This window comes from Pleurodeles waltl, chromosome 10 (assembly GCF_031143425.1).
Source record: "Pleurodeles waltl isolate 20211129_DDA chromosome 10, aPleWal1.hap1.20221129, whole genome shotgun sequence".
NCBI lineage: Eukaryota > Metazoa > Chordata > Amphibia > Caudata > Salamandridae > Pleurodeles > Pleurodeles waltl.
The window spans coordinates 54620757-54727093 of NC_090449.1; the positions used below are offsets into that span (position 1 = coordinate 54620757).

General features: G+C 45.9%; 1 protein-coding gene across 1 annotated transcript; it reads right to left on the reverse strand.

Moving 5' to 3' along the window:
• Window positions 1-11151: 11151 nt before the first annotated feature.
• LOC138260703 (metalloproteinase inhibitor 1-like) lies at window positions 11152-85512 on the reverse strand. The gene is made up of 6 exons (XM_069209200.1): window positions 85435-85512; window positions 59314-59465; window positions 57939-58024; window positions 55119-55227; window positions 12583-12710; window positions 11152-11845 (listed from the first exon to the last, which is right to left on the reverse strand). Exons 2-6 carry the CDS (start codon window positions 59429-59431, stop codon window positions 11711-11713), a joined length of 576 nt encoding a protein of 191 aa, XP_069065301.1. The 5' UTR covers window positions 59432-59465; window positions 85435-85512; the 3' UTR covers window positions 11152-11710.
• Between the last annotated feature and the right edge of the window lie 20825 nt (window positions 85513-106337).

Sequence of the window (106337 nt, forward strand, 5' to 3'; positions counted from 1 at the left end):
ACAATGGGTCCAAAATAGGAGTGGAGACTTTGGAATAGCCACTAGGTGGTTATAGTAAGGACCTAGTTTCTGTAGAAAAAGTGTTTTTTGTTTTGCTAATAAATATGGCACCATTTGATGAATCTTCCCCAAATTTCCAGAGAAATACAATGCTCAATCTGGTGTCTGTCTGGAAAGCTTTGGAGTGATCCGTCAAGCAGGGGCCGAGAAAAAGGGGGGTCCCAAAACACTTTATTCCCATTAATTTTTCCACAGTGATTGTGAATAGCGATAATGCCGGACCCACTGGATGGAATTACATCAAATTCGGAGAAAAAGGTAGATCTTGGTCCAGGAAGCAACCTTTATGTTCTTTGGTGTAAATCAGTTCAGTAGTTTTAGAGAAGTTAAAGCAAAAACACATTTCTATAAATAGGGATGTGAATGCTTTGTGAACCCTCCCAATCTCTTGCTGAGATCTGATGGGCTGCCGATACTTCAAAAAGGAAGTGCTGGCAGCCATGTTGGGATTCGGCTACAGTACATAACTTGCTTCCTTAGTGTAACACTGAAATCCTGGTTGGTCATTAGTTAATTTTCTAATGGTTGTATTTAACAAGTACCTAGACACACTTCAGTGAATGCAAGCTTAAGCAGTGTCACATCCTTGTCATCCCCAAGGGATCGAGAAGGACAATTTAGCATTCAACTGATTGTCAAGTACTTTGTCAAGTATTTTGCTGAAGCTGAACAAGCCAAATTCTTGTTGTTGTTCACAGAAGCTTTATTCGGCCAGCGGACCATCAAAGCAATACAATACAATACAAAATAAATAAACATCATAGATAATATCATAACCAAATTTAAAAGGGAGTAAAATCCCCGTTTGCCCAACTTAAATCAGTTAAGATCATTGTAAATAAAAATTACGTATACGCCATGCCGCTACTAAAAACTTGCTTACAGCAAAAATTATCACATTTAAATTATGGCTTTTTAAAATTCTCAAAGCTAAAACATGTTTCCTTAACTTCAATTCCCGACAAATTTTGTGGATCCATTTAAACCTTGGGGTTGAGTAACCAGGACAAAAAAACATAAAGTGTTCTACTGTTTCAGAGGAAATGCCACACGCAGGACAAATATCAGAACTTGAATTGGATCCCCATCTGCTCTTCAAGGCCTTCAAAGGGAATGTTCCAAATCGAAATCTAGCATACAAACTTTTACCTAGTAGGTCAGGTATTATATCTAAATATAGTTCGAACTCTGGGTACCATTTAAAATCAATAAACAAATTAGTTAAACGACCATTAGATTTGTGGGAAATGTAGTTATTGCGTATATGGGACCAGTAAGCTCCCTTCAATGCTTTTACATGGGACTTCACAAGTTGATGGGGAGTTTCCCAAAAGTCTCTCAATCTCAACATACAAAACCAACTGAATACGTGTTTGATCCATGGGATGGAAATGGAGTTAGGACATTTTATAAATTCTAAAAGAGAAGACTTATATACAGCCAATTCGGGGACTATCCATAGCCTCACCCAATACAACAGAGGGAGTAAGATAATTAGGTCAGCCATTCGTTTTAACCCTAGATCTAGAAATAGGGGAGTTAATGGGGTGCTAATGGGGCAAGCGCATAAAAGCCCGTGCAAAGCTATTCTCAATTTCAGTTATTCTGCTGCTATCTGACATGCCCCAGATCTCTGCGCCGTAGGCAGCAGCACCCTGTGCCTTAGCCACATAAATCTTTACTGCTGGAGACACAACTTTAGCAATCATATTCCTATAAAGGCGCAATATGGATGCTGCCCGATGTTGCAAAAGCCCAGCACTCTTGCCGACCTGTTCCTCCCAAAGGAGTGAATCTGTAAGCCTCACATCCAAATAATCAATGGAGCTAACCTGGTCCAAAATAACTCTATCTAACCTAATAGTACATTTCTTCCGGAGGCCAGAGCGAAGCACCATCAATTTCGTTTTCTTCAAGTTCAGCTCTAGAACAGAATTCCAACAGAATGAATTAAATCTGTCCACGAGAATTTGTAAACCCATAGGGGTTTTCGAAATCAATAGGGAATCATCCACAAAAAGGAGAATAGGGATTTTCTGATTGACTAGAGTAGGAGCATCATTCTGACATGCCATTAGTTCTTGGATCACCTGATTAATGAATAGAGAAAACAGAAGTGGAGCAAGCACACAGCCCTGACGGACACCTCTTTTAATGGGAAATTTGTTAGTCAATTCACCTTGATTGCCCCATCTTACTTGCGCATATGTGCCTTCATGCACGCGTTTCAATAGATGAATAATATTGGGTGGTGTCCCTATTTTGTATTACACTCCCCAAAACTTTTCTCTTGGGACCAAATCAAAAGCAGAACGCGAATCAACAAAAGCAACATATAAAGTTTGCTTTGCCAAAACTACATATTTCCAATGTAGCATGGCCAGCCTAAAGGCCTGGTCAACCGTACTAATTCTAGGCCGGAACCCTGCCTGAAGTGGTGAATGAATCTGCTGTTCCGTAACCCAGCTCGATAATCTAACTAGCAGCTGTTTGGCAAAGATTTTTTGCAAATTGTCAATTAAACTGACCGGTCTGTAGTTGGTTGGGAGGTTTGTATTACCCTTTTTATAGATGGGGATAATTTCTGATCACTTCCACGTTTCAGGAATCTGTCCTCCTTTTGTGATTTTATTTGACAGTAGGTTGATATACCAGGTCCATATGGATAGCTCTGATTTATAAAGATTGCCTGGGATTTTATCGGGACCTGGGGCTTTACCTGACTTCAAGGAGTTGAAATTCTTGTATTATGAAAGGTTCAGATCTAATTGAAACACAATATATAAGGAATAAAAAAGTACAATAGATTTACTCCAATGTTGCTTTTATTACTTTTAATCAACACAAAACATGCACAGGCATCATTAAATAGAATGGCTTTCAAAGTCTCAGAAGCCAACCAGTTAACATTATCAAAATTAATTTACTGAATGAAAGCAATTTTCAATGTATTCTGCTTTGTTGAAAACCAACATCAAATATTTGAATATTTGGCTTTAGGTAGTATGATACGAAAAAGTTCACCTCACGTCAACTTTCTGAATTCTGGCAAATATTTTGATATCTGAACTATGACAAATAGACTGTGACAAATTATAGACAATATCTGGAAATGGTGTAAACTAAAGCTGTGATGTACGATTTTTATTGTTAGTAGGTTTAGCAATTAAAACCATGTGATGATCATAATAATGACAAAACTGTTCCTTTATAATTGTAATTATACATGAAGAACAGAAGCCACCAATGGTATAGATGTTTATATTTATGTTGATTTAAAAGCATCATAATAGGTATGAAACAAATATATATTACCAGTAATGCCAAAACTAATTTGAACAATAAAGAAAAGAATGCTTGGAAAAATCTTTGCAATGATAAGAACAGTATGGGGTGGTCGCCACAAAGGGGGCAGCCACCCTGTCTGGAGTTTGGTGGACAGGCTTTCCTGACTGCCAAACTCTTAATTAGGCCCTTAGAATTGCATACAAGAGGACAAACTACTGAGACAAGGGGAACAATTGCAGAGCAGAACATTCTGTAAATCCACATCTGTTAGTATTGTTTTACATTACACATCAGGGCACCTTCTGTTCAGATGAATAATATTCCTTTTGGGAAATCCTTGTACACAAGCAGAACATATACATGAGGAAGCGAAATGTATTGAATAATTCAAAACGAGGGATTACTCTGAACAAAGTTTAAAGAGGGCTCTATTTATGGCTAGGCAAGGCCTGAGAAAGACCTTGTGACAAAATACACCCAAATGGACACTATTTACTGCTACCAACAATATATTATTCATTACCTGATTATGTGCAGAGAATGATATGATGGTAAACATATTAAAAAGAAATTGGAAAGTTATGCATACTGATAAGGATTTAGCTAAGATTGTACATTCTTAACCTAATTTTACCTTTGGAAAATCCAAACCCTTTAGGAATCTGGTGAGTCCCAACAATACAATCACATATGCAGAGAATAGTTAAAAACACTGGTTACCAGAAACGTGTGAAAACTGCTTCAGCTATGATGTATTAGTTGCACATATGTTAATGATAGGACCACAAATTTTCAGAATTCTGAAGATAATAGAAAGTTGGAAATCAGGAGTTTCATCAACTGTAATACATCTTATCATGTCTATCTTATTGCCTGTTTGCGGCACACATTGTTTGGCCTACAAAAGGACAACTCAATGTGAGGTGGAAGGAACATATTAACACAATAAACAAATTGAGATATGACATGCCCTCTAGCTCTACATTTTGCCCAGATACATTAGGATGAAGATTATAGAAAAATCAGAATGTTAGGTAACCAGCATATAACACTAAGTCGTAGGGGAGGTGACAGAAAACTATAGTGAGGGTACAAGAAACATGGCAGATCAATACATTTAGAACTGTTGATAGTGGCCTACATGTACATCATGAGCTTTATACCCCATTGAAATTTAGGAAAGTAAGGGTTAATAATTTAAGAACTATTGGTTGGGGTCTATATTTAGACCATGAGCTCTATACCCTATTGAAACCAAGCAGATGTAGTCCTTATATGGAAGTGGGCCAGAAGGTGACAACAGTAAGATATTTGTTCTAAAATCATTTGTGACAGATCGCAGAACAACTGTTAATCAGCGCACATTTGTATTTTGCATTTTATGTACTTGCAGCATTCATTTAGTTCTGCTTTGGTGAAGTTGTTTTTTGTATTATGCGATCACAAGCTTATCTCAATACACATCAAGGAGCTCATTACGAACCTGGCAGTCTCATGACCGCCAGGTTTCATGGATGGCGGTCGGACCATTGCCAATGTAACGGTTCAACTGCCACATTTCAACACTAGTGATCGGGCTGCGGTGGGACCTCCAACACTAGTAGGTGGCGGTCCTAATCTGTAAGGGTAGCGCTGCAAGCAGCACTGCCCTGGTGATTACAACCTTGTTCTCCAGCAGCCATTTCATGGAGTAGCACTGCCATGAAAAGGCTGGTGGAGAATGGGTCCAGGGGGGCCCCTGCACTATCCATGCACTTGGCATAGGCAGTGCAGGGGTACCCCTGGCCATCATCCTTGCAATGTTCACTGGTGCATCCTTCATCTTACAGAATTGCAGCCGGTTTGATTACAAGCCAGAGACAATGCTGTAGGGTGTTTCCCGCTAGGCCAGCACGTGGAAACTCAGGTTTCCGCCTGCTGACCTGGGGGGGAACTCTTAATGGGCCCAGTGGGGAGTTAGCCACTAGGGCGGCAACCTCCCCATAGGAAGCCTCACTCGTAATGAGGCCCTAAGTCATTCCAGGGCCAACTTTGTTAGTGTAAAGGAAGGTTCATTTAAAGGAAGAAGCACATGCGGAGTGAGCTTTATAGGACTGATGGATGATGTTTGGTGACAAAGAGGTTTAAATACAGACAGGTTGACCCTCAGAATGTGATTAGAATATGATTTGTTAACAAGAGCTTTTTAATGTATGGTTCTTTTATTTCTATTGGTCACCTTTTGGTTTGGCATAGAGTGCAATAATTTAATTATTTTTCCCTTTAAACAACTGCCACTCGGTGAAACAAATATAACATGCACAATTCATATTTCTGGAGTCTTTGTGACTTAGTCAGTAGTACCTTATTGAATATTTGTTTCATTTAGGTGGTGCTGAGCACTAGTGTACAGTGAAAACAGTTTTCTTTTTTTTGATTTTGAAAGGTTTTGAATCTGCTACCTTCATCCACTCATCCATTAGTGCCATTGGATTAATGTTATTATGTTTATGGGTCTATGATTGATGGTGAGGGTGCATTGTTTAAGTGGATGTCAGATCAAATCCGATTTTATGAGGCCTTTGAGTGAAAGTTAGCTATTTTATAGTGTGTAGTTTAATTTATATTATTTGTTTGTAGCATGTATGCTATCTGAGGTGACACACCATGCTAATGGCAGTTACATGTAATGTGATGGTATGCAGGGCTCAAGTCAGCTGTTGGTGGCTTTGAGAACATGTAAGATACAAGGGCATGTAATTTTGTGGCTTTATGTAAGTTATATTTTAAGGGATTAATATGTTATTTTTGAGAAGCACAGCCTTTATATATTTTTTTGTCTTCTTTCTTTTTGCCTGTTTTTGTGGTGTTTGGTTATATTGTCTGTGATGACGGATTTGGTTGCTGCAGCTGATATGCTGCAGACAGCATTATTGTGCCACTATAAAGACTAATGGTTATTTGCAATCTCTTTTCACATGCCTTGATCCGAATAATAACTGGAATATAGCAGCATATAACAGCATATGGCAGCATATAGAAGGTAAGAAATAAGGGAGCAGGGTATTCTGTGTCTTGACATTCTGATGAAAGGCACTTCTCGCACAAGACTGTTTTGTGGATTCTGGACTGGGTGTGGCACTATTGACCTCATTACAGATTGAGGGATTATATATCGCCCCTGTTAAATAACAATACCACAGAGTTTGTTATTTAACGGGTGCATAAAATCACACCTATCATGAGTTTATGTAAAATAACATTCGGATTTTGGTGTTTAATGCACCAAAATCTGCATGATACGGTAAAAGCCTGATTTTCCACTATTAAATTTCAGTGTGTTTGTTCCCCTGTCAAAAGAGACTCGTGTTGGGGTCAAAGTGAATATATTAATGAAAAGTGGCTATATTCTATACATTTCAAATATTTTTATTTCTAACTATAGACCAGCGCTGCATGGTGTTCGTGGTCTTTGAGGCTGAAATAGATTGGATTATTGCCTGTGATATTTAAGCACATACTGGACTGTGCAGAACAACACCATTGTTTTGGAGATTATTGATGGACTGTTAAATACCTATTTTTGGATACATATTAGACACTTTAGTCTGCCACTCATACCAAAGGATATGTTATTTCACCTTGTGCGGTTAGGACCTTTCTGGACCTGGCCCTCTCTACAAGGCCACCCCCAAACTTTTTTGTCTTTACCTGCCTATTTGTGGTCAGTCAGTTTTTGTTGGCATTGTGTCTCGGTGCATTTTACCACTGCTAACATGTGCTAATGGGCTTGTTCTTCCTCTTCAAAACATGGTAGAACTGGCTTATACCCACTGGCATATTTAATTTATTGTAGGTCCTTAGTATGGTGGCACTACATGTGACCAGGGTATTTAAATTAAATGCTCCTAGTTGGCCTGCAGCACTGATTGTGCCATCCATTTAAGTAGTGCTTAAACATGACTCAGGCCTGCCATTGCAGAGCCTGTGTGTGCAGTTTAAACTGCTATTTTGACCTGGCAAAGTAAACCTTTTTCCAGGCATAAACCTTCATATTTAATATATATGCCATCCCTTACAGTAGGCCCTGGATAGCCCCAAGGGCAGGGTGCAGTATATTCAAAAAGTTGGAAATATACTTTTAAGTTTTACATGTCCTGGTATTGAAACACTCTTACATTAGTTTTTCTCCACTGCAAGGCCTATCCCTCCCACCGGATAACTTTGGAGTTGCTTTATTACATTTAATAAGTGTAATTTCCTAATAGGAATGGATAACCTGGTCATGTTTGGTGTCTTTGGAACTGGGGTGAAAAGCCCTGTTTACTGATGAAGTCAGTTTTTTTTATTACAATTGTAAAGATGCCACTTTTGGAAAGTTGGCATTTTTATGCCCTTAGCCCTTTTGTGTCTATAGCCTATCTTGGGTCACATGAATGGGTGTAGCTGACAGACTTTGTGAACTCCTTCCAGATATTGACACAATAGAGGGATTAGGTGTGCCTCAATGGGCCATCTGCTGGAAGGGTGGGGAGCGGAGTTGAAACAGCCCCACTTACACCTGAATAGCTTGTGCTCTGCCTTCACAAAAAGGGCCTAATGACCCTGCATTGTCACTTCAGCCAGTTTGGAGCCTGAATAGGGGAGGCAGGAAATTCATGTACTTCAAAGCCACTGTCTAGAATCTTCACCCACTTTCCATAATAAGGGCACCAGTGTATAAATGAAGGGCCTCAGATACCAACTCTTCAGTACACTTCTGTACCTGTGGATACTCAGCCAGAAAGAAGTTCTGCTGTGCCACTAGAAGGATTGGCACTCTTCTGGACTGTTGCACTAAAGGAGCTGCTGCCCTGCTGTGCTGACCTCCTGACCTCTTGCCTTGGGAAGAAGGACAGGATCTACTCCTTCATCTTGAACCCAGGACACCAGAGTGACTCAAAGGGCAGGTCTGCTGGCCTGATGATTTTAGCCTCAGGGGCATAAAAGGATCTCCAACCAGCTCCTTGTCCAAGCTGAAGTGAGTTGCTAACCCCCAAGTGGTGGCTTTCAGGTCCAGGACCCTTGGTGTGGCTCACAAGCTCTTGAAACCAAGATTTTGTGCTCGTCACAATTGCGAATGGGACTGTTTGCACTGGAACCATGCTGCTCAAATCGTAGTTCAGCATGAGCAGCCACCAACCCATCTCTTTACACAGCAAGCATCAACCGCCAATGGAGGACCCAGCCTGCCTATCTGTGTTGCCTGCCCTGCTCTTGACACCACACCAACCATCACCAGCTACACTCTCCTTACTCCCCGTGACCCTCCCCAACATGAACGGGACTCTTGGCACAAAACATGATAAGGTAAAACTTAATGGGGACTAATTTGGGATGCTAATTTGTGGTCAGCATAAACTCATGACTTTGAACCGGCCATGTAGCCACAGTTGGTGCTTTAAGCTATTAGACACAATTTTATTCTTTAAAAATTCATAACTCAGGTTCTACTCATTGGAGTTTTGTAATTTTGGCTTTGTTCTATTTATAACATTCAGCTCTATTTTCTAACTTGGTGTGGGGTCTTTTGTGTGTGGTGTTTTTGCTGTTGTGCTGCTTGAATGTTGCAAAAATACTTTACACATTGCTTCTAAGTTAAGCCTGACTGCTTTCAGACAAACTACCAAGGGTTTGAACACAGGTTAAATGGGGACTCGCTTGTACCTTGCATTGACTAGGATTGTGGTTGCTGCTTAATCAAGGCTTACACCTAGGTCAACCAGTACCTCAATAAATAATTGCCTTAGTATGGAATATTTTTTATTACATTTCTATAAATATATGTACAAGTGAAGATGCAATGTAACATGTATTTGCTTGTGTACAATGGTGTACATACATCATTTTGGGATGTTTTGTTATGGTGTTTTGTTATGATGTATAATTGATGATTGTTAACCATATTGCAGCCCTGAAGAAGTGGTTTTACACGCTAAACACATGTTGACTGCTAAATTTGAGACTCACTTCAATTATTAAAACAGGCTTGGCTGAAATTAGGGAACCTGAGGACTGCTTTAGTTGCTTGTACATACAGGTGCCATCAAATCGGTTGTGGTACACAAATTTATATTGATGTTGATTTAAAGACATTAAAATGGGTGGGAAACATATATATATAAAACCAATCAAACCACACTGCCAAATAGTAGACTGTTGCCAATATGGAGATTCAAATATCTTCCAACTTTAGGGGTAACAGATGTTGGGTGTCATGTGTGAACTGTGTGAAATGTAAGATAGTAGGCTTTCAATAGTTACCTGGCCAGTGCAGGTAAACCTTGCCATAAACAAGTCACAAAGATAAATTATACTTTTTCACCCAGATTTCTAAAGGTACTCACTCAGGGAGAAACCCCTAGATGACCCAAAACAAAGCACTGCACAGCTAAAGTTTCACCCCGGGGAGTTTCTATTGCTCACTTCATGAGCAGGGGGTATAATGGATTAAGGGCTCTACCATGTATCCATGCGTAGTGCACGAATGCACCAATATGGGAGACTGCATGATTGGGTCTACTCCGTCAGGTCTGAAATTGCCACTGATGATAACAAATCTCCCAGCTGTGGAGCACTAGCTGCACAGAGTGTTTACACACTGGGTAAGATTTTCCTTCATACAACCTCAATTACTAAGGAACAGCATTATTGTTTTGCCTTCCTACAAGGATGTCCTTATATCTCCTTGTCTTGATGAGACCAATATCTAGCAGAAGGGTTTGAACCATAGGAGAATAAACAAGCCGAAAGAGCCTGATTGTGTAACAGGCTAGGATACACGAGGCCTGAGAACTTAAAAAATCATGGTTGTTTTATTGTTGTACCATACATTCTTGTTCTTGTATCTTCCTTTGATTGTATTTAGTGCTGACTAGTGGTTCTACTTACTTGGGACATGTTGCACTGTGTGGGTTGGTTGAATGTTTATGTATGAACTGCTATGGTAACTGTGAAGTTGATTGATGGCCATTCTATTGATTTTCATGTTTTTACATGAATTGAAAACGGTAATGGTTGCTAATAAATTCTAAGTGGATCAATCAATAACACCAGTGAGAACCACTGTTGCATTGAATGATTCTGTACCCATGTGCCCACCTCAGGGGTAAGGGTTGCACTTTTGAAAAGGATATAACACCATGTTAAAGCAGCAGCATTTTTTTCTGTGATTGTTTTTGTAATTATCCTGCATGTTTTTGTTGTTTGTGTGTGTTTTTGTGCATGTGTGCTTGAGTTGATGGAAGAATGAGTCAGTGGGTGGATGAAGGGGCACATGAGTGCAAAGATCAGTGACAAAGTCCATGCATGATGAGGAACTGAGTAAGGGTTGCACTTGTGAATAGCAAATAACACCATGTTAATGCAGCAGCATTTTTTCTATGTTTATTTTTGTAATTATCTGGCATGTTTTTGTTGTGTGTGTTTTTTGTGGATGTGTGTTTGAGTTGATGGAAGAATGCGTCAGTGGGTGGATGAAGGTGCAAATAAGTGCAAAAATCTGTGACACAGTCCATGCATGATGAGGAACTGAGGCCCTCATTAAGAGTGTGGCGGTCAGACCACCACATTACGACCGTGGCTTAGCCACTATAGTCAGACCGCTGACACTGCCAAATTGCCACCAGCCGACAGCCTGGCAGTCCCAGCAGTCGTAATCCACCAGCAGGGCAGTGCTGCTTGCAGCGCTGCCCTGCTGGTGGATTAGGAATTCCCATTCCGCCAGCCTTTCCATGGCGGTCCGACCGCCATGAAAGGTCTGATGGAATGGGGACATTGGGGACGCCCATGGACAGCCCCATCGTGCTTTTCACTGCCTGAATTATGGACAGTGAAAAGCACGACGGGTCTTGTCACACCCGATGCACGGGCACTTTGCCGCCAGCTCAATTATGAGCTGGTGTCAATGTTAAGACGCTGTTTCCCACAGGGCCAGCAGGTGGAAACGCTGTTTGTGCCCGCTGGCCCTGCGGGTCAGCGGGCGGGAGACCGGCATGCCGGTCTTCCATTTGAATGAGTTTGCCACCCGCCAAACTCATAATGAGGGCCTGAGTGTCCAAACGCATCAGTGACTCAAGTGGCTTGCTGTACTTTGTTTCCTTCTTTTGTGCACAGCTCCTAATCAAGAGAAAAAACACACACTTTATGCAGATGTGTCTGGCTGTACTTAATAGTACTGGCCTTGTCTAAATACAGCTGTGATCCTGTTAATGAGCTAATTTTCCATTGGTGTATGTGGATGTTGAGTACTTCCACACTTGTCTTTCAATAGATTGGTCGAAAAATTATTATATTCATCTTAACGCTGAATAAAATCTTGGACTATCAGCAGCATGTACTGATACTACTGTACTGATTCCCAGGTGCAGGTGCCATTTTTTGAAACACATCTTTCTTTAAGCGCCTTGTCGGAATCTCTGTCTAAGTCCATTAGCGGGCAGGTAGTGGGTGCACATTGTTCTCCTGAGCAGAACCAGATCTAAGGCAGAGAAGGGAAGCAACAGGAGCATAGTGAAGATTAACTTGGTTGTTTAAAAACATTACTAACAATAGCATTGGTTTGGTACATTTTTGATTTCAGGGTGGTTTAAAAATTACATTTTCAAAATGATTCCAGACTCTCTAGGAACTCCACTTTGCCGCAGTCAAAATGTAGACTTGCCCTCATTCAAAATTATGTTGTTATATAAAGATGTGCACATGGGCTTTAGTTTCACAAGAACCCCCTTTTCTATGGTGTGATTTTGTGTGATGAGGCCTAGAGAAGGGATTCACTAGAGACCCCTAGCTGAATTGCTAATCCATAAAGGAGAGCAACTGAGCTACAGATTGCACAATAAATCTCACTAAGCACCCCTTCTATGACCAGCACATACAGAATTGGACCTCCCCATCTGATCAGCATTTCTCTCTCTTCCAAATTAGTCTTCAGCATCTAAAACTAAATACACATTGTGGTGAAGGTGATGTTCAGCAAAAAGGTTCAGCTGCTTGAGACATAGAAGCTTTGGTTGATGGATCTGTTCCCTGTGGTGTTTGTGATGAGGGTTGTCTGTCCTCTATCTTCCTCCTTCTTAGGCTAGCTCTAGATGCACGTCCTTCCATCAACTTTTGCAGTAGTTTCTTGCCTCATTTCTCTCACTCCCCACCTCGTTCCCTCTTCCTACTCCCTTTCTTCTTCACAGCATGAATGCATTTCACATCGAATCAACCCACCGTGCAGTTGCATCCAGCCGAGTAGGCTCCATGGATACCCTTGATTTGATTGGCTGAGAGCTGACTCCACAGACTGACATAGCTGCATGCATTCAGATACATGTTATCAGATGTGCTGGACCCTCTACCTGGACAGTGGAAAAAGTAAACATACTCCAGTATTTGTTAGCAAACTGTATCCTTTCTAAGTCACTTTCTTTCCTTTTAATGTTTTTTCAGTGAGTGTTAAAAGATCTGCTTGCAGCAAGAGTTAGATTCAAACATATGTAACAAAACAGCAAAGTGATCGAAGAAATGACTGAACTAATCTCAGCTACTTACAATCACTCAAGTTGACTTTCCAGGCCACTGATTTTTGCCCACAATGCTACTCTAGGCAAACATCAGCCATATTCAAACCATTCTTGTTCTCACTCCAAAAGGAACATTGCGGTCCAAACCACCAGGCCATATCCCCTCCAGATGGGACAACAAGCATCCCTAAACTTTTTTTAACCTATTTAGGCTTCATCAGTGAGGTATAGCCTGATCCCTGTGTTGCCGTGAGCATGAAATCCATGACTGGGCATTCCCGTAACACTTAAGGTGTCTATTGCAATGATGAAAACAAAATTACAAATGGCAAAATAGTATGTGAGAAAAAAGCTGAATGCTCTAAAGTTATCAGCCTTGGACAGCAGACTGATCTCAATTGAAATAAGTGTAACACAGGCAGCAGAGTACTCTAAAACCTAGGGAGTAATATAGGGAATTATTTAAAGTGAGGGAAGGCACACATAGGGAGAGGTTGACTCATCTGAATGAAAGAGTAGCCACTTAATCTACAGGAAGGTATGTAGATCTTGACAAGACAAAAACTAGCATGGTGATGAACACATTTGTAAACCATGCAGAGAAATCAGTAGGGATGATTACAGGGAAAGAGAGGCCAGTGCAGAAAAATAAAATGCAGAGAAAGGTGAGCAGAAATAAATGGGATGGCAGGTGGTAGATGAGTAGGTAATATAGTCAAGAAAATGGAGGTTCTGTAGTAAAGAAAAAAGATCAGGGTCAAGATAACAGTAATAGTAATGGAGAAGGTAAGACAATTACATTTTCCAAAATTACAAAGGTTAAAGTGACATTAGAGGGAGACAGCAGAAATGTGTGCATCAAATATGGATCAGAGTGAATCAGAACATCTAAAATGCAGGTGAGGCTGAAGTATGAGGTGGATTACGGGAATAATTAACAAAGGTGGAAAGGATGAGGAAGAATCTGGGAAACAGAATTGAGACCTTTGACTTTAGAAGGGTGTGAATGGGGTGCATGCAAAGACATGTAGCAATTGGTAGATGGGAGACATGTGGAGGAAGGTAAACTAAGCGAATAGTTGGCAGTATCAGTGTGAAGTTTGAGAAGATTCAAGGAAAGCGAAAATAAAAAAGAGAATGTTTGGGCCTAATTAGGAATCTGGTGGTCACTTGACCGCCATACTCTCGGTGGTGATCCGGACCGCCGCTGCTGTGGTGGTCCGACAGCCACATTACGAACTTGGTGGTCCGACCGCTAGGGTGCCACCATATATGCTGGGATTTGTTGTTCCAATGGGCTGATGTGGGTGCAGGTTGCAATCAGCCAGGGCAGCTCTGCACTAAGCTCTGCCCTGCTGATTATAACCTGGTTCTCCACCAGACTTTTTATGGTGGCTTTAATGCCATGAAAAGGCTGGTGGAGAACAGGTGCAGGGGCCCCCCTGCCCAGCACCCTCATAATACGCACTGTCTGCTGTGCAGACAGCACGCATTACGTGCTAAAGGCTATAAGGTTTGATATATGAGAAGTGAGAAGTGACAGCTGCACCCATATATATGAGCGACATAAACAAAAACAAATTACTTGTTAAATATAATGATGATTTTACAATGTTTGTTTTGCTGCATTTAAGTATTAACTTTATTGGCATCTTGCATTTGGAACAGAAACATGTACGTTGAATAACAATTTGGTACACTTTACTATAAGGGCTTTACCCTGCTCCTCTAATGGGTCTTCCAATTCTGCTCTTGATGCCGACTCTTGTATGTCAACTTGTAGCATTACAAAAAGGAAAATATTGTCTTGGAATGTGGCTGGCATCAAGAGCAAATTATCTGATCCGGACTGGGGGGCTTATGTTGAATCTTTTTCCATATGTGTGTTTCAGGAAACTTGGGCTATGGATTGTGCGTACAGGCAAGGCTATTGCTGTTTCACTAAAAAGGCGACTCCGTCCATTAGGGGAAGGGCGATTGGGGGTCTTTGTACGTGGGTCAAGTTGACTGAAGTGGGCAGGGTAAAGGAAATCACTATTGACTCTTGTGACATCCTTGCAATAGCAATATGGCGTATTACAGGCAACCCAGTGTTATGTATTAATATTTATAATAGGCCTGGTCCACTTAACCGTCAGTCTGGTACTATTCATCTGTTGCACAAATTTTTATCCGATCTTCACCCTAAATATTGTATTAATATTGCAGGTGATCTCAATGCCCAAATTGAATTTGATTCAGCTTTTGTCGAGTCCATCCAGGCCGAAGATGAAGTATGGAATCTTCCCCCGCTTTCAATCCAGCCAGTGTCATGTACTCCTCCCCGTAGGGTCATGCAGATAATAGACCTTGTAGTAACTTATGGCCTGTGTTTTGGAAATGTCCATTTTTTAAATGACAATTCTAGTCCCACCTTCTATAGAGGCCACTATAGTAGCACTCTGGATTACGTTATTTTTGATCTGTGAGTCTGGCATTTTATAATCAATGTTGAGGTTGGTTCTCGGTACACTAGCGACCATGCTCCCTTACAAATTGAATATAATGCAACTCTTTTTTCAGGGCTCACTCCACCTTATGTTCTGGATGCTCCCAATGATTGGCTGGAATTATCCAGCAATAGGCGTGTGGTGAGATGGTCCTCGTTTTTGAATTCCAACCTGCTTAATGATAAGCTTTATGACCTAGTCTCTCGCCACCAGCTTTCTGATGACTCTATTGTCTTATCTCCCTCAGAAGTTATGTCCTCTCATGCAACTCTTTTTATGGATCTCAAGGAGCTTTTTACTAAACCCCCCTCAACCCAAAACAATACCTCCTTGTCCAATTGTAAGTGGTTTGATAAGGAATGTCGGGAGGCTAAGAACCTCTTGTCCAAAGCTCTAAAGCTAAAGAGCCGGGATGCTATCATACATGCAAGAAGGAACTATGCTTCTACTTGTAAGTCATCTAAACTCAAATATGAAGAAAAATTGTGGGAGCGTCTGCTGGAGGCAGCTAGTACCTGTGACCTTAAACTTTTTTGGACCTTGGTCTCACGTATAGACCCTGCCCTTTCATCTACTCCTGAATGTCACATTGATGCAGAATCCTGGCTCTCCCATTTTTGGGAACTTTATGGGCTTTGCCCCAATCTGAACAACTCTCCTATTGATTCTTCACTGTGCTTTTCCCCTATGCCACCCTTTACCCTAAAAGAAACTGAGTTGGCAATCCGTGCTCAAAGAACAGGGAAGGCTCCTGGCTTAGACAGTGTCCCATCGGACCTGTATAAATCAGATTTATCTGTTTGGACTCAGTACATTAATAGGCTATCAAATATTGTTCTGATAACTCGTTCTTACCCAGATACGTGGAAGGTGGCTATTATCGTCCCCATACACAAAAAGGAGATAAGAGCTCCCCTGGGAACTACAGACCGATTAGCCTATTAGCTAACCTGCAAAAAATATTCTCTTTCCAGTTGTTATCCAGATTAAAACTCTGGATAACAAAAAATCAGTTTTTAAGCCATCTCCAGGCTGGTTTCCGGGACAAGGTCAGTACCATCGATCAGGTCTTCTGATTTACTACCATCAAGTGGAAGACCGTAGACGCAGACAAAGGCCATTTATTTGTGGCCTTTGTCGATTTGAAATCTGCGTTTGACCTTGTCCCGCGTGCTAAGCTCTGGGAGGTCTTGAGCAACACTGGAGTTCCGGGTTCTTTGATTAATGTTATCCAAGATCTTTACTCTGACAATTACGCCAGAGTGCGCTGGGGTTCGGCTGGTGACTTGACCCCAGCTTTTCCTACAACGTGAGGTGTGAGGCAGGGGTGCGTCCTTGCGCCCACCCTATTCCTATTGTTTATTAATGCTTGCATCCCATACCTCTCAGATTGTTATGGTGATGCCCTGAATTTGGGTGGCCAGAAGTTCCCCTATCTACTGTTCGCAGATGACACCCTGCTACTCTCACGAACTGCTGTGGGCCTTTCCAGATTGCTATCACGATTTTTTTAGTTTTGCAAAGACCATGGGTTGGAAATCAACTCAGCAAAAACAAAGTATATGGTCTTTGGGGACAGTAGGTGCAAAATGAAGAGACCAGTATACCTAGATGGTACTCCCTTGGAAAGAGTGGGCATGTTTGACTATTTAGGTATCAAACTGGAAGACTCACACCTTTGGCATGCACACCGCCAGAAATCCTTATTGTGCTTGAAGTAAAGGGTGGGTGGCATGGTAAGATTTGCTTCTAGCTCTCCCAAGTTTGCAATGTCTCCCGCTCTTGAAATATATAAATTCCAAGCCCGCGGGGGGGCCTTATATGGTGCTGAACTTTGGGGCCATTGTAACCTGGTGGATTTGGAAAGGGCGGAAAATCAATTTTTGAAATCATTGCTAAAAGTTCCTTCTAGCACTCCTTCTCTGCCCATCCGTATGGATCTAAATCTTTTTTCTATTTCGCAGATTGCTGCTTTAAGGCCCTTGCTATATTGGATCCGGCTCTGGATAACAAATTCCCTTTCTCCGTTTCGTTGTGGCTTCTCAAATTGGTGGGCAGTAACACTATCAGCAAAACGAAATGGTGTACTTACGTCAAAGAATCCTTATTCCATCTAGGTTTTGGGTCCTATTGGTTGGACCCTTCTTCTATTCCTAAAAATGCTGTGCAGCTACTGAAGGATGCTTCCTGGCACAATGCTCAGATTGTGCAATTTACTAAGATTGTTCCGCTGTCAATGTCTGATAATTATTTATCACTCAAATGCCACTATGAATTTGAGCCTTATATGGATATAGCTCTATCTCCATTTGCGCAAGCTCTTTTTGTTAGATTCAGAATAGGGTCCCTCCCTTTGCGTTCCCTAACGTACAATTGGCATTGTTCCATTAATAGTTCTAAGCTCTGCCCGATGGGCTGCTAACGTGAAGAGTCTATTTAACATGTTCTCTTTTATTGTCATGCATATCACAAACAAAGAGTTTGTTGGATTATCCCGCTCTGCAAATCTATAGGCACCAGGTCTCACTTGTATGCTGAGAGAATCTTTAAATCTGATCCATCTGCCGAGGTAGTTTTACCAGTGGCAAAATTCCTCGAATCAATCTGGCGCCTCAGACTAGCAACTTTAAAGAATAAGACTGGGTAGCTAATTTTTAGATCTATGTATGTACTTTAATTGACCTTTTGATGTCTGATTTTAGTATTTAACTTTTAATACTAAGACACTGTTTTATTGCATCATTGAACACCCATGGGCATAGGGAATAGGGTCCTTGTTGTGTGGTATACCCTAAATTTAGGAGATATATATTGTGATCATTCTGTTCGAATCTTAACTTTTTATTATCTCTTTTATATTTTTACTGTGCTTATATTTTTTAGTGTTTTACCAATTTCAAAAACCCAACATTTATAATGCTTGTATTGTACTTTTATGGTATGTTTTTACTTACCGAAATAAAGTTAAATGATGATGATGATGATGAATAACAATTTGGTACACTTTCATTTACTGAGATTCTCTAAAGATTTTCATAATCATTACAAGAAGTGCCACATGTAATAAATGTGATGTGCAGAATATAAGAATATTGACAAGCCTTGTTGATTTTGGCAATTTACTGCCTTACTTAAATGATGTTTACAAAGTAGGTGCAACCAATCGATTTAAATAACATTTTATATATATAACACCCATTTTTTCAAATTTTCAAACAATAAAATGTATAATAACATCGATGTTAGATTTTTAAAAATCTAACTTTATTCCAAACAATGACAATCTAACTTACATTTCTAAAAATGCAAACAAATTAGAAAACAATTTTTGATTATGCAATATTATAAAAGATAGTTTGATTAAAAAATAGAGCATAATTATTTTTAATATCATTTAATTATTAGAGAATACTTTTTCAATAATTATGGATATGTAATACAATTACACATTTATGGTATGCTATATTTAAAAGAGTATTTTAAAGTTTAAATTAAATAATTACATATTAAACATGAAATTTCATTTAACTGCATTTACATATGATTAAAAAAGTGTTAGCATTTTTTATTTTGTATGTCTTATCAAAACTGTGATTTTTAAATATAATTTTTAAAGATTTTAAATAAATAACAAATGTTTTTTAAATACATGTGATAAATATTTCTATGCTTTTAATGATTAACACACACCTTCAAAACATAAAATTAAATTGTCTTAATTTACTAGCCTAAATCCAATAATGAAAACATTCGACAAACTAAGGAAACAGAGGCAAATATTTACTACACACAAGCTTTCCAAGTGCTCCAATTCTACAAAAATTGTGTAAACAGTATAAACTATGGAGTAGGATTTACTATTCTAGCTCTACTCTGAGTTACATTGAGGAAAGCACATATATGGGAAAGGGGGGATGATCTCAGATTTACTATTTCAACTCTAGTCCTACTAATATTAGAAGAACATGCATATACTCTTGAGGTAAGATTTACTATTCCAACTCTATCCCTGCAAACACTGGAGAAAGTGAATGTCATTGTAGGGATAAAATGTACTATTATAACTCAAATCTGACTGGCAATAAACATATATATATATATATATATACTGGATTTTCTGATTGCTACTCTTCATTCTGTCTCACTAGTATTTGCAAACTTTCAAAAATTAAGATGGTATGCTGATTGTAATTGACTGTTATACTTTCAACATATGACTTTTTATTCTGATTGCTACTCTTCATTCTGTCTCACTAGTATTTGCAAACTTTCAAAAATTAAGATGGTATGCGATTGTAATTGACTGTTCTACTTTCAACATAGGACTTTTTAATACCCATTATATTTGTATTAAAATGTATTAAAAAATTAAAACACATTAAATAAATATATTTAATATAAAATCATATATTTTGTTTTTTTCAAGCTTACACTACGAATTTTATTGAAAAGGAAAATCAAGTTATCAATTTATTTTTTACAAAACGTAGGGGGTCATTATGCACCCAGCGGTTGGCGTTGATATGGAGGAAAGTACTGCCAACATGCTGGCGGTACTTTTCTCCATATTATGACATTGGCTGAAGCCAAACCGCCAATTTACCACACCACCCGCCACGGCGGTAATGACCGCCGGGCTGGAGACTTCACTCTCCAGCCCGGCAGCCGTCACTTGCCCACCTGCAGGATCATGACCCCACCTACCGCCACGGTTTTCATGGCATCCTTAACACCACAAAAACAATGGCGATAGGCAATATCAGTAACAGGGAATCTGTCCCCCCCCCCCGGGGAGGGGGGCCGCACCTCCCTCCCCGGGTTTCTCCCACCATCCCTTAATCTCCAGAACCCCTTCATAAACGCCCCTCCCTTCACACAGGCACACACGCATACACACACCCATTCCAACATTCATCCACACATGCATACATCCATTCACACACACTGAAATACATACACACAGACACGCATTCACACAACTCAATATACACACACTCATACCCCCAAACATGCACACACATACAACATGCAACACACACCTGCATGCACGCACAGACATACACAAAACCCCCACCATAGACACACACACAACACTCCCCTCCCCCTCTCCTGTCAGAGCACCCGACTTACCTATAGTCAGGGGGTCCTCTGGCAGGAGACGGGACGGGGCCCTGCTGCCAGCAGCAGCGTCCGCCAGCAGAACACCGCCAGGCCGTGTTATTCTCATTATGCGTCCGGCAGCGCTCTACCGGCGTGGTGCTGCTGCTGGCAGCAGCGCTACTTTACCGCCATCCGCCGGCATGACCACAGCCGGATATCCGCCATCCTCCGCAGTAGGCGGTTTTTACCGCTGGGGTCATAATGACCCCCTTAGTGTAAAAATTTAAAAAAGAAGGAAAAGCACTACCCTGAATATTCAGGAAAAGTACTACATTAATAGTAAAATAAATTGCTACCATTTAGATCCCCAAATATGTTGGTAAGTTAATCATCCAAAAAAAGGAAAATCATTTTCTAGTTTTTTATTACATTTTGCAAATTATTTTAAAATAATAAATACAATTATGAAAGTGTAATCAAAAAATGTAATATTTATTAATGTCATATTGATTAACACCATTAAAATAAAACACAATCGACTAATACCCCACTAAAAACCCACAATCAAAAAAAATATAAAAAATATGGTACCAATCAAAAATTTAACATAATTAAAAATTAAGTGTAAAACAATAACATAATTAGGAACAAATTATATATAAGTATATCCCCAAAAATTAAATTGTAAAAAGAAATCTAAAATTAAGTAATTTATTTATAATATGTTTATGTATAAATATAAGTGAATAAACTACCATACTGCTTAGAACAATATTATATCATATTATATTTTGATATTCCATATTTGAAGCACAGATAGTATTTAGGAACATGGAAAAATGTGATATTCTGACAACTCCATTTTGGCCATCCATACTTTGGAGCCTATACTCAGGTATGATTACCCCCTCTTCCTCCAATGCTGCATTTATTAAGGAAAAAATGAGTTAATGTACAGTTAAAAAAAACTTTCTGTGCTGTTTCACAGAGGTAAAGTTAGACCTTTTGTCTAAGTTTAGAGCAAAAGTTAAACTTTACTAATTTTCGGTATTCAGAAAGGTACATTACAAGTAGTATCTTTACTTATGCACTCAGTGCTGAATCTCCACATTACGCCTGAAGTGTGGATATTCGCCTGAGTGTGGAGACTCCACTCCAGGAATGCAGAGATTCCTCCCAAACTGAGGACATAACGATGTTACTCACAACTATCGTTTGTGAATATCGAAATTTGTAAATTTAGACTTTTGGTCCAAGTTTACCTTTGTGAATCAGGCCTTGGTATCTTTAATAGTGTAGCCATCACAATCCACATCATCATTATGCATTACATATCTTCACATTAAGGACATTGGTAGTCTGTAGCTACCATTCATTTATGTTCAATTCTCATTGTTCATACAGACCACCCTTCAAATATTGCATGTGAGCATTACTTTTACTGAAGGACATTTCAATATGCAATTGGAAATTTTTTAGTTCTCTTTAGTATTGTGATAAACAGATGTTTGTTGGGAAATACATTTTTGTAGGAGTTCCAAAATATCTTTGGCCAAGATTTCTATGGAAAGAACATAATATAGGTTTCAGAGTTCATATTGTACAAAGCCAGGTCCTTCAGGCAGGCAACAGTCTTAGGCACTTCTCATTTGCCCCAAGTCATGGCCTTTCTACACATCTCTAATAGCAATGCACTGCCTACAAATTGTCAATTGCTTTTTGGAACAACTTCCACACATCCTGGGAGTGCCAAAAAATGGCACCACTTGTAATGGTAAGTCTGTTATCCCAGTCAACAACTGAAATCCCTGATTTCAGTATTTGGCAAACAATGGCACTCATGGGTGGAGTGGATAAACCCTACAGCCGGGACTTAGAATCTAGTGAGATCTGCATTTTCCCTCTTACCATATTTAATCAAATACATTTAACCATACGCCCTGAGACCATTTATCCCCATAGAGGTATATTTAGCTCATCATGTCTTTTATGACCATATTATACATATGTTTATTTTAATTTTTTAATTTTTATCAATCAATCATGCACAAGCTTTATTCGGTCATAAAACCATCAAAGCATGCAATCGTAATACTCCATATGATTACACAATTAAATAAGCTAAAAACAATTTAAAAAAAAGGACATCATACAGTACTATCAGTAAAAATTAATTGTTTCTCCAAGTCCTTACCCTAAAACATAGATAATTAGAACCAATAATCAATCAGATTTATATTTATAAAAAGGAAGAGAATATATAAATTACAGATTTTTTAAAAGACGAGTACGTGTGCCATGCAGGCACAAGGAACTTGCTAACTGCATGAACCTAAACAATAAAGGTGTTATTCTTTACAAATTCTAAGGGCGGTAACATGTGGTCTGATGCCCATGTTCTGACAAATTGGGCGAATCCACTTACGTTGTGCAAAAGCGTAAGCCTGGACATCAGTGTGTTACTGGCAGTGCCCTCCAGCTACTGGTAAAAGTCATTAGCGGCAAACACCCATTCCAAAAACAGACATACAGGCTCTTTCCCAAGGAGTCAGGGATGAAATCCAAAAAGGGTTCGTACTGGAGGCACCATTGGAAATCAAGAAATTGGTTGGTCAACCGCCCATGAGATATACCAAGGAGATAGTTGTTCCTGACATGGGACCAACAGGCTAACGTCGAAGCTTGCTTCGGGGCCTTCCCTAGGCCCTGTTGATTCTCCCAATATCTCCAGAGACCTAAAGTGAAACCAATTAGACACATGCCTAAACCATGGAACAGAGGCTGCATTTGGTCTATCCAAAAGATCAAGAAGTGAGTCCCTATAAGTAATAAGCTCCGGAGTAGTACAGATCCTTACCCAAGAAAGCAACGGTTGTAGGGCTAACATATCTGAGATACGATTAAAATCAAGATCCAGGAAGATAGGAACCAGGGGGGGTGCTACATGGACACGCAAGTAGTGCTCTTGCAAAACAGTTTTCACTCACAGACAGTTTTGGGGTTTTGCAAAAGCCCCACAACTCAGCCCCATACGCAGTGGCACATTGTGCTTTTGCCAAATAGATCTTAATAGCCGGAGAAACGGCTTTCGTGTCAGTGCTTTTGTGTAAGCACAGAATGGCTCCTGATCTATGTTGGTGTAGGGAGACGCTTTTACTATTCTGATCCTCCCAATGCAGTTTATTAGAGATCCTAATGCCCAAATAATCTATTGAACTGACTTTACCCAAAGGAACCCCAGCTACAGTGATCGTGCATCTTGTGGCTGGCCACGGGCTAAACACCATCAATTTGGTTTTGCTCACATTCAGTTTCCAACCCACGATCAGCGTAAAACGCTGTAAACTTATTTTACAAGGGTCTGGACACCCATTGGAGCCTTAGAAATGAGAAGAAAATCGTCTGCAAAGAGTAGTATGGGGACTTTTTGAGCATTTTATGAGGAGGCATCAGTCTGACAAAAAGACACAGCTTGGACCACCTCGTTTGTAGATAGGGTGAATAGTGTTGGTGTCAGGAAACAGCCTTGACAGACCCCCCGCTGGATGGGGATATGGGGGTCATTAAGACCCAGGGGTAATGTGGCGTCTGTACCGCCAACAGGCTGGCGGTACGGAGACCCGTATTACGACCGCGGTGGTAGCGCTGCGGTCGCACCGCCAGCCTGTTGGTAAGGGGAGACCCTGGGCCCCTGGGGGCCCCTGCACTGCCCATGCCCCTGACAGGGCCCGTGCAGCTTTTCACTGTCTGCATAGCAGACAGTGAAAAGCGCGATGGGTGCAACTGCACCCGTCGCACAGCCGCAACACCGCCGGCTCCTATGTTGCGGCCACATCCCCGCTGGGCCGGCGGGCGTAAACTAGGTTTGCGCCCGCCGGCCCAGCAGGGATGTTGTAATGGGCACTGCGGGAATGCGGCCGCATGGCAGTTACAGCTTGGCGGGCGGCAGAAGCCGCCGGCCAATGTTGTAATGACCCCGAAGGTCTCTTAGTTCACCCTGATTACCCCATCTCACCTGAGCATATGTGCCCTTGTGTAGCCGCTGTAGGAGATGGATTATGTTCCCTGGAAAACCTATATTGTGTAAGACATCCCACATTATGGTATTTATTTTCTCTGGCTAATTTCCAGTCCTCAGGCTCTTGGAAATTTGAGGGGAACGAGGGGGAGAATTCTTCTCCCTCAGTCTCCGATATAAAAACACATCTAAAGCTGTGGAGTGTTCATTCTTTAGATGTTTGTTGTTTGAAATGAAGCAATTACCAGTGTAGACGTCTCCCAGAGTGACAAGCTTTCCCTTGAGGTTTTTGTACCATCAAAGGTTCACAAGTAATGCCTAGTTTGGGGTTTTGAGGCATTTTTCTATGTGGTGACTATATTGTGTCCTTATATGCATGCCAACCTTGAGCATGGCGTACTGAGCAATTTACTGTATGAATTTCACATTATTTACAACTATGTGGCTGATCGAGGTTTTCTTTATCAATCTGGCCAAAGAATCATGCAGTCTCACCAGGTTGCCTGCTGTAGTCCCTGGTTTGGTACCTGCCTGTAATTTTGAAACCAGTGCATGGCAAACTGCACCTGCGCTATGAAGATTAAATTTCAAAATATGGCACTGTAAGCCTACCTGTTTATATGATGTCTGCAATATTTTCCAGCTAGTGCGCAGCTATTTGTCAGCCCACGCCAATTTGATCAGTAATTTGACCTGTAAGAATTGATGTTGGTCAAAGAACCCAAGTATTTGTGGCACCAGGATATTATGAAAGAAATATAACAATTGTTGAGTAATGACCATTTTGATCAATGCTACATTACCGGCTATTGTTATGGGCAGTTTGGTCTATTCATCAATGATGGATGATATTTTCTCAATCGTTTTACCATAGTTTTCTTTTATAATCAATCCATATTTTAAAGGCTCTGAATTCCCAGATATCTAATTGGCATCTCCTGCCATTTCAAGGTATAGCTCAATGTTATTGCTGTCAAACCACCAGTAAGTAGCGTCATTAGAGATTTTGACCAGTTTATGGTTGGCCCTGACCATTTGCTGAATTGGAAACTCTCCTCAATTATGGATGTTAGGTTGACATCTGGATTTTTGACTATTACCAAAACGTCGTCTACATATAGTGAACCTAAACTTTTATGTGTCCTAAATTGAATTCCTGGGAGGGTTCAAAGCCACACTACATATGAAGATGGCACCCCCAAGTGAAGCGCCCGAGCCCTCTGCTCCATATAGCAGCTTTTCCCTCAACCACGGGGGTCCTTTCACTTCTTGCACTCACCACATATCCGGCGGAACCCACGGCACAAAAGAAGTGACTAGATGAGGTGTTCAGGGGATGGCGTGCACTAACAGTGACCTTTGCATGCTACTGAAGGTGTGCACTGCCCTGTTATCCCACAGGTGGCACCCTTTGTCGAACTGTGGTTAACAGCATTCAGTGACTGGGGTGGTGATAATGCTGCTAGTGGAGCCCATCCAGTAAGCTGCCACTGGCCTGTTAAACAGCTGTCAAGGTCTTCAGGGGGGTGTGGTCTTGCGGGGGCTCTGGAGGTGCCATCCTCCTGTTCCTTTACTCTCTGGTGTCCAGGCCAGCCAGAGGGGGTGAAAAAGCAGCCACCATTTTGGAGTGGGCAGCTCCAAAAGGTGCTAGTGCTGCCAGATAGTTCTTACTGGAAAGCCTCCTCACAGGTGCCCCTCCATGTACCACTCTGCCTCTGCTGTTTGCAAACCCTGCAGGGGGCTAGCATCTAGGCAGGCAATATTAAACTGCCCAACAATGGAATAAGAGAGAGTAGGAGTAATCAAGGTGCAGCACATACACTCCCACACGTATAACATCCAACAAAGCAATGTGCTGGTCGTATAAAGAGTTATGGCTAACACCAATTGTGTTACCTAACAAATCTCAGACTGGAAGGGATATTCAGAATATTGGTGCAAGAGCCATCATCTCCCCCCATGGGGTGGCATGTTTCATCACTGGGCTACCTCCTTGTTGGGCCTGTGTTGCAATGTCCAACGGACCCCAAAAAACGGGCTCTTTGCTGGAGATATTTTCTTGATGATGCTGTTGAGAATTCTCTCAGAATTGCAGTGTTGATTGGATGTGTAGATTGGTCAACTCAAAATAATTAAAAGTAACTAGGGTACCACTTAACTCATTTCGAGAATGGATAGGGTCAGGTTTAGGTGGATCTACAATATACAAGAGGTATCTTTTTAAGCCCTTTTGTTCACTAAAGTGGGGATACTATATGGATTAAGAACAGGACCCCTCTGACTGTAGAGTAGGTGATAGGGTCCTGAAGTATTGCCATTGTTCTGCTAAGACACATAATGCAAGAAACATGTTGACCTTTAGCAGAATATAGGAGGACATCATCTTCCAACATATTCCTGCTTTATTTATTTTGAACCTTTAACAGGGATCTTTTCAATAAATAATTTTTAAGGGATACCCTATTTATTTTTAATACCTAAAGTTGGCCAACCTACATACCTACTCAACAATGGGCTTCTGAGATCATTCTCAGACTCAGCTGGCCTAATCAATAAAAGATATTTAGGAAGGAGCTGCTTTTTAGGGCCCAGCTGGGCATTTCAGCACCAGCCAATTGAAGAGCTAGCCCAGTGAGGAAGCATGCCTCCCCTAGGGGTGGGTGAGGTCTCTTGCTCTGATATTCTCCATAATATTAAACTGTCTACATCTGAAACTGGCTGCACTATTATCAGTGCTTCCTTCTCTCCATACTGCCTTTAGACATGGGTAGCTCCTCCGTTAGGGCGGAGAAGTGTCCTCCCCCCGCAGACAGCTGCAAAAACTTTACAAGAAAACAATAATAAACTGTATTCATTATCTTTTTCTTGCAAAGGGGTGGGGCTACGGGTGTGACGAGCAGTTAGGGGGAGAGCACATGTGTTTTTGGCCATCTGTCTCGGGCCAGGCAAACACACACGCGCAGTAGACTCTCTCCTGCCTGGCAACACAGTTGCCGTGCTGGAGAGAGCATGCACAGGCTCCCAGTCTGCCTGGGAGCAGCCTGGTTGGGCGATCCCAGCCAATCCTCACGCTGCTCTGTGTAGCGTCAGGAATGGCCACATGGCAGGGTGGGAGCCTGTGTCTGCAGTGACAATGCAGAGGAGACAGAGGAGAGGTGAGACACGGGGGCGTGCAGGTAAGTCTTTTTTTTAATTAGTTTAATGTTTACTCCCCCCTCTGTGCACCACTCGCCCCTTTCATGCCCCGCGAGCCGCCACTGCCTTTAAACCTTGTTTCCTGGACTCTAGTGACCCCCCTTTTTGACATCAAGCCTCTACTCAACTCGCCATTGCCTGGGGGAGGGCTGAGCCAGGCCCATTATACGAAGTCTCACAGTTGCTTCTTGGTATCCAAAAGCAGACGCTTCCCACAGCAATGAGGGATGTCCTGTTTATGTTCTGGTTCAGAGGGGGCCAAGACTATCACCCCTCTCCCATGCCTCTACGACCTGCCTCACTTATGACTACAGGAAAGGCACCACATCAGCTTACCTTTGCTGAGGCTACCAATGGTACTTAACTGACGCATGTACCCCACACCATGTTAATGCTGGATTCTATCATAGGTGCCTTAAAGGCAATACAAACCTCCATTGCTGCAGTTGAACTCTCTACCATGGAAACAAATACAGAACTCAAACTATTAAAATGAGACTTAACAGAACTACAAGAATGTCTGGAACATAAAAATGATTAACTTGATCTGCGAGTGATGGAAACCATGACATGGAGTACTGAATTCAGGAATACGCAGAAGAAATTGACAGATCTGGAAGATCGTAGGTGTAGAAAAAATTTCACCTCTTTGGTGATGAAGAGTCTGGCAACACTCAGGATGTCCCTCTGTTTCTCTGTTTTTTTCACCCACAACTACTGGGCTTCACCTTTTCACACCCACTGGAGTTTCAACAAGCACATTGCACCAACTCCTGGTCCTCATCAGCTCGTCAGGGAAAACACCAGATTATTGCCTGCCTCCTCCATTACCAGCAAGTAGGAATGTTCCTTTCAGAGGCTCGCACACTTTGCCCACACTCACACAATAACAGTAAGATCAGCTTTTTGGAGGACTACTAGTAGGAAACACATGTATTATGTCAACAATTTTAGACCCTGGATTTGGAACTTCAGAAATTAGATCTATGACTTGGGCTGCTGGAACTGGCTGCCATGCTGGTAACTGTTAATGGTAAGGTCAAGGAATTCCAAGACCTTGCAGACTTGGAACTTTGGGTGGAAAATGCTGAGGCTCAATACCAAAAAACATGAATACCACTCCATCCAATCATCTCACACATATAGAGACAACCATCAGGAGCAGAGACAAGGAAAGGGACCTGCAGTAGGATCATGAACATGATAGGGACAAAACAAGATCAACTTATAAGCTGTGGTTTTCGCCCACCGCCTGACAGGAGGATTGCCTTCCTGGACCTTCTTTTTCCTTGATTCCTTTTCCCACCCACTAGTTCAGACTGTTTTATTCATCCCTATCTTATATAGTGACAGTCACTCATGGTGACCTATCACCCCCACAAAAAGCTTAGTTGCTATTTTCTTTCACACTTTGACTCCATATGTTGTTCCCACCACCAGTGCTCTTTGCTGCATGTATACTACCACATCAGAACTTCCTTTGACCTACCTCCTACTCCTCACTCGATAGTTCACTATGGCTCAATACTGTGTTGTGAATTTAACTCTCTGGTCCCTCACTGTAAACAGCGTGACCCATTTTATCAAATACAAGAATGTAGTAGCCTTCTTAGGCTCATGAAAAATGGACACAGTGGAGAAATTAGAAACAATAAAACATGATTGGGTGGGTAAAATCATTCTTTCTACAGAATCAGATGCAGATCCACCTAGAACCTGGCCCTTCATGTCTCCCCCCCAGGAAGGACGGGGTGGCCATTCTGTTCCAGAAGTGGTTCCTGTTTCAGGTTCTGGACTGATGAACATAGATGCTATGTCTTTGCACAGATCAGAACCTCAGATCAAATCTTGATGATCAGCTCAGTGCATGCCCCTGTGAGTGTGAGGCACCCTTGGCTGGAAAGCCTTCACAGACTGCTGGTGGAGTTTGGCTCTAATAAATTCAACAATGGTGGTGACAGGAACTTAATTTTGAGCCCTTTTCTAAATGAAGCAGTAAGGCTGGATGTGAGACGTGAAGGAGACTGGACTGCATTCTGTGACCTGATGGACAACCACTCCCTACATGATATGTGGCACCTAATGCATTCTACAGACCAAGAATATACATACCTCTCTCCCACGTACAGCTCAGAGTCTTGCATGGAGTTCTTCCTGAAGAACACTGCAGCTCTGCCACCATGCACATTTGTGTAGGGGCAATATAGGCTCATTCCCCCATTGCCCTTATCTTAGATTTAAACGGACTCTGCCCAAATCCTGCATATGGCGGTTGAACTCCTCACGACTCAAATCACCAAAGGAGATATCCGGACTGAAGACTCTTTTCAGTGAATACCTGGTGTTCAATGAGCTGATGATGGCCTCCAAACAGCTTTTATGAGTGTCAGAGAAGACTTACCTGTGCGGAATGCTGATGAGATAAACTGGTTTTGCGTGGTCCATAGCAGCTGCAAAGAGGAAGGAATTATAAATGGATGTGAGATTCCTCCTGGAAAACAAACAAACCGCCACACCCCAGTCTGTCTGCAAACTCTGATGATGAAGAAACTTTATATGTACAAACAGCGGTGGCAGAAAAGGCACTTTACTGCATCAGGCAGAACTTTTATGAACATTGCAAAAAGGGTGGGCACCTCCTGCCAATGCAATTAATAAAGATGGAAGCACAGTCCATGAAACCTACCCATTTGAGTAGCCTCTGGAGCCATCCTGACTCAACCACTGGACATTGTGCAAGAGTTTTCAACCATTTACAGAGCACTCTATACAAAACAATGCCCATTTGAATAGACTTGAGAATACACGTTCATGTTGGACCTCTGACTTCACACTCTCCCTACGAGTGACCTTGAAGAAATGGAGTCAGATACCTCAGAGGAAGAGGTTGCTGAGGCCATCAAAACTTTGAACACAGGCTAGACACCCAGGAAAGACGGATTCCCTTAGGACTTTTACAGGACTACCTATGTCCAAACTATTCCGCTCCTTAAAGCTGTGTTGCAGGAATCCTCAACCACTAGTTCTCCATGGTCTGAATCCAATAGAGTGCCCTCTTTTGGAACTGGGAAAGGATCACTTCTACTGTGCCAACTATCACCCCATCTCACTTCTGAACCATGATATGAAAATACTTCTAAAGTTCTGGCCACCAGAGTGGGACAAGTGATCAGGTCACTAATTCAGGACAACCAGGTATAATTTGTACCATACAGATCATCTCATAATTACCAACATTGACACATGTCCTCTGGTCTACTAAGTCTGACCCAGACAAAACACTGCTTCTTACTCTTGAAGGCATTCATCTGAGTTGAATGGCCGTACTTGTTCCGCAACATGGCCTCTCTGGTTTAAGATTAAACAATATCTTAACAATGGCACACTGTGCCTCTCAGTCCTTTTTGTGAGCCCACAGGCTTCTCAGGAGCCACTCTTCTGGAGATGAATGTAGTCTGGGAAACAACCCACACCCTCCTGAACAAATCCAGCTCTCTGCATGCAAAAAAGCTGTTTTGGTACAATGGATCCATTGCTTGCTACTGTCCTGGACAGACTGGATCCGTGCCGGGATCTTGGAGGTACTCCACCTACTGAGAATGCCCTTCAGTCTTTCGAGAGCCTTGCTGTGGAGGGTCAGCTCCCATGCTCCCACTTCTCCAGCTTTGGCATTGCTTCCATTCCAAACCATGCGTGGAGGGCTGGCCCCCCATCTATCCTCATTTCACACCTACTTGGTGCAATTAAATGGGGCAGCTACAAAAAAAAAAAATCTGAACTTAACTGACTGCTAGGTCGAAACTGTTTTCTGAACCTCTGGAAGACATTCACCAGACCCAGTGGCAGACTCAACTACAAATAAGTGCCGACCAGCACACTGGTTAAGACTCCTGGCATCTTGTGACAAGGGTCCAAGAGAAGCCTCGGTGAAGTTTTGCTACTTTTACACGACTGGTATTTGTCCCTGGCTAAACGGCTCAGTCTCCAGTTGTTAGCCACATATGACTTGTGTGGCAGAGCCACAGTCCGGACTGCAACATTCTGTACATGTTTTGGTCCTGCCCAGTGCTCAATAACTTTTGGAACTGGATTAACTGCCTTTTCTGAGACAGCCTCGGACATTCCGTCCCGCTTCAGGCTCTGCCAGAGACTCTCCACGACACTCAAAGCATGCTGCATCATACCTCACATAAAACCCACTGGATTGACTCAGTACAGACTACAGCTAAGCTATGGATACTCTACTGGTGGTCCACACCCACTTGCTCAACTCAGGAAGACTAGCTGGAGAGTGTGGCGACCATGGCTGCACATGAACACACTCTATTGATTGAAGGATCAAGAATGAGTAGTTCCATGATGGCTTCTTAGCCCCAGTGCCCCAGCTCCTATGCTACTGTATGAAGGCTTTTAATTTGAAGACAAAATCGCCAAGCAGGGAAACTCTACTATTTGAGTGGTTTTTATTGCACCTGATAAATTCTGATTGAATGGGATTTTGTTTGGTATAGTAATTATCGCATTAATTTCAGGCACATTCCTAATGAGGGCCGAGATCTCTGGGGAAACGACTTTGCTCTCGTGTCAAGATAAGAGTTCAACAGCCATACCAACCGACAAAATCAGACAATAATACCTACTTATCCTGACACATAAAACAGCAAAAACCTTCATAATTACTGTTAGACCTGTCAGCCTTAGGGCTGTCTTCCCCAATACATTTTGCCTTCACCCTCCTATTTTTCTGAATTAGTTTTTTCTTGTTTTCAGGACTCTCTGCACTTTGCCACTGCTAACCAGTGGTAAAGTGCTTGCGCTAACTCCCTAAACATGACAAATTTGGCTTACACCTTATTTGTAATTCTGATTAACTTATAAGTCCCAGGTAAAGTGGTATACCACGTTCCCAGGGTTGATACATTAAATGCTATCCGTGGGCCTGCAGCACTTAAGTAGCCTTTAAAACCTGCCTTTAAACTGCCAATTCGACTTGGCAAAATAACCCCCTTGCCAAGACTTAAACCCCTTTCATTGCAAATAAGTCTCCCCTAAGGTAGGCCATAGGTAGACCATAGTGCAAGGAACATTGTAATTTGAAGGCCGGATATGTGCTTTTAAGCTTTACATGTCCTGGTAGTGAAAAACTCATTAATTGTTTTCCATTGTGAGGCCTACCTCTCCCATAAGATAACATAGAGTTGCCATATTACATTTAATAAGTGAGAACTTTTGTTTGGGAAATCATAGACAGGTTTTATTTGGTGTCTTTGAAAACTGTAATTTAAATTCTTTTTTAATTGTAAAATTGCATTTTAAGTCACCATTTTGAAAATGCCACATTTATAGCAAGTGGGTATTGGAAATGGCCTCTCTGCAGGGTCACCCCCAAACTTTTTGCCTTCCTCCTTCTCTTTTTCTGACCTAATTTTTGCTGGTTTTAGGACTCCGCGCATATTGCCACTCCTCACCAATGCTAAGGTGCATATGCTCTCTCCCTTAAATCATGGCAACATTGGTTCATACCCAAATGGCATATTTGATCTACTTGTAAGTCCCTAGTAAAGTGAACTACAGATGCCCAGGGTCTTTAGATTGAATGCTACCAGTGGGCCTGCAGTACTGGTTGTGCCACCAACACAAGTAGCCCCTTAACCATGTCCCAGGCCTGCCACTGGAGGGCCTGGGTGTGCAGTTTCACTGCACTTCAACTTGGCCTTTAAAAGTACTTGCCAAGCCTTAAGCTCCCTTTTTTCTACATATTACTCACCCCTAAGGTAGGCCCTAGGTGACCCAGAGGGCAGGGTGCTGTTTAGGTAAAAGGCAGGACATATCTCTGTGTGTTTTATAAGCCCTGGTAGTGGAAAACTCCTAAATTTGTTTTCCACTGCTCTGAGGCCTGCCCCTTTCATAGGCTAATATTAGGGATATCCACATATACTGTTTGAGTGATAGATTCTGATTAGGATTAGAAAGGGTTAAATAGGTCAAATTTAGTATGGCCAGAATGGTAATACAAAATCCTGCTTATTGGTGAAGTTGGATTTTATATTACTATTTTAGAAATGCTACTTTTAGAAAGTAAGCATTTCTCTGCACTTAAATCCTTCTGTGCCTTACAGCCTGTCTCTAATCCACGTCTGGGCTGGGCTGGTTAACAGCTCCCTTGTGTACTTCACTCTGACAACCACAAACACAGAATGCTCAGTCACACCTGCACACATCTGCATACTGAATGGGTCTTCTTGGGCTGGAAGGAAGGAGGGCCTGACACTTACATTTCAAAGGACAGTGGCATGCCCTCACACAATAGACTGCCAAACCCCCAACTGGGACCCTGGCAGACAGAGTTGTACTGAAAGGGGACCTTGTGCACTTCAAAACCACTCTTTGAAGTCTCCCTCACTTCAAAAGCACTGTTGGGTATATAACCTTTGTCCCTGTATATACCTATGCCTGTCAGGAATCCCCAAGGTGCCTCCTGCGGTATCTGTCAGCATCCCCAGGGACTATGGTTAAATCATATCTCTGTTCCTGATTAAACCATCATGTTTCTAAGTAAACATAATGTGCTGTGTTACACAATTGTTTTTTTTCAATGCTTGTTTTACCAATGCTTGTTTACTAATGTGAGCAGGTGTAGGCATGTGCTTCTAATTGGGTGTAGTGTAGACATGTGCTTCTAATTGGGTGTGGTGACTCATCCACATGTGGAAACTTAACTGCTTTCCTGATTGGCTATAAATAGCAGAGTGAAGCATGCCTCCGTGCTTGGCTTTGTTTTGCTTCCTGATCTCAGCATCTGATTTGGCAGTCCAGTCCCTGCTGTCATACTCGTATTCAGGACTTTTGAGGCAATTATTTTCTTCATTCCTGTACCAGCTGACACCAGGCCTTCCTCCAGGACTCCGGAAAAGACTGCAGCTAAGTGACTAGTATTCTCCAGGGAGTTTGCTCTTTGAGCACCGCGCTTTCCTAGAACAGATGGTGTATTTCAGACCTCGTATTTTGGCAGAGTGCTTATCTTGAAGAGACAAATGCATTTCTGAACATTCTATATTATTATTGTAGTTACGTGCCTAAATGTGCTTCAGGAAATCTGCATGAGCTCAAATACTACAAAAAGTGACAGTGCAATTTTAAAAGAGCATTTACCTGTCTTTTCTTTCTCTAATAGCATAACTCTTGGATTTAAATTGTGTCATTCATGCCTGTGTTTCAGGTTTGAGGAATTTGCTTTTGAAGGCTTTTTCACAAACACAGTGAAACCAAACCAAACTGTGCCACCCTAACTGTTCAAACCCAGACTGGACATTTGTATTTCTTGGGTTGTTTTTGTTCCTTTTAGTTGAACCCTATGCATGCAGGAAAGTGATTTGTGATATAATCAATGCCCTCGTTTGTCTTTCTTGCGCATGATAAGTGCAACCACAGTTCTAATTGTAGTGTGCAACAGTGAATCTCTATGAAGCCAGCCCCAGTGTTGCAGTACTTATTGTTATGGTACTCAGTTTGGGATTTTGGTAATGCAATGTTAGTAATTGTGCCAACAGTTATTATTATCCAAGAAAAGTGCTGGAGCATTCCGATGTTCTTCTACCGCTCCTGTGCCCATATTAGAAAGAGAGATTCAGTTTCAATGAAGTTGAGTGCACTAACTCTACTATCAGTCTGTCAACAACGACCTGCCCCCCGAAGATACAGTGTGCCTGGCGGGACCAGCAAGACGTGGCAGTGTTTTGTCTCTTTCTCTTCCACTCCACCTTTCCTTTTGGGACACCTGCCGGGGTTTCTGTGTCCACCAGGAAGTGCCGAGAGGTGTTCCAGGAGGTCGGGGGGCATACCATCGACCCTGCAGACATTCTGCTTTTCAGGTGAGTGGCCCAATCTCAACAATGTCCAGCTATAATGGTAACTCCTAACATAGGCGTGTTTGGTATCAAACATGTTGGAATCATACCCCAATTCTATTGCAAGCATTGGTAGTATGATTCCATGCACTCTGGGGGCTCCTTAGAGGTCCCCCAGTATTGCCATTCCAGCTTTCTGAGGTTTTCCAGGCAGTCCCTGCTCTGGCGTGAAACTGGACAGAGGAAAGGGAACTGACCACTCCCCTGGTGATCACCACCCCAGGGGGGGTGCTCAGAGCTCCTCCAGAGGGTCCCTAGGTTCTGTCATCTTGTTTCTAAGCTTGGCAGGGAACGCTAGGAACATCTGAGTGGACAGGCCAGGCAGATGACGCCAGAGCCCTCTCATGATAGTGGCTTACCTGGCTAGGTGACCAATCCCCCTTTCAGTGCTATTTATGGTCTCTCTCTTGGGTGGTTCCTCAGATTCGGATTGCAAGACTTCAGTAGGAATCCTCTGCAAACTCCACTTCAACTTCTGACCAAAGAAACTGCATATGGACGCTCCAGGACCTGACAAAACTGCAACAAAGAAGCAAGACGCCTCCTGCAACATTGTATCCATGGCTCCTTCCAGCAACTGCAACATTCTCCCAATCATGCACCCTCTGAGGACAGTCTGTCTTCAGTGTGCACAAGAAGCAAGAAGGAATCTCCCTTGGAGTGAAGGAGTCACTCCACTGCTTCTGCAGGCAACATGTGCATTGACGACCAGCTGCGTGGATCCCCTCTCCTGCTGAGCTGTGCGGATTCTGCATCATGGGTGGTGGACTGAAGTGGTCCAGACGGTCCTCTCTTCCAACTGCCCATCTTTGGTGGAGGTAAGCCCTTCCCTTCCCATGAAGGACAGTATCCCCGTGCACCGCGTCCTTTGCAGCTGCCAAGGCTTGTTGGCAACTTCTCCATGAGATCTTCAGGCATCCTGAGGCTCCAGCCCCCAGCACTCCATCCTGCGATGCACAGCTCCCTGAGTGGATCTCCGGCAACGTGGGAGCCTTTTTCGTAGTGCTGTGTGGGCCTCTTCTGAGACTTTCTTGTCCCCATCCTGTGGGAATACTGCAGGTGCTGCCTGGGCTCATGTGGGCTCTCTGAGTTTCTGAGAGCCCCATTTGGCTCCTCCTCCGGGGTAGAGTCCACCTGGTCTTTCCTGGTCTCCGGCTGGTCCCTGTTCCATTTTCTGCTAACCATGAGTTCTGCATGAGCCAGGACTTGCTTGCCGAATCCGGTTATGCAAACCTGACTGCAATGCTCCATCCGGCGTTGAATATCACCTGCATCCTCCAGGAACTCGACTTCATCTTCTTGGGTGCAGTGCTGAGTCTTCTTCTCCACCGTTGATTCACCTCTTGCACTGTTAGCCTGGTGGTTAGGGGCTTCTGCCCAGGAATCCACTGTTGGTGTCTTACAGTCTCTTCTGGGATTTGCATTCTTTTTCCTTTCTTCTAAGTGGGTGTACTGGGGAATTTACAATGATTTACTCCTGCTTTCTTGGTAGCTGGGGTGGGCTGTGGTACTTACCTTTGGGCTGTCCTAGAACTCCCAGCTCTCTTCCTCATACTCTACTTACCTAGGTGGGGGACCGACTTTCACATTAAATTCTTTAAGTATATGGTTTGTGCTTTCTCAAGACCATTTCTCTCTATTGGAAATTTCACTATTTGCACTGTTTGCTAAGTGGTGTTATGCCTATTTCTGCATACTAGTATATATATTGTGTATATTAATTGCCTCCCAAGGGAGTATAGCCTCTTTGGTAATTTTTGTATTTGTGTCACCAAAATGAAGTACAGTTATTTTTGTAACACTGGGAGTTTTTTTCATGTGTGTCAGTAGAAAGTGTGACTACAGTGATATTGCATGGGCTTTGCATGTCTCCTAGATAAGCCTTGGCTGGTCATCCGCAGCTGCCTCTAAAGAGCCTGGCTTCTAGACACTTACTACACTACACTTATAAGTGAAACCCGGACCTGGTATAAGGTGTAAGTACCATAGGTACCCACCACACACCAGGCCAAACTCCTACAGAGCCCCATTTTTATACCCTAGTGCCCTGCTCCTAGAAGTTGGGAGATATTTCCAGAAGGGTCCTCAGAAGTTCCAGGGATTTCCTGCTCCCCCTGCTCTTGCTCCTAGCTGGCTGCACGGACAATACAGGGTCATTAAGCCTATTGTGTGGTAGCAGAGTCCAGCCTATTTATGTGTAAGTGGGGCTGTCCTTAGCTCTGCCACCCTCATCAAGTCAGTTAGTAGCCCATTCAGGCTGTGCTAATCCCACTATTGTGGGGCTGTCTGGGGTGAATTCACAAAGTCTCTACTGTAAGTTACTTATACTCATGTGACCTAGGCAGGCTACAGGCACAGAGGGCTAAGAGCAGGAAAAACCTAACTTTCTAAAAGTGGCAGTTTGAAACTTGTAATGATAAATTTGACTTTACCATTAAAGCAGGTTTATCAATACAAGTTCCTAGATACCAAACATGAGATATCCACCACCTCTGGTTTAGGAATTATAATTTATTAGTTTTAATATGGAATCCCCAATGTTACCCTATGGGTAGGTTTTTAAGTAGTGAGTAAGCAAATCTATGAGTTTTTCACCACTAGGGCATGCAAATCTAAATTGTGCATGTCCTACCTTTTAAATACACAGCGCCATGCCCAATGGACTACCCAGGGTCTACCTTAGGGGTGAATTACATATATTAAAAGGGATTTCTTTCGGCTTACAAAGGGTTTTAAATGGCAAGTTGACATGTCAGTGGGACACTGCCTTCAGGGTACAATGGCAGTCCAAGAACAAGTTTGAATGTGTTACTTAAGTGGGTGGCACAATAAGTGCTGTAGCCCCACTAGTAGCATTTTAAGTTTACAGGCCCTGGGTATATGGTATACCACTCGACAAGGGACTTGCATGTAATTAAATATGCTAATCAAATCATGTTTTAGGGAGAGAGCCAAAGTCAACATATGGCAGTTGCAGCCCCAAACAGGCCAATTAGGCAGTTGCAGTCCAAACCTATCCAAAGTTGTTGAGCATCAGTTTCAGTTCTGACCATGCCAATTAGGCTGAACAGGTAATTACGTAGAGTGGTTCCAGCTAGGAACCAGATATGAGAGAGAAGAGGAACGTCCACAGCATGGGTGACTCCTACTCTCAGGAGTCTGGATTTCCCACAGCTCCAAGAACATACTGGACTCCTCCACCTATCAGTCGCGCCCCCTGAATGGCCATTCATACTCTTTCTTCTGCCAACAGGCAGGCTTCTAGGCAGTCAGGCAGACCCTCAGCTTCTCCAAAAGAAAGTGCAGACTTCAGGTGATGGCTTCTCTCCTTTGGGTGACTAGGTGTCATCAAGCCAAAAACCATGGCTAAACAACAGTCCTTTAAGTACTCTGCAGACAGTTTACTTACTTGCTATGGAAGGATTTGGAACTGGAACAAAGTTTTGTGGTTTCATTTCCACTTTAGAAGATATGTTCTAGAAATATCAAACTTGAAAAACGGTTTCTTTTCAAGTGTCCTTCTCAAGTTAATCTAAAGCCACAGTCTTTAGGCAGTGTGATACTTCTCAAGGCAGGCAGCACTGGGGTTGTCTCGAAACTGAAGCACTCATAACACAGGCAGGATGAAGTGGGAGGCTTCTGCTACTGGCTAACATTGGCCCTAATGAAGCAGTAAACTGGTATAGAGAAAAGGAGAGGCCTGACCTAGAAACTTCCTTGCATTACACAACAGAAACTCCGATCCCATTGCCCATTCCTACCAACAAGCAAATGTCACTGCCTAGGAAGAGCTGAACTGCTAACCTTATTAACAAAACTCCTCATGGAATTCCCAAAGCCAGCCTTGCCTCCATCCTTCCTAATTAAATATCTGTATTTACACTCTCCAGCTGCAGGTAAGCTAGCAATACACTAACACTGTCGAAAGAAGTTGTGCTTATCCTTCAGTTGGTGCAATGTGATGCGAGGATATCCAAAATGGCCCAGCTCACTCTCACACAAAGCTCTATCACCGTACAAATACTACACACGCTACACATGTTCATGTGCATAACATACACACTGGATGCCAGTGCAAGGTTTTGCACATACATATAACAGAGGAATTTTACACAAGAGGGGCCAGTAGGCCACACTCTCAGTTAAGAAGGTCTAGTCTCATTATTAATCTTCCAAAACAAGGTATGCTTATACAATTGCTGTATGTGCTACACAGAGGTGTTTGCAATGATGACATACTTGGTGTTCCCTTCTTGGTCACAGGACAGGTCCAGGACTTCTTACCAAATGCTTGGATTAGCATGACACCAGGTCTAAAATTAAAGTCAGGATACCAGATAAGCATGCAGTCAGGCACTCAGTGCAGGAGAACATGCCTGTATTTCTTGCAGGGGGCACTGCTACCCCAAAATATGGCATTTACCATTATCTACAACTGCTAGACTTGGCATCCTTGGCGTGGTCTCCCATAACTTTGTGCCTCTATTCCAAGGTTTTTTCCTGTGTGCAGGACCCTTTTTTCCTGTTTTGCTTGCTCTGGACACTTTACCACTGCTGACCAGTGCTAAAGTGTAAGTGTTCCCTGTGTAAATGCAATGTGTACTTGGCTTTCCATGATTGCATATCTGATTTACTAGTAAGTCCCTAGTAAAGTGCACTAGAGGTGCCTAGGGCCTGTAAATCAAATGCTACTAGTAGGTCTGCAGCACTGTTTGTGCCACTCACATGAATGGTCCTGTAAACATGGCTCAGACCTGCCACTGCAGTATCTCTGAGTGCAGTTTTAAACTGCCAATTTGACCTGGCAAGTATACCCACTCGCCAGGCCCAAACCTTCCCTTTTACTACATGCAAGTCACCCCTTTGATAGGCCCAAGGCAATCCCATTGGCTGGATGCAGTGTATTTAAAAGGTAGGACTTATACTGGTGTGTTTTACATGTCCTGATAGAGGAATACTGATAAATTTGAGTTTCATTATTGCAAGGCCTACATGTTAGGCACCCCTAAGGTAGGCCCTAAGTAGCCCCATGGGCAGGGTGCAGTGTAGGTTAAAGGTGGCACATGTACTGGTGTGTTTTACATGTCCTAACAGTGAAATACAGCTAAACTCAGCTTTCACTGGTGCAAGGCCTGTCTTTCTCATAGGTTAACATGGGGGCTGCCTTTAAATATCATTAAGGTGCAGACTCCCTTTGGGAGCAGATAGAAATGAGAAGTTTTGGGTCTCTGAACTCACAATTTAAAAATACAACTTTTTGAAAATATATTTTTTAGATTGTCTGTTTGAAAATGCCACTTTTAGCAAGTAGCCATTTTCTTGCTTGATTCATTATATGACTTTGTTTGGCTTTGTATTGCCTGTCTGTGTCAGACTGACATTTAGGCTGTTTGTGAATTTCCTCTAGACAGCAACACAAACGGAGCTAGGGTGTAGCCTGCATTTCTGATTGGCCAAATGGGCTGGAGGGGAGGGGAGGAGTGGTCACTTACACCTGAATGGGCTCTGCCTGCCCTCACACAATGCAGTCTCCAACCTCTATTGTGAGTCTGGAGCCTGGCCTTGGCAAGTCAGGATCTTGCAAACAAGAAAGACTTCACATTGAAGTTTGCTAACTTCAAAAGCAGAAAGGGGTATAAGTATTGGACCCAAAACTCCTGAAAATTAGATTACTTCTGTAACCAAGAGAAACCTCTGCCAAGGAGAACAGCTGGAGTGCTGGAGGAAGAGTACTGCTCCTTTGCCTGTGACTGTGCTTTGCTGGGTTGGCCTGCAGTAGCTGCATCTGCCTGAGAGAGGACAAAGACTGACTTTTGTGTGACTTCCCACTGGTGAAGAATCTCCAAGGGCTTGAATTGAGCTTGCTTTCTGTTGTTGCAGTCTCAGGGACATCAAAGAATTCTCTCTGCCAGCACATGCACTCTTTGCTGATTCTGCTGCCCTATCAAGTGGTGCCCTAATCTGTCTCTCGGCCCCTGAAAGATGAAGCTGGTGGAAAAGGACATAGATCTCTGCACAGACCGCCATGGGGGGAATTTTCGGTGCACAATCAGCAACGCAGCTGATAAACAACGCACCACTGGCCTCGCAGCTGAAATCGACGCTCTGCCTGCATCGCAGCTAGAAGATCAACACATCCTGGCTGGAGAAACAACACAAAACACCCACTTGCGGCTGCTGATAATGACGCAAACCCCACGCAGCAAGGTTTCCTGACACTGTTCGACCGGATTTTGAACGCAACATCGCTCAGCGTGAGAAATCGATGCAAAGCCTGCCCAGACCCGAGGTGCCCATCTGAAAACTGATGCATTGCTCTCTTGAGAGGGAGGTAAACGACGCATCGCTGACCCCATTGGAGAAGAAACGACGCATGCCTCACTTGCGAGTAAGGAATTGACGCATCCCTGACATTTCCGACGCACGCTCACCCGTCCGGCTTTATTTTTTATGCTAACCAGGTACTTTGTATAGCAACAGCATTTTCACTGTTTTCTATTGATTAAGACCCTGATTCTTTTGAAAATTCATATCTTGACTTGTGTATGTTGGATTTTTGTCGTTATGGTCTTGTCTGATTTAAATAAATATTACCTATTTTTCTAAACTGGTGTGGTGTCCATTTTGTAGTGTTTTCACTGTATTACTGTGTGTGTTGGCACAAATACTTTACACATTGCATCTGAGTTAAGCCTTTCTGCTTGTGCCAAGCTACCAAGGGGGTGAGCACAGGTTAACCAGGTGTGTTTCTCCTTTACCCTGACTGGAGTGAGGGTCCCTGCTTGGAGTGCAAACTAACTGCCAACCAGAGACCCCATTTCTAACTTTGGTGATCAGCGGTGAGGATTGGACTTGTATTTGTACTTGATATACAGTGATTAAGGGGGTGATTTTAACTCTGGCGGGCGGCGGAGGCCGCCCGCCAAAGTTTCCCCGCCAGAACACCGCTCCGCGGTCAGAAGACCGCCGCGGTGATTCTGTGTTTCCCGCTGGGCTGGCGGGCGACCGAATGGAGCCGGCTGAGTGGGAAGGGTGCGACGGGTGCAGTTGCACCCGTCGCAAATTTCAGTGTTTGCTAAGCAGACACTGAAATTCTTTGTGGGGCCCTCTTACGGGGGCCCCTGCAGTGCCCATGCCATTGGTATGGGCACTGCAGGGGCCCCCAGGGGCCTCACGACACCCCATACCGCCATCCTGTTCCTGGCGGCCGAACCGGGGTGTCGGAATCCCCATGGCGGCGCAACTGGCGGGAGACCGCCAGTTTCCCGTTTTTGAACGCGGCTGAACCACCGCAGTCAGAATTGCCCTGGATGCACCGCCAGCCTGTTGGCGGTGCATCCGCGGTACCCTACCCTGGCGGTCTCGGAACGCCAGGGTAGGAATCAGGGCCTAAGTGTACACTACTGTTTTCAGTACAGACCATTATGTAACCACATACTTCTTGTTTTGCTTATGCATTATCTGCACTGTTTTTCCTGCTTCCATATTTTTGGTGATTTTGTTTATTGATTCTGAACTTTTCATTGGAAACTCTTTTTTTCTGCCTAGGAACTTTACACTTTTTAATTTGTCATTAGGTTCCAATCCGGAGATGCACCACCTCGAGCTGTTTTTGAGTTAAGGAAACTGGAAAGTTACACAGTTGCTCAATTGAAATAGTTCTCTAAGGATCTTGCTTGTCTCATTAAGAGCTCCACCAGGAAGGAGGAGCTGCAAAAGGCACTGAGGGACTGGGTGACAGCCAAGGAGGCTGAGGGGCACACAGAGGAGGAGGATGAGAAGTTGCAGAGTATACACAATGTTGTAATGGGTGGACCTGTTATGCCTGGGGGGAAGGGTCTCCAGGGCAGGTAGCAGTGTGTCATCCAAGGGTGTGACTCCTGAAGTGTTACAGGACAGACAGGCAGACAGGTTTCACAAGTTAGAATTAGAGAAGTTTAGGATGCAAAGGCAGATGGAAGAGAGGAGACTGGCTATTGAAGAGAAAAAGTTACTGCTGGCTGATGAGCTAAGCTTGAGGGAGCTGGATCAGAGGAGCCAGTCCAGTAGGGTTGGTGGTAGCAGTACCTCAGTGCAACATAAGAGAAGAGTACATATTCCTAAAGACTTAATGAAGGACTATAAGAGGGAGGATATACTTGTGGTTCAAGGGGTATGAGTCCGCTTTCCATTTGAACCTGGTCCCTGAGGCAGTTTGGGGGGCCGATCTGTGGAAGCACTTTGAGGTAGAGGGGAGGGACACTGTGACATCCTTAGAGGATCCTCAGTGACTCACCTACACCATAATGAAGTGCGCCCTACTCATAAGATATGGTCTGACCCTTGGGCAGTATAAGGACAAGTTTAGGTCCTACACAAAGAAAGACTCCCAAACCTGGTTGGAGTGTGTAGATTCCTTTTGCAGGTCACGGGATGGTTGGGGGAAGGGCAGTAAGGTAACAACCTTTGAGGGGCAGTACAATTTGATTGCTTGGGAGCATTTGTATAGTCTTTGTTTTCCAGAGCTGTGTCAGCACCTTATTGACAGCAAGCTGATTGATCCCAGGAAGCTTGTGCAGGAAGCTGACTGTTGGGAGAGCACCAGGGTTCAAAAGAGGCAGGGGGCAACCATGCCAAGGGTGGACAGGGTCCCCATCAGAAAAAGTGGGGGAGTAAGGGTAAAAAGAGGGAGTTCTCTAAAGGGCACCAACCTAGTTCCCAGGGTAAGGACTCCCAGCCCTTAGCGGAGAAGAAACCATGGGTCTCTACAGGGAAACCTGCAGAGAAGGGTTCCTGCAAGTGCTTAGCATGTGATCAGGAGGGTCATGTAAGGGGGGACCCCAAATGTCCCAAGTGGACACCGGCACCCACTGGTGCTCAGTCATAGGGTTTGGCCAGTTTAGAGCTTGGGGAGGAGTTGGTTCCAGGTGGGTGGGAACCAGCTGAGATGACTCTTGTCTCACTAGGGGATAGTGAGATGGTCCAGAGACCCTTGTGCCTGAGAACACTAAGAAGTACAGGCAGTGGGTGACCATCAATGGACAGAGAGTGGAGGCTCTGAGAAACACAGGAGTCAGTGTGACTACAGTGAGAAGTCACCTGGTGCCTGAAGAGCAGGTAGATCCTTGTGCACTTCACCAACTAGTTGCAGTGGACAACTCAGAGCACCTTTGCAGAGTGGCGTATATTCCCTTTGAATGGGGGGTCTCAGGTTCCTTGAAAGTAGCTGTGAGTCCAACCATGCCAGTGGATTGTTTGCTTGGCAATGTCCTGGAGGATTCCCCTTGGAAGGAGGTGGATGCAGGTCACACGTGGAGATGTCGGGTCTGCCTGGATGGGTGTGTGTGTCTACCTAGTCCATGGCAGTCCGTCAGGGTGATCAGGAGACCCTGGAGCCTGAAAGGTTGGCACAGGTGTCTGCCAGAAGGAGGAAGGGCAAGGGGCATGGGAAACTGGCTCCAAAAGTTCCCACGGTCCAGGAGGAGGCTCATCCTGAGGGGAAGGCACTGGAGCCTACATGGGAACAGGTGGCAGAACTGGGGCAGGTCCCTGAGCTGTCACAATGGCAGCAGGAAGGGGGGGCCCACCAGGGAGGCATTCTGTGAGGCACAGAAAGTATGCACTACTCTAGAGGGTTTGCAGCAGCAGGCTGCAGACCAGGCATCTGGCAAGAGGCTTGGATAACATTTGATTTACTGGGAGGATAACCTGGGTCAGCCCATGTGCTGATGGTAGCCCAGTGCTTCAGAGCCATGGTCTGGCTACAGGGTCTGGCTCATGATGTGCCTTTAGCTGGTCATTTGGGGAAGGACAAGACCTTTGAGCGGCTTGTCACCAACTTTTACTGGCCCCAAATGTGCATGCACTAAGATGCTCACTGTTCTTCTTGCCAAACTTGTCAGGCAAGTGGCAAGAGTGTGGGGGGATGCAAGGCTCCCCTCAAACCTTTCCCTGTATTTAGTACCCCTTTGAAAGGGTTGATATTGACATCGTGGGGCCTCTGGATCTCAAGACAGCCATGTGCAACAGGTTTATCCTGGTCTTGATGGACCATGCCACCCGGTACCCAGAAGCCATTCCTCTGAGGTTAATCACCTCACCGGTGGTGGGTCGTGCTTTGATGAGGTTTTTACCTGCATGGGGTTCCCCAAGGAAGTGGTATCTGATAGGGGTACCAACTTCATATCAACCTATATGAAGTCTCTGTGGAAGGATTGTGGGGTAACATACAAGTTTACCACTTCTTACCACCCCCGAAGCAATGGTCTGGTTGAAAGGTTCAACCGCACCTTGAAGGGCATGATCATGGGCCTATCAGAGCCATTGAGGCATAAGTGGGACATCCTCTTACCATGCCTTCTGTTCGCTTACAGAGAGGTGCCTCAAAAAGGGCTTGGATTCAGTCCTTTTGAGCTATTGTATGGCCATCCTGTCAGGGGACCTTGAGTCTGGTAAGGGAGGCTTTAGAGAAAGCCCACACTAAACCATCCCAGGATGTATTCAGTTACATTCTGGCTCTTAGAAACCAGACTGCCCGCTTCAGGGGTCTAGCACAAGAGAACCTAGTGGAATGCCAGGAGGACATGAAATGCTGGTATGACTAGCTTACACACTGTTCGAGTTTCAGCCTGGCCAGAAAGTGTGGGTGATGGCGCCAGTGGAGCCTAGGGCGCTCCAAGACATGTGGACTGGGCCATTTGAGGCGGTGGAGCGCAAGAGGGAGGTTTCCTACCTGGTGGGCTTGCGACTCCCAGGAACCCCTTGAGGGCATGTGAACCGTCTCAAGCCACACTTTGAGTGAACTGAGTTAACAATGCTTCTCGCAAAAAAATGATGCAGTAGGGGAAGAGAGTGAGCCTCTTCCTGACCTCCTGTTTGCTATGGAGAAGAATAGGTCTATGAAGGATGTGAACCTCTTGTCCTCCCCGACCACGGAACAACAGAGGGACTGTTGCCAGGTGTTGAGTCAGTTTGCCTCCCTGTTCTCCTTGATCCCAGGGGTCACACACTTGTGTACACACGATGTGGACATTGGGGTCAGTCCTCCTGTTAAATATAAAGTTTACAGAGTGACTGACAAGGTTAGGGATAACATCAAAGATGACGTTTCTAAGATGTTAGCATTAGGGGTTATTGAGTTTTCAATAGGCCCTTGGGCGAGCCCTTTGGTCTTGGTCCCAAAGGCTGCTTCTCCTGGTGCCACTCCAGAACTCCCATTCTGTGTGGACTACTGGGGACTGAATGCGGTATGACTGACCAAGACTGAAGCGCAAACCATCCCTCAAGGTGATGACCTCATTGACCGGTTAGGGGCTGCCAAATATATAAGTACATTTGATCTTATCTTTGGGTATTGGCAGATTGCCTTAAATGAGGGGGCCAAGGAGAGGTCAGCATTTCCACCCCAGATGGGAACAACCAGTTTAAATTAATCCCCTTTGGGATGAAAAATTCCCCTGCACCTTTCAGAGGTTGGTCAGCCAGGTGTTGGCTGGACTGGATGATTTCAGTGCAGGCTACTTGGATGACATTGCTGTGTTAAGTTCCACTTGGGAGGAACACTTGCAGCACCTCTGCAAAGAGTTGGAGGCCCTGCAGAAGGTAGGCCTCACTATTAAGGCAAGCAAGTGCCAAATAGGGCTGAGTTCTATGATGTTCTTGGGACACCAGGTGGGGAGTGGCCAATTGGCACCCCTTCAGCCAAACATTGACACCATCCTGGTTTGGAAGCCTCCCAAGACTGAGACTGAAGTGAGAGCCTTTTTAGGTCTCACTGGATACCATAGGAGGTCTGTCAAGGGGTATGCCACTATTGCTACTCCCTTGACTGAGTTGACTGCCAAAAAGCACCCCAGAAATGTGATCCAGACAGAGTCTTGCCAGACAGCATTTGATGCCCTGAAGGCAGCCATGTACACAGCACTTGTGTTGAAGGCACCTGATTTCTCAAAGGAGTTTGTTGTGCAAACTGATGCTTCAGAGCATGGTATCGGAGAAGTGTTATCACAGCTAAATGAAGAAGGCCTAGATGAACCTACAGCCTTCATCAGTAGGAGGTTACTTCCTAGGGAACGTAGGTGGAGTGCAATTGAGCGTGAAGCTTTTGCTGTGGTCTGGGCACTGAAGAAGCTAAGACCCTACTTGTTTGAGACTTCTGGGTTCAGACAGACCACAGACCCCTCAGATGGTTAATGCAGATGAGAGGTGAGAATCCCAAATTTTTTAGGTGGTCCATCTCCCTACAGGGAATGGACTTCACGGTGGAACACCGCCCTGGCACAGAACACGCCAATGCTGATGGTCTGTCCAGATTCTTCCACCTTAGTGATGAGAAGAACTCTTATGACTTTGGGTAGTTTCTCCTCACTCTCAGCCGGGGGGACACATGTTAGACTTGGCATCCTTGGCGTGGTCTCCCCTAACTTTTTGCCTCTGCTTCCCAGGTATGTTTCTGTGTGCTGGACTCTGTTTTTGCTGTTTTGTTTGCTCTGAACACTTTACCACTGCTGACCAGTGCTAAATTGTAAGTGTTCCCTGTATAAATTACATGTGTAATTGGCTTTCCATGATAGGCATACTTGATTTATTAGTAAGTCCCTAGTAAAGTGAACTAGAGGTGCCTAGGGTCTGTAAATCAAATGCTAATAGTGGGCCTGCAGCACTGGTTGAGCCACCCACATAAGTAGCCCTGTGGACATGGCTCAGACCTGCCACTACAGTGTCTGTGTGTGCAGTTGTAAACTGCCAATTTGACCTGGCAAGTGTACCCACTTGCCGAGTCCAAACCTTCCCTTTTCTACATGGAAGTCACCCCTAAGGTAGGCCCCTGGGCAGGGTGTAGTGTATGTTAAAGGTGGGGCATGTACTGGTGTGTTTCACATGTCCTAACAATGAAATACAACTAAACTCAGCTTTCACTGTTGCAAGGCCTATCTCTCTCATAGGTTAACATGGGGGCTGCCTGTAAATATAATTAAAGTGCAGATTCCCTTTAAGAGCAGATCGAAATGTGGAGTTTAGGGTCTCTGAACTCACAATTTAAAAATAATTATTTTACTAAAGTTGGTTTTTCGATTGTCTGTTTGAAAATGGCACTTATAGAAAGTAGGCATTTTCTTGTGTAAACCATTCTGTGACTCTGCTTGTTTGTGTAGTGCCGGTCTGGGTCAGACTGACAGTTGTGCTGTTTGTGATCTCCTCTAGACAGTGAGCTGAGGTGTAGCCTGCATATCGTGATGGGCCATCTGGGCTGGAGGGGAAAGGAGGAGTGGTCACTTACACCTGAATGGGCTGTGCCTGCCCTCACACAATGAAATCTCCAACTTCTGGAGCCTGCACTGGGCAAGGCAGGATCTTGCAAACAGAAGAGACTTCCCTTTGAAGTTTGCCAACTCCAAAGTCAGAAAAGAGTGTAAGTAATGGACCCAAAACCCTGAAAATTAGATTACTTCTAGAACCAAGAGAAACCCCTGCCCATGAGAACAGCTGGAGAGCTGGAGAAGGTGTACTGCCCCTTTGCCTGTGACTGTGCTTTGCTGGGTTGGTCTGCAGTAGCTGACTTTTCTGTGACTTCCCACTGGCGAAGAATCTCCAAGGGCATGAATTGAGCTTGCCTCCTGTTGTTGAAGTCTCAGGGACGTCAAAGGCTTCTCTCTGCCAGCACCTGGACTCTCTGCTGAGACTCCTGCTCTGCCAAATGGTGCCCTAACCTGTCTCTGGGCCCTTAAAAGGTGAAGCTGGTGGGAATGGACAGAAATCCACGCACAAACCACCATGTGGTGACATTTTTGATGCACCATCCGCAACGCAGATGGTAAACCACACGCCCTGCTGGCCTCACGGCTGAAATCGAGGCTCCACCTGCATTGCAGCTGGAAGATCGATGCATCGCTTCTGGAGAAACAATGCACAGCACACGCTTGCAGCTGCTGATAACGACGCAAACCCCACACAGCGTGGTTTCCTGACACCGTGTGACCGGATTTCGAATGCAACATCGTTGGGCGTGAAAAAGTGATGCAAAGCCAGTCCGAACCTGAGGTGCCCGCCTGGAAACCGATGCATCTCTCGCTTGCGAGGGAGAAAACAATGCATCGCCGACATGACTGGAGAATAAACAATACACAGCCTCACTTGCGAGTAAGGAATTGACGCATCGCTGACTTTTCCGATGCACGCTTCACCGTGCGGCTTTTTATTTACGCTAACCAGGTACTTTTGTGTAACAACAGCATTCTCACTGTTTTCTATGGATTAAGACTCTTATAGTTTTTAAAATTCATATTGACTTGTGTATGTTGGATTTTTGTCATTTTGGTCTTGTTTTTTTAGATAAATATTACCTATTTTTCTAAACTGGTGTGGTGTCCATTTTGTAGTGTTTTCCCTGTATTACTGTGTGTGTTGCTACAAATAATTCTGAGTTAAGCCTTTCTGCTCATGTCAAGCTACCAAGGGGGTGATAAGGGGTTAACCAGGTGTGTTTCTCCTTTACCCTGACTAGAGTGAGGGTCCCTCCTTGGACAGAGTGCAAACTAATTCCCAAGCAGAGACCCGATTTCTAACAACTGATTCTCCTCTTACAGTTATTGTGAATTATATTTGCTTGGAAATATTGCTCATATGCTTGAGCATTGCAATGTTGGAACATTGGAATGTTGGGAGCTCCTTTGAAGACAATGCAGTACTCGAGGGTCAATAATGGTAGTATGGCCTTTTGCTCTAATAGTCCAATATTTGTATTTCTGTTTTTCCCAGATCACTGCAGAAAATGGTACTCTAAGTGCATTGACTGTGCAAATAATTGTAAAAGGGCCACCAAGAGTAGAGAAACGTATTACCTAGTACTGTATGTCTAACAATTACAGACAAAAGAAATTCCAGAATGTTCCTTTATTTGATGTGTGTTTGGGTTTTGAGAACCATTGTGCCATCATTCACTGGATATCCCGTTTGTAGCCCTTTCTGCTGCAATATGCCATTCGTTAAAGGCCCCATATCTCCTTATAGATCATCACTTGGGAATTGGGCCTATCACATAGGTACAGGTTCTTTAACTCCCTGTGTAATCCATGGAATTAGACCAAAATATGTTTTGAGAAAGCTAGAATTTTGGGATCTCCATTGAGGAAATCATAATTGCATAGGATTACTAACAGCTGAAGTAGACCTTCTGCTCCAACATTCCAATACTGGTCTTTCTATTTTCTGTTTTTAATTTACAACAGTCTACCCTCAATGGGTGTAAAGGCTAACTATAATTAATAGTATCCTTCTACCTTGGGCTTCACAGGTTGTTAAAGGCCGTTGCCAGTGGTTTGTGTCTGCAGCTAGGACAGAGGGTCTTTTACAAGTGGTATGGTCCTCATGAGTGAGAAGTAATGCTAAGCTAATGCAATCAAACCTCCTTAACGCATGAGAGATGTGGGTTCAATCATTAATATTGTAAGGAGCGCTCTAATATAGGAATACATCTTGAAATATTTTCTGATGCAATGTTCTCTCAATAACCAATGAAGTCAGAATGTTTTCCCAGAATATTCAAGAAATTTAGGTTGTCTAGCAGTTAAGCAGCACCAATGGTGATGTCAAGAACTCTACAAAATGTTGCTGACAGAATAGGAACTGAGATGCTTGCGTTTCAAATTTCGAATTACTGTAAGTAGGAAATGTAACTGCAAAGACAATGAACAGTCTTAGGGAGAGTAAAGGTGCAGCAACGCTAACACAATAGTAAAGAACTTGGGCCCATATTTATACTTCTTTAGCGCTGCGTTTGCATCATGTTTTGACGCAAAAGCGGCGCAAACTTCCAAAATACAATTGTATTGATATTTCCAAACCTATTTAGACCAAAAAGAGAAAAATATTGGGAGTTGAAAGAAACAAAAATCATTGCAGCTAAGTTGCAGTTTGTGGTTCACCCTGATCAAATTCTTCTTTTTGGAATTCAGTACTTTTCTGGAAGTTGGAAATCTTCAGCACAGTAATGCTAGAAAATGTAGCCATGAAGCATTCTTCAAGGACACTTACTTCTTTGGAGTGGTCATATTCTGACCACATTCTTTCTTTAAAGTTTGCAAGTCAGTATTTAATCTCACCCTGTGTAATCCTATGGCTCCTGGCACTAATGCTTTTCTTTTAACTGTGTAAATATTAAAGTTGCAGAAAAGCAGTTCAAGTACTAAAACAAGAAAGGAGACTTTTACATTTCAACCTGTGCCTTTCTATTGGTCAGGACCTCAAAGCATTACATATGAGGCATGTAAATATCACACAGAGACCCATTGTAAACATAGAAAATGTCAAAGCTATGCATACACTAAAGTTTGCAGATAAACGTGAAGAGTTGTAATGAAGCATGGATGCAAAATAAGCCGCTGGGGTTGTATCATGGTGGGCCTTACTGGCATAAAGCTAAGTTTCGGCTTTTATTCAGTTGCAGTACGTAAACTGAATTAATTTAACCCAATATTTCTCTGACGTTGTGCTTTATTTTTAGAATGCGCAGCTCAGGAATAGTGAGCTAGGAATGCCTTTTTTCTGTTAGTGAGCAGTGCTGTAGGCACTTACACTAAGGACCATATGTACAAACACTTTTTCCCATGGACACAGAATGGGGAAAAACCTTTGCTACATCTGGCCCTAAGAAACATTTAGTTAAATGAATACACTCAATGCCCTACACGCTCATAAAAGCAGGCAGTCAGCTCTGCATTGTGATGGCAGAAAAGCAATAATAATGGACACATTTCTGTCAAATGCATTTCCTAACAATAGAAACAGAAATGCAAGAAACTCACTTTCTCAGAAAGACAGTAGCCTTGGAACATAGACTCCTACATATTCACACGCTTATCCAAAAATGAATTAATGAATGAATGAAAATATGCGTTTAGCAAGGATTTACCATCAAAAAGTGTGTCCTGGCACTTAAGTGATGAACCCTACAAAACTCCAAAATGTAAAGCTATAAAAACAGAAAGGAGATGAAGGGCATCCCGGGCTCTATCAGAAGGAAAATACTGCAACCATGAGAGAACAGTATTGTAGCACTAATTCTAGCAGGATGGTGGATCAGGACCTCCTGCAAAAGACTGAGTATCAAATGCTGTGCTCAGATATTAAGGAAAACGAGAGGTGCTCTGGACCTTGATCTAAAATCAACCAGAACTCTCTGGAACTTAATAGGGGCTACCCCTTATATCAAGGGGACTTTCAATGGGGCAATCGAGGCTCTTCATCTAAAACAGGCACATGTGTGTACGGGCCAAACTACCAAAAGAGGAAAGACTCAGGACTGAGACAATGCCAAGTAGGGCTAGAAGAGACTGACACAATAATATTGGTGTGAGTGCATTAGTTAATAAAGTGCTTGGTTTAAGTGTTCTACACTATTGATCTGTCCACATTCATCAGCCATTGGTTCATTACTACGGCCATTCATGGTAAATGAAGCTTTGCCAATTTATGTGCATAAGACTATTTCATTAGTATGGCAGTAAAATTAGGCTCCATAAGCAGTGGCTCATTCATGTGTTCTCTAACCTCTTTGTGTGATTATAATTGTATGCAAACACTCTTGCATCAATGTACTCATTCATATAGCCATCCATTAACTTAATTAGTTACTCATCGATACATATATAGTAGGACTCGCTTTAAGAGCATCTTTTCCAATTTATTAGCTACAAGTTCCAGGTAGATTTAAGTCGAGACCCCGATGGGGCCCTATTTGGAAATCTACTGAGGTCCCTACGTTTAGCCAATAGTTAAGTAAGATGAAACGGGTGAAACATTTGGATAATTTATATGCTACAAGAATTGGGGGTAGGAAAAAGTTAATGGAAATTTGGGGCCCGATCTACAAGGCCGATGCACCCCTTAGTGCCACATTTGCTGCAAAATGTTTGCAGCAAATGTTACACTAACAGGCCAATACCATAGCGCCATATTTACAAGGCGGCGCAAACTAGGTTTACACCACTTTGTAAACCCTTTGCAACACATCATGCATAACATATGCATGATGTATGCAAATGGGGTGTTCCCCCGTTAGAGGGTCATTACAAGTGGTGCAATGGAATCTACAAGATTCTATTACGCCATTTCTAGCGTAATTTTTAACTCCTGCTTGAAGCAGGCGTTAAAATGAGGCTCCCATTGATTTCAATGGGCCTCTTAAAACTATACTGGAATAGGGTAATTTTTGTACGCTAATCCAGTATAGCGTTACAATTGCATCAAAACAACTGACGCTACTGCCGCTAACATGCAGCATGGTGCGCCATATTCTAAATACGGCGCTACCATGGTGACGTTAGGGGACTCAAGGGAGCCGCAAGAAAAGTGGTGCATCACTAGTGATGTGCCACTTTCTTGTAAATATGGCCCTTCGTGTGCATTGCCTCAGTGAGCCATATAGGTTGTAATGAAATTACCTTCAGACGTTCTACGATCTCTGTCATTTCATGGAATTGTGGGGGTTTCTTCTTTTCTTTTGCTGACTTGTATAAATATATTAAGATTTCTGTTGTTCCAACCTTCGAAAATTTCCTCTATACAAATCATGATTGATGTTGGTAAAGAAAAGTTTCTATTTGATTCATATTTTTTTAAATAAAAAGGTAGGACTTATTTATCCATACATCAATTGAACCATTGACTTATTATCACATCCTTCCACTCACCTATTCATGCAGCACAAATACTAACTCCTCAATCAAGGAAGAAGTAGGTTTAATTATTAAAAGAAAAACAGGCCAGCTGATTTTCTCAAGGTGATTAGTTCCGGCTGCAGACAGCTTTAAGGCCCTAATTAAGCAAGGGTCTCTAAATGTCAATCATTGTGTAAACTCCTGATAGAACTGGAATAAGAATTCAAAGAAATGTGTTAATCTTGGCACCCCACAATGTTCACCTTCATGACATTTCCTTCCTAAAAAAAATTGCAGCACATTCTGATAGATGCAGAATTGAACGCAGAAAGCACAAACCTATACAAGAATAATAAAAGATATTTAAAAACATTTCTCAAGGAAAATGACCTTATTTAATTACATATAGACTATCCATGCCTTTCAGTACTAAGACGTTATCCTACAGATGGTGAAATATTTATGCTATGTGGCCTGGATATGTGTGACAGCTAAACTTTATCGCCCCCCCCCCCCCCCCCCCGTTGACAGCCTAAAATAGATAATCAGAAAGGTCAACAGAAAAGAGGAGCTTGGGCCCAGTCTTAAGACTAACCCCAATCAACATTTGATGGACGCAGTCCCACACAGACAATCACTGGCTCAGAATCCAGGGCGCTTAAATACAATGACACTGGCCGTCTGATGACTGACGTCACACTAGGTTCACAGCCTAACGTCATTAACCAAGGAACTTTCAGAACCCTGAATGATGATGATGTAAGGTTGTGTAAGAGGACAAGCTTTACACCTTTCCCTAGATGGTCCTTCGAGATTATAGGATAGACGTACAGAGTCAACTCATCCCACTTTTCAGATCTCACAGTCTTCTCTCCAGCTGTACTTCACAAAACACTTACCTATGATGAGACAGTCTGTGTTTCTATAGTCGTATCTTATTTCACAGGATGTTCCAACCATGCGGGAAACGAAGATGACCTTTCCCAGTAAATCTCCTCCCTTAAAAACCTGGAAAGAGATGATGACAGAAAGTTATTTGCTTCTAAATTGAAGTGTCAGCGTGTCAACCAGCAGCATAAAAGGTGTTGCTTGTCAGAAAGAACCCTATCAAACATGACCTCGAAGTTTGCATGCAACAAACTCTGAAAACCATAGCGTGCACAACTGTGCAAAGGTAAGGCTAATTACTGCACCATTTTGGAAACATCACACACAGTGTCAGGTGTAATTATTCCCTTTGATTGTGTCCATGTGTAAAACTCATTAGTAGTTCACTAGTCACTAATGCCAGTGGGTTGAGTACAGACTCCTCCTGTAGCTTAATGTCACCCCTATTTTGGTCCATGCAGGGATAAATCTGAGCCTGGAAGGGGGTGGTTGTAAGAGACCCTCAATTGCACATGTGTCAATTGCACAGCTGCCTGTGTGTAAATAAGGCAAATCTGCTATGTTGAACAATGATTCACAGATTAAATATGTTGATGATGTTCTCAAATAGTAAGAAATTCTGATTATGCACGCTGTAAAAAATAGCAGGAAAACACAAGTGGCACGCGCAACAGCCTTTCGCTGCATTTGCGGTAAAAGTTTTCTTCGAATGGCTCGTGATTACGTGACGTGGCCTAGTGGTGTGATTTCAGTAATTAAGAGTAACAAGTGTAACCGACAATTCCCAAAAGTACATAAATTACGCTGGGGTAATTTAATTTCATCTGGAACTACTTTTCTGCCTTATCAAAAGGTAAACTCATTTGCACCTATAAAAAGATACAGATGGGTTAGCAAGGAACGGATGTGTTGGGAACTCCTCCCAACATTTCGCAATATATGGATTACATTTAACTTTATATGAAAAACCCTATTGCCATGTTCCTCGAGGCAGTGGAGTTCAAAGAGACATTTCAGATGATGACTGTCTATGAGTTAATCGTGGAAAACCCTCCTGTACACTCACTGGGTTGCCCAAAGAACCTCTGATCAGCCGGAAATTTTGATTAGGTCTCACATGAGTGAGATATGTTTGAAAAACTTTGTTTGTGCAGTGACACAGGCAACACGTTCAATGAATTTCTGAAGTAAGCTTGCACTGTCCTTTACTAGGACATCTTATTACCAGGTTTTGCCTATGTGTTTGACAAAGAGTTAGATAAGGGAACTGGACTAAAAGCTAACCTCCTCTTGGAGCACAGCATGCCAGGGTATCTGCTGTTAGGGGCGGACTAGAGGGCCCAACCATTGACAATTAAGTATTACTGGCCAGTGGTGCTGCAACTTTGCTGGACTGGTTGAGGGATGAAGGTTCGGATCAAAATACAAGAATGATTAAATAAATTCTGAGTGTCAAGATTTTATCATACATTCCAGTGTTATCAGTCATGGTCTCTCATCGATTACTTGGGCCACAGAGACAATACTTAGGGGGTTATTACAACTTTGGAGGAGGTGTTAATCCGTCCCAAAAGTGACGGTAAAGTGACGGATATACCACCAGCCGTATTACGAGTCCATTATATCCTATGGAACTCGTAATATGGCTGGTGGTATATCCGTCACTTTACCGTCACTTTTGGGACGGATTAACACCTCCTCCAAAATTGTAATAACCCCCTAAGTCTGGACAACTGTGACCCAAAATAAAGATGTAAGTTGGCGTGAATGGAGGAATGCCCAGTTCCTGACCATCATCCCCTCCCTGGTTGGGTACTGAGTTTGGATAGAAAAGGAAGAACAAGATGGCGGCTAGTAAATGTGAATCACTTCATTACAAATGATGAATTTATGCCCAGATATAGCGGACTGGGTTTGGGGTTCTTACAGATCAGTTGTTTCCAAAGAGGCCAACGCTTTTCATTAAAGTACCTGATCCCCAGCTATTAAATGAGACCCTGAGTTTAGATGGAGGCCGGTTGACTACAGGGAAGAGTGAAACACGTCATGTAATCCAGTTAGACAGCTCTTCTTAAACAAATGCTTCAAACGTATTCAAAGTATCATGAGCTCAAATATTTAGTTTTTCATCATAGAGCCTACACCTTTGCATCAAATGTACTTGCCCCTAGTGTTTTTTGGATGAAGCGGATATATGGAACACATGGTGGGGTGTGGAATGGTAGTCACGTTTCTTGCACAGAATGGTGGAAAACTTAGGTGTGGAAAGAATTGTGGGCTGCTGGCTTGCTAATGCTAGCAATATATACACACAGGAGATATGACTGGTTAGGATTAATTCTGAAGCAGTGCCACAGTGTTATGACGTGGAAGGGTGAAGCTGTTGTATTGTATAAACCCTGTCTTTCAAATGTGAGAAAATGGATGAAGGAAGAGAGACTAGTGGGCCAGGAGAACCAGTGAGCAGATAGTAGAACTCTATTGTGGCTTGTGTTACATGACAGCTTGGAGACCGTGAATGAGGATACTGGCATGATGCTTCTATCAGGACTTTCTTGAGCGCTATGTTACAATTACTAGTTGAATGAAGGTTTGACTTGCACAATCCTGTCCCCTTTTTGGATTAGTAAAGATGCAATGTGTCAAAGTAAGAAAATTATCTAAGGTCTGCAACTTTTACTGATTACTATACGGTATTGGGCTCACTTTCACCAACTTCTGACATCTGATGTTCAAGGTTAGTACACACCAACACTGCTACATTTCATGTATTTATCTATTAAAAATGTTTATCAAATATAGGGGAAATAAATAAATAATTTCATGCATACCTTTTTTACTAGAATGTCATAGCCCTCTCGTGAGAATCCGGAATGCGTAGTCACATTTCTCTCAGTCAGAAACTCCCCTTTTATCACTGTGTGACATAAAGCAGGACGTCAGCACCAAATTCTTCTCACATATAATAGCTGTGGGCATGCACATGGCAACCTAGTCCAGGAGAAGAGCTTGCCTTGTTTGGCTTGACCTACAGGTCGAGTCCAAGCTCCAGAAGCACACAGTATGTGGGTCGTGGCAGAGTCAGTGGCATCGGGCGATCTTCAAAAGTGTTGGGTCAGATATATCTGCCTCAAAAAGCAATGCGTGATTGCGAGAGGAAACAAATGTAAAATCTGGAAAGGGTTTTTTGAAGAATTATAGTGCAACTCTGTGCTCCAAACTAGCCTAACTCTCCGGATGGATTTTGGGGTTTGTCCAGCTAAAGAAAATGTTGACCAAAGTTGGACTTTTTGTCCAATTTCCCTATAATATGTTTATAAAGCCATAATTCATAGGTGGCATACCTAGCTAGGAAATCAGTTTCCACAAGGGCTGTAATTGTTCACTTTCCCATTATTTTTTTATCTTTCTATCCTACCAATTTAAAACTGGTTCCCAATAATACATTATGTTTGCGGCTATCTTTGCAATGGAGAGGGTGGAAAGTAAAACAAATCCACACACGTCACAATCTCTGGCGATAGAATATAAAGCTTGAGAGATTGTAAAGGTTCATACAGTGGTGTTGTATCACAGGTGAAGGAGACTGCAGATTCAGACAGCATACAGGTTATGCCAAATTTGTATTTGCTTTAGTCTCAGTCAGTGATTGTCGACACAATACAATGAATTGCCAACTCAGAAACACCTGACTAAAGTGCATTGCATATGGATTGCATATGGACCTTCCAAAGGGAATGATTTCACTCAACAGGCTATACAGAATGGAACTGCTTAGCTGGAGTGTACTGGAGGACAAGGCAGCAACACAGTGTACTGATTCTGAAAATATGTGAGTGGCTCATACATTTAGCAAACATTAAACTGAAGACAGAGCATCCTTGGGTGTCCCTACCCTAGTGAATAAACTTATCACCACTGGACAGACCTGGCCCTTAAATGACCTAACAGCATTAGCATTTTAGTGCACATTACAAGTTTAATTTATTCATCAATTCATCCATTTACACCTTTGCACCATTTTCAATCCCTTTAACCTGCATTTTGGTGACCATAATTTCATGTAATGAAAAGCATTGAGATGCTGATCATTATGAAGCATCACAACCAAATAAGCACACAAATTACATTTCTAATCACTAGAGTTATGATTGTTAGAATCACTATTGCCACCTCTGGTTTCGGAAAAGTTTTTTAAAGACTCACCAAAATCCCAATTGCAGAAGAAAGACTGTAGATGGAAATCTACACATGGGCAGGCATCTGAGGGGGGACAGATATTGAAGAGCGAAATCATGACGAGGCAGGTCCACTTGTGTTGCATGACTGGTGGCAGAAGCACTGGTGCCTTGGCAGGGCTAGTGATCACAAGAAAATCATCAATACAATTCTCATTTCTGAGACCAATAGATTTTATCATCTTTAACTAAACAATGATGTACTGTTGCACAAAAACCAAGACATAAGTATTATTATTAGTCTCATCGACACTTTCTACTATACGCAGTGATACAATCGTATTAGATGGACTACATACACCTTGTAGTACATACAGTTTCATGAAGCATGCCCAGGTAAAGTCAATAGTTCTATATTTTGTGATCTAAAGCATCCAGACAGCATTTATGTAGGCTGTTAGTCCTGACATGCCTTAGGGTGGTCACCCCTAACTTTTTGCCTGCCTCCCTCCACTTTCTGGACTCTGTTTTTGCTGGCTTTTAGACTCTGCGCACTTTACCACTGCTAACCAGTGCTAAAATGCATATGCTCTCTCCCTTTAAACATGGTAACTTTGGATCACACCCAATTGGACTATTTAATCTACTTACGAGTCCCTAGTAATGTTCACTGTATGTGCCTAGGGCCTGTAGATTGAATGCTACTAGTGGGCCTACAGCACTGGTTGTACCACCCACTCAAGTAGCCCCCTTACCTTGTCCCAGGCCTGCCATTGCAAGGCCTGTGTGTGCAGTTTCACTGCCAATTCGACTTGGCATTTAAAAGTAATTGCCAAGCCTAAAACTCCCCTTTTTCTACACATAAGGCACCTCTAATGTGTGCCCTAGGTAACCACTAGAGCAGGGTGCTGTGTGGGTAAAAGGTAGGACATGTACCTGTGTAGTTTACATGTCCTGGTAGTGTAAAACTTCTAAATTCGTTTTTACACTGCAGCGAGGCCTGCTCCCTTCATAGGCTAACATTGGGGATGCCCTCATACATTATTGAAGTGGTAGCTGCTGATCTGAAAGGAGCAGGAAGGTCATATTTAGTATGGCCAGAATGGTAATACAAAATCCTGCTGACTGGTGAAGTTGGATTTAATATTACTATTCTAGAAATGCCACTTTTAGAAAGTGAGCATTTCTTTGCACTTAAATCTTTCTGTGCCTTACAATCCACGTCTGGCTTGGTTTAGTTGACAGCTCCTTGTGCATTCACTCAGACACAGCCCAAACACAGGGTACTCAGCCTCACTTGCATACATCTGCATTTTGAATGGGTCTTCCTGGGCTGGGAGGGTGGAGGGCCTGCTCTTACACAAAGGACAGCCACACCCACTACTGGGACCCTGGCAGACAGGATTGAACTGAAAGGGGACCTGGTGCACTTCTAAGCCACTCTTTGAAGTCTCCTCCACTTCAAAGGCACATTTGGGTATAAAACGGGGCCTCTGCCCTACCACCTCGGACACTTGCTGGAGAAGAAACCTGCATCCTGCCAAGAAGAACTGCCTGGCTGCCTAAAGGACTCACCTGACTGCTTTCTACAAAGTACTGCTGCCTTGCTGTTGCCCTGCTGCCTTGCTGAACTCTTGCCTTGCTGCTGAAGTGCTCTCCAAGGGCTTGAATAGAGCTTGCCTCCTGTTCCCTGAAGTCTTAGGACCAAAAAGACTTCTCTTTTTCAACTGGATGCCTTGTGCGCCGAAGAAATTCGATGCACAGCTTGCTCCACGGTGAAAAATTCACCGCACGCCGATCTGGAAAGACGCCACTTGATGCGGCGCCTGCAGTGCGACCGGAACTTCGACGCACGGCCTCGTCTGGACAACGCGGCCCGACTTCAGAGAGGAAATTGACGCAACGCCTGCCGTGAGGGAGAAGATTCCACGCACAGCCCACCGGAACGACGCGCAGCAGAATAACAAGCCAGGATTCCACGCACAGACCCCGGGACATCTGGTAATCCCGCGAACCACAGAAGGAGACTGTCCGCATGCCGGAAAACGACGCACGACTTCCCCGCGTGAAAAATAATGACGCAAGCCCGTGTGTGCAGGGGCGAAACCGACGCACACACCATTTTTCCACGTATCTCCTCCTCTGCGGCCCTTTGTGGGGATTTTCCACTTTAAACCAGGTACTTTGTGCTTGAAAGGGACTTTGGGCCAGATGTAGCAAAAAAGAATTTTGCAACTTGCAAATTGCAAGTCACACCGACTCGCAAATTGCAACTCGCAAAATAGTATGCAGGAAGGTGTCTCAGACACCTTCTGCGACTCGCTATAGGGTCGCAAAGACCCACCTCATGAATATTAATGAGGTGGGTCGCAAATTGCGACCCCATAGCGAGTCCCTGCACTCACAGGGATGGTGGCCTGCTGGAGACAGCAGACCTCCATGTCTGTGACTGCTTTTTTTTAATAAAGCAGGTTTTTTTTTTTTGAATTACAGCCCGTTTCCCTTAAAGGAAAACGAGTTGCAATTCAAAAAAATAATGAAACCATTTGGTTTCATTTTTTCATAGTAGGCAGTGGTCCATTGGACCACTGCCTGCTCTGAAAAAATATTTTCAGCGACATTCACAAAGGGGAAGGGGTCCCGTGGGGACCCCTTCGCGTTTGCGAATGCGTTACCACCCTCTTCAAGTGGGTGGTAACTGCGAGTTGGTTTGCGACCGCTTTCGCGGTCACAAAGCAAATCAGCATGGCGATGAGGTCGCAAATAGGAAGGGAACACCCCTTCCTATTTGCGAGTCGGATTCACATTTTGCGAGTCGGTACCGACTCGCAAAATGTGAATCTGCATCGCGATGGCCGTTTTGCATGTCGCAAACTGCGTTTTTCGCAGTTTGCGACATGCAAACCGGTTGCTACATCTGGCCCTTTTTTTGCTTTTTAAAGACTTAAGACACTTTGGGGGTCATTCTGACCCTGGCGGTAAAAGGCAGTTACCGCCGGTCAGACGACCGCCATAACACCGCCGCGGCCGCGGTAACCCGCCAGGGTCATTCTGACCCACAACTGCCAAACCGCCAAAAACCCGACCTCCACTGAAGGCCGCCACATCAGCGGTCAGCGATAAACTGGAGATGACCAAACCTCCACCGTCACGCCAACAGAAATACGCCCATGCCATTACGACCCACGAATCCACGCGGCGGTCTTTCAACCGCGGTATCCCATTGGCGGTACACACCGCCGCGGTCAAAATACACACACATCTACAAAACACTGCCACATTGGACAATTACAAATACACACACCTGATACACATACAAACACCACTCCCACACAATCAATACGATATAAAACACACACCCACATCACCCACAAACCCCCACAAATCGAAATTCAGAGACAAGGCGCAATACACAGAGAGAGAGCACAGGGAACGCAAACCACAACACACACAGGAACCCAACATCATCCCCCACACTACATCTACGCACAAAACACCACACACCACTACACTCATCACCACAAACACCACCCCACACCTCATCCACACCACCCCATGGCACCCCAAAGACACCCCAGGTTCTCGGACCAAGAACTCAGGGTCATGGTGGAGGAAATAATTAGGGTAGAGCCCCAGCTCTTCGGCACACAGGTGCAGCACACCACAATAGCCAGGAAGGCGGAGCTATGGCAAAGGATCGTCGACAGGGTCAACGCTGTGGGACAGCATCCCAGAAATCGGGAAGACATCCGAAAGCGCTGGAACGACCTACGGGGGAAGGTGCGGACGATGGTGTCAAGACACAACATCGCTGTGCAGAAGACTGGCGGCGGACCCCCACCCACTCCACCCGAATTCACAGCATGGGAGCAAGAGGTCTTGAACATCCTGCATCCTGAGGGCCTCGCTGGAGTAGGCGGAGGAATGGACTCTGGTAAGTCTAATCTCAACTACTTCACCCCCCCCAACCACCAGCATGCCAACCCACACCCCCACCCCACCCCCAACCCCCCAGCACATATCCTCCCTGCTAATGTCTCACCAGCACAACCCACCCTAACCAACACCAACCCCTGAATGCCAACACAAACCATGGACACCCATCACCTAAGCATGACCACTGCACATACCCATACCCCCCCCCCAAACCACCCTCACAACTCCTCCCACAAGGGAATGCCAGCACTGGGGGACAAGGGCACCCACAAATCGCACGCCATTGCACACACAGAAGCAATAACCATACTCTTTTACCCCTGCAGGGCCCGAACGCCAACACACCGCCCCGGAGGGTCCAGAAATGTCCATCCCACCCCCAGAACAGGCTCCCAGTGATGACAGCAGCTCTGTCGACCTAGAACCTGATGACCAGCCCGGACCATCGGGGACCTCTAGACAGTCGGTTCCCGTCAGGCAGCCACAGGCCACAGCAGACCTACCCCCCTCTGGACACCCCAGCACAGCACCCACCCAGCGGGCCCATGCCTCTGTCTCCAGGACAGGTCAAGCAGCGGTGTGTCTACCACTACAGGGCACCCAGGGCAACCCACCACCCTAACAACAACAGGGACCTGGGGGCAGTGGTAGTGGGCACACCGTCCAGGGGACAGAGGCCCAGGAACAAAGGGGAACTGGGAGGGCTGCTGTGCGACAGAGGGAGGACAGGCCTAGGGAACCCACTGTCCAAGAGGCCCTCACCACCATCATGGGAGCGTACCACCACTCCCAAGTGACGATGGCGACGGTCCTGGCCAGGTTCCAGGAGATCCAGGCCATGCAGGAGGGCCAGTACATGGGGTTCCGGGAAGAACTGCGCAGCATCAGTTCCGCAATGGGTACAATCGTGGTGGCACTCAACCAGATTGTCACCACATTGCGGGACCATGTGGCCCCCCAAAGGGCCCCTGCCACTAGCATGGAGGAAGAACAGCCCACCACCTCCGCCAGCGCTAGTGGTCAGGAGGCCACGACACAACAGCAACGGGCCACCCGGACCCCACCCCCTGCAGAACAAGAACCACCCCGCAAGAAAGGCCTGAGATCTAGGAAGAAGACAGAGTAGGATGTCAAGACCCCCGCCATGCACGGATCCCCCCGGATGTCATCCCACTGTCCCACTTGTTCACCCTGTCCAACCTTGAACTGCCCCTGCTCCACCTTCCACAGGCATATGGACAATGCACCTGTGCGAACGAGAGTCTGGACTCTGCCATGGACATGCCTCCACCATCACCCATCACCCTTTTTGAACTATACACCAATTTTTGCACTTCAATAAACACAATTATTGCACAAAAACCATCTGGAGTCTGCTATTAATTTTTTTAAACCAAATGTATTCGATATAACCAACCAAAAATGTCCAATTACATTGTGATGACAACATACCAGTGTCACACAGCGGTAGTCCATGGGGAAATAAACCAGAGGGCACTACATGGGGACCAGATCACTGAAATAGGAAGGCAAATTCACAACTAAGTTACCATACATTGGGGTGAAAGGTCAGACAGTAGAGAGCCAGTACTGTTACAGATATAATAAAATGCAGGAGTAGATTCTTACCTGTGTGTTACTAGAAATACTGCAGTATCACTCTGTCCCTGTTGTCTGTGTCGTCCTCTTCGTCTTCCTCCTCTTCACTCTCCGCAGGCTCCACAGCGGCCACAACACCACCATCTGGACCATCCTCCTGCAGGAAAGGCACCTGGCGTCGCAAAGCCAGGTTGTGAAGCATGCAGCAGACCACGATGATATGACACACCTTCTTTGGTGAGTACATTAGGGATCCACCTGTCATATGCAGGCACCTAAACCTGGCCTTCAGGAGGCCGAAGGTCCGCTCGATCACCCTCCTAGTACGCCCATGGGCCTCATTGTACTGTTCCTCTGCCCTTGTCCTGGGATTCCTCACTGGGGTCAATAGCCAAGGCAGGTTGGGGTAACCAGAGTCACCAATTAGCCACACACGCTGTCTCTGTAGCTGTTCCATCACATAAGGGATGCTGCTATTTCGCATGACGTACGCGTCATGCACTGACCCTGGGAACATGGCATTTAAATGGGAGATGTACTGGTCAGCCAAACAGACCACCTGGACATTCATCGAATGATAACTTTTTCGGTTCCTGTACACCTGTTCATTGTCTTTTGGGGAGACCAAAGCCACATGGGTACCATCAATGGCACCAATGATATTGGGAATGTGTCCAAGGGCATAGAAATCACCCTTCACTGTAGGCAAGTCACCCACCTCAGGGAAAATGATGTAGCTCCGCATGTATTTCATCAGGGCAGACAACACTCTGGACAATACCCTTGAAAACATAGACTGAGACATCCCAGATGAAATGGCCACTGTAGTTTGAAATGATCCACTAGCCAAAAAATGGAGTACTGACAGCACCTGCACTAGAGGCGGAATCCCTGTGGGTTGGCGGATGGGTGACATCAGGTCTGGCTCCAGCTGGGCACACAGTTCCTGTATAGTGGCACTGTTGAGTCTGTAGGTGAGTATGACATGTCGTTCTTCCATTGTCGACAGGTCCACCAGCGGTCTGTACACGGGAACATTCCTCCGTCTCCTCGCAAGTCCCAGCGGATGGTGCCTAGGAAGGACAACATGGAGCACAGAGTCAATCAACCCACAGGTAAGTTCCCACAGCCTGCACAGTACACGAATCTCTCTGGATTGAATGGCTTGTATGAGTGTCGATGCAAGGCCTAGCCATGTGTGACGCAGTAGGAATTAAGCCATGTGGGCCCTTGAAATGGCGGCTGCCTGACCTGTGAAGTGTGACAATGTGAAGTGAGGTCATTGCGCTGGCGTGGCACGCCGTGGCGGTAGGCGGTCGGAGACCGCGGCGCAAAGCAGCATTGGTTAACATTGAACCCTATGGGTTTCAGGAGCCAATGACGATGTGCGCCGGCGGTCGCGGTACGCACCGCCGCGGTACGCACCGCCGCGGGCGTGACCGCCATTTTCTCTCTGCTTAATCACACGAGACCTGAGCATCCACAGGAGAGGACCTATACTGCAAGTGCTGCTGTGACCTCGGTCTGGAAGTGACAATGGCTGCTGCGACTCGGGAAAGGGCCCCCGCCTTCAGTTCCGAAGAGTTGGAGAAGCTCGTGGACGGGGTCCTCCCCCAGTATGCGCTACTCTACGGTCCTCCAGACCAACAGGTGAGTACACGGGGGCCAATGCATAGTGGGCAATGCCTGTGATGAGTGGGGTGGATGTACGATGGAGGGGAGGGGAGCGAATTACGAATGCATGGCACGACAGATGAGAGCATGTGCCACATGGCAAGTTTGGGGAGGGGGGCCACTCACATCGAGCATGCAGAAAAGTGATGATGTTTCTTTTCCCCCCCTGTACATGTCACATAGGTCAGAGCCCATCAGAAGATCGATATTTGGCGTGCCATCGCCAAGGACATCCGGGCCCTCGGGGTCCACAACAGACGGGGCACCCACTGCCGCAAGAGGTGGGAGGACATCCGCCGCGGGAGCAGGAAGACCGCCGAGGCTCTGCTGGGGATGGCCTCCCAACCTAGGAGGGGAGCCAGTCGTACCTTGACCCCCCTGATGTCCCGGATCCTGGCGGTGGCCTACCCCGATTTAGATGGGCGCTTGAGGACATCACAGCAGACACAAGGGGGTGAGTACCAGCACATTCAGCTATATTTGCGCGCAGTGGAGGTGCCTGGGTGGGGGAGGAGGGCTGTGGGTATTCCTAGGCCAGGGCGATTTCTGTAGGCTAGGCCCCTCCGTGAGGTATGGTCGTGTGCCCCCGCCCCCCACCTCTGTAGGGTGCCTAGTAACGCTATTCATGGACCTGTGTATTCTGTGTGGGCAGTTGTCGCCCATAGGCTTGTAGGGCATGTCCCAGTGAATGAGTAGTGTACCCCAAGTGCGCAGCGTAGTGCAGGGGGCTTCTGTGTCTGTCCTCTCCGCCAACGGTGTCCCCAATGCATGCACTCAACTTGTCTTTATTTCTCCACCCCCCCCCCATTTTCTTTGTTTTTCTGTGAATGTGTGCATTAGCATCATCAGGCGGAGGAGAAGTAGCATCGGCACAAGAGGGAGCTGCATCTCACATGGCCCCGGAGGGCCATGCAACGGACTCCGACATGACCAGTGAGACGGAGGGCGAGGGGGGCTCCACCACGGGGACCCGTGCAGACGTCAGTGACACCGACACGTCCTCGGATGGGAGCTCCCTTGTGGTGGCGGCAACATCCGTGCCCACCGAAACTACAGGTACAGCCGCCACCCAGCGCACCAGCTCCGCCCTCCCAGCAGCCCCTCGGCCTTCGGCCCGTGCCCGCACGGCCAGGAAGGCGGGCATCTCCTTCGCCCCAGGCACCTCAGGCCCTGCCCCAGTCACCCCTGCTGCCCTCAGTGAGGAGGTCATTGACCTCCTGAGGACCATAATTGTTGGGCAGTCTACCCTTTTGAATGCCATCCAGGGTATGGAGAGGGAGGTGCATCAAAGCAATGCATACCTGGAGGGCCTTCATTCGGGTCAGGCTGCCCAGCAGCGATCGTTCAACGCTCTGGCCTCAGCACTGACGGCAGCGATTGTCTCTGTCTCCAGCCTCCCTCTTCTAACTCCCTCCACCCAGTCCCACTCCCCTGTTCCTCTGCCTATCCCATCCACACCTACAGACCAGCCTGCACACACCTCAACACCAAAGGGAAGCTCATCCAGACATAAGCACCACAGAACACACAAGCATTCACACAAGCAACATACAGATGCAGACATGCCAACAGCCACTACCTCCTCTGTGTCCCCCACCTCCTCGTCTCCCTCCTCCCTCCCTGTGACGTCTACACTCACACCTGCATGCACACCACCATCAGCCAGTACACCCATCACCAGCACACCCTCCAGCCCAGTCCGCACACGTGCAGTCACCACCCCCACTGCCATGTACACGTCCCCTGTGTCCTCTCCCAGTGTGTCTGTCACCCCCGCTTCCAAACCACACAAACGCAGGCAGGCACCCAACCAACAGCCATCCACCTCACGTCAGCCTCCAGCCCAAGCACCTGCACCCAAAGACACCAGACTTGACTCTCCTACAACCATATCCTCTTCCTCCACTCCCATACCCACTCCAGCTACCCTTCCCATTGCTCCTAAAAAACTATTCCTCTCTAAAGTGAACCTCTTTTCCTCACCTGACCCACCCCCTCCATCTCGTAAGAGTTCCAAAAACACCTCAGCCACCACCAGCCCAGCAACTCCCAAGAACATCGTGTCTGGTTTTTGGAGTCCGCCCTTTCCTTGGGCAGGGACATCGGCCAGCAGCAAAGGCACATCCAGCCTCCCCCCCCCCCCGGGAAAAGGAGCAAAAAACTGAAGGGCAGGCACGAGAGGCCTGATACGCCTGCCCCCAAGGAGGGTAGCCTTGCACCGTCACCTGCCAAATCGGGTAAGGGAGCCAAGGGCCACGGAGAGTCTGCCAAGGAGGGCAAGGGCAGCAAAGCGCAAAAGGCACGGAGCAGCCGACCTGGCCATGAGGGCCCCACCAGCCCCATTCCGGGGGTATCGGAGGAGACCCAGGGCCCCAGGACTCCATCACAGGAGTGCCCCGCAACGGAAAGGTCCGATGCTGACTGAGCGGGAAGTATTGGCCAGGTGTGGTTCACTCGAAACACAAGACAGGCACCGCTGAACAGGGCCCCGCCGTGAGGAGCACCGCTGAACAGGGCCCGCCGTGAGAAGCACCGCTGAACAGGGCCCGCCGTGAGAAGCACCGCTGAACAGGGCCCCGCCAAGACAGGCACTGCTGAACAGGGCCCGCCGTGAGGAGCACCGCTGAACAGAGCCCCGCAGTGAGAAGCACCGCTGAACAGGGCCCCGCTGTGAGGAGCACCGCTGAACAGGGCCCCGCCAAGACAGGCACTGCTGAACAGGGCCCGCCGTGAGGAGCACCGCTGAACAGGGCCCCGCCGTGAGAAGCACCGCTGAACAGGGCCCGCCGTGAGGAGCACCGCTGAACAGGGCCCGCCGTGAGGAGCACCGCTGAACAGGGCCCGCCGTGAGAAGCACCGCTGAACAGGGCCCGCCGTGAGAAGCACCGCTGAACAGGGCCCCGCCAAGACAGGCACCGCTGAACAGGGCCCGCCGTGAGGAGCACCGCTGAACAGGGCCCCGCAGTGAGAAGCACCGCTGAACAGGGCCCGCCTCGAGAAGCACCGCTGAACAGGGCCCCGCTGTGAGGAGCACCGCTGAACAGGGCCCCGCCAAGACAGGCACTGCTGAACAGGGCCCGCCGTGAGGAGCACCGCTGAACAGGGCCCCGCCGTGAGAAGCACCGCTGAACAGGGCCCGCCGTGAGAAGCACCACTGAACAGGGCCCGCCGTGAGAAGCACCGCTGAACAGGGCCCTGCCGTGAGGAGCACCGCTGAACAGGGCCCGCCGTGAGAAGCACCGCTGAACAGGGCCCCGCCGTGAGGAGCACCGCTGAACAGGGCCCCGCCAAGACAGGCACCGCTGAACAGGGCCCTCCTGTCAAGCACCGCTCCGCTGGGCCCTCCTGTCAAGCACCGCTCCGCTGGGCCCTCCTGTCAAGCACCTCTCCGCTGGGCCCTCATCTCAAGCACCGCTCCGCTGGGCCCTCCTGTCAAGCACCGCTCCGCTGGGCCCTCCTGTCATGCACCGCTCCGCTGGGCCCTCATCTCAAGCACCGCTCCGCTGGGCCCTCCTGTCATGCACCGCTCCGCTGGGCCCTCCTGTCAAGCACCGCTCCGCTGGGCCCTCATCTCAAGCACCGCTCCGCTGGGCCCTCCTGTCATGCACCGCTCCGCTGGGCCCTCATCTCAAGCACCGCTGGCCCATTGGCAGGCCCGGTTCTGTGTCGGCCAGGGCTTCAGGAGGCACTCTGCCCACCATGCCTCCTCCATGACCAGTGGACTCTGTAATCCACCTGATGGACTGTGGCTTTGCACCCCCCAGGATGGCACAGTGGGCAATCCACCCACTGTAGAGACTTGAGAGACTGTGGCTTTGCTCTCCCCAGGATGGCGCCGTGGGCAATCCACCCACTGTAGAGACTTGAGAGACTGTGGCTTTGCACTCCCCAGGATGGCACAGTGGGCATGGAGGCCCTTCGTGGATCTGGCGTCGTGGACTCATGTGGCTGAGGTGCCCCCCCTTCCCTTCCCCCTGAGGTGGCAGTATTTTATTTTTGTGATGCCCCAGCAGTGTTCTCTCCAATGGACTCGATCTCGTGTGTGGGCTTTGCCCATGTGTTGCTGCACATTGGCCCACGGACATTTGAACTTTGAAAAACTGTGTCGGACTTTTGCTACTTGTATATATATAGTTCTAGATGTGTAATAATTGTTTATATATTGCTAAGTTCGCTATACTTAATTATTGCTATAATATAGTTCTATTTTTACAATCATTGCCTTTTGTCTTTGCATTTTTGTTTTGGGGGTTTGGGTGTCACTCTGACTTTTTAATCTGCATTGGTGTGTAGGTATTTCGGTGGGGGTGAGGGTGGGGGTGGTTGTGTGGCGTATATGTGTGTGCCCGTAACCTTTCCTCCTCCTCCCTCCCCTGTGTCGCAGGTGCAGTACTCACCGTTGTCGTCTGCGGCGACATTCGTGATCCTGGAAGAAGAGCAGGAAGGCAATGGCTGGGAGGATGTGGAGTTCCGGTTCCATTCTGTCCCGATTCCGCGTGGAGTGTGTCGAGGTGAGCGTTTTCCATTGGAAATGTCTGTTTCCGCCGTGTTTTTATCGGCGGGGCTTCCGCCCCGGAAAAGGTGGCGGATTGGTGAGTCGTGATAGGGTGGGCGGTACATTGTCTGCCGCCTGGCTGTTGGCGGTGACCGCCGCGCTGTTTGTTTGTGCCGCCGTGGCGGTCGGAGTGTTAAAGCGGCGGCCTGTGTTGGCGGTTCCCGCCAGGGTCAGAATTCCATTTTTTGGACCGCCAGCCTGTTGGCGGGTTGGCCGCCGCTTTAACACTGACCGCCAGGGTCGGAATGACCCTCTTTATATCACTTTTCAGTGATATCTCTAGAATTTCATATTACATCTTTTATAGTTTTGACCTGCAAATACCCAGATAAATATTATATATTTTTCTAAACACTGTGTGGTGTATTTTTGTGGTGCTATATTGTGTTAATGTATGATTTATTGCACAAATACTTTACACATTGCCTTCTAAGTTAAGCCTGACTGCTCAGTACCAAGCTACCAGAGGGTGGGCACAGGATAATTTGGATTGTGTGTGACTTACCCTGACTAGAGTGAGGGTCCTTGCTTGGACGGGGGGTAACCTGACTGCCAACCAAAGACCCCATTTCTAACATAGGCCTTCTAAGTTTGCAATATAGTAGCACATTAAAGCAAGACTTCCTACCAAATAATATTAGTTGCCATGAACAAAAAGCAAAACACTAATTGCACCCCTCATGCAAAGCGTCACCTAGAAAACCAAAAAGGCCTGGTACCAACTCTCTATTAAAGAAAGTCAAAACATCCCTATCAAAAAGCAGCTGCAGTATTACTGTTCATACACTAGTACTCATTTAAATTGATTGAGTCAGGACATCATCATATTGTATTAACAACAGAAAAAACAATAAACAAGGAGTTGAGACCTATCCATTCTACACTGAAGATGTAGAAAGATATCCTCAAGCCTGGAAACACCCGTATTCCTATAAACCACCTTAAACCTGTTTGATTTTACGAAAGAGTTGAAGATGCATCTTTTTACAGAATACTAAATCATGATGAAGTAAAAATCCTCTTCCAGTCTCAAACCCCAGCTACCCCCTTCAAGTAATCCTAATTGTATTTTTTTTCTTTAACATTGTAGAGCACTCTAGTGCCTTTCTGTTAGGATTGTACTATACAACTCCTACATACACAGATTCATACATACATGGCTTTGCCAAATCTTAAAGTTCTAATATGCACATTGCATTTCACTGACTCACATGCCCACTTGTGGGTGCTGCCTTACTCCCCTACTGCCAGCTGAGATGGGGTAGTGCCAAATCAGAAGGAACCTGCTACTCAATGATACCCCCATGCGTGTATTTCAGTGGATCACCCTTCTGCTTCCCAGCTCCCAGCAAAAATCTGCAGATGTGCTGTGAGATCCAAAATAGGGAAGGGCAGAAGCCAAACTTCTCCAGCAACCTCTTCTGAACACGTCTACTTTGGGCCCCAGCGGTCACGCGTCCACAGAAGATAGCCACCACATCAGCACATTTCTGTGGTAGCAATCTTAGTTGAGAGAGCTTACCCTCACAATCGAATATGGTTACCATCTAGGTAGGTTTAAAGATCACAACACACATTTCACATTTTTCTTCTGTGCCTTATTAGTTTTCTCTGTCCCCATCCAGCCTGCAGCATGTACATCACCTTTTGAAAGGAAAGACAGAGCAATGTGTTGCTGGGGAAATATAGTCTTGGGTAAGCAATGCATTTGGGGTCCATTGCACCATTCAACTCACAGGCAATCCTCTTCACGAATGCACCACGGTGGAGGTGGTGCTTATCAGTTTTTGCACAACATTGGAGCCTCCAAGCAGAAAAGAAGTCCTGCAAACGCTTGCTCCTGTTGAACTATGCAGGTGAAGATAAGGTAAAAATACTCCTAATCCTGCCAACCCCAGTGGAAGAGTTTCATGCTGTGGTTGACATCCTAAAAACGCAGGAGTTACATCGCAGTGAAGGCAAGTCATCACATTCCAGCAAAGTTCAAGGAGTCAGTTGCAGACGGCATCACTGGATTCACCAGCGGCGTTGGTCCAGAGTCGTCCGAAGTTGATTTCCTTGAATTTTCACCAGCTTTTCCTTTCAAGGGCCCAGGGACTGGATAGGGCACCACTTGTCAGGGCAGAAGCCTCAGCAGACAGTCCAGGTGCTGGTAAGGGAAGTCTTTGATGGCCAAAAATTAAGGAAGCAGGAGAGAGTCCTGCTTATCCCCTTGATAGTTTGGCAGAGCAGTAGGCTTTGATGGCCCTGAGACTTCAGAACAGGGGGCAAGCTCTGTCCAAGCCCTTGGAGAGTCCTTCTCAAGCAGGAATATACCACAAAGTCCAGTTTTTGTTCCCTTGCACAGGCAGAAGCAGCAACTGCAGGATAGCTCCACAAAGCACTGTCACAGACAGGGCAGCACTTCTCCTCAGTGCTTCAGCTATTCTCCAGGCAGAGGTTCCTCTTGATGACCAGAAGTGAGATAAAGTCTGTGGTTTTGAGTGCCCTTCTTTTACCCATTTTATCCTTTGAAGTAGGCCTACTTCAAAGCAAAGTCTCTCTTGATTGTGAAATCCTGTCTTGCCCAGGCCAGGCCCCAGACACTCACCAGGGGGTTGGAGACTGCAGTGTGTGAGGACAGGCACAGCCCTTTCAGGTATAAATGACCACTCCTCCCCTCCCTCCTAGCACAGATGGCTCATCAGGAAATGCAGACTGCACCCCAGCTCCCTTTGTGTCACTGTCTAGTGTGAGGTGCAACCAGTCCAACTGCCAAACTGACCCAGACAGGGAATCCACAAACAGGCAGAGTCACAGAAATGGTATAAGCAAGAAAATGCTCACTTTCTAAAAGTGGCATTTTCAAACACACTATCTTAAAATCAACTTTACTAAAAGATGTATTTTTAAATTGTGAGCTCAGAGACCCCAAACTCCACATGTCCATCCACTCCCAAAGGGAATTTTCACTTTAATCATATTTAAAGGCAGCCCCCATATTAACCTATGAGAGGGACAGGCCTTGCAAAAGTGAAAAACAAATTTAGCAATATTTCACTGTCGGGACATATAAAACACATTACTTTGGGGGTCATTACAACATCGGCAGTAATAGCCGCTTACCGCCGTGCAGAAGACCGCCAATACACCGCCGCGGCTGCGGAATTCCGCCACAGCTATTATGACCCACATCTCGGAATCTGCCTAAAAATTCAGACACCCACACAACTCTGCCACACCAAATGTCAGTGATAAACTGGCGAAAACCAATCTTCCACCGTCACGCCAACAGAAAAACGCCCATGCTATTACGACACACGAATCCACGCGGCGGTCTTTCAACCGCGGTATTCCATTGGCGGTACACACCGCTGCGCTCAAAATACACACACATCTCCAAAACACCGCCACATTGGACAATTTAAAATACACACACCTGATACACATACAAACACCACTCCAACACACCCAACACAATATAAAACACACATCCACATCACCCACAAACCCCTACGACCAAAAAATAGAGACGAAGGCGACAGAGCACAGCAATAGACAACCCCACCACACAGAGGCACACAACACCATCACCCACACAACATCCACGCACAAAATACCACACACCACTACACATCACCACACCCATCACCACATACACCACCCCACACATCACCTACACCACCCCATGGCATGCCAAAGACACCCCAGGTTTTCGGAGGAGGAGCTCAGGGTTATGGTGGAGGAAATCATACGGGTAGAGCCACAGCTATTTGGATCACAGGTGCAGCACACCTCTATAGCTAGGAAGATGGAGCTATGGCGAAGAATCGTCGAAAGGTCAACGCAGTGGGACAGCACCCAAGAAATCGGGAGGACATCAGGAAGAGGTGGAACGACCTACGGGGGAAGGTGCGTTCCGTGGTCTCCAGGCACAACATCGCGATTCAGCAGACTGGCGGCAGACCCCCACCTCCTCCCCCACAACTAACAACATGGGAGGAGCAGGTCTTGACCATTATGCATCCAGAGGGCCTCGGAGGAGTTGGTGGAGGAATGGACACTGGTAAGTCTAATCTTAACTATCATATCCCCCACCCTACCTGCATGCTATAACACACCCCCACCCTCACCCCCTCCCCTATCACTCCAACTCCTCCCTAATGTACTAATAACACAAACCACACATCCCAAAACCAAGCCCTGCATGACACAACAAAGCATGGACACCCATCACTAAAGCATGCCTACTGCACATACCCATAACAACCACTAACCATCATCACACAAGCCCCCACACAGGAAAGCTAGCACTGGGGTACACGCTCACCCACCCATTGCACACCATGACACACACACATGCAATATTCATGCTTTTATACCCCTGCAGGACCACTACCTAACGTCACCAGACAGGAAGGTCCAGACATCTCTACCCCACCCACAGAAGAGGCCCACAGTGATGACAGCAGCTCTGGCCAACTGGATAAAGATGACAAGCCCGGACCATCGTGGGCCTCGGGACAGTCGGTTCCCCTCGCACAGGCACAGCCCAACACTGACCTTCCACCCTTTGGTAACACCAGCACAGCACCCACCCAGCGGGCCCATACCTCCGTTCCCAGGACACGTCAATCAGCTGTGTGTCCACCACTACAGGGAACCCAGGATAACCCACCACCCCAACAACAACTGGGACCTGGGGGCAGTGGCAGTGGGCACACGGTCCAGGGGACGGACACAGGAACACAGGGGAACTGGGAGGGCTGCTGTGAGACAGGGGGCGGTCAGGCCCAGGGAACCCACTCTCCACGAGGCCCTCTCCTCCATCATGGGAGCATACCACCACTCCCCGGAGACGATGGCGATGGTCCTGGCCAAGTTTCAGGAGACCCAGCGCATGCAGGACGAACTGTATTTGGGGTTCAGGGAGGAGCTCAGAACCATCAGCTCCGCCCTGGGCACCATAGTAGGGGTGCAGAAGGATATACAGACGACCATGAGGGACACCGTGGCACTCCAAGGGGCCCCTGACACTAGCCTGGACAATGAACTGCCCACCACCTCCGCAGGCGAGAGTGGACAGGACGCCCTGCCACAGGACCACCACACCAGCACCCCACCCCCTGCAGACGGAGAACCACCCCGCAAGCGGTCCCTGAGATCCAGGAACAGGACAGAGCAAGACGGCAAGACCCCCGCCAGGAAATGAGACCACCCTGATTGTCATCCCACTGTCCCACTTTGTGACCCTGTCCAGATTGGAACTGTTCCAGCTCCACCTCCTATGTCCATATGGGCAGTGCACCTGTGAGACTAATAGACTGGACTCTGCCATGGACATTCCTCCACCATCACCTATCACCATTTAGCCACCACCTCCAATAATTAGCACTTCAATAAACACTCTTGAACCACAAAACAATCTGGAGTCAGTCTGTGATTTTGAAAATGTGTATTAGCTATGACAATGACCAAAGCCGTTAAAAAATGTAATGTCAACATACCTATGTCACACATCACAAGCCCATGAAGGATGCAAGCAGATGACACACGTTGGTAACCACACCTGTGAAACCGTAATGGAAATCTACCACTCAGTTAGCATATACTGCTTCAAATTGACAGACAGGATAGAGGTAGAAGTGTGAAAGTAAAAGTAATAGTAAAAAAATTTGTTCTCACCTGTGTGTCACTGGAAATATTGCTGTATGACTGACTCCCTGTTTTCAATGTCTTCTTCCTCTGCTTTCTCCTCATCACTGTCCACAGGCTCCACAGCTGCCACAACAACGTCATCTGGACCATCCTCCTGCAGAAAAGGCACCTGGCGTCGCAAAGCAAGATTGTGAAGCATAGAGCAGGCGATGATGATCTGGCACACCTTCTTTGGTGAGTAGAATAGGGAACCACCTGTCATATGGAGGCACCTGAACCTGGCCTTCAGGAGGCAGAAGGTGCGTTCGATCACCCTCCTAGCCCGCCCATGGGCCTCATTGTAGCGTTCCTCTGCCCTGGTCCTGGGATTCCTCACTGGGGTCAATAGCCATGACAGGTTGGGGTAACCAGAGTCCCCTAATAGCCACACACGGTGCCTCTGGAGTTGACCCATCACATACGGGATGCTGCTATTCCGCAGGATGTAGGCGTCATGCACTGAGCCAGGGAATATAGCATTTACCTGTGAGATGTACTGGTCTGCCAAACATACCATCTGTACATTCATCGAATGATAACTCTTCCGGTTCCTGTACACCAGTTCACTCCTGTGGGGGGGGGGGCCAAAGCCACATGGGTCCCATCAATGGGAACTATGATGTTAGGGATATGTCCCAGGGCATAGAAGTCACCTTTAACTGTAGCCAAATCCTCCACCTGAGGGAAAACGATGTAGCTCCTCACGTGTTTCAGCAGGGCAGAAAAGACTCTGGACAACACGTTGCAAAACATAGGCTGGGACATCCCTGATGCCATGGCCACTGTTGTTTGAAAGGACCCACTTGCAAGGAAATGGAGTACTGACAGCACCTGCACTTGAGGGGGGATTCCTGTGGGATGGCGGATTGGTGATATCAGATCTGGCTCCAACTGGGTACACAGTTCCTGGATTGTGGCATGGTCAAACCTGTAGGTGACGATTAAATGTCGCTCCTCCATTGTCAACAGGTCCACCAGCGGTCGGTACAGCGGAGGATTCCGCCATCTCCTCACATGTCCCAGCTGACGGTGCCTAGGAAAGACAACAGCGACCACAGAGTCAAGCAACTCAGAGGTATGTACCCACAGCTACACAGTACACGAAACATAATCCAAAAAGTTGTCTGTAAGTGTGTTGAGTCCAGGCCTAGGTATGTGTGACGCAGTTGTAAATGAAGCCATGTGGGCCCCTGAAATGGCGGCTACCTGACCTCTAAACTGGGACAATTGGATGTGAGGTAACTGCGCTGGCGTTGTACACCATCAAGGTAGGCGGTCGAAGACCGCGGCGCAATGCTGCATTGGTTTACATTGGACCCTATGGGTCCCAGGAGCCAATGAGGAAGTGCGCCGGCGGTGATGATACGCACCGCCGCGGACGTCACCGCCACGGACGTGACCGCCATTTTCTATCTGTTCAATCACTCGATACCTGATCTTCGACAGGAGAGGACCTACACTGCAAGTGCTGCTGTGACCTCGGTCTGGAAGAGACAATGGCACGTGCGTCTGGGGAAAGGGCCCCTGCCTTCACTGCACAGGAGTTGGAGAAGCTTGTGGACGGGGTCCTCCCCCAGTACACGCTACTCTACGGTCCTCCAGACCAACAGGTGAGTACATAGGGTGCAAGTTGTGTGGCCTATGCCTGGGTGGAGAGGGCTGGATGTAAGTAGGAAGGGGGCAGGGTTATGCAAGCATGAAGAAGTGTGAATGCATGCGCCACATGGCAAGGGCAGGGATGTGGGCCACTCACTTCGACGGTGCTGTTGGTAATGACTTCTCTTCTTCCCCTGTACATGTCATGTACGTCAGCGCCCACCAGAAGAAGGATATTTGGCATGCCGTCGCCAAGGAAGTCCAGACCCTGGGTGTCCACCAGAGACGGAGCACCCACTGCCGTAAAAGATGGGAGGACATTCGCCGCTGAAGCAAGAAGACGGCGGAGGCTCAGCTGGGGATGGCCTCCCAACGTGGGAGGGGTGCCCGTCGCACCTTGACCCCCCTGATGTTCCAGATCCTGGCGGTGGCCTACCCTGAGTTGGATGGGCGCTTGAGGGCATCACAGCAGACACAATGGGGTGAGTACACTCACATTCTGATGACTTTGCGCGCAGTGGAGGGGTCTGGGTAGGGGAGGAGGGCTGTGGGTTTCCGTAGGCCAGGGCGAGTTCCGTAGGCTAGGCCCCTCCGTAATGCAGGCCATTTGCCACTCCACCCACCTCTGTAGAGTGCCAAGTACAGGTATACATGCCTCTGTGTCATCTATGTGGACAGATGACACTCAAAGCCATGTAGGCCATATCCCAGGAACTGCATCTGCAGAGGCCAAGAGCACGGCATAGTGCAGGGGGTTGCTGTGTCTGTATTGTCCGCCAACTGTAGCGGTAAGCCATGCACTCAACCTGTCTTTCTTCTGTTTCCCCACCCCTTTTTGTGCTCTCCCTGTTCTTTTGTGCATCAGCATCATCAGGCGGAGGGACAGTGGCACCGGAGCACGAGGGAGCTGCATCCCACATGGCCATGGAGGGCCACACCACAGACTCCGAATACACCAGTGGGATGGAGGGCGAGGGGAGCTTCACGTCGGTCACCGGATCAGCAGAAAGTGACATGGACTCGACCTCCGATGGGTGCTCCCTTGTGGTGGCGGCACCATCTGTGCCCCCCACTTCTACAGGTACAGCCGTGCCCGCTCACACAGGAGGGTGGGCATCACATTCGCCCCAGGCACCTCAGCCCCTGCCCCGTCACCCCTGTCACCCCTGCTGCCCTCAGTGAGGAGGCCTTTGACCTCCTCAGGTCACTCACTGTTGGGCAGTCTACCACTGTGAATGCCATCCAGGGTGTAGAAAGGGAGTTGCAACACACTAATGCATTCCTGGAGGGCATTCATTCTGGTCAGGCTGCCTTTCATCGAACCCTGCAATCTCTGGCCTCAGCACTGATGGCAGCCATTGTCCCTGTGTCTAGCCTCCCCCCTCCAACTTCCTCCACCCAGACCCAATCCCCTGTACCCCAGCCTATCCCAACCACACCATCAGACCAGCCTGCACACACCTCAACACACAAGGGCAGCTCAGGCAAACATAGGCACTACACATCCCACTGGCAGTCACACAAGCATCACCCACATACAGACACAGCAACATCCACTGCCTCCACTGTGTCCCCCTCGTCGTCGTCTCCCTCCTCCCTCCCAGTGTCGTCTACACTTTCACCTGCATGCACTACATCTACAGCCACTAGGATTCGCACCAGAACACCCAGTACCACACCCCGCTCACCTGCACTCACCACCCCCACTACCATTTACACGTCCCCTGTGTCCTCTCCCAGTGTGTCTGTGACGCCCCCTCCCAAAGTACACAAACGCGGGCACCCACACACCCAACATCCATCCACCTCACGTCAGCCTCCAGAACATGCACCTGCACCCAAATCATCTGAAGTTACACCTCCTACAACCACCTCCTCTTCCTCCACTTCCAGACCCCCTCCAGCTACCCATCCCAGTGTTCGTCAGAAACTTTTCCTGAGCAACGTTGACCTCTTTCCCACCCCCCCCTCCAATTCATAGGTCCTGTACTAGCACCTCAGCCAAAAATGTCAGGTTCCAGTGGTGCGTGTTAGAGGTATATGGAGTGCACCGGGCACCAGGGCAGGCAGTGTGACAGTCCGCTTCCTGTAAAGCACCAGAAGTTGGACAGTGCCCGACGGGAGAGGGTGAAGACTCCTGCCGGCAAAGCCGCTCACAAGGGTCCCGGGGGGAGAGCCGAGTCAGCTGTGACTCCTCACAAGGTGGTGAAGGGGCAGAAGAAGTCTCCAAAGTCTGGGAAGAGCAGCACGGCGGAGAAGGCCGCCATCCTCCCCGCTGGCCAGGAAGCCACCGCCAGCACAATCATCACTGGTCCGGAGACCACTGCCAGAGTCAGTGCCCAGGAGGGCAGCACAATCATTACTGTTCCGGAGAACACCGCCAGAGTTAGTGCCCAGGAGGGCAGCACAATCATCACTGGTCAGGAGACCACCGCCAGAGTCAGTGCCCAGGAGGGCAGCACAATCGTCACTGGTTCAGTGCCCAGGAGGGCAGCACAATCGTCACTGGTCCGGAGACCACCGCCAGAGTCAGTGCCCAGTAGGGCAGCACAATCGGCACTGGTCAGGAGACCACCGCCAGAGTCAGTGCCCAGGAGGGCAGCACAATCGTCACTGGTCCGGAGACCACCACCAGAGTCAGTGCCCTGGAGGGCCCTGGCAGCCACAGCCCCGCTGGGCACTGAGGGACCGTCATGCCACACACCGCTGCACAGGTCACAGACGGTAAAGTCAAGCACCGCTGAACAGGGAAAAGACCGCCATGGCAAAGCCCTGCTGAACAGGGCAAGCACCTCTGAACAGGGCAAAGACCGCCATGACATGCACCGCTGAACAGGGCAAGCACCGCTGAACAGGGCAAAGACCGCCATGGCAAGCACCGCTGAACAGGTCAGAAACTGCAAAGTCAAGCACGCTGAACAGGGCAAATACCGCCATGGCAAAGCACCGCTGAACAGGACAAAGAAGTCAGGTTCCAGTGGTGCGTGTTAGAGGTATATGGAGTGCACCGGGCACCAGGGCAGGCAGTGTGACACGGAGCCAAAGCACTGCCAGTCCACTTCCTGTAAAGCACCAGAAGTTGGACAGTGCCCGACGGGAGAGGGTGAAGACTCCTGCCGGCAAAGCCGCTCACAAGGGTCCCGGGGGGAGAGCCGAGTCAGCTGTGACTCCTCACAAGGTGGTGAAGGGGCAGAAGAAGTCTCCAAAGTCTGGGAAGAGCAGCACGGCGGAGAAGGCCGCCATCCTCCCCGCTGGCCAGGAAGCCACCGCCAGCACAATCATCACTGGTCCGGAGACCACTGCCAGAGTCAGTGCCCAGGAGGGCAGCACAATCGTTACTGTTCCGGAGAACACCGCCAGAGTTAGTGCCCAGGAGGGCAGCACAATCATCACTGGTCAGGAGACCACCGCCAGAGTCAGTGCCCAGGAGGGCAGCACAATCGTCACTGGTTCAGTGCCCAGGAGGGCAGCACAATCGTCACTGGTCTGGAGACCACCGCCAGAGTCAGTGCCCAGTAGGGCAGCACAATCGTCACTGGTCAGGAGACCACCGCCAGAGTCAGTGCCCAGGAGGGCAGCACAATCGTCACTGGTCCGGAGACCACCACCAGAGTCAGTGCCCTGGAGGGCCCTGGCAGCCACAGCCCCGCTGGGCACTGAGGGACCGTCATGCCACACACCGCTGCACAGGTCACAGACAGTAAAGTCAAGCACCGCTGAACAGGGAAAAGACCGCCATGGCAAAGCACTGCTGAACAGGGCAAGCACCTCTGAACAGGGCAAAGACCGCCATGACATGCACCGCTGAACAGGGCAAGCACCGCTGAACAGGGCAAAGACCGCCATGGCAAGCACCGCTGAACAGGTCAGAAACTGCAAAGTCAAGCACGCTGAACAGGGCAAATACCGCCATGGCAAAGCACCGCTGAACAGGACAAAGACCGCCAACTCAAGCATCGTTAGCCCATGTGCAGCTGGGACAGTTACGGAACTGGGACCGCCACGGGGTGCGTGATGCACTCTGGGCACCAGTCCCCCTCCAGAACCAGTGGAGAACTGCATCCACTACCTGAATCCTTCACAGGATAAGCACTCTGGGCACCAGTCCACCTCCAGAACCAGTGGAGAACTGCATCCACTACCAGAATCCTTCACAGGATGAAGCACTCTGGGCACCAGTCCCCCTCCAAAACCAGTGGAGAACTGCATCCACTACCTGAATCCTTCACAGGATGAAGCACTCTGGGCACCAGTCCCCCTCCAGAACCAGTGGAGACATGCATCGACTTGAGAGACTGTGGCTTTGCACTCCCCAGGATGGTACAGTGGGCAAACCAACCACTGTAGAGACTTGAGAGACTGTGGCTTTGCACTCACCAGGATGGTACAGTGGGCAAACCAACCACTGTAGAGACTTGAGAGACTGTGGCTTTGCACTTCCCAGGAAGGTACAGTGGGCAAACCAACCACTGTAGAGACTTGAGAGACTGTGGCTTTGCACTCCCCAGGATGGTACAGTGGGCAAACCACCCACTGTAGAGACTTGAGAGACTGTGGCTTTGCACTCCCCAGGATGGTACAGTGGGCAAACCACCCACTTGTGAAACTTGAGAGACTGTGGCTTTGCACTCCCCAGGATATGGCAGTGGGCAAACCACCCACTGTAGAGACTTGATAGACTGTGGCTTTGCACTCCCCAGGATGGTACAGTGGGCAACCCACCCACTGTAGAGACTTGAGAGACTGTGGCTTTGCACTCCCCAGGATACATCAATGGGCATGGAGCCCCGTTGTGGATCTGGCGTGGTGCACTCATCCGGCTGAGGTGCCGCCCCTTCCCTTCCCCCTGAGGTGCCTGTTGTATTTCTATCTGATGCCCCTGCAGTGTTCTCTCCGTTTGTGGACAGGTATCTAGTGTGGGCCTCGCCCATGCATTGTGGGCCCAATGGTCCACGGACATTGAAATGTGCATACCTGCACTACTAATCGTGATGTATATATTTTGAATGTGTATATATTTCTGTATATATGAGCTTACTGTATTTTGGATACATTACAATGGTTCAAGTAATTTGGTTTTGTCTTTGCATTCTTCCGGGGGGTTGTGGGTTGTTGCTGTGATGTTTGGAAATGCATTGGTGTGTGTTGTAGTGTGCGAGGGTCGGGTTGAGGGTGGGGGTGTTGCGCGTGTGTGTCCCTGACTTTTGCCTCCACCCTCCCCTATGTTGTAGGTGCAGTACTCACCGTTGTCTTCGCCGCTGCCATTGCTAGTGTTCGTAGAGGAGCAGGAATACAACCGCAGGGAGTATTGGGAGTTCGGGCTCCATGGTGCCCTCCTTCCTCGTGGAGTGTGTTCAGGTGAGCGTTTTCCCATTGCAAAAGCTGTTTCCGCCATGTTTTTATCCACGGTGAATCCGCCCCGGAAAAGGTGGCGGATTGGTGTGTTGTAATACTGTGGTTGGTACTTGCCTGTCTGTTGGCGGTTACCATCGCGCTGCTTGTCTGTACCGCCGTGGCGGTCGGTGTGTTAAAGTGGCTGTCTATGTTGGCGGTTTCCGCCACGGTCATAATTCCCTTTTTTTTTTCGCCGGCCTGTTTGCGGTATTACCGCCGCTTTAACACCGTCCGCCAGGGTTGTAATGACCCCCTATATGTCCTACCTTAACCATACACTGCACCCTGCCCTTGGGGCTACGTAGGGCCTACCTTAGGGGTGTCTTAAATGTAAGAAAAGGGAAGGTTTAGGCCTGGCAAGTGGGTGCACTTGCCAAGTCGAATTTACAGTTAAAACTGCACACGCAGACACTGCAGTGGCAGGTCTGAGACATGATTACAGAGCTACTCATGTGGGTGACAGAACCGGTGCTGCAGGCCCACTAGTAGCATTTGTTTTACAGGTGCTGGCACATTTAGCGCACTTTACTAGGGACTTACTAGTAAATCAAATATGACAATCATGGATAAACCAATCAACAATACAATTTACACAGAGTGCATATGCACTTTAGCACTGGTTAGCAGTCGTAAATTGCTCAGAGTTCAAAAGTCAACAGCAACAGGCCAGATAAAATAGGAGGCAGGAGGCAAAAAGATTGGCGATGACCCTGCATAAGCAACAAAGTCCAACAAGTACCCTCTGGCGTACTTGATAAGGATAATGAACTCACCACAGGGTTCCATAATCTTATACAGAACTCATCCTTCGGCCTACTTCTGCTATATGGTTATGGAACTCCTTGATGACTTGTAATATCCTTATAATGTATGGCAGGGGTACTTTATCTCTTATATATTTAAAAAGTTATATTACATACCTAAAAAGATCTACCTAAAAACACTATACTCCTACTTTCTACATTCTGACCCACAATATTTTTGATACTTTATTGTTGCACCACAATATTTTTGAAACTATATTTTGGTCATTCACACAATATAACGTGGGTCCAGTGTGTAATTTGGGCGTGTGCGTGGCTGTACAAATGCATTTTTTTTATCAATCATCACAGAAGAAAGACATACGTTTCTAATCAATGAGGGAATCATCTCGGATAAAGAGCCTGAACTCCCTCTTACTTTTGAATTTCCACCCACTTTCAACTCATTACGCCAGTTCTCAATTTGCAACAAAAAAAAAGAGAAGTACAGGAGTCCAAAGTTTTTCTTTGGAGGCCACTGGCAGTGCTGGAGAATGCTGTGGTGCCAAGAATGCTTCGTTTTAATCCCATCTCGTGACTCTTTCTTCCACCCTCTACATTGCCTGTCTCTTTATCCGACTGGTGCTGTCCCCCCCACCCTTCCTCCCATTGTCACTTTTTTCTTGTCTTTTTCTTCCTCCTTCTTCTTCCATTTTCTGCCTTCCTCTCCTGTGCTCTCGGTCAAAGTCTGATCATGAAAAGCAAGCTCCGGTCGCAAAAAAACAATAGCCGGTGCCACCTCCACCAGCAAACACCTGCACATTTTAAACGCTGCTTCGGGTAAATCGTCTGTATGACAGAAGCAGTATGAGGAATCAGACTAAAAATATAGCTTTCCCAATGTTTTAAGCTGTCATTTTATGTTTTAGAAACATAACCAAATGTTCATCATTTGCATTCATTCAGCTATCCAAACCTGTTCAGGATTCTCTTCCGACTTCGTTTCCCCGTGAATCAGCCAGTCTGCCAGATGGCTGCACTACGGATGTGGCAGGCCACTTGCCTCTGATTTCCTGCTTTCGTCACTACACCATGAACGTCACGTGTCTCAACATGAGTGGCTGCTTGGCAGACCCTTGGCAAATACTTAGTTCGCTTAAGGAGCTTAGACCAGAGTAAGACGCAAGGGAAATACATTCTGGCAACATATGAATAGAATAAGTGGCCTGAGAAAGAACAACAGAGGCAAATAAACAGAGAAGTAGGCACGTGTGATAGAGCGGAACGTGGTAACAATTTACCTGCGTTCGTACGCTCTTTAGGTCGATGAATCTTTTGACTAAGTGGGAACTCTCTGTACTCTTAATCGATCAATCACATCAAATCGATTATCAATAACGAACATAAGCAACACCTTGAACAACATAACACTTAACAATTAATCCAGAATACATTTCGGCGAACCCTGACTTTTCAGTCAGGAATAACCACACCAGTTTATTGCAAAGTTAGTGAATTTATTTCCCTATATTAACAAAGCTAGCACAATATAGATGTGTCTCAACACCAAATGATAGACATAAATGAACATTAATAGCTGTCCATATCGTCGAAACAAGTGTAATCTATGTAGCATTTGAATCACGAGGCATTCGATAGTGGCAATGCAAAGCACTAATACGATAATCTGTAATGGGCTAATTGCGTACATTTAGTCAGCATAACAAGATCTCCAATTGCATCGTGCGACATATGGAATCCTCGTCTAACCTCAAATTAGCATCGGCATGTGGGACTTCATGCAAAAGCAATTTAGCAACATTAATTTAGAAAACTCCTAGCTAGGGTCCTTATCAAAATCAGCAGTTGGTTACCTAAAAGAAACACAATGCAATTTTACAATTTCCTTTCATAATTACCAATTCCGATCAGCAATCAATGAATTCTTCGTCTCACAGGTATCGTTTCTCGATCAGCATAGGGCCGGGACAAAGGGGCAGGGGTGAACGGGGCAATTGCCTCACGGCGGTAAGATAATATTACTACTTCATGCAAAGGGGCAAATCAAAGTTAAAGTCTCTAGGGCAAGAATCATTAAGGTCTCTTTCTCTCGACTAGAGAAAGCATCAAAGTTTCTCAAAATGGCGTCGCAGCAAAATGGGCCATAGTAGCTACGAAGTCAAAATGGCGGGATGTCCGAAGATAGAGAGCTTCCCTCTCGTGCACCTGGGTTTTATAGACAACAGTTCAAGTCCAGTAGGGTCTCCATTGGAGGGTTCATAGGTTAGCTTCAAATTGACCAATCAAAAACGACAGTTCTCAAGCTTTTACTTAAGCATACATTATCCTTGGAGATGGGTACGCAAGTTGCAACATTGTTTCTCGATTAGCTTACTCTCAGAGCCTCCATTGTCCGCACCTGCAAGTCGACCTTGAATTAAAGAGAAAATATGCCATGCTGGAACTAACTTTAAGATAAGCATGTGAGCAGTTTCTGTGGAAAAGTACAGCTTCAAGCAGAAATACACGTTTAATAGCACAGTGGAAAAATACGAACATCTAAACCGTGAGACCAGGCAACTAGGCCAAAGCCTCCGCTAAAGTAATGCTAAGCTAAGGCATTTCAAATAAGCAAATCGTAGCACATGTTTATGATTATGTCGGATTAGTGCAATTCTAATACACCACGTTACATAAAGCACGCGTATAAATGATGGCAAACTACTCTGAGGGCACATTTTGTCCCCGTACAATCTTTATTAATTCGGTTAATGTCACACATGATTATGTCAGCACTACGTTTATGCGTTAATAAATCAAAACCTTCATTTTCTGCTTCATCAATCCCTCCTCTGATGACTACTTGTCATCACACAAATTTAGCCCACAAATTTTATCCCATTAAAATTCTGTCAGCTCCCTTTTCCTTTTAGTTCCCCTAGTTTGCGCTTTGTATTCTTCTGCCATTCTTTTCATATTTTCTCCTCCTTTCTTCTTTTAATTTTCTCCATAATCATTATTATTCCCCTTTTTATTCCCCAAATTCCAAATACACAAATTATCACTATTAATATCCCTTCTATTATTTTCAATAATATTCCATTCCAAATTCCCCCAATCCAATGTCCCACTGAAGCAAGTCCCTTTCCAACCTTCTCCCACACTCCTGGTTCTTTCAATTCTTTCAAATCTGCACTTTCTTTGGTTAGATTAGCAAGCATAGTTTTAATCTTCACACTATTATCAGGTATATAGGTGCAGCAGTGACGTGCACCAATCATTTTGCAAACGCCTCCATCCTTTGCTAAAAGAATGTCTAAAGCGAGCCTGTTTTGAAGAGTCATAGCTCTTTCCGCTGCAAGTTCAGCATCCATCAGGATTATAGCACCTGAAAATTTTGTCAACATGTTATCCACTATAGTAGACAACTTTCTTATTTTGATGGAATTCAGCACGACTCCCAATGAAGGAATCATGGCTCCAAATATGTCACCTACCACAGCAGCTGCGGTCTCTCTTTTCTGGATACGATGGGATCCAGGTGTCTTTTCAATCATCGATATGTCATCCAGTTGATAAACCTTTGGAAACACTATACCCAAATAACATCTTCCCCACCATCCCTTTGGAAGACGATAATAGGCATTATGCCCACAAATGTAATACACCCCTGGAATGACAGGGTCAAGTCCGTCCATCATGAATGTCCATTTGGCCTTAAAGATAAACGTATGTTTGCATTCACTCGCTCCTACAAAAATATTGTCATAGTAAGATTCACCTCGATATATACAAAATTTCCCTACATGCCAAGCATCTAAAGCAATTTTCCCTTGTGTCTTTATAGCAGCAAAGTCATAATTATCTACTGAAGTCCTCTTATGCAGTTCTTTTTCTAATTTCGCCTTCATTTGAGCCCTTCTATCATCTGTGCGATCTAAAAAGCTTATTTCTACAGCAGAGACGGAGCAAGTAAGGTTCTCCCTATGAGCATGAGCCGTTTCAAAAGGTTGCATTGGCTCGAAAAAGTCCCTCATAATTTTGTAATCCCAATATTTTGCAGTCTCGCTTAGCTGCGCTATTATAGGAACATAAGCAAAGGTAACATCATAATTTGAGAAAAAATACTGTATGTTAGATTGACCATAAAACCTAGACATTACTATACCACATGTAATCCCATATGTAAGAGGCATGTGGTGATAAGTCACCCCTTCCTTTACTGATGTCGGTATCTGTGTACACACATAACAATCTTTCGCATCCATAGTCTCAACATACTCTGTTAGTAAGCGATAGAAAACGTTATACGAAAGCTCTTTCATATCATGCAAGAGCCTCTCATCCATTGCTAGTCTTTTCAATGGTGTTAGTTCAGTGACAGTAACAGGAACAATAGTAGAAGCAGCAATAGTCTCATTCTCACCCTTTCCATGCATTCCAAACACAATTGCCATTATTATTAGTACACATGTTAGTACCAAGCCTATACACACGTATTTACAATATTTCTTTCTATTGTTTTGCGTCATGATCTGTATAGAATCAGAGAGCTAGAAGCACTTATAAATGAAACTACTTAGCAATTCAGTTACAAAGCTGAACGAGCACAATGTTCACACCGTCTTCTTCAAAAGGCCAGTCACTTATCGGTTAGCAGCATTTGTCTCAATTCGGTTTAGCAATGTCTCAGCTGGTTGTTTGTCTCTCGTTAGATTGCAGCAAGCAATACCATTTACTTCCGTTTCAATCAACAGAGTCTATGAAACTTTTCTTTTCTATTGGTATCTCTTCTTCTTCTTCGTTCTCGATGCTTAGGGATACAAACTCATCAGTCCAATCATCGTTTACTGCATATGCCCATTCAGGACCGGAATACCTCCTGTTTGGTATCCTTTTCCTTTTCAATTTTGCTTCTCTTTTCGATTCTGCTTCGCTGGCACTCTCCTCCTTCGCCAAGTCCTTTTCTTCACTTGACGATTGTTCCACGACAGTCACTTCCTTTCTTTTCTCTTTCGGCCTTCCTCCTTCGTTCAAACCTTCTTTACCCTTTTCTTTTATCGGTGAGATACTTAGTCTTCTTTTTGCACCGTGTCCATTTGATGGACCTGCGACCTTTTCTGTAGAGGTTTGAGCTTTTTCGTTCTGCTCTTCTTTGTCCCCACCTTCAGGGGAATCAGTCACGTTTTCCTTCTCTTTTTCTGTATCGTCTGTTTCTGGGAAAGCCCCCTTCTGCTCAGGCTCTCCTGCCTTCTCACTCTCTTCGAGCCCTTCGTCACCGTTACTTTCTTCAGGCTCTGTATCACTTTCAGCTGCTTCAGGTTCCTTGTCACCTTCAGCTGCTTCAGGCTTTTTGCTACCCTCAGCGGCTTCAGGCTCTTTGTCACCTGCAGCTTCGTCGTCGCTGTCTGAACTTTCTCCTTGGTCTTCCCCAAGTGAGTCGGACTCCTCGTTCTCCAATAATATCTCTTTTTCTCCTGCTGTTGCTTGTTCGTTTTCAGTTCGCTTTTGTTCTGTCTCAACACTCGGCACCGTTTTGTCAGGCACTGGTAGTTTCAGCGCTTCAACTTCCTCATCTGTGGGACACAACACCTTCTTTGTATGACTGGCGTGAATCCAGTTGGGAACCCCCGCGCACTTCACAGCGGTAGTTGTCGTCAGGATCACTTGGAAAGGGCCTTTCCAACGGGGTTCCAGACACAACTTCCTCACGTGCTTCTTTATCACGACCCAGTCACCTGCTTTCAGTGCGTGTCCTGGACCTTGGATCGGTGGCAAGGTGGTCGCTTCCACCTGGTGAGAGAAAGAGCGAACCACGTCAGCCAGACCTTTGCAGTAGTCTAACACCATATCATCTGTAATATTCAAAAGCATGTTTGCGGGAACTGCAGGAAGTCTCATAGCCCTGCCCATGAGAATTTCGTGCGGAGACAGTCCAGTTTTTCTATCAGGAGTGTTTCTCATTGACATTAGCACTAAGGGCAATGCGTCAGGCCATTTCAAATTTGTTGATGCACATATTTTCGCCATTCTTGATTTCAGCGTACCATTCATCTGCTCCACCAGTCCTGATGCCTCAGGGCGATAGCTACAGTGCAGCTTTTGCTCAATGTTCAGTGCTTCGCAAAGTAACTTCATCACCTCGTTATTGAAGTGACTTCCCCTATCTGATTCTAAAGAGATCGGGAATCCGAAACGTGGTATTAACTCCCTCAATAATAGCTTGGCAACTGTAAGGCTGTCGTTTCTACGTGTGGGGTATGCCTCAATCCAATGACTAAAAATGCACACAATCACCAACACATATCTTAAACCTCCATGTACAGGCATCTCAATGAAGTCCATCTGCATACGACTAAAAGGACCGCTAGCCCTACCAATGTGGCTCGCGTTCACAACTGTTCCCTTTCCTGGGTTCATCTGCTGGCAAGTGACACATCGATGGCAAACTGCTTCTGCAGCTTGACGAAATCTGGGGTTAAACCAATCAGTTTTGAACAATCTTATCATGGCATCTCTCCCTAGGTGAGCTTGCCCATGATAGAACCGCGCAAGCTGTGATAAGAGACCATTTGGCAGAACAAATTTTCCCTCATGTGAAACCCATAGCTCGTCTTGTCTCTTTATACATTGTGATTTAATCCAGGAATCTCTTTCATCCTCCCTGACATTACTTTGTAGTGCTTTTAGTTCTTCTATTGTATCTACGACCTTCAAGGCAAATGCTTCAGCTGGTTCGAGTTCTGGTTCACTTATTGTATTCCAATCATCCCTTAACAATATACAGTTCAAGGCACAAAATCTTGCGACTTGATCTGCATAGGCATTTCCCAGAGACACATAATCCTGTCCTTTCGTGTGAGCACTGCACTTTACCACTGCAACTTCAGCTGGCACTTGAATGGCATGTAACAACTCCCTTATTCTCTCCCCATTTTTCACTGGGGATCCTGAAGAAGTCAGGAAACCTCTCTGTGACCACAGTTGTCCAAAGTCATGCACAATCCCAAACCCGTATTGGCTATCAGTGTAAATGGTGACTTTCATCAATGCAGACAATTGACATGCTCTAGTAAGGGCTACAAGTTCTGCTACTTGTGCAGAATAGACTCCTTGGAGCCATCCCGCTTCCAAGACCCCTGTCACAGTACATACAGCATATCCTGCTTTCAAAATTCCCACCCCATCTCTTAGACATGAACCATCAACAAAAAGAATTTGGTCATTTTCATCAAGTTTTGTATCCTTGATGTCCGGTCGGGGTTTTGTGCAAAATTCAGTCACCTGAAGGCAGTCATGCTCGACGTCTTCAGCGTTCTCAATTTCAGCATTTTCTCCAGGAAGCAAGGTAGCTGGATTCAACGTAGTGCACCTTTTCAGCTGCACATTCGGTGAGCCCAGAATAGTCGTTTCATACCTTGTGAGTCTTGCTCCAGTCATGTGCTGCGTTCGGGAGCGGGTCAAAAGTATCTCAACTGAGTGAGGGACCATGACTGTTACTGGGTGTCCCATCACTATTCCTTCACTCTGAGTGAGGCTGATACCAACTGCTGCTACGGCACGCAAACACCCTGGGAGTGCTGCTGCAACCGGATCCAAAGTAGCTGAAAAATACGCTACTGGTCTGTTTACGCCACCATGGGCTTGAGTCAAGACAGACAAAGAACATGCATCACGTTCATGACAAAACAATGTGAAAGGCTTCGTGTAATCAGGCATGCCTAAAGCTGGAGCCCTGCACATGCATTCCTTTAATTCAATAAAAGCATCCATCTCATCCCCTTTCAGTTCGATCTGATCCAAGGCATCCTTTTGGGTCAATTTCAGCAAAGGTTTTGCTAGAGACGAGAAGTTGGGAATCCACTGGCGACAGTATCCCACCATTCCCAAAAACTTCCTCAGCTCCTTCCTTGTCTTTGGTGGACTCATTTGAAGTACACTGGTAATTCTTTCCTTCATTATTTTCCGTGACCCTTTCTCTATCTGGTGACCCAAGTATTTCACTTTCTTCTGACAGAACTGCAGTTTGGAAGGAGACACTTTATGTCCATTCTCTCCCAAATGGTTCAACAGAGCAATGGTATCGGCTGTGCAGCCACTTTCTGTCTTTGATGCAACCAGTAAGTCATCAATGTACTGTACTAGGGTTGACTCGAATGGCAACTCTAACTCTTCCAAATCTTTCTTTAGGACTTGATTGAATATCGACGGTGACTCAGAGAACCCTTGAGGAATTCGACACCAACTGTATACTCTGTCTAGGAATTTGAAACAGAAGAGGAATTGGCTGTCCTCATGAAGAGGCACAGAAAAGAATGCTTGTGACAAATCGATGACTGAGAACCACTCAGCTTCGCAAGGGATCTGAAACATTATCACAGCCGGATTCGGTACGACAGGGCAGCACTTGATTATGATGTCATTTATTTTTCTCAAATCCTGTACAAGTCGGACTTTCCCACTTGGCTTTATTAGTCCCATTATCGGTGAATTACATGGGCTGCTTAATACTTCTTTCAGTACTCCCTGCTTTACGAATTCGTCAATAAGTTGGGCAACTTTCATGAGGGTATCTTGTGGCATGTGGTATTGTGGGGTCTGGGGAAAGATCGCATTGGGCTTTACCATCACTTTTACTGGTTCTACTCCTTTCATCAATCCCACCTCTTTCCCTGTCATGTCCCACACTTTCTTTCCGACTGTTTCCCGTAATTCTGCTGGGATATCTTCTTCAGTTATCATTGGTAAAAGACAAATCAGAGGATACTCTTCGTCAACTGTTTCTATTTCATCGCCCTCTACACTGTCCTCTTCTTCCCCATCACTGCTCGTCTGTATTGTTATTCCCTCGTTCGAGCACATTATCGAACAACCCAACTTGCACAATAGGTCTCTTCCTAACAGTGCAATCGGGCTTGAGTCACATACTACAAACTGATGTACCCCTTGATAGTTACCAATGTTGACTGGTATTGGATCTGTTATTGGGTTCGTCAGATGCCTGTTTGCTACTCCCACCACTTGAACTGTCCTCCCTGAGAGTGGCAAATTTGGTACTTCACTGCTCTTAACAGTTGAACGTGTGGCTCCCGTGTCAACCAAGAATGAGACACGATGACCCATTACTCTTCCTTCTACGTACGGACCCCTTTGATCAACTTCTAAAGATGCCGCAAGCACACAATCTCCTTCCTCTTCTGAGCTTTCACTCTCCCATACATTGTTTATTCCACTCTCACTGTGTAATGGGAACTGTTGTACTGTGCCGTTTGTGCTCATTACCTGACCCGTTACCTGTGGAGGAACCATCATTTGCTGCTGACTCATTGGTGCCAACGGTATTTGCATTTGCTGATTAGGTACCAAAGGTAACTGCTGTTGCATCGGCTGCATTTGCGTCATCTGCACACGGGGCATCTGCATCTGCTGTGGCTGCATAGGTTGTAATCCCTGCAATTGATTTATGGTCTGAAAATTTGGGTTTGGACCCCTCATTTTTGGTCCTCTCATTGTCTGAAATGCATTGATATCATTGTTTTGCTGACCAACACCTACACCTGCACCTGCACCTTCCTGCACCACCATCGGGCACTCGCGTTTCCAATGACCTACGTTTCCGCACGCGTGACACGGCATCACCTTCTTCATTGCCTGCACACCCGTCACAACAGTGTTCAAATCCGGACCATTATTCACAAAACCTCCTCTGCCTCTGCCTCTGGCCTGTGGTTGAAACGCCATGTTTCCCTGCAACTGCGGCTGCTGTTGCTGAAACACCATGTTTCCCTGCAACTGCGGCTGCTGTTGCAGTACCTGCTGTTGGAACCCTTGCATCCCTGGCAACCCTTGCAGTCCTTGCAGACCTTGCAAGCCTGTCTGAGCCGCCTTAAGCTGCATCATCATCACCTTCTCTTTCAGCTTTTTCTGTTTCACCTCAATTTCGTCGCTACAGTATTTCGCATAAGTCAAGACTTCATCAATCGGTTTCGACTGCCAGCAGATCAAATGCGATTTTATCATCTGACTTATCTCTGGTCTCAGCCCTTCCACAAATCTGAACACAAAATGAAGCATATCTTTCGCCTCGATTGCTTCCGTGCCACTGTAATTCTTGAACGCCTTCAACAACCTTTCATAGTAACTATGAATCGATTCTTTAGCCTCTTGGGCAGTTCGATCAATTTTCTGCCAATCCACATTTTTCGCGGCAACCTTCGTCTTCAAATGCTCAATCACCTTATAGTACAGACACATCACCATAGGTGATGGTGCACCCGTCTCTCTGTCTCTCTCTGGTTCACTTGTCGGCCAACCTACAGCTCTTTTGCAATCCTCCCACAAATCTGCCGGAACCACAATCTCGAATAGAGTGTTCAGGTCTTCCCAGAGACATTTTGCAAGCTTCACAAACCTATCAGTCTGTTGATACCATTCAATCGGCTTCTCTCTCAGTTTGGGAAAATCATTTGTAAAAGACTGAATATCGCTCCTGTGCCATGGTACATGTATTAATTTTCCCCCTGCTGTCTCCCTCATTGGTAACATAGTTACTGTATCACTACTCTGCGGTCCTTTCTCATTGTGCTCTGTGGCACTGTCCCTCCTCTTATCCTTCCTCTTTACCCATCTGCTTTCCCACTTGTCTAAGCACCTCCACACTTGGGCACTCTGCAACAATTCTCTAAGGTGTGCCTTCATGCCTGCTGATCTCATGTGTTCAAAATCTGTGGTCCCAAAATCCAACCTATAGCTCCTGCTCAAGTGTTTCGTCTTGCCTATGTCAATCCCGTTCCTGTCTGCTACTTCCTGCAAACTTTTATGTACCTTGTTTACTTCTTTCGTGATCTTTGGACATAGATACCTCAACTCCTCTTCCGTGTAGGATTCTAACCTGTTCACACCCATATTCCCTTCCACCAATTCTTGTGCTTCCATGTTCAGCCTCATCCTGCTCAAGTAATCGTCTCCTTTCCCACTGTCTGAACTTTGTGTGGAATTTAAACTGTTGAACCACTGTGTCAGCTGTTGCGCATTTACCCCCATCAGTGTAGCATTCACATCGACTGCCATCGATGGTTGCGGCAACTTTTCAGTGTTCGATGTTAATGGTATTATCAGTGGGGGGCTCGACCTCACCAGTGTTGACTGAGCGCATACGGGACTAAACTCCATCAAGGACCCAGACCCAGTTGGCTGAGTCGCTATCGGAGTTATCCCTGGAGTGTTTTCTATGCACCTTCTTTCCGCCCCATTCTGCAGCATTGGTCCCTGACTGCTCATACCTAAGTTAGGCTGACTATACAAAGGTACCACTGGACCTACGGTAATGGGCAGTGATATTGCATCTGGATTCTGTCCATTTCCCATATTCTGAGGCATGTTCATCCCCATATTATGGGCCATCATTGCCGGCATGCCCATCTGACTCCCCGTCATTTGAGCATGAGCGTTCCCTCCCTGCATCTGCTTTTGAGGCATCATAAACTGAGTTGATTCAGCTTGTGCCATTGTTGGGTTGTAACCATTCTGTACGCCCCTTACGGTTGGATCTAGAATCATCCCTCCATTGTTGTCACTGCTGTAGTACCCTGGCATCTGCGGCTGATAATGTTCTGCTGGTTTCAACACGGGCACATCTGGATACATTCTCCTGACCTGCGGTATCTGTGGGGTGAGCAGTAAACTCGGGTCCTTAGATGGTGCTCCTGGACTCTGCGTTTCACTGTTCTGTACCGATGCCGGAGGGGCAGAACTGGTACTTGGACCTTGTCCATTCTCTGCATAAGGTGGTGGACGGTCGTTCAACAATTGCATTATCAACTCCTCATCCTCTAACTCCTCTTCTCTTCTCAACTTTTCCTCGTCCTCTCTGTCCTTGGAACACTTCCTGTCTGTCTTACAGGTAGCTTTCTTACCTGTCTCCTCTTCATCCTTAGTAATTGCGGGGAACAATTTTATTCCCTGCAATACATCTGACCTCCATACCTTCTGCGCATTATCCCACCTAGCATCCGCTAGTGTCTTTTCTACCTTCCTCATCCTTGTTTCAAACTTGTTTTTCTGTTGCTGTCTAGCCATGAGTTCCCAGATTGCTAGGGCCTCAAACTGTGCTGGCCTTGGAGGCACCTTCATGTCATACATCGTAAATCTCAAATTCTCTAGGACCCTTATATTGAATGTCCCATGTATCGGGAATGCTACGCTCCCATGTTTCTCTGTCCACTTGTGCCATTGCTTTAGCCAAAGACACGGAGCTACCCCTTTTTCCTCCATTACAATGTAAGCTGGTGTGCCCTCAGGCGGCGTCTCTTCCCCTACGCTCGCTTTGATGTAAGACTCTCCCTTCATCGCGCTCCTGAATGCTTTAAGGAATTTCATTTTCTCGTCTTTTAATTCACAAAGTTTATAATCAATAGGTCACTTTTATTCCACAAAATTCGTAATCAATAGGTGACTTTAATTCCCGGAATACTCTTCACCTGCCTTTCCCCTTCCAATCGAGTCCCACGGACTGCGTCCAATCCGTGCGCGACCCTTCTCTCCAACCAACCTATCCCAGCGCGGCTCTTAGTGACGTCACACTCACACACACTGCGGCTGACAAAGCCTCGCGGCTAATCTTCCTTGACTCAGGTCCTCCCGTAACAACTTTTTGCATGTATCGCGAGCTACAAAAAACTAAAACAGATCTGTCGGTTTACTACAGGAAGGGTAACATAATCGCTTCAGGACCTTAGGGACTTTTCACTAACCTCGGCCACTATTCGATCTCTTTCACCAGCCTCGGCCGCTATTCGGTATTTCTCAGTCCCCACATTCGCAAGCAAATCTGACCCGCAGACCTACTCTCAACTTGTCAATGATCTGTTCTAGTGCACTTTAGAATCTTGTCAAAGCCCGAAGTCGAAGTTTCTATCACTCCCTAACACACGTACCCACTCGTTGACCACGCCCGATCAACCTACTAAACCGCCCAGACCACAACATGGATCAACATACTCCGGAGTCTCTTGACCTCGCAGGGCCCGTCTCAACAACAACAACCACGTGGACCTTTTTATGCACAAAGCGCCAGACGCACATGAAGTTCGACGACTTCCCTACTCTCACACTCGGAGCCGCACCTCCGCTATCTCTATGAAGTTCGACGACTTCTCTACTTCTACACTCGGAGTCGCGCGTCGCGCCTCCGCTATCCTTAAAGAAAAATCCTCACAACCTTTTCACACACTCTGCGGCAATAAGCTGTGCAAGCGCAAAACCCTAACTTCACTCATACCATCACTAGTACCGCCAACGCTGTTTCCACATCTCCTTTCTCTCCATTCGCAAGCTTCGAGATCCCGGGAAAGTCGCGGTGGACCTAGCCCATCATCATCTTGTCAATTATTTTCATCCAAGAAAAATCTAATTCAACCTTCCGAATGAGGCCTCAAAATGCGTAACCGTTAATTCGACACCATGTACTCTAATGGTACAGGGTCCCAAAAGACGTAACCGTCCTCTGCTACCATCTACTGATAGAGCGGAACGTGGTAAAGGTTTAGGTCGATTAATCTTTTGACTAAGTGGGAACTCTCTGTACTCTTAATCGATCAATCACATCAAATCGATTATCAATAACGAACATAAGCAACACCTTGAACAACATAACACTTAACAATTAATCCAGAATACATTTCGGCGAACCCTGACTTTTCAGTCAGGAATAACCACACCAGTTTATTGCAAAGTTAGTGAATTTATTTCCCTATATTAACAAAGCTAGCACAATATAGATGTGTCTCAACACCAAATGATAGACATAAATGAACATTAATAGCTGTCCATATCGTCGAAACAAGTGTAATCTATGTAGCATTTGAATCACGAGGCATTCGATAGTGGCAATGCAAAGCACTAATACGATAATCTGTAATGGGCTAATTGCGTACATTTAGTCAGCATAACAAGATCTCCAATTGCATCGTGCGACATATGGAATCCTCGTCTAACCTCAAATTAGCATCGGCATGTGGGACTTCATGCAAAAGCAATTTAGCAACATTAATTTAGAAAACTCCTAGCTAGGGTCCTTATCAAAATCAGCAGTTGGTTACCTAAAAGAAACACAATGCAATTTTACAATTTCCTTTCATAATTACCAATTCCGATCAGCAATCAATGAATTCTTCGTCTCACAGGTATCGTTTCTCGATCAGCATAGGGCCGGGACAAAGGGGCAGGGGTGAACGGGGCAATTGCCTCACGGCGGTAAGATAATATTACTACTTCATGCAAAGGGGCAAATCAAAGTTAAAGTCTCTAGGGCAAGAATCATTAAGGTCTCTTTCTCTCGACTAGAGAAAGCATCAAAGTTTCTCAAAATGGCGTCGCAGCAAAATGGGCCATAGTAGCTACGAAGTCAAAATGGCGGGATGTCCGAAGATAGAGAGCTTCCCTCTCGTGCACCTGGGTTTTATAGACAACAGTTCAAGTCCAGTAGGGTCTCCATTGGAGGGTTCATAGGTTAGCTTCAAATTGACCAATCAAAAACGACAGTTCTCAAGCTTTTACTTAAGCATACATTATCCTTGGAGATGGGTACGCAAGTTGCAACATTGTTTCTCGATTAGCTTACTCTCAGAGCCTCCATTGTCCGCACCTGCAAGTCGACCTTGAATTAAAGAGAAAATATGCCATGCTGGCACTAACTTTAAGATAAGCATGTGAGCAGTTTCTGTGGAAAAGTACAGCTTCAAGCAGAAATACACGTTTAATAGCACAGTGGAAAAATACGAACATCTAAACCGTGAGACCAGGCAACTAGGCCAAAGCCTCCGCTAAAGTAATGCTAAGCTAAGGCATTTCAAATAAGCAAATCGTAGCACATGTTTATGATTATGTCGGATTAGTGCAATTCTCATACACCACGTTACATAAAGCACGCGTATAAATGATGGCAAACTACTCTGAGGGCACATTTTGTCCCCGTACAATCTTTATTAATTCGGTTAATGTCACACATGATTATGTCAGCACTACGTTTATGCGTTAATAAATCAAAACCTTCATTTTCTGCTTCATCACGTGTACACAAAGAATGGAATGATCACATAACAGAGAACTTACAAGAAAAATACTGAAAGGCTCCTGTGTGAAAAAAAAGAGTTGGTACAATACCTCTCTACTGTGATTACCACTCTGCTGGGTGGTAAATCTCAGAAAGTGGTACTCCTTTTTGTGTTTTATTCATTAAAGATTTTATCACCATTAGTTAAGATTACAGTAACTAGTTTTTACCCCTGCTACTAAAAATGCCACTGAACTGAACCGAAAGTGTAAAATGATGAGCTGATGGCAGCTTCCTTGCAGCAAACTACAGGAGGGACATGGATCCGATTGGTTTACGTTTGTTGCACGGGCAATAATAGTGATGACAACACCAGGGCATCCGACGACGACAGACCTCACTGCAGTGGAACGCAGGTCAGGCAGGTGGGAGCAGGTCAGGCACCGCCACTGACCCAGCATGCTCAATGTTCTATCAACCTTAGTAGCATAACTGCTATTTTAGAAAGCCACGCAACAAATGGTGCACCCATAAATGAGGATGCAAAACTTGTAACAACGCTAACAGTTGATCTTACTTACAACCATGACACATTAAAGGCAAGGCGTCAACCGATCTTGTGAATTGTGCTTACAGTACATCCCTGCTTAGAAACTTATCACACAGTGGCATACCACATGAACCACTGTACCCTAGCATCCAACCAAGTTACAGCACAGAGAAAACAGCAAAATAAGCGAGGGCATAGCGTCATCTGTGGATATACATCTCAGGTCACCTCCTTTAAACTTGAAACACTCAAGAGGAACCTTCAGAACATAAATTGACACCATTGATGGAGCTGTGTTCACTTCTAAAAGAAGAATGTTTTGTTGATACACAATCTTGGGTCATAGAGTAGGAGTATATGAAAGATGCTGCCTGTTGTGGAAGTCAAGATATTCACTGGAGAGGAAAGAGGTATTGTTGAAAAGAATGGTGAATATAAGCTACTATTATAAAAATAGTGTACAAGAGATTTAGGGGCATATTTATACTCCGTTTGCGCCGGATTTGCGTCGTTTTTTTTTACGCAATTTCGACGCAAAACTAACTCCATATTTATACTTTGGCGTTAGACGCGTCTAGCGCCAAAGTCCATGGAGTTAGCGTAATTTTTTTGCGTGGACACCTACTTTGCGTTAATGAGATGCAAGGTAGGCGTTCCTGTCTAAAAAATCGACTCCGAGGCATGTGCGTCGGATTTATACTCCCGGGCAAAAATCACGCCTGGGAGTGGGCGGGTCCAAAAAAATGACGTACGGCCGCTTTTGCGCCGTTTTTTAGCGCCTGGTCAGGGCAGGCGTTAAGGGACCTGTGGGCTCGGAAGGAGCCCAGAGGTGTCCTCCCATGCCCCCAGGGACACCCCCTGTCACCCTTGGCCACCCCAGGAGGACACCCAAGGCTGGAGGGACCCATCCCAGGGACATTAAGGTAAGTTCAGGTACGTTTTAAAAAAAAAAAATGTTGTGGCATAGGGGGGCCTGATTTGTGCCCCTCTACATGCCACTATGCCCAATGACCATGCCCAGGGGACAGAAGTCCCCTGGGCATGGCCATTGGGCAAGGGGGCATGACTCCTGTCTTTGCTAAGACAGGAGTCATTTCTATGGGGGTTGGGAGCGGAAAAAAAATGGCGCAAATCGGGTTGAGGCGCAAAAATTGCCTCAACCTGACTTGCCCCATTTCTTGACGCCCAAGCTCCATTTTCCCCTACGCCGGCGCTGCCTGGTGTACGTCGTTTTTTTTAACGCACACCAGACGGCGCCGGCGGCTAACGCCGGCTAACGTCATTCAATAAATACGGCGCCCGCATGGCGCTTCAGAATGGCGTTAGCCGGCGCTAATTTTTTTGACGCAAAACTGCGTTGGCGCAGTTTTGCGTCAAAAAGTATAAATATGGGCCTTAATCCTTGGAGGGATGTTGTGCTAATGATACATCAATATTTACAATGTGCACAGCAGCAAGAAGAACTAATGGACAACTATGTAGCACCTACATATAATTAGTAGGAGCTAAAGAATGGGATATTAAGAGGCCAGTTATTAGAAAAAAATAGTAAAAAGATCTAGGAAAAAATATTACCAAAAGCTAATTCAGAGCTGGACGGTGCCTTCAGCACAGTAAGGGGCAATCATTCTAAAAGTTCTAAGAACGAAATGCAGCTGCAAGTGTAGTGTCTCCTCTTAAGGAAATCAATTATATAGTCAAAGTTGGGATGATAAGCGTGATCAAGCATGATCAATAGTTGCAAGGGACACTTGCGACCAAAAGGTTCTGATAGAAAATGGTCAACAAGGATTTTGAGGGCGGCTGATTTAGATATGAGATCCAAATGCTGGAATAAGAAAAGTAAAGTAAAGCCCTAAGTTCAAATGTCACAGAAAGGGACACTTTGCCAGAATATGTTTATTTACGGAAAATGTGAAGGGTAGTGTGAAGCCCCTAACAAAACAAGATGAACATAATGAAGGCAAGAAGAAGAATTATTGGCAATTGATGGAAAGGTTGAAGAGGAAGCCAAAGTGGGTGTAGCATTGGTGGCGGGGTAATGAAGGGAGACACCATACTGGAACGTTAGTATAAATGGTCAGATAGAGAGACTCATACCTGACTCATTATCACTGTACACACCAACAGGAGAAAAGGAACTTGAGAGGCTTCCCCTAGTAAATTTGAGAAAATCTTAAAAATATAAAATTGTGCTTATATGGGGGACAGAGTAGAAGTGGTAGGAGAATTTGACATGAGTTTCACCTTTTCTGGAAGCCGAAGCTAGGGATGTGTATGTTGCTAAGTATGGGTTTGAAAGAACAAGGAGTAGTGAACATGATCTTCGTCCTAACCCCCAAGAATAAATCATATCTAGATCAAGGAAAACCAAGACGAGAAATAGAGATGAGAAAGTTGACAAATGGATGAAAGAATTTTCAAAGGTGTTCAATTAAGGGAAGGATTTCCATCACAAAATTATACTCAAACCAAATTCCACGCTGGTGGTGCATAAAGACCGTAACATACATTTGGTAATGAAAGAAGAACTGAAAAATGAGTTAAATAAGGGGTGCAAATTGGGACTTATGAAAACTATTCATTTACTCAGGCTACTTGTGTATAACCAAATGATTTCCAAGACAATAAGGGACACTTTACCAACATTTGTCACTGGTTTCACCTCACAAAAGTGACAAAATTGGATCCTAACTTTTTGGTGGCTTTACTTTTCACTGCAATACTTTATTTGTGCAATAAAACAGCCCTAAATTAAAGAAGAACAGCACAGATTATGCTTTGCATCAAGGCAGCTTACCTTACCATTGGTGGTACATGGGTGTTCCTATGCAACCACTTGTAGTTTTTGACGCAAAACACTATTTATTAATGTTTGTAAGCAGGGCACTGCACCAAAAAATAAATGCGTCTTTTGAAACATTTTGGTTGTTGCACTGCTTTGTATCAGTGGCGTAACAAAAGTCCCTGCAGCCCCATGGCTCGGTGGGCTTCCCAAGCTCCAAGGGCCCCCCTCAGCAAAACTGTTAAGTGGTGGGCTGGAAGGAGAGGACCCGCTCCATGTACTTCCAGGAGGGCCCCTCAAGTTTCAATACGCCACTGCATGGTATGTGTTTTCCATAAATCTATCCCTCTTTATAATCAATCTCTCCCTGTTGGACCTGGCCCTTGTGGCAGGGTCATCACCTGACTTTTTGCCTCCTTCCTCCTATTTTTTCTGGGCCCGCGCTGTTGACTCTAGGTCTCTGAGCACTTTATCACTGCTGATCAGTGCTAAAGTGCAGGTGCTCTCCCTTCTAAAGTTGGTATGATTGGCTTATACCTATTTGGCATATTTAATTTACCTGTAAGTCCCTTGTACAGTGGTATCTTTAAACCCCGGGCCTGTAAATTAACTGCTACTAGTGGGCCTGCAGAGCTGCTTGCGCCACCCACTGAAGTAGCCTTTCAAACCTGTCTCAGGCCTGCTAGCACAGTTTTATGCCACAGGGACCTAGCATCTAAATTTAATTTCCAGGCCAAGAACTCCCCTTTTACTACATAAAAGTCACCCCTAAGGTAGGCCCTAGCGAGCCCTATGGGCAGGGTGCTATGTATGTAGAAGGCAGGACATGTGCCAGTTTGCATGGCCTGTCGTGGTAGTGACAAACATTCTAACTTGGTGTCTCACTGCTGTGAGTGCTGCCTTCTCATAGGATTGCATTAGAAATGCCCTGCCTTATATGTAGGGGTGTTGTCTGATTTGTAAGGGGTAGTGAAGGCAAGTTTAGTATGGTTGTAATGGGGGTAAGAAATGCTGCTTACTGGTGTAAGTGGATTTTTTATTACTATTACAGAAATGCCGCTTCTAGAAAGTGCGCATTTCTCTGTGCTTATGACTCTGGTGTTTTGCAGCTTGACTCCAATCCACCTCTGGGCAGAGTGACAGTTGTTTTTTGTGCATACTTTTCAGACAGCCTGTACACAGGGAGGGTGGAGGTGTCACAGAGGTGCATTTGCATACTGAATAGTCTTCCTGGGCTGAGAGAAGGGAGAGGCGGGGCACACATGCATTTGTAAAGGCTGTGCCCTAGCTTCACACAATAGGGTTGTTTACCCCCAACAGATGTTTGGAGCCTGTGCTGGAGGAGAGAGGGGGCACTCCCAGAAACAGTTGTAACTGGTTAGAACCTCCTCTCCCCTTTCTTTGTGGACATACTGTAAAACTGAGTATAAGTACAGGGGAATTTTCCCCACAATTGGGTAACACTGGAACTTACTTGGAACTAGACACAGACTGCTTCAGGGACTCATCAGGAACCGCCATGGACTGCTGCTGCTGTGCTGACCTTTGACCCACTGGACCACTAGGAGAGACTGCCATCTACCTGCATCCCCTTGAGATGGTCTGCTGCTGGGCCCTGCCACCTGTGTTTTTCTGAACTGGACTGTTGTCCCCCAGGGGCAGGGTGCTGTGGCCCCTGACCCCCTGTGACTGCCTGCCGAAGCGATTTCCTTTCCAGAGACTCAACGCCCTGTGAGCGCTCTTTATTCATGCCTACAGCACTGTGAACGTGCTTCTTTGGGGGCCTTGATTATTTATAGCGCCTGGAGAAGAGCGCAACGCTGTGCCCCTTTTCACTGCCGCAACCCGGGCTATCTTATTCATCGCCACGACCCGGCTTCATTTTAAAAGTGCGCCGGAGCCACACTGCCCTCGGTGCCCCCGGGGCACCACAAACAGAAAGTAAAGGAGCGAGCATGCTCCTACTGTGCCCCGGGGCGAGCATGCTCCCAGGAGTGTCCCCGCGGCACAAGCAGGCACCTTCTTCGGTGCCTGCACATGTCGACAGAGACGGTGGGGAAGGAAGCCTTGTGTAGGATGGGCAGGGGGGAAAGAAGCCTCATCGGAGTCTCCTGTGCCCCGAGGAGCCCTTTGTCTGCCTGCTGGGACCGCAGGCGGAAGCCTCGCAAGAGGCCCCCCGCACCGCAGGGCTCCTTCTTTGGCCAATATTGTTGTTTTGGGGCATTGGTTGCCACCCCCTCGTTAGTGGGCCAGTGGAGGCCCGGGGGAGCCCCAGAGATTGCAGGCCCCATGAGGGGCCTGATACAACTGTGCTCGTGGAGGGTGGGCGGGGTGGAAGCCTCATCAGAGGTTTCCCGTGCCGCTGGGTTCCCTATCGTTGTTTTGGGGCATTGTTGTGGGCCCCCCCTCATTGGAGGGCCAGTGAAGGCCCAGGGAAGGGCCTGTTTTAAACCAAGAGGAGGTGCGTGTCACCCCCTCCTCACCTAACTACAGGAAGGCCCCTGTTTTTGCTCAAGTGGAGCCCCGACAGTCCCTTTTGTTCTCCTTGTGGCACTGGAGGTGCCTTCATCATAAAAACAGGTACTTTCGTTGGACCTACATTAGTCATATGTTCCTAGTATGGACATGAGGGATTTAAAGTTTAACCTGTGTAGTTTTATGATGCTACTATATGTTTGATAATGTTCCTTTTATGGACATAACATCCTAATATGTTTTCTTGACTTGCCATAACATTTATAATGTTCCAGATATGGGCGTTTATGATATTCCTATGACAAGTGCATTTGTCTAGTAATGTGATTCCTGACTACTGCTTATGTTGCAGAATACTAAGTAACCTGTGTGTTATATGTGACTTCTGCTGGTTCCACAGAGTAACTAATGTGTAACGTTCTGACAACTGCTAAGGTAGCAGGATATTACTGACATGTTGTGTTTGGTCTAATAATTGTGTTGTGTCCAATACAGTATATTTTCATATAACTTGGTGTTGTGTTTCCTTTGTGGTGGGGATAGTGCATCACGTGTGTTGTGTGTGTTTACACATTGCCTCTGGGATAGGCCTGACTCCTCGTACCAAGCTACCAAGGGGATGAGCAGGGGTTATCTTGGACGTGTAGCTCCCTTGCCCTGACTAAAGTGGGTTGGTTCTGCCTGGCTTAGGTGCATACACTAGCCAAGGGTTCTGCAAAGTCGGTCCTGGAGAGCCAGGTCATGCCAGATTTTTAGCATATCTACATTTAGAAAAAAGACGTTTCAGAAATCTACATTTTTCTAAATGTGGATATGCTAAAAATCTGGCATGGACCCGGCTCTCCAAGACCAACTTTGCAGAACCCTGCCCTAGCCAACCACACTCCCTTTATGTCAAGATCACCTGAATCCATTTGGAGAAGAATAATCAAAAATATTTCCCCACCCAGAATCTCTACTCATCATCATAATTTTCTCTGATATTTCCATGCTTCAAAAGAAAGTGATTGGGCTGCC

What these genes read in the sequence shown, in the direction of transcription:
- LOC138260703 (XM_069209200.1), bottom strand. Translation starts at nt 59,431, where the DNA reads ATGCAACACAAGTGGACCTGCCTCGTCATGATTTCGCTCTTCAATATC. An exon ending in ATGACATTCTAGTAAAAAAG is followed by an intron (nt 55,228 to 57,938) that starts GTATGCATGAAA and finishes ATCTCTTTCCAG; the next exon opens with GTTTTTAAGGGAGGAGATTT. An exon ending in CACAGACTGTCTCATCATAG is followed by an intron (nt 12,711 to 55,118) that starts GTAAGTGTTTTG and finishes TCCACTGTCCAG; the next exon opens with GTAGAGGGTCCAGCACATCT.